Raw genomic sequence first — 132,533 nt, 5'->3', positions numbered from 1 at the left:
ACCAGCTGTGTAACGGGTCTAAAAAAAAAAAAAAAGATCAGCTGTATAGCGGGTCTTAAAAAAAATATTATTATCGTTATGGTTTTTAGGGTCATGACCAACTGTGTAGCGGGTCTTTTGTATGGTATTTTCTATGACCAGTTGTGTAGCGGGTCTCTCTCTGTTTATCTTATGATTTGACCAGCTGTGTAGCGGGTCTAAAAAAAACAAGAAAAAAAATGATATGACTAGCTGTGTAGCGGGTCTCTATATTCATATGACCAGCTGTGTAGCGGATCAATTTTTTGTTTTGCTCGAGGACTAACAAAATATAAGTGTGGGGTGTTGATAAGCACGAAAGGGCTACATTTTATACCCATATTTATATTAGCTAGGACTCAAGATTTTGATTAATGACACTATTTTAGTTCTTTTGCAGAAAGTACAAGTGAATTCGATCATCCAGCGAATAAACATCAAAATGTGAGACTTAATGGTGCAGCGAGTCGATGTCAGCATACTAATGCCACCTAAGATTGGTCAACAGTGACTTTATTATTGTTAGCATAAGAATGAAAGAATATCACCTCCATGACCACGTGCAAATGAAGAAAAAGTTAAGGTGGGACCCAACACATGCAAGAAAATATCATGCTTTCTAAATGAAATTCATATACTATGGAAAGTGGAGATTCGGTGATACTTTACAATGTCTCGTCATATTATGACACGCGGCACAACATCATTGGGTGAATTTATATTTTCATGACTTTTATTGTGTGTTTAACATACCACTAGCTACCAAATACTTGTATGCGGAAAAAAATGTCATGATAATTAAAAAAAAGACATATAATCTCATTTCTATTGCTTATATGTTGTTGGTGATACCATGACTTGGGTGGAACTCGTTGACATCATCGTTTGCTGATCCAAAAAAGAAAAGAAAAAAGTCTCAGAATGTCCAATGACCGGGTTATTGGGATATAAGTATAGGCTTGGATCACAGACGTCCGAATCGGGTAATAGTTTGATAGTCCTAACTCCTAACCACTGACAATTCCCTCACCTGTCCATATTAGTGTTCTATGCAAAATTTCTTACCTTTAGTGTTTTGTATATGATAGTATATTTTTCAATTTGTGAATAATTTTAGTAACAATGTTTAAAATATACCTACGAATAAGTATATACTTTATCTTCATCATTTAAGTTAAGGTTTGATTTTGGTTGACAAGGTTTTTATTATCACTCTTCTTTTTATTGTAACAATTTCTAGAAGTATATTCAACGTCTTTGAAGATTTCCATTCTTCAGGTATAACTTCTCCTTCACTTTTACTTGATCATTCAATGCGAGTTGGATATTGTTACACGTGGGACTCTTAGAACGTTTTTAATTTGTTGGGATTTCTTTTACAGTTGATTGTTCTAAATTCAGTTTTGCATTCTTTTTAGTGATTCTCATAACATTATAAACTTGAACAAAAGAAAATGGTAAGATTCATCAAAATTTTAGATTGGTTGGAATGTTCTGACGTGATATTTAATTACTTACATTTCACATTTAAGTTTACAGTAATAAACAGGCGAAAAAAATAATACATATATTAGATTTTATAAACAAGGAAAAAACAAAACTAGATATTCAAATCAAAATATCGATTTGACATTTTAAAAGAAGATGATCTGATTTTATTTTTCATCCATCTTTGTTGTTTTTGTAGGTTTGGATAATCAAGAATAAACTTGGAGAATAAATTGAAAAGGAAAAGAGATTTGAGAATCAAGAATAACACAATACTTAAAAGGGTGACTATTGAAACACACTGTTGATCTACTTGTATTTATAGATGCTGAATATATTATCTTATGAAATTACGAAAGTACCCAGTACATCAAAATCTTTTTGATGTCAACCTATAAGTCTGATAATTTGTGTGATCTAATATAGACAGAGACTGTCAAGTACATGGCGACAACAAGGTATACACTTGGTACATAATATAAGTCCAAAACCGAACCTTAAACAATATGGATTAACCCAATTATTTGGATTAACATACAATACTTACTTTTAAATATAACTAAAACGATAATTATAATTGCAGAAAGTAAAAGTAAAGACACTGATAGACACATTTTTGTGTCTAATTTGTCTTGATTCTATTATTGATAGTGCTCATTTTTGTATTTATTATGGTGTTTTATGTGTGTGTAGGTATTTTTGGCCAATAAACATTTTTGGAAAAATCGGCTCGAAAAGTTGCACTCGTGGCAACCCCGGAGATTAGTTGCTAAACGGACCCCAAAATTGGCTAAGGAGCACCCAGGATATTATAGCCCAGATTTATCCTCAGCACCCACATTTTTCTACATCACCCAAGTCACCTACTATCGGCACCCCCTACTCTGGATAGGTGGCAATAGCTTCTTCCCCAAAATTCAAATTCATTTTGGCGGGAATTTGGCAGAAGTGAACAAATTTAGGGTTTGAGATTCAACCGAGTTTTAGAGAGATTCAAGCGCTGATTTTCATGGGGCTAGACTTCCTAGAGCATAACAGGCTTGGAATGTTCGTTTTGATCGATCGAATTTGACTAGATAAGCCGGAAAAAGGAAACAGAGGTGTGGAGTTTCACAGGTATCCTGATTCGGTAGTTGGAAGAGATTTGGTCGGATTTTTCTCGCGTTATGGATTTGTATAACCCTATTTCGTCTAAACAAGGAATGTATGGCGGCCAGATTCGAGAAAGAAGGAGTTTCCATCGTGTTAGACCAAATCAGAGTCATGGAGAAATATTATCGGGATTTTAGAGTCCATGAAGATTTAGGAAAGAATTTAACGCCCAGGATTGAGTTAACAGGGTCCTGTTGGAATATTGTAGAGGTGGGATTGACCCAGTTGACGCGTACAGAAGAGAAGAAATAGAAAAATCCGTGACTTGCCGTGAAAGAAGAATGAAGATAAACTCGAGTTGTTTAGGGTTTACTTGGGGGCTGTTGGCTATATATAGGTTGGTTGCAACTCATAGAGGGGTACGTACACTTTGGGGAGAGTTTGGGGTGAAGGAAAAAGCCACAGAACCGGAGTCGAGAAGTGCAGGCGAGTTGCAGAAAGCACAGTCGAGGAAGAAGAAGACAGAACCGTCACCTTTTCTTTCAAAACTGTAACCATTTTCCAACAATTACTTCTATTACGCTTTTCTCTGTAACAGCGAGTTGTAACAATTATATCAGTGACAAACCCGCTGCTTTATTAGTTCTCTCTTGTTTTTCACCCTTTTGAGCTATGAACACCTATTTTGAGCACGTGAATAACATGAGGAGCTAAATCCCATTGCTGAGGCGATAGAGGAAGCTATTTTTCCAACAAGAAGTGGTATATTCTATTTCATCTATTTATTGCAATTATTATTATGATTATTTGCCTTGAGCTATAATTGAATATGATTTTTACTTGAGTGATTGTGATCTATTTTGATGAAGTATGCTTAGTTTATAGACTTTTGATGCTTCATACTTGATATTTACAATTATTTCTTTTGAAAATCTACTTGTTGCAATATTCTAGAATCAAATTGAACGAGAAAATTGCATAAATATAAAGATTGGATTAAATCACTTTGAACTTGGAAAATAGTGGAATCTTAGCCTCAGTTGTCTTTTAATATTGATATCAACTTTGTCCGTGTTTGCTATAATTATTAGTGAATTTTCTATTCTAGTTTTAGAATTTAAGTCTATATTTTATCCTTCGCAAGTCTGAGAATCGAACCACTTTTACCACTGTCTATAAAATACATCAATTTTTGGCGCCGCCGACACGGATTTGTGTTTAGGTTAGGGTTTTAGATTTATTCTAGGTTTTGTTTTTGTTTTTAGTTTTATTCTTCTTGTTCTATTTACGTTTTTGGGTATTTGTCTATTTATTACAGGTTTTGAATCAAAAATAAATTGGAGACGAAAGACCTTGGGGATTGAAACAAGAGACAACGCGAAAAGAACTGAAAAGAAGACAATTTGATTTTTTTTAATTTTTAAGATTTTGTTTATTTTTTCCTTTTTTTTAGAAAAAACTGTATTAGGGTTTATTTTTAATTTTTGTAATTTTTCTTTTCTTTTTAGACACTTTGGACTTTAAACTTTGGGACATTATTTTAAACCCTACGAAAGGGTAGTTTAAATATAAACTGTCTGCAGAGAAGGACGGCGATTACGATATCACCTCGGCCCCTCGGGTTCGTACATGACATAGGAGTCGTGGCCCGAGTCGACTTCAGCGGTTCTTCGCCCGTCTGGTTCGGGAGGTAAGTTTTTCGAAACACCCGCGTATCCCCTGTCAGCGGGTTTACTGTATTTCTTCGTTTGCATATATGCTGAGGACTTGAAAACGGATGCTTTAATTTCCTAGCAAAGGGCAAGGACTGGCCATACAAGATAAGGGTTCGGATTTCATCACCGTTCTCTTCTTGCCCGCCTTAGGAAAACTAAACCAAACGCGAACCTAAGCCTAAAATTCTGACTAGAACGAGACCTATAGGGTAACGAGCTTAATAGGAAAGTCGTTCGAAAAATATTGGTTACTCTTTTGAGCATACTTCGAAGTTCATGATGGTTTCTGTGAGTTGAATGCGTGATGTGCCGCCTTATAATACCGGTGAGGCCTTTGGATATCAAAGCTCCACCGAGCTTCCCTCGCCTCTATTCAACTTACTTTGACTCGGATTGATTCCAGAGGGGTTTACTCAGATTGTAACGAGTTCCTTTTCGAAAGAATAGAAGCTGGTCTAGAAACAATCTAATTGGAGCCATCATGCTTTTTGTTTGCTAGAAATCCATAGGTTTGATTTGGTTGAGTCAGCCTTGCTTTGTGATTGAATAGAATCCCCTTCCTTATTCTTTTGCATGCCTGAACATAAAAGAGACGCCCTAGGTATATTTGTTAAATAGAAACCTAGTAGTTCTAAGCGTCTCGATTACCTCAATTTCGAAATCCCGATTCTTGAAGATTCCGTTTTTCAACGTCCGTTTGAGGAGAAAATCCCTGATATTCCAATAGTGCCAGAAATGGCAACTTTGAAAGCTTTGTTAAACCCTACTAGGACTACTCGTCCCTCTTGTATCAGGTTAGCCGAAACTGAAGCAAATTATGAACTTAGGCCTGGGACCCTACAGATGCTCCCAATCTTTTTAGGGAAAGAAAATGAAAACCCATACTTCCATGTTAGGGACTTTGAGGAAATTTGTAGTACCCTAAAGATTAGAGACCTTGATGATGATGCTTTGAAACTTAGGTTATTCCCTTTTTCCCTAAAAGATAAAGCCAAATCGTGGATATATAGTTTGGCTTCCGGTTCAATCGAAACTTATGAACAACTTACATCTGCCTTTTTGAACAAGTTTTTCCCTAGGCACAAAACATCGTCTATTAGGACGCAAATCTGCACATTTTCTCAACAGGAGGGAGAACCTTTGTATATGTATTTGGAAAGGTTCAATGATCTATTAGCCCAATGTCCTCATCATGGTTTAGAAAAGGTTAGGCTAGTTCAGATCCTCTATGAGGGTTTAGATTATCCCACTACAACCACAGTAGAATCCATGTGTACAGGTGGGTTTGAAAACCAAACTGTTGATGCGGTGATGGATTATTTGCATGAAATCGCCGAAAAGACCCAACAATGGGAATATAATAGGGAACCCAAGAAAACAATTCTTCTAGGTAGAGGAAACGTTAATAGGGTAGAAGGAGGCTATGAATCAGATGCCAAAATTGCAGCAATAGCTAAAAGGTTAGAAGATTTAGAATTGGGTCACACTAGTAGTAGAGTAGAGCCTTTTTGGGAAGGCCAGACTATTGAAGATCAAGCCAATGCTCTTTATAATAATAACACTAGATTTGATAACCGTCAAAAGTTTGACCCATATTCAGAAACCTATAATCCTGGTTGGAGAAACCATCCGAACCTCTCATGGTCTAAGGACCAGAATCAAGGTCAGTTTAGTAATTCTAATGTTCCCCCAGGTTTTGGCTATACCAAGAATACTTCAGGATCAGCTCAGTTTCAGAATCAGTCTGATAAGAAAATTTTAAGTCTAGAGGAAACTCTCACCTCGTTTATTCAAAATACTGAAAATATGCGTCGATTGCTTTCACAAAGCACAGAAGCTAGTAACAGGATTGGGCAAGAAAACAGTCAAGCTACTGCTTAGTTAAAAACCCAGGTTAGTTTGATAAATGAGTCTTTGAGAGAAAAAGGTAAGTTTCCAAGTCAAACACAACCCAACCCTAGAGGAGTTCATGCAGTAGGTACAAAATCATCACATCAATTGAATGATGTTAGAACCATTAGGAGTGGTAGAGTAGTAGACAATCAGGTAACCATGCCCGATAGTGAGCATATTTTAGTTCACCCCTCAGGACCAACCATAGTTGAGGAGACTGATAAAGTTTCTGATGATGTCAATTCGGCTCCTGAGAGGCCCTATTTTATTCCTAGAGCTTCATTTCCACAGCTATTAGTACCAACAAAGAGTGAATCCAACTTTAATGATATAATGGAGGTTTTTAGGAAAGTTACCATAAACCTTCCGTTACTAGAAGAAATTAGGAAACTTCCAGCTTATGCCAAGTTTCTTAAGGATATGTGTACGCGAAAGCGAAAGCTTAGTGTCCCTAAAAAAGCCTTTTTATCTGGTCATGTAAGTTCGATCATTCAGAACCCCACAACTCCTAAATATAAAGACCCAGGTGCGCCGTACCATTGCTTGTACGATAGGAAAACACAGGGTACACAAAGCTTTACTTGACTTAGGAGCCAGTGTGAACTTACTCCCATACCATGTGTACTTAAAGCTAGGGCTCGGTGAATTGAAACCTACCAAGATAACATTGCAGTTAGCTGATAGGTCTGTCAAGATTCCTCGTGGTGTGATAGAAGATGTTCTTATTGAGGTCGAAAAGTTTATTTATCCTGTGGATTTTGTGGTCTTAGATACCCAACCTGTCCCTAACCAGGAGAACCAAATACCTGTGATTTTAGGTCTCTCATTTTTAGCTACGTCTAATGCGATCATAAATTGTCGAAATGGTATTATGAATCTATCTTTTGGTAATATGACTATTGAGTTGAATATTTTTAATGTCAATAAGATACATTCTGAGCTAGATGACACGTGCATTGAAGAGGTGAACATGATAGGAACCTTAATTCAGGAGTCATTACCAAACCTTATATTGGAAGATCCATTAGAAAGTTGTCTAGCCACTTTAACATGGATTTCGACGAAGATAGCAACATTGAACAAGTGAATGCTATGTTGGGTTCTATTCCTATGTTAGATACTGATAAATGGAAAGCTAGGTTTGAACCATTACTAGATTTTTAAGTCTACCTTAATCCCTTGTTTAGAAGAGCCTCCTAAGTTGGACCCTAAATCTGCATTCTTAGGGCCATCTAAGAATTTTCCTGTGATTATAGCATCCGATCAGGACAGCAGGCCAGAAATCGTGCTTCAAGACAATAAGGAAAATCTAGGGTTGACCATACAGGATATGAAACATATAAGTCCTACAGCTAGTATACCTCAAAAGAATTTAGAGGATGAACCACCCCATTATAATTCAGAGAAAGCAATTGACCTTTTTCAGGAACCTGATGGTCTAGAAATTAGGAATATTGTGACTAGTCTATTTAGAGACACCCAAAATTCTAAGTTTGGGGGTAGTGATCGGTAATTATCCCCAGTAGAAGTCCCTAACTTGGGACTCGATCCTACTGCATATGAGGTATCACTTGAGTCTATTCAGACTCCTCAACCCGATCCTCCTGATACTGTCCAGGAGGAAATCCAGCTATTAAAGTCCCGTTTTTCGGATGAATATGTTTTTCAAGACACTCATATGAAGCCAAAATGGGCGCCCCAAATAAATCCAGTTGTCCTGCAGGAAACTTTCAATGAGGTTGTGCTCCTTATGTTATTTTTTCTGATCCTGTGCAGTTGTTTCATATCAATGGCAGTTTTATTTGGTTTTGATGACCCACAGTTATTTCGACTACTGATATATGATTTGGAAGGTAACTAGCCATTTTATGATACTTGATGTCTGGCTGAAGACTTTAAACTTAGCACTTCTTGGGAGGTAACACAATATCATGCAACACGACAATATCTTTCTTTAACTCTTTTGCTTCAATGGTAACAGTTTCTCCTTGTTCATGCTTTTAATTTCATCTTTAGAACATTGAGGACAATGTTAGATTTAAGTTTGGGGGTATGAGATAAAAATTTTAGTTGCATTAATAAACTCCAGAGTCTAGAAATTATGCCTATTAAGGATGGCACTAACCAATCTAAGTGGATGGAACAATTTTGGTTGTAGGAGTTGAGGAACCAATCTGACTAGATGGAAACATCTAAAGAGTCTATACATAAAAGCACAGAGCTCAGGTGTTAGAAATAACATGATAGTTTCACCATATCTCGTTGAGTCCTTTTCACTTTTATCTTTATTTTATTTTGTTTTTAAACTATGTTTCTCTAAGTGATTAGGTGGGCTCACGATTCAAGTTGTTACCAATGCTAGGGTGAATTAGAGTGATTGAGATACCAAAAAAAAGAAAAGGGAAAGAAATTGAGACCAGACCATTTGACCAAAAGGAATAAATTCAATAAAGTCGACCACTGGTACCCTTGTATATGCAAGTTGTGTTGACCTAGAGTTAGGTTATCGACCACTGGTTCCCTTGTATATGCCAGCGTGTTGATATTAGTCAGACTAGTACCTCAATCCATTAGGATAGGTTCATTTTGGCGGAGGCCTTCAGACAGATATGGGAAACGCCGTTCACTTAGTAAACATCAAAACCATCTATGTTTTTCTCTATATCCATCTTCTTGATCTATCCATGTGATTAGTTTTGACTCCGGATATTGATGTCCATAGTGCGACTATCTGAGTAGAGCTCTGTCATTTATATATGAATTTTAGTATGCTTGAGTGCAAACTCGTGTACAACAATTGGAATTGCGCATCAGGGTACTTCCTCTTGTAGTCAATAAGTATGCTAACCAAGGAGATTCTTTAGTACTTTCCAAGGTTCTGCGTAGATAGCTAGGATCTGGAGTATAAAGGTTTTGTGGGTATACCTCTGGTAAGCCCTCCCGAGACTATAACTCAGCCACTAGGGCCACCTAGGGGTTTAAAGGCTTATTGCATACGCTAAATGCAATCGACGATGCCTGCGTCATTGAGTTAGGATTTTATTTTTCAATCTTATCTTTGCTCGAGGACTATCAAATAATAAGTTTGGGGGTATTTGATAGACACATTTTTGTGTCTAATTTGTCTCGATTCTGTAATTGATAGTGCTCATTTTTTGTACTTATTATGGTGTTTTATGTGTGTGTAGGTATTTTTGGCCAATAAACATTTTTGGAAAAATCGGCTCGAAAAGTTGCACTCGTGGCAACCCCGGAGATTAGTTGCTAAACGGACCCCAGAATTGGCTAAGGAGCACCCAGGATATTATAGCCCAGATTTATCCTCAGCACCCACATTTTTCTACATCACCCAAGTCACCTACTATCGGCACCCCCTACTCTGGATAGGGGGCAACCAGCTTCTTCCCCAAAATTCAAATTCATTTTGGCGAGAATATTTGGCAGAAGTGAACAGATTTAGGGTTTGAGATTCAAGCGAGTTTTAGAGAGATTCAAGCGTTGATTTTCATGGGGATGGACTTCCTAGAGCGTAACAGGCTTGGAATGTTCGTTTTGATCGATCAATTTGACTAGATAAGCCGGAAAAAGGAAACAGAGGTGTGGAATTTCACGGGTATCCTGATTCGGTAGTTGGAAGAGACTTGGTCGGATTTTTCTCGCGTTATGGATTAGTATAACCCTGTTTCGTCTAAACAAGGAATGTATGGCGGCCAGATTCGAGAAAGAAGGAGTTTCCATCGTGTTAGACCAAAACAGAGTCATGTAGAAATATTATCGGGATTTTAGAGTCCATGAAGATTTAGGAAAGAATTTAACGCCCAGGATTGAGTTGACAGGGTCCTGCTGGAATATTGTAGAGGTGGGATTGACCCAGTTGACGCGTACAGAATAGAAGAAATAGAAAAATATGTGACTTGTCGTGAAAGAAGAATGAAGATAAACTCGAGTTGTTTAGGGTTTACTTGGGGGGCTGTTGGCTATATATAGGTTGGTTGTAAGTCAGAGAGGGGTACGTACAGTTTGGGGAGAGTTTGGGGTGAAGGAAAAATCCACAGAACCGGAGTCGAGAAGTGCAGGCGAGTTGCAGAAAGCACAGTCGAGGAAGAAGAAGACAGAACCGTCACCTTTTCTTTCAAAACTGTCTATTTTCCAACAATTACTTCTATTACGCTTTTCTCTGTAACAGTGAGTTGTAACAATTATATCAGTGACAAACCCACTGCTTTATTAGTTCTCTCTTGTTTTTCACCCTTTTGAGCTATGAACACCTATTTTGAGCACGTGAATAACATGAGGAGCTAAACCCCATTGCTGAGGCGATAGAGGAAGATATTTTTCCAACAAGAAGTGGTATATCCTATTTCATCTATTTATTGCAATTATTATTATGATTATTTGCCTTGAACTACAATTGAATATGATTTTTACTTGAGTGATTGTGATCTATTTTGATGAAGTATGCTTAGTTTATAGACTTTTGATGCTTCATACTTGATATTTACAATTATTGCTTTTGAAAATCTACTTGTTGCAATATTCTAGAATCAAATTGAACGAGAAAATTTCATAAATATAAAGATTGGATTAAATCACTTTGAACTTGGAAAATAGTGGAATCTTAGCCTCAGTTGTCTTTTAATATTGATATCAAATTTGTCCGTGTTTGCTATAATTATTAGTGAATTTTCTATTTTAGTTTTAGAATTTAAGTCTATATTTTATCCTTTGCAAGTCTGAGAATCGAACCACTTTTACCACTGTCTATAAAATACATCAGACACAACAAGATTTTCTTAACGAGGAAACCGCAGATGCAAAAAAACCCTGAGACCTAGTCCAGTTTTGAATACTCTCAGAATTAAGGCGCTATACAAACACTAGTACCAACTTCGTATAGTTGAGACCAAGTAACCTACCCCTAGTTACCTAGTTTCTTAAGTATCCATACGCTTACAACCAATTTGGCCAACGCAAGTAAATCCTAAGATAAAGTCCATTATCTTAAGTTGCTTCAGCCGCTGTAAAGACTTCAAGCACTCAACTCCTTTTGATCGTCTTCCGAAATAGTAATGGACTAATACGTTCGATAAACACTCTTTCAATCTTAAGAAGTCAATCTTTGAAATAGTTGAGTTCAACAAAGGCTCCTCCATTTAATTTAATAAACTCCTTTCTTGGATAAGATCTAGATTATCAAGACAATGAGATCTAGGTACATAAACTATCATATTCGGATACTGAAGAATACCACCAAATGACAATCTGTCGATCTAATACGACTAGCAACTAAAATGTCTATCAAGGATAAACAAATTTACTCGGATCCCAGTCGATCAAGTGTGTGTACGAAGTTAAATAACATAGATACGAAACCAATCAGAAATTTTTGTCAATTATAAAATATAATAGGGATAAAAATGAAAATCAAACATTAAAATGATGGTGGGCTATAGATTTTGCTTTTCACGCTTTTAAAAGCTCTTTCCCCCTGACCTTCTAAAAGTTGAGAAACTTTGCAGATGCTTCGCATAAAAAACACAAACCCTTTCCTATTGAAATTCAAAACTTAGTGGTCACTTGCACCCTTTCCCTTCCCTTCTTTCCTGTTTATATATACTATAACATAAGTTTTGAAATTGTTCTTTGAAAAGAAAATAAAACATTACCAAAAGATAGATTCAGTAGCACTTAAGCTGATCTTGAGGTCACGATCTATCTTTATTTTAGACTTTGGAGAGGCCAAGAGAATAATGCTCGCTAATTCATCGGATGATCGGAGTCGAAACATAAATAGTGGACATCTAAATCTAATACTAACGGATCCGGAGAAAAAAAAATCAAAAAGATATAATATCCATTGTGGTCCATGTATGGGTCAATTAGAATAGCAAATAGAATCCTGGGTAGTAATTTCAAATTTGAGAATGAATTTTATATATAGGGAAACATCTATCCATTGGGGACCTTGTGGGCATAGTGTCTAGAAGGTATCCTCATATTTCTAGAAAGGAAAAGTGGTCAAATGTCTTATGTGATAAAAACAATGTAATTTCTTTCTGCTAGCTTTATGAAATTTCCTTTTATCAAAAAGAAAAAAATAAAAAATAAAAAATTAGTGGACCTTTACACGCATCCATGACATAAGAGTTGCCCTTATCATGTGGCGGTAGATGGTAAATAATGAACGAGAGTAAAAATTAGGGGCATAAAGTAACTTAAAACCCTACCCCTAACCCTAAACTTTCTCTTATATTTATTTATCAAATCGCAAACACACAACAATACCTTATGTGATGTCCGCCGTCACAGTGAAATGAAGAAGGCTTTCAGAGACGATTTGTAGATTCAAAGAAAGGAAGATCAAGAAGAAGAAGAAGGTGTTAAATCTAGGTTGTTTGAGTTATTTCCAAAGAAGACTTACAAATACAGAATCACAAGAGAAAGAAAAGAGAAAATAAAATGGTTCAATTTGGGTATGAGCGGAATCCGAAGTGGGGTTCTCATCTGCTCGGGTTGCTTATATTCCTCCAATTTTGAATCAGATTTCAAAATTGGAGTTAATACAAGCACAGAAGAGTCGCCAAGGGAAGTGAAAATCCACAAGAGTTTATGTCTATAGTGCTGTTGACATGTTTGTGCCCCCAGCAGCTGAATCAAATAGACAAAAATGGTGAAACCAGAGAGGAATTGGTAACCATCAATTTTCAATTTCACTACTAGGTGATTCTTCTTCCTCTTCGTAATTGAGGGCTTTAGTTATTTGATTTTCCATGGGACAATAAGTTCATTCTTATTTTAGTTCATTACCTGCTTAAACTTTATGTATCTGTTGTCTTGATCTTGCTACAACATGTGTGAATAGTTAGTTGCCCGCCTAATTTTAGTTGGTTCACTGTCAGTTATATCGGTTTGTAGAAGTTCTGAATTTGTGTAACATAATCATTGCGTGTAAGTCTTTATGAATCGATGGTACTACATTTTGTTGTCCGCTACGGCACTTGAGTATAGTTTTATGTGTAAATGGAATGATTGGATATTTAGTAATTGAATTGTTGTATAGACTTACAATTGCAATGAAGCCGGAAACAATACAGATGGATGTTGCTAGGGCAGTACTAGATAGAGACAATACATTGACATGACCATCCATCGTCATTCATATAATTGGCATGAGCTTTAGAGCTAAGACCACACCAGCCGTTGGGACAGCAATTTACCTGCACTTTCTTCCTCTCCTAGTATCTTTTCACATCATCTCCCTGCATGAGCTTTAAGTGTTTTTCTTTTTAAAGTGAATCTTATTTACTTTCTAGTCTTAAGACGAATCTTATATGCTGTGTTTTTTGTTTTTCCTGCTTTCTCTTGTTATAGCTTAGTTGGTCTTTGATCGGAAATATTGATTGGAGATTTTGTAGTTGTAAGGTTAGCCTTTGTACTCAGCACTGCTAATTAGAGATTTTAGTTTTGGTTTGAGTGTTATTCTGCAAATGAACTATGTTGTTTAAGGTATGGGGTAGTTGGTATGGTGTTGAAGTGTAATGTGTATGGCGTACTGGATAAGTGGAATTAGCAAACTGTAAAAAATAGGAATTCCATATATATACTTGTGTAAGGATATGCAAGTCTTTTGGATACCTGTTTTGTTGTTGATAGATTCTTCTCTATTAGATTTGTTGTCATTTAGATGAGTTTAAAATCCAAAAATTAGTTAGCACTGTCTAATATTTCGTTTGTTACATCCTTTAGCATAAGGTGATTACCCACCAGAAAGATCATAAGAAGGCGTGCTCGTTAGATTACCCACCAGAAAGACCATCTCCAATCAGTTTTTCGTAGTCTATTGTAATGCTTCCTGTTAGCATAAGGTGATTATTCTATGTAGTTCATTTTACATGTTTCGCTAAATTGCTTGTTTTAGCTTTTTATGTGTTGTGGTTGTCTTGATCTTGCTGGAATATGCTTGGATAGTTAGTTAATTGCTCAATTGATGTGGTTTCCTGCCAGTTATTTTCTCTATAGGATATGGTTCTTAGAGGTTTTGAATATGTGTAACATAATTACCGCTGCCTCTTATATCTTTGTCATGTGTATGTAGGTTTCTGGAGAAGCTAATTATACACCTGAAGAGCAAGCCAGTGAGTATTGATTCCAAAGCAGAAGCGGTGAAGAGATATAGGAGGTAGCACACTTGAAGCAAACATGTCCTGGTTTGATGAAGATGCTTCATGCTGCTTTGACAGGTGAAGATCTTATGCAAGTCAGTGAGTGCTAATTCTAAAGCAGAAGCGGTGAAGAGATATAGGAGGTAGCACAGTGGAAACAAACATGTCCTAATCTGACGAAGATGCTTGATGCTGCTTTGACAGGTGAAGATCTTATGTTGGTATTCCTTTGAATCTTTGATGTTAATATCTTATCCTTGAGAGCTTTCCATAAAAATTTTGGCTGAAAAAACAAAGTCATACCCGCACAGACTAAAAGGGAATTGCTGACTTCTCTTGGAAACCTAATACAAAAATCGTGTAGTGTTTTTCTAATTCGAACCATTTTTGTTCATGTTCTGCCAAAGTATCACTCACATTTTTTGTGTTCATTCTCAACAATCATATGGCTCAGATAAAATGTTGGATTGATTATGTGACTTTATTCATTAAGAGTAAGATTTTCTCTCAGGCTCTTAAGAGTTCTTTGTTCTTGTTACTGGTTAGTTACATGAGATCAGCATGAATTTGTCTGTTTTAGTTACGGTAGTAGTTAGAGACAATGCTCTTACACTATAAATACCTCTAATCTTAATTTTTTTAGGACATTCATAAAGCACCTTATATTGCCCCTCCTCAATTTAAACTCATTTGCATTTAGCTCAAGGTGGTGGAGTTTGCCTTTTTGCTTGTTCCTACTGATTTTGTCCCTCTTCTAATAAAATGCTTTTTTTTGTAATTTTTTTACCCAGGATAAGATCAACGAGCGTGCATAAGAGCATTGAAGAGGAAACCACTCGCGGAGGAAGAAGTATATGTCATGAAGCTTTGATGAAAAAGTGGACTAAATCCGAGCAAGAAGATGTTGGCTGATCTGAGACTTTTTGGGGTTGAAGATGGGGGAGAGAGAGAGGAGCAGAGAGGGGTGGGCAACTGAATCCGAGAGCACAAATTCACATTATCAAGAAATTGAAATAGGAGAACGAACGTTTCACATGTGGCAATGGTACATCAACAAGATATCATGTGTCAACTCGATATAGATTTATCTCGACTACCAACCAATGTCATTAATTTATGCCTGAGTTGACGCATAAGATTAGGTTGTGGATGTTTATGTTGCATGTGAAACGTTCGCCATCTTCTTTCAATTTCTTATTTGTGTCAATTTGTGAACTGGGCGAATTTCATCTTCTTGACTGCTATTTCTATTAGCTTTTGTTCTTACAGTGCCATTCCTTTGGTCTTCAAGAAAGGCGAGGAGCGTTCTTTAGATGCTATTGCAGGACCTCATTCACAGAAATTCTCTAAGTAACAGGCTTTGTTAGACATCCAAAACCAAGAGTCATCTGTTGTCCTGGTCCTGTCTAAGGTCCCATTTTATATCCCATTATGTCAGCTGTACATCAGAAATAACTTTGTTTTGTAAATTATCTGATCTGAGCAAGCTCAGTATCCTGCACAGGTGAATCCACTAATAGCTACCCAGATTGTGACAAAAATCCCATTAGGGGTATTTGGACTAGCAAGGGTATTTGGACTAGCAGGAGGATTTTATGTTCCTTTATAATTTTATGCTCTTTCTAATGTCGCTCTCTTCAAGATTGTTACGTATGATTCTTTCATAAATTTCGTCTTCCTTTTCATTTCTTATAAATACTTGTTTTCAAGACTTATCAGTGGTTGTTTCAAGCCAATAAATAGATCATCAATAATATGAATCATTGTGGGTCGCCATGGTTGTGTCTCCAGATTTTCCACTTTGATATCATTTCTCAGGTACCTGAACGACATGGTGGGCATGTTGCATCATCAATGGAAGCTGATGGTACTATACATGATCCGATCTCAAAACCCCACATTATGTTCTGTAATCTGTTCTCTACTGCCAACATTTTGAAAAATGTGTGTAAAATTCGTGAGGGTATGTTTATTGCTGGCGCGGACGAAGCAAAACCACCACCACCAGAAACAAATTTTTATCTACTAGTCCGAGACATATCGATCGGACGATCGTGGTCCATGTTGGAGGGTCAATCCCTTGGGAGTAGTGAGAACAAGGTGGTGCACAAGTGCATGCAGACTCACATGCTTTTTCAGATGGTGTGCAACTTCCTGGATTGTATCATCCAGCAGCCCAACCTGCCCCAATAGGATACCCCCATCACATAGTTTCTTTGAATGGGTGGGAATGTTGGTCTGCCTGGGGCGGCTCCTGGAGGTCAAGTCGGTCCATACCAACAATCTCATATGAGCCATCTGAATTGGGCACGTAACTGCTAAGGTGATTACTCATTTCTGTTCCAGTGTTAAAGAATTCCTTTTTTATTTTAGAATTTTCTTTACCAAGTGGTGGTACACTTTTGAATAATAGAGTAGTGTATGAATAATAGAGTAGTGTATGAATATGAGATACTTTTGAATAAAGTGGTGGTACACTTTTGAATAATAGGTGATTACTCACCATTTTGCTGCAACAATCAAAGACTAAGAAGTCAAACCCAATACTAATCAAAAATATAGATATCAAGACAATTCAACTAAGAAAAGCAATAATATTCATGCTCAATGGAAAGCAATTATCAAGCAAACAAGTTTATATTTTCGCCTCTAGAACATATATTAACATGGCTAAATTGGGGTCTATAAGACTTAATTGAGGCCTATCAAAATTTCATTCCCACACCACCAAATTACTCTGGGTATCCAAACTTGTAAAATATACTAATTTACCACCACATTAATTCCTAAAACAATTTCATATAAATAGTAATTTTTGCATTTTCAGTAAATCCAAAAACAGAAAAAAAAAAACTAAACCTAAAATCTTTCTATTTTCTTCCTAATCTTTCCAAATTCTCAAAACCCTAATCAAAAAAATCTTCATCCTCTTCTCCAAGATCTTCGATCCAACCAAGAAAAATATAAATCTCCATCAACCCATTCTATGATTTGCATTTCTTGATTGATTTACATGCTTAAATCTTCAAATTTCGAAAATCAAAATCTTTGATTACATCCAGAATCGGTTTATGTTAACATATCGAATAACCCGATTCTGGGTTTTGGTTTCCGCCATGAAGAGCATCCACAGTAATCGGTTTATATGATGATTAACATCAACCGATTTTAGGGTGAGAAACGAAATATGAAAATACATCACCGGAATCGGTTTATAAGTGCTTTAGATTAATCCGATTCTGGAAACATTTTTTTCTTTTAATTATGCGATCCCATAATCGGTTTTTATGTGCCTGATAATTTACCGATTATGTTTGACTCTTCATATTCCTTTTAATAATTGGATTTTATATATGTACCACATAAACCGATTATGGATGTTTCACAGGCATGTATGTTTTTGTAGTGAGAATCAGATTACATTTGTATGATTACGTACCGATTGTTGATTGTTGACTAAGTTTTTTTTTTGGTTTTATGTAGATATGGACTTCTCACACCTAGCGTTTTACTCTCGAGAGCTCACATTGGAGGACATCCTTAGGAAACCACAACGAGTGCCAGAAAGAAGCCTCTATAAGTTTTCCTATGGGCGTGAGACCCATCTTGAATAAGCCCTCGCATTGATTGGCAAGCTTGCACTGGAGGAGCTTTATGAAGTCATGAGGTTCGCGAGGATGAGGAGAAACATCATTTCAGCTGAGAGGGAGGTCCATGCAGAAATGGAAGGTATATGGGAACAAATGGCTCAAGCACAAGATGCTGCTCCTGATGGTGCTGATGCTGGTGGTGCTGCAAATGCTCCCGGTGGTGCTGCTGTTGATGATGTTGATGCTCCTGCTCTTTAAGTTTTTAAGTTTTAGATTATCAGACTTGTGGTTGCTTTAAGTTCTTAACACTATTTTAAGGTTTGTATTTTGGATGATATCTGTTCAACTCTTTAAGTTCCTAACACTCTTTTAAGGTTTGTTGAACTTAATGCACTTGAAATTTTAATTATAATTATGTGTTGCATTAATCAGTATACTCGATATGTCAACATACACCGATTGTGCAAGCTATTTTTCCTGTATGTTTTTCAAGCTAGAATTGGGTCACATATGCATATATATAAACCGACTGTGCAAGCAATTTTTCCTGTATGTTTTTCAACCTAGAATCGGGTCATATATGAATATATATAAACCGATTAGTTTCGATGAAAATTCAAATTTTTTACATGTCTTTAATCGGTTTACGTTGGTCACAAGAACAACCGATTCCTGGTGGCATATCAACACAATCAGGTTATATATACCTTCTAGACGACCGATAATGCCAAATTATTTCACGTTTTCAAAAAAAAATAGCCATTAAGAACTTTCTCTATAAATAAAGACCTCACCCTTGGACCCCATTTGCCCCAAAATTGGTCATTTTATTCCCCTCACTCCATATACTCCACAACTACTCATTTCATACATATACATACAAGAAACGACATCGTTTGACTCCGCGGAAGATTTGGCAATCACCAAAGCATGGTATGCGCAAAATTGACCTAGACGTCAATCCTCCGAGAGGGAGGATTCCACCACCTTTTGGGCTAGGGTACACAACATATTTAGCCAAGAGTTTGGGAATCCTAATGCAAGAAGTGTTCAACAAGTCCATGATAGGCACATAGTCATCGAAAATGTGATACTTTCTTTTTTAGCTCTCCAACCTCAGATTTTTAATACTCTTCCCTTCACCTTTTCCATTGCACAATTTGTAAGTAACTTTGTGGTTTTCTTTACGTAACCCATGTTGTTTTATCTTCCAATAAAGCACCACCAACAAATGTAAGTTTGTTTTTGTGTTTTTGTAGCACGAAGTCGTGAAAAAGCGCTACTTGGAGGAAAAGGGGGAAGCATTCACTTCTTGGCAGATAGAATCCCAGAGGATAACCGGACTACTTGGATGTTGTATCGTCTTCGGAGGAGGAAAATTGATGGCTTTAGAAGTTTTTGTATAGGTTTTGTGGGTAGACCTCTATGTAAACCCTCACGAGACTATAACTCGTCCACTCGGGTCGCCTAGGGGTTTAAAAGCTTGATGCATGTGCTAAATGCATCCTACAATAATAATGCAATGAATGAAAATTGATATGAAAGGAAACAATCGGTTTATATATGTCATAAGTAAAATCCGATTACCGAAATCGGATTATAAACATGTCAACGTTAACCAATTATAGATGTCCTATGTTAATTCGTAAACACCAATCCAGAATTGGTTTACAAGTGAATGAACGTAAACCGATTCCGGGTACTGTTTACGAAAAAAAATCAAAATGTTTGATGTTTTGATGAACTCTCTGACATTAGTTAATCTTACATCCAAAACAAAATTAACCCCTAATACGATTAATCAGTGCTAATTATTCAGGGATAAAATAGGTAGTTAGGTAATTATTTTGATAAGGAGTGGTGTGTAGGTGATTTCTAATGACCTTTTTTGTCATCTAGCTATAGGCCCCAATTAAGTCCTATACGCCCCAATTTAGCGAGGTATATTAACTCACATATCTTTCTCAATTATTTCAATTGTAATCACGATTTATTTGATGACCATATTAGTCAAACAAGAGTAAAAATGTAGAATAGTAAAAATTGGGGCCAATAACTTAAAACCCTGGCCCTAAACTTTTTTTTTCCTTCATATTTATTCACAATTCCAAAACGCGAACAATACCTCCTGAGATCTCCGCCGCCACAGACGATTTGTAGATCGAAGGAAAGAAAGATGAAGAAACAAGAAGATACTGAAGAAGAAGCTGCTTATTATAAGTTGTTTGAGTTGTTAGTAAAGAAGATTCGGGGGATTATACAAATACAGAATCATAAGAAGAAGAACAAGAAAAGAAAAAAGAAAATGGTTGGATTTGGATGATAGATGGGTTTGAGCGGATTCGGAAATGGGGTTTTCAATGTCTTAGTCGTGTTGAGGGAAACTCAACAATCTGAGTCCATGGCATGAACAACCAAGTGCAGAAGGGTAAGTCCTTTACTTCATTCTTGTGAAGTCAGATGCAGATTGATTCTATTTCCTTTTATGTGAGTTATTCTTGTTTCTAAGCTGATAATTCTACTTTGAAGAGCATGATGTTCCAGATTACTGTCATGGAAGACCAAGGGGACAGCAGTGCCTGATGGTATGTTTCTTATTTTTATTTATACACATTTTCTTGTCTGATTGAAATTGTCCGAAAATCTCTTATCAGACACTAACAATAACAATAAAATAACCCTCAGACTATCACGCAACGTTGGGAACTAGGATATATGTCCGTGCTACAGCTTGAGGAGGCAGCTAATTAACAATCAACACAGGAGGAGCATCCCAACAATGAGAGGTGACAATCTGACCAAGATGCTAGATGCCTAATGCTGATTTAGCAGGTGAAGATCTTATGCTAATGTTACTTTTTTGTTAGTATCTTATCTGCTAGATGTTCATGTTTCTTTTGTGATAATCAATTAGATGTTCTGAAATCTCTATGTAGAGATAGATTCATATATGTTTGAAAGGCTATTGAATAAGTGGACACACAAATAGGTCCTTACAGTAGTCAGCAGTCACTAGTTACTGAAAACTAATTCAGAAGTTTGTTGATAGTACTTGAGTATGGGTATCTGAATAATGGTTCTCAATATAAAAAGATGCATTTACCATGTCATTTTCAATTTATGAAGAATATCGCCACAAGTTATGTTCAATTCAGTGGAGTTTTCAATCGAGTCGCACAATCATTCTAAACAATCAGGTCCGTAATCGTATCCACTGAAATTGTTTGGAATTGTGAATAAATCGAGTCGCCACAAGACTTCTGAAATTTGGATTCAGACCCAAAGGAGATTCTAGGAATGCAGTCCAATCCCTACTTCAACATGCAAAGGCAAGCATGAAATAGGGCATACATGCAGTCACACACCCGACATGCTTCTTACAATGGCGCTACACCACAACATGCACATGTGCACTTTCCTGGTTTGTACCATCCGGGAGCACAACCTGCCCCGATAGGAAATCCCTATCACATGGTTTCTGGAATGGAAGGAATGTTGGTGTGCCTGAATTGGGCAGGTAACTTCTTAAGAATTCTTTTGGAAAAAAAAAGTTAACATATAAAAAAGATGTAGCTACGGGTTTTTATTGATTCTTTGTGAAATGAAAAACAACCCGGTAATGTTTTTTCTTTTTAATCAAAGCAGCAATGAAAAATCTGTTACTAACCCATTTTCAGTTTGCATTATTCTAACATATCAAACCATTTCACAAAAGCCAATGTGAATTGAAGATTCATGTTATTGCTAATTATGGTGTCCTGTTTCAATCTTTAGTCATGTACATCCCGGCAAGCATAAATATCCTCGAGCTGTTTTCTAAGAGTCTCAATCTCCCTGCTTGCATTTTGGCTACCATTTCCCTCTCTCAGACTTGTTTCCAAGATTGATAATTTTTTAGTTTTGCTAATTACCTGTTCACACTGAAAAACATAGGTTAAGACAATGAAGAATGACAACATGTTATGAAACTGAAAAGTCTGTAATTTCATTCTGACCGCTCGACTTGGCCATCGTTTCACCCCAAATTGCCGGCATTTTTTCTTGAGCACCGTAGTACAAATTTCTAGTTCTTTAGCTGCGGTATTTATCGGAACGTGGAACCGTCTGGTCAGGTCGGTTAATGTTAATGCCCTTGTCCTTTGCCTCTGTACCATAAAAATTAAATTTAATTAGAACCCCCAAAGCAGTTCACAATCTTACGTACTATGTGAGTTTAATGTTACAACGAAAACTGTTACCTGCGATGCGAGGCCAGGCCTAGGAGTTCTAGTGTCATTCGTATTTGCTGGAGTTCGGTTTTCCTCCTCTGCTCCAATATGACGTGCCTCTGTATTATCTATTTATCAACAAAAGAATATTAATTACACATCCTATAAAATTCAAATATTCATGGTTGGCAGTTTTATTTCAGCAGGAAAAATAAAACCACGCATTATAATGCATGGGTGAAAATCATGCTGATTAAGAGACTTAACATGGCATGTGCCTACCTGATGGAGGGTTGAGCTCATCTGGATCGACGTTATTGAAGCAGTTAAGTCCATAGCATAATGCATCATAGTAAACTGATAATGGATCTGGCAATAAAACATATCCTTCTTGAGTGCGGCTTTGACAATACTGAACTATGAACTGCTTTACACTCTCCATGCTTTGCATTGTGAAACTGCGTAACCAAATGAAAGGTGAACATCAGGTGGTGGGAGATTTACTCGACCATTTCATACAAATGCCTACTCTTATAAACGTCAAAACTTACTCGAACATTTCATAGTTTACTATAGGAGGTCCATCGATAACGTTAGTCCGCATCTCATGAATAGCATGGCTAATAAAACCAATTCTTCCATGAATCTCAAGCCTCATACTGTTTTCGCCTAGACACAATAAGTTAGTCAAACAACCAAATCAGAAACGTTCTGCACTTGTAAGTAAAAAAAATAAAAAATCCATGCACGGAATCACACAACATTCGAAGATATTTACTGAGCATACCATTTTCGTGGATGATTTCTCGAAGGAGATGACAGTAACTACAATTAAACGGAGCCCGAACAGGAGGCCAAACCGAAAAGGGAACAACGAAATTCGTCCCAACTTCATTACCTATATCACCAACATACTCAGGAATTTCACCCTCAACACCGTCGGTAAAATCCACATTAGGAGAATTGTTAAAATTATAATCATCATCGTTCATAACAGGGTTTTCAGTATCCCAATCGAACAGGTCCTCATCATCATGTTGCGAGTTGCCATTAAGCAATTCATCAAAATTCAAAGTTGGGCTACTTTCTGGAAAGTACCGCGCAACGTCGTCCATAGCAAGTAGATCTTCTTCAACATTCGAACAACTCGGCATATTCACATCCCCTCTCCCTCTCTCTTTCTATGCGCTGCGGATTTTCCGAGACGATTGGTGGTGAAATTACACACCAATGGCCTCTGGATGCTGTAGAGAGAGAGAAAGAAACCACAAAAACCCTGTAATCCCCAAGCACCAAAATTTGGTGCTTGAGACGGGCATTCAACAATCGACGAAGAAACTCAAATGCAAGAAAAAGTATGTAGAGCGAGAAATTGAGTGTTAGGAACGGATAACAAAGACGAATGTGCGGGAATTGGCGGTTAATTACCGTTGGGACCAGTTGCGGTTATCTTTCAAATTTGTTCAAACGTTGGGAATCAAACTTTTTGGTAACAACTCGGTTCGGATCGGTCAGGATTGGCCGGTTATCAACAGAATAAAACCCATTTTTAAAACTCGACACATTAAGGGAAAATTAGGCTAAGGCCCAACTAGAGCTGGCAAACGGGCGGGTCGGGGCTGGCTTGTTACGGGTTATACGGGTTCGGGTTAATACGAGCCAAAACCTGCGGGTTGATATTCTTCACGGGTGGTAATTTCTTCAACCCGCGCCCGTAACGGGTAAAGCTTGCGGGTTCACGGGTTAGCTGGTTTATGTTTAGTCAACGAACGAATTGACAGAGTTTCCTCTGTTTCTGGATTATTTCCGACCACATTCAGGCCATCAAAAACTCCTTCTCTGCAACCTAACATTCATCTAATTCTTTTGACATTTCCATTCAATTCAATCAACAGATTACAGATTCAACAGTCAGTGACTCGGTGTCGCACCGAAATTTAAAAACTTAATGAAAGGATCAAGAAAATTGCAAAACTTAACAATAATTTGACACTAGTTTTGCATCATGAGAGGAACACAGACTCACAGAGTCACAGATACACAATATACTAATCATTGTAGTTTAGTACTCATCAGTTCATGATATCTTCAAAAAAGAAAAAAAACCTTCGAAACCGTAGTAATACCATTGTTTGTACTTTGAATCACCAAGTGCAACAATAAAGATATTAATAACCACTTCCTGCACAAAATGTATATTGTGGTTAATCAAAAAAAAGTGATAACTGTCCAAAAAAACATCTCCAATCTCTTTTTTATACAAAATTTGGAGACACTGCGATAACTGTCTGTCCAAAAAAAATTCTCATTTTCCATGTCTATCTTTGAGTAGCTCCAACTATTCAATATGAATCTGTAATTTCAAGCAAAAATAAATCAAACAAAAGAAAATATTCAAGTAAAAAACATAGAATTTGCATAATTACCCCGCTTTATATTGAAGAAGTACGCATACTAATTAGACGCATAAGAACTTACTTCCCCATCCTCCTCTGCACCAAGTTCAAATCCTAATACATCTTCTCCAATAATCCCATTGTCTTCATCCATATCTTCTTTTCCTACATGGATAAAAACAATCAAAGTTATATATGAAATTTACACATTCAACTAAATGAATTATTACTGAATTACGCGGCGCCACTTAGGCACACTTACCAACTCAATGTTTCCAATCACGAGTTGTTATCAACGCCTCAACATTTTCAGGTAATAAAGAACTGCGAAACCGATCAATTACCCTTCCACCAATGCTGAATGCAGATTCCGAAGCGACGGTTGAAATAGGAATTGACAAAATATCCCCTGCCATTCTTGAAAGTACTGGAAATCGTTGTTCCTGGGATTTCCAATACATTAGGATATCGAGAGGTTGATTAACAAATCCATATTTCTCGCTAAGATATTGATCCAACTCTGACAATCAGATTGCAGATCACCACCACTTTCCTGTGCTGCAGCATATTCCTGCATGAAACAAGTAATAAGTGAGTGCAAGGACCAGTTATCTTCTATGAGGACATATAATATAACTTCATAAACGTGCTTTGTTTGGTTAAAACACAAAATAATACAAGACCACATGTACTGACATAAGTAAGCTTTAAAATTACCTGGATCCACTCACTTCCTTGATGGGCAGAATTCGCACCAGTTTGAATACCAAAATTCTGAGTTCCACTACCAGAAGCTCTTGACAAGGTGTAATACTCATTATAAAGTTTTTTCATATCTTCACGCACATCAACAACTTTACTTTCTAATTGTCTTACATCAGGATACAACTTGGTATAAGCAAAGTTTAGATACTTCAGTTTCAATCTAGGATCTAACACAAGTGCTATAGCCAATATAGGACTTAAGTTCTCCCAATAATTGTTAAACTTTTGTTGCATCTCTTTCACCATGTCCCTAATGAATTCAATTTCATTTGTGCTTTCTTTTTTTAATAACACCTGAACTTGACAAACTCCTTCAAAATATAGATTGGAGGTAGGATACTTACTACCAGAAAACAAAGTTGTGAGATCATAAAATGTCTTGAGAAACTTTGTGAACATTTCAATTTGATCCCATTCTTCGTCAGTTGGGAAGTCTTTATAGTCTGAATCCACCTCCTTCAAGTGAGCGAAAACACTTCTATACACAAGACAACTGTCTAACATAATATAAGTTGAATTCCATCTGTATAAAAAAAAAGTAACAAACATTCAATGAGTATATTATAAACAATAATACCATTATTTAACTGTATAACAAAATAAAAGTGGAAACACACCTTGTCTTAACATCTTGACGAATACCCCTTCTTATTGCAGACATTCCTAAAGTATCAACAATGTCCAAGAATTTTTGTTTTCTTACTTGGGACTTTTTAAGCGACTTCACTGACTTTCTTAACTTAAGCACAACTGGATCAATCTTCACAAGTCCATCTTTTACAATAATAGCTAAGATGTGAGCACAACAACGCACATGAAAGTATTTTCCCTTGTTAAACAGGATCTTCTTTGCAACAAGTCTACTCTGCATAATTCTAGCACAAGCTCCGTTATTTGCAGCATTATCCAAGGTGATGTTGGATATTTTTTCTTCAATTCCCCAATCTTCTATCATTGAAAATAGCTTGGCAGAAAGGTTTTCACCTGTATGAGGTAGTGGAACGCAAAAGTTAAACTCCCAATTAAGTACTTCAGTTCACATGTATGAGGTGGTGGAAGATCTCAAGACTCAAGTAAAATATCACATGCACATAAAATAAAAGATCTGAACACTCAAGTAAGTGCTTCACCTGTATGAGGTGGTGGAAGTTCACAAAACCTCAGTAGATACTTCTTTAATTCCCAATTTTGATCAAGAAAGTGGACATTTAAGCTTATATACCTTATAGTCGTAACAGAGGTCCACATGTATGATGTTAGACACATCCTACCTGTAAGGATTACACATACATATCAGCACATCTTATCATAATCAATTACACATACATAAAAGTATAAAACAAAACATATGGTGTGGGTCAGCAGGATTTGAAATTTTGAATCGTACCTGGAGCAAGTTTCAATATGTTTCGAATAACTTCTTTTCGTGCATTATGTTTTTTGACAATATCGGCTTTCCCAGTATTCCTTGATATTGGTTTAGCATCCTCATTTAGATAAGCACATATGTCCCTAAATTCTTTCCACTCCACTAAAGCCAATGGGACATTTCTTGCAATGAGTAATTCTGAAATAAGATCCCGAAACTTCATCTGATCAATTTTGCGTACGCGGGAAGACAACTGGCCATTCTTTGCAGATAAAATCATTTGCCCTATGTCCTGAGAATGACGCTCACGGCACTTATGCCTTTTCATAGATGAGGTTCCACCTTTCTGGCTATCTTATTTATATCCCACTTTACAAGCCTTGCACACCCCCTTCTTTGATCCATCTTTATATTTAATGAGATCAAAATATTCCCAAACATCAGATCTAAGTTTATGTTCCTTTTCACCTGAAACTGGTGCAGGTGCACAATCAACAGTTGTATAGCCATCCAAAGGATCTACCATCTCAACATCATCACCGTCACTACTCATAACATCGTTATAATGAGTTTTTTCGTGTACACTTGACATCCGGAATCTGGATGGAGCCACAAAGAATAGGTCAAAGACACAAAAATCAGTACATTACTTACTAGTTACTAGCAATTGACTTGCAAAATGACTCAATCATCAACTTTGGTCATTGAGCAGTGAAAGTTTGAAACATAACCAATCTAGAGAAATTATCAGACATGACATGAATTACATAAACACAATACACAGAAGAACTAAAGAAGATAGGATTAGAAGATTACCTGTCCTCAACTCTGAATCTTCCACAACAAGATGAAGAATTAGCAGAGATTATTAACAAAACCCCAATTCCAGAATCTGAAAAAACTCAAACTAATCGAATCACTATCTACAGAAGTTAAGATGGAGAAGAAGACTCGTTTTTTTGAAGATTAAAATCAATTAGAAATCACACTTACCCAGGAGTTCGGTGATTGTGAAGATTCAAGTCAAGTATTTCAAGATCGATTTCAACATTCAACTAATCAGTGAACTGCGGATCTGCAGCTGCCGCTGCGGACGGAGAAGAAGAAAGAAGTAGAGACCAGAGAAGATAACTAAGCTAGCCGCTAGGGTTTTTTATGTTTTATTTATACCTAGACACGTATACAAATTGATAGGGACACGCGGCATAAATGCAACTGCGGGTATACGGGTTTATCCGCGGATTTACGGGACGGGCCGGGTTTATCCGTTCTCACACAAGCCGACATTTCTCCAACCCTAACCCGGCTTGTTAAGACAACCAGCCAAGCCGGGTACGTGTTTTCACGGGCCGGGTCGGATTTATCCGCAGGTTTTGGCTGGTTTGGCAGCTCTAGTACCAATCCCTTACCAAAAAATGTTTTGTCTTATGTACAATTTGGTTCACCCCCTAGCAAAATGATACCCCATTAGCCGCATTGGAAAACTTCAAGACAGTTGCAATTGTAATGAATCTCCACTAGTGATTTTGGCCTGGAATCTGTATCAATATGTGTTAACCAAAAAGACATCCATTGTGGTCCATGTGGTCAATCAGAATAGCAAATTGATTGCATGCGTGTTTCATTCAATGAGACAAGATTCTTGGGATTGAACAGCAGAGTCCAATTTGGAATGACCACCGGGAGCTGTGAGAACAAGGTGAATTATTGTGACATTGTTCTTGGTTTAAGATATTTTTTTGGCAATCTATTTTAACTTGTGGCATCTAAATGTACAATGGGCAAAAAGATATTAATATAATATCCATTCTCTTTCTTTCTTTTATCTCTGTGTTGACTTGACTTGACTTGTCACTTGCCTCACTGTTTTTCCTGAGTCCTGTCTTATCTTGCTTGCTTTTTCCATTACTATATTCTTAATCTTAACTTCTACCTTTTAAGTCTTTCTTTGTTTCTTCAAACAAACTTGTTTCATTTTCACAAAATTCCCCACCTCTTTCTTCATTTCTTCAAATTCTGGTTTCAGTCTAATCCAAGAGAGAGTGAGAAATAATGGGAAATGCTATTAGGAGTCTGTATGGGAGTTGTTGCAAGCCATCAACACAAGAAGATTCAGCAGACTCATATGGTGTCTCCACAACTACTGGTGTTGTTGTTGGTGTTTCAGCTCTAGCTCATGATCTTTTGAACTATGAGCAGACTTCTCAGGTAAAATTTAAATGATCTTAAGGTTTATTACTTGTTAATTTTCTTCATTAACTGATATCAAATTTCTTGATTTGAAGGTTCCTGAAGGGCTTAGTCAGCATGTTGCATCATCAAAGAAAACTCAAGCTAAATGGTAATTAGTACTATTAGTAATTTGATTCCACTTAACAATTTGATCTTGAATATGTTTAATCTTAGTTTAAATGTATTATTCTATCATTACATTTCTTGAATATCTTTAATTTTTGTATTCAACTCTTCAACTGTTCCTCAATCTATGATTGAGAATCTGTTCTTATTAATTCACTAGAAAAGGGGTTCAGTTGATTGGTACATGGATAAATTGGTGTACTAATTGTCCATTTTCGACATGTTGAAGGTACAACAAACTACTGCAGGCATGGAAAGAAGCCCAATTACCACCAAGAACGCGTAAACAAGCTTCGAGGCTGATCATTCAGACCTTAAAGGAATACCAAAGGACTGATGTAGAGGTATATGGAGATACAGAACATGACTTCTTTTTGTTATAGCATTAGATGTTGAGTTCTGTGAAACAATACTGAGGGTTTTGTGTTTTTAAATAGGGTCTATTGAGATTTTATGGTCTTCCAATTCCACGAAAACGGGTTGAAATTCCTGATGAAGAAGTCTTTCCTCCTACTCAGCCTGAAGGGGTGCAATTCGAATTACAAACGTTTCCGGTGAGATTGTACTTTAATCTGATGAGAAAACTAGCTCATTTTTTGTTTTGTTAAGAAGATTTTATTTTTGGCTTCACAACTGGAAATTACACTATTTAGGTGGACGCAAGAGCTGTTGGCGATGGGGATGGCTTAACTGTTTATGTTGACGCTACAGACCCCAGGGAAGCACCTAATGTGCCCAGGGCTGTGCAACTGGCCGTATCAAGACGAGCAAAAGCACGTGCATCCAGGGATTTTAAGACGGCAGACGCACATCAGCAGGACATTGTTGATGCTGGTTACAGGTTCTTGCTAATCCCAAATGGTGTTTTTTTTTCAGCACTATCATATCACCAATCAGTGAAATACATTTTGTTCGTATTACATATCCAGAGTCTTCAGTGGTTCAAACAACGAGGACATTCTTGCCAAAAAGTATCGTATTCGATTGAGGTAATAGAATGTTTTTCTCGATTAGACTACATGGGATTGAATCTGTTTGTAATTTCTTTGGATACAATTGATTGCACAGGGGTATTGATGCACCAGAGATGGAAATGCCGTACGGAGAAGAGGCAAAGGTAGAACTCACGAAGCTACTCCAAGGAAAGTGTTTGACTATTGGTGTTTACGGTGAGGATCAGTTTGGTCGACTCGTTGGAGATGTCCATTGCGATGGAAAATTTGCACAGGTAAAATACACCCGCCTTATTGCTCGCGTTGCAGCTCCCTTGAACTAGATTAATTTGACGAATCCCTTTGAAATCTCATCCTTTTCTTCTCTTGACATCTTTCTTTTCCTCCGTGCAGAAAATAATGCTCAGGAAAGGGCTTGCATGGCATTTTGAGAAGTATGACAAACGCCCTGAACTCAAGAAGGTGACAAGTCCTCCTTGATACTTACTGTTCTGTTTCGCCAAATCTATTCTTAATTGTACTTTGGTTGACACACATCTATGCTCTGAATTAGTGGGAGAAGCAGGCTAGGGATGCTCACCGTGGATTGTGGGCATCTCCAAATCCTCAAAAGCCATGGGAATGGAGAAAAAACAATCGGAGGGACTGAATCGTATGAGAGTTCCGAACTGAAACTATAGACTTCCTGGGTTCAATTATGCAATGAAGGAGAAAGAAATCATGAGGACTGTGTCGTAGGCTCGTAGCAGAAATGCATGTGGCGAAGCCAACGCAGTAAATCACTAAGACGGTAAATACCAACATTAGCTATCCAAATCTCTGACTAAACAAAGGAGACACTGTGTACATATGTTTTCTTTTCTTTCCTTTTCACTATTGCAGAGAACTACTGAGAGAATTTTAATATCTAGAGTTGTATAATTGAAATGAACCAGTTTGTGATTTTCTGATTAAAAAATCGCAAACTTTAGAATATGCTATCTATTTTACTGCAAGGATGACGTCGATGAAAATATATCTATCAAAAAGACAACTCTGTTGTGGTCCATGTAGGGTTCAACCAGCTAGACTTGCAAAGGGATTCCTGGGAAGTAGTTTAAGGGTCGATTTCTATACCTACCAAAAACAATTATCCATTGTGGTCCATGGTAGTTTTATTTCTTGAAAAGTAGCATAAATGAGGATTCAGCTGAACAGTTTGCACCCTTCCTTTCGTCTTCAAGACTTGTTGTGCCTATATGTTCATTGGGCAAGAGTCACCTTTTAGAAAGAAAATGCTAAAGAATTTACTCCCTTTCTCACTTCTTCCACTGTTTCTCCAGTCTTATCTTGCTTTCCATTACTATATATTATAGTTTTCCTTTCCATTTTAACTTTTTCATTATAAGTCTAGTCTTGGTCCCTTGATTTCTTTCATCTTACTTCGTTTCTGCATAATCTTGTTTCAGTGTAATCAAGAGAGAGGGAGAGGATGGGAAATGCTCTTAGGCTTCTTTGTGGGAACTGTTGCAAGCCAAAAACTCAAGAGTCAGACCATGGTGTTTCGGCTCTGGTTCACGATCTTGCTAACTATGAGAACAATTGTCAGGTAATATTCAAAAGCTTATAGTTTTCTTCTTCTATTTTCTTAATTTGTTAACTGACTTCAAAATTCTTGATTGAAGGTTCCTGCAAGACTTAGTCAGCATGTTGCGCAATCAAAGAAAGCTCAAGCTAAATTGTATTACTTTGATCCCATTTTTGTATCTTGAAATCTGGAATTTACAAAAATCTGTTGCTGATGACGAAGTAGATGCATATATGGTGCACTATTTAGAAACTGTCTTCATATTCCACTGTGATCAAATTGATACTATTTCTGTTGTTAAAATGTTGAAGGTACAACAAACTATTGCAGGCATGGAAAGAAGCAAAACCACAACCGAAAACAGCTGAACAAGCATCCAGGCTTGTCTATCAGACCCTAAAGGGACACCCAAAGGCCGACATAGAGGTATATTAATGGCGATATACAACCCAACTTCTTTATTGTTGTAGCTTTAAGAGACAACACTTATGTTTTTGTTGTACAGGGTCTACTGAGATTTTATAGTTTTCCTCTTCCGAGTAATTGGATTGGAATTCCTGTGGTAGAAGTTTTTCCTCCCCGACCAGAATATGAGTTACAGACATTTCCAGTAAGATGATATTCCCCACTCTAATCTGCTAATTTGTTCATTTTGTTTTCCTTTAAGAACATTTATGTGTTGGTTTCACAACTAGAAATTACTGCATAGGTGGATGCAAAAGCTGTTGGTGATGGAGATGGCTTGACTGTTTATGTTGATGCTGCGGACCCCAGCGAAGCACCTAAAGTTCCACAGGCTGTAAGATCGGCAGCCTTGCGACGATCAAAAGCACGTGCATCCAGGGATTATCGGATTGCAGATGCACTGCAGCAGAACATTATTGATGCTGGTTACAGGTTTTTATTCACACCAAATTGTGTTTCTTCAGCGGTATTAATCACTAAAACTCTTTTTGTTCTTATACAGAGTCGACAACGAGAATAATCTTGCAAAAACGTATAAGATACGTATGAGGTAAATGAATGTCTTATTTGATTTTGGTAACGTCAACTGAATTTGCTTGGATCAACTCTGAAAATTGTTGAATGTATAGGGGCATTGATGCACCAGAGATGCAAATGCCCTACGGGAAAGAGGCGAAGGCAGAACTCACGAAGCTACTCCAAGGCAAGTGTCTGACTATTGGTGTTTACTGTACGGATCAGTATGACCGACTCGTAGGAGACATCCATTGCAATGGAAAATTTGCACAGGTACCATACAGCTTTCTTAGTGCGAGCAGTCCCTTCAATTGAATAACTTCCACTTTAAATCTCATCTCTTTCTTTGCATCTTCCTTCTTCTTCCTGCAGAAAGCAATGCTCACAGGAGGGCACGCGTGGCATTATGAAAAGTATGACAAGCGCCCTGAATTCAAAAAGGTGAATTACAAGTCCTCTTGTTTTTCTTTCTCTTAAACATATGCCTAGATGTACTCTATATGACACCCATGTATGTCTAAAATTAGTGGGAGAAGCAGGCTAGAGCTGCTCGGGTTGGATTGTGGGCATCTCCAAATCCTCAAAAGCCATGGGAATGGAGGAAAAACAATCCAAACCACAGAAACACTTGAAGCAGTAGACTCCCTGGGTTCGACTAAACACTTGGGTGTGAAGACAACACAATAAAGCACAAAGACAGTGCACACCAATATAAACAAGCAGAATTGAGGATTTCATTGTATCAATATTTTTCTTTTCGGGTTTCCCTTTGTTGTAATAAGCTCACAAAACCTTATTATCACATTGTATTATATATATCTTTTTCGTTCAATTCATAAGCAAAAACATTTGAAAATTCTGAACATTCACATTTGAGTATCAAAAATTGCCCTTTATTCGCAGGAAATAGACATGCACCGACTGAATTTTACAATGCAGCTAACCGTGGTGTTACGGTGTAATTAGCGTTTACAGATGCAGTAGATTGTAACTACACTTCCAAGTTGTCAGTGCAATAAGCTATTTCGCACCATTGCCATCCAACTTATCTGAATCCGAATCACTGCATTGTAACCTGAAAAGATCGATACATACAAGATAAAAATAATGAGACCGCTCCATACAAGATAAGTAACCAAGGAAAAAAAATCCAATTTTAGGTGGACATTTCAATTGCCAGATCAAAGAGAAAATCGTACCAGTAGGAAGAAATACATTGAAGAAGCTTACAAAGAGTAAGAATGAAACAGAGAAGGGAAACAGCCCAAAGGGAGAGGAAGCCTCTCCACACCCGAGAGAGCTTAATACATCAAAGACAGAACCAAACAGAAAAACTTAAATTACAGAAAGAAAAAGATCCTAGTTATGGATGATTTGATCAATAGAGTCCCAAGTTTTTACACTAGAAAATTTTTGTGAGTTTTTGTCTTCTGTGATAGTCGTGAAGCTCGCCGTCCTGTTGTTAAAAATGATTTCATTCCGGCTTTTCCAAATACACCAACCAGTAGCTGCCGACTCCTATTAATTTGACACCTGTAGTTAATCTGCCGTTAACTTTGAACTTATTAATTAATGTTATTGCGCAGTCATACGTTTGTATTGCAGGTACTCCATAAAGCCGTAATTCCATCATGGCACTAACAATAGTAGTTAGGGCCAACCAGCAGAGGATCAGTATCTGTTGCAGGTATTCCGCCAATGGGATGTTAGACATTTTTGTCATAGGAGAATGACAATGTTTCAAAATTCTACGCCAATCTGGGTTTTGTAAACACACCTTTGACGAACCATTTCTTGTCTGTCTTACTTAGTAGGTCTACGGGGCATTGTATATGACGACATAGAAGAGGTTATGGCCAAATATGTTCGATATCAGGAAAGAGCTATCTTTGTGTTTTGAGCTCGAAATAATGCTACACATGGGGAGGTTTTTCGAAAATACTCCCACTCCCACCTATATCACCTGCATAATTTGAACTTATCGGTGGTTTCGAACTACAATATATATACTAATCAAATTCTAATGAGGAAACTTGTAAAATCGTGTAATACTATCTCATCTCATTGATATAATTTAGAGAGGGGGATCATCCGATTATTCGAAGGTTTTGTCTAATCTAAAAGCATGGTTTATCATAATGTTTACTTTTCTGAAACAGCAACCTTGTTTGCGAGCTACAAGGAGAAGCACCTTTACCACAAAAAAGAGTCAAGGAAATACCTTGATCTTTTTACATAAAGCAGTTGATGATACTCATGATCGATCAATAGAATTTTATTTTGTTTTCGACGCATGCCCTTTACAAACCGTAGTTTTTCTTCAATTGAGATTTGTATTTTGTGTTGTAGCGAGAGAGAAAATGACTCCAAAGATAAGATTAAATACATATAAATAACTAAATAAAAGATGGGATTTTTTGTACTTTGAGTAATAAATGGCTCAAAGTTAGTTTAGTTGAAATGAAGTAAAGATTATTGAGACGAAAGAAGAAGGGTAAGTCTATAATTAGCTAAACTGCATTAGCAGGTACATTATGTATCAGGTAACTTTTTGTATCAATTTCGTATGATTCTGTATCGGACTCATACGACTGATGTTAGACCTGACTTCGAAAAAAAAAAGAAGAGAAAGTGCAACGAATAGAAACTAGCTAAGCAAAGGTAGAACTCACGAAGCTACTCCAAGGAAAGTGTTTGACTATTGGTGTTTACGGTGAGGATCAGTTTGGTCGACTCGTTGGAGATGTCCATTGCGATGGAAAATTTGCACAGGTAAAATACACCCGCCTTATTGCTCGCGTTGCAGCTCCCTTGAACTAGATTAATTTGACGAATCCCTTTGAAATCTCATCCTTTTCTTCTCTTGACATCTTTCTTTTCCTCCGTGCAGAAAATAATGCTCAGGAAAGGGCTTGCATGGCATTTTGAGAAGTATGACAAACGCCCTGAACTCAAGAAGGTGACAAGTCCTCCTTGATACTTACTGTTCTGTTTCGCCAAATCTATTCTTAATTGTACTTTGGTTGACACACATCTATGCTCTGAATTAGTGGGAGAAGCAGGCTAGGGATGCTCACCGTGGATTGTGGGCATCTCCAAATCCTCAAAAGCCATGGGAATGGAGAAAAAACAATCGGAGGGACTGAATCGTATGAGAGTTCCGAACTGAAACTATAGACTTCCTGGGTTCAATTATGCAATGAAGGAGAAAGAAATCATGAGGACTGTGTCGTAGGCTCGTAGCAGAAATGCATGTGGCGAAGCCAACGCAGTAAATCACTAAGACGGTAAATACCAACATTAGCTATCCAAATCTCTGACTAAACAAAGGAGACACTGTGTACATATGTTTTCTTTTCTTTCCTTTTCACTATTGCAGAGAACTACTGAGAGAATTTTAATATCTAGAGTTGTATAATTGAAATGAACCAGTTTGTGATTTTCTGATTAAAAAATCGCAAACTTTAGAATATGCTATCTATTTTACTGCAAGGATGACGTCGATGAAAATATATCTATCAAAAAGACAACTCTGTTGTGGTCCATGTAGGGTTCAACCAGCTAGACTTGCAAAGGGATTCCTGGGAAGTAGTTTAAGGGTCGATTTCTATACCTACCAAAAACAATTATCCATTGTGGTCCATGGTAGTTTTATTTCTTGAAAAGTAGCATAAATGAGGATTCAGCTGAACAGTTTGCACCCTTCCTTTCGTCTTCAAGACTTGTTGTGCCTATATGTTCATTGGGCAAGAGTCACCTTTTAGAAAGAAAATGCTAAAGAATTTACTCCCTTTCTCACTTCTTCCACTGTTTCTCCAGTCTTATCTTGCTTTCCATTACTATATATTATAGTTTTCCTTTCCATTTTAACTTTTTCATTATAAGTCTAGTCTTGGTCCCTTGATTTCTTTCATCTTACTTCGTTTCTGCATAATCTTGTTTCAGTGTAATCAAGAGAGAGGGAGAGGATGGGAAATGCTCTTAGGCTTCTTTGTGGGAACTGTTGCAAGCCAAAAACTCAAGAGTCAGACCATGGTGTTTCGGCTCTGGTTCACGATCTTGCTAACTATGAGAACAATTGTCAGGTAATATTCAAAAGCTTATAGTTTTCTTCTTCTATTTTCTTAATTTGTTAACTGACTTCAAAATTCTTGATTGAAGGTTCCTGCAAGACTTAGTCAGCATGTTGCGCAATCAAAGAAAGCTCAAGCTAAATTGTATTACTTTGATCCCATTTTTGTATCTTGAAATCTGGAATTTACAAAAATCTGTTGCTGATGACGAAGTAGATGCATATATGGTGCACTATTTAGAAACTGTCTTCATATTCCACTGTGATCAAATTGATACTATTTCTGTTGTTAAAATGTTGAAGGTACAACAAACTATTGCAGGCATGGAAAGAAGCAAAACCACAACCGAAAACAGCTGAACAAGCATCCAGGCTTGTCTATCAGACCCTAAAGGGACACCCAAAGGCCGACATAGAGGTATATTAATGGCGATATACAACCCAACTTCTTTATTGTTGTAGCTTTAAGAGACAACACTTATGTTTTTGTTGTACAGGGTCTACTGAGATTTTATAGTTTTCCTCTTCCGAGTAATTGGATTGGAATTCCTGTGGTAGAAGTTTTTCCTCCCCGACCAGAATATGAGTTACAGACATTTCCAGTAAGATGATATTCCCCACTCTAATCTGCTAATTTGTTCATTTTGTTTTCCTTTAAGAACATTTATGTGTTGGTTTCACAACTAGAAATTACTGCATAGGTGGATGCAAAAGCTGTTGGTGATGGAGATGGCTTGACTGTTTATGTTGATGCTGCGGACCCCAGCGAAGCACCTAAAGTTCCACAGGCTGTAAGATCGGCAGCCTTGCGACGATCAAAAGCACGTGCATCCAGGGATTATCGGATTGCAGATGCACTGCAGCAGAACATTATTGATGCTGGTTACAGGTTTTTATTCACACCAAATTGTGTTTCTTCAGCGGTATTAATCACTAAAACTCTTTTTGTTCTTATACAGAGTCGACAACGAGAATAATCTTGCAAAAACGTATAAGATACGTATGAGGTAAATGAATGTCTTATTTGATTTTGGTAACGTCAACTGAATTTGCTTGGATCAACTCTGAAAATTGTTGAATGTATAGGGGCATTGATGCACCAGAGATGCAAATGCCCTACGGGAAAGAGGCGAAGGCAGAACTCACGAAGCTACTCCAAGGCAAGTGTCTGACTATTGGTGTTTACTGTACGGATCAGTATGACCGACTCGTAGGAGACATCCATTGCAATGGAAAATTTGCACAGGTACCATACAGCTTTCTTAGTGCGAGCAGTCCCTTCAATTGAATAACTTCCACTTTAAATCTCATCTCTTTCTTTGCATCTTCCTTCTTCTTCCTGCAGAAAGCAATGCTCACAGGAGGGCACGCGTGGCATTATGAAAAGTATGACAAGCGCCCTGAATTCAAAAAGGTGAATTACAAGTCCTCTTGTTTTTCTTTCTCTTAAACATATGCCTAGATGTACTCTATATGACACCCATGTATGTCTAAAATTAGTGGGAGAAGCAGGCTAGAGCTGCTCGAGTTGGATTGTGGGCATCTCCAAATCCTCAAAAGCCATGGGAATGGAGGAAAAACAATCCAAACCACAGAAACACTTGAAGCAGTAGACTCCCTGGGTTCGACTAAACACTTGGGTGTGAAGACAACACAATAAAGCACAAAGACAGTGCACACCAATATAAACAAGCAGAATTGAGGATTTCATTGTATCAATATTTTTCTTTTCGGGTTTCCCTTTGTTGTAATAAGCTCACAAAACCTTATTATCACATTGTATTATATATATCTTTTTCGTTCAATTCATAAGCAAAAACATTTGAAAATTCTGAACATTCACATTTGAGTATCAAAAATTGCCCTTTATTCGCAGGAAATAGACATGCACCGACTGAATTTTACAATGCAGCTAACCGTGGTGTTACGGTGTAATTAGCGTTTACAGATGCAGTAGATTGTAACTACACTTCCAAGTTGTCAGTGCAATAAGCTATTTCGCACCATTGCCATCCAACTTATCTGAATCCGAATCACTGCATTGTAACCTGAAAAGATCGATACATACAAGATAAAAATAATGAGACCGCTCCATACAAGATAAGTAACCAAGGAAAAAAAATCCAATTTTAGGTGGACATTTCAATTGCCAGATCAAAGAGAAAATCGTACCAGTAGGAAGAAATACATTGAAGAAGCTTACAAAGAGTAAGAATGAAACAGAGAAGGGAAACAGCCCAAAGGGAGAGGAAGCCTCTCCACACCCGAGAGAGCTTAATACATCAAAGACAGAACCAAACAGAAAAACTTAAATTACAGAAAGAAAAAGATCCTAGTTATGGATGATTTGATCAATAGAGTCCCAAGTTTTTACACTAGAAAATTTTTGTGAGTTTTTGTCTTCTGTGATAGTCGTGAAGCTCGCCGTCCTGTTGTTAAAAATGATTTCATTCCGGCTTTTCCAAATACACCAACCAGTAGCTGCCGACTCCTATTAATTTGACACCTGTAGTTAATCTGCCGTTAACTTTGAACTTATTAATTAATGTTATTGCGCAGTCATACGTTTGTATTGCAGGTACTCCATAAAGACGTAATTCCATCATGGCACTAACAATAGTAGTTAGGGCCAACCAGCAGAGGATCAGTATCTGTTGCAGGTATTCCGCCAATGGGATGTTAGACATTTTTGTCATAGGAGAATGACAATGTTTCAAAATTCTACGCCAATCTGGGTTTTGTAAACACACCTTTGACGAACCATTTCTTGTCTGTCTTACTTAGTAGGTCTACGGGGCATTGTATATGACGACATAGAAGAGGTTATGGCCAAATATGTTCGATATCAGGAAAGAGCTATCTTTGTGTTTTGAGCTCGAAATAATGCTACACATGGGGAGGTTTTTCGAAAATACTCCCACTCCCACCTATATCACCTGCATAATTTGAACTTATCGGTGGTTTCGAACTACAATATATATACTAATCAAATTCTAATGAGGAAACTTGTAAAATCGTGTAATACTATCTCATCTCATTGATATAATTTAGAGAGGGGGATCATCCGATTATTCGAAGGTTTTGTCTAATCTAAAAGCATGGTTTATCATAATGTTTACTTTTCTGAAACAGCAACCTTGTTTGCGAGCTACAAGGAGAAGCACCTTTACCACAAAAAAGAGTCAAGGAAATACCTTGATCTTTTTACATAAAGCAGTTGATGATACTCATGATCGATCAATAGAATTTTATTTTGTTTTCGACGCATGCCCTTTACAAACCGTAGTTTTTCTTCAATTGAGATTTGTATTTTGTGTTGTAGCGAGAGAGAAAATGAATCCAAAGATAAGATTAAATACATATAAATAACTAAATAAAAGATGGGATTTTTTGTACTTTGAGTAATAAATGGCTCAAAGTTAGTTTAGTTGAAATGAAGTAAAGATTATTGAGACGAAAGAAGAAGGGTAAGTCTATAATTAGCTAAACTGCATTAGCAGGTACATTATGTATCAGGTAACTTTTTGTATCAATTTCGTATGATTCTGTATCGGACTCATACGACTGATGTTAGACCTGACTTCGAAAAAAAAAAGAAGAGAAAGTGCAACGAATAGAAACTAGCTAAGCAAATCTATACATGAGGAAGAAGACATATTTTCTGTCAACCCTCATGACATCATAAATCATACATGGCTCAAACCACCACTGTTCTTTTGTAGCTGTGGCACCCAATTTTCCCTCCGTATAGATGTGGGAAAAGACGAATTGAATAGCTTTCATAAATTCTATACAATTTTCTCCCATAATACTTTGAACCGCCATATGGGATCAAAGATTTATTTTTCAAAGCTAATATGATATTCATAGAATCACATTCAAACTAAATCCTCCTCTCTTTTTCATCCTTAGCAATTCTGAACGCATGATTTAAATCTCTTTTAATACTAAATTAAAAACAATAGTTTTCATGCTTATTAGTTGTTAATGTGTTTGAAGATTTTCATTTCAGTATTTAGTCAAAGAAGACATATTTGCAAACAGTCACGTTTAATTTGTGTAGTTGAGGAAATCCTACAACCACATCCTCTTGAATTTAGACAAGATTCTAAGTAATTATAATGAAAATTTTATTATTATTTATTAAATTCTATAATTGGTTACAAGATAATACAATGATTTTTCTTGCTCTCCAAATAAACTTTCTCTCTCTTAATTTCTTGTCTAATACTCACCTTCGATCCCCCCTCAATACACAGATTCCTTCCCCTTATATAAGGTACTACATAGTGGATGACAGCTAATAGATCCCCTATTTTCGGAATCACTGTGCGTTACAATCGCTCATGTACATTCACTCAATCTCGCACACTTTACACCTCGCACAGATCATCACACTTTACTCGTGACTATGCTGACATCATTAAATACGTCATCCTTATTTTAGTATATGCAATGATCTTCGCTTAAGGTAAATGACCTTTACTTCGCATACATAATCAATGTGCAATACTTCACTCCTACATTTTGCCTCTTCTCATTTCGTTCCCTTTATAAAGTGAGCGATATGAAGAATCTCCATTTAATAATATCGCACATGCTCAACCTTTCATATTCTGATCTGCCGACACATTTCCAGAATTTGAGCTTTCCTTACTTACGCGTGTCTTTTTATCCACTCGTTATCTGACACGTCCTTATAACCATCTATTCATTCTTCGCATTAATGAGATAAAATCTCGAAAAACGAGAGTAAATTTTTCTTATATAAATTCTTTCATCTTCTTCTTTCTTCTTTTTACCTTCCTCTTTCTTTCCCCTGCTTCTATATTTTAGCTGTAATTTCCATCCGTGATTTGATTAAGATAAATATATATATATATATTTTTTTTACTGTGATTTCATTCACCTATATATCCCTCGTTCCCATTCTGATAATGGCTCCAACTGGTAAAAAGATGGAAACTGAATTCACCAGGTTGAAAAGAGAATTTGCCACAAGAGGCTTTTCACTTTCTCTTCCTTCCCATTCTGATTATGCATCCATACTGAATCTTGAATTAATAAATTTTGAACAGTGGTCTAATCAAAAGATCATTATTTCATTAGGACAACTTCTGAATAATCTTCCCATCCAATTGTATAATCCGGAAATTCCTTTATTCTATGAAATTCTATCTGATGAACGATTCGCAAGAGGCATATTTCAATTGAGTGGTGATGCTATTAGAATAGCTTTAGAATATTCTCGCCGCGAAGCTGGATTAAGAACCTCTTATTCTTATGAAGTACGAAATGTATCGTACCGTGATAAAGCCATCAACCCTTCAGAGTATACTGTTGATAATTTTTTCAAATATTACTATGTTGCGATAATGAAAAATGAATCAACAAAATGGGCCATTCGCTTAAGAAGGAAAGATGGTATCACTGAAGATCAGAAAATTATGCGAGATGTTGATTAGAATGATAAGTCTAATAGTACTGCTCGCAGATCTAACGATTCATGCTGGCTTAATTGCCCTGTCATTTTAGTTTGTCCTTATGTATCTTGAAGAGATGCTGATGGTTCTGATCTTCCCCTTCCTGCGAATCTTTCAACTTATCAACCTTGGAAATTTGTCTTATCTGACAATGAGAATAAGAAGATGGTATGAAATCTTCGCATATCCTTCCCAAGTTCGCATAACTTAGTTTTTTCTATTTCTTACTTTCCTACTCTTCTGATTTCAGGCTGCTAAGAAGGAAAAAACGTCGCACAATACATCATCTTCGCAGAATAATGAAGTAAGAAACATTCCCTTTCTTAATTTAAACAATATTGTTGCCTCTGTTTCTTATCTTTATTATTCGCGTAGGTTGAAGCTTCGGGTTCTAAGGATGCTGGGAAAACCAAGAAACGAACCAAGAAACTTGCATCCAAATCTGGGTCCAAAACTTCTTCTTCTGATCTTTCCAAGAAGCGTAAAGAATTCTACCCTTTACGCTTCTTGGAAACAACCAGTTGATTTCGCAGTCTCTTATCCCTCTACAGATAAGGTTTATGGTTACGAGACCGCACCCTAAGTGGGGTTTCTTTGGACCGAGTGCATCATAGTCCGGACTTGTCAAGAGTGGCAAGGTACGCTCCAGACGCCCTGGGAACTCTTGACTCAACCGTGTACCTCGGCGCCCTGATCGAGTTTCTGCACTCCTTAGGAGAGAGTTTCTTACCTTAGTATCTCAATCTAAGGCAATGCGCTTAGATTGAAAATTTAAGGCACCTCTCCTGGATGTGCTTTTTCGTTTTTTCTCACCCCAAATCTCCATGACTCAAGTTCCAGGGTCGATGTAGCTTTCCCTTGAATCATGCTTATCAGGTTTTCCCCAAATGTAACATGCGATAGGTCTTACTTGTTGCCTCTTGCATTTATGCGAACTAGGGTGCACGCCACATTTGAATACCTATCTTCTGTGGTTATATACTCTGTTGCCTTATACTAAGGTCTTACTTTAAGGTCTTACATTTGCCTTATGAAAATAAATTTTTTTCATTCCATTCTTATGTATGAGTTATATAACTCTAGTACATAGAATTATTACTGAGTTCTCATACATGAGGAAAGATATTCATATTACTCTTCTGCTCCTGTCAGCTTTTGTATTTCTTTAAGTTCATTGACATTTTTCAGAACATTATTTCGCATGATATCTTCAATTTCCCATGTGCGAGTATCATCTCACATGGTACTTTTATTATGAAAACACAACTTCTGCCTCTGCACTCGTTATCCTTCTTTAGAAGTAATCTCTCTGACTCGCTTGGTGTGATTATTCGCAGAAGATTTTACTTCAATATCCTTCTTGTCTATTTTTCCAGATTTTGACACTACATCCACCATTAACCTTTCACCCCTTTGGCTATCTTTAGCATGCTGTTTCCAATTTCTTCGTTTGTATTCTCGCTCTTCGCACTTATCAATATCAATTTCTTGACAATTTCTACGTCCATTTGTATCTCCTCTTATTATGCCTAGGCCTTGAGGTAAAGGAAATTTTATGTATTGGTGAAATGTCGAAGCCACACCCAAGATATACTATGCAACCATGGTCTTCTAATCAGAGAACTATATGGTGATTCAACATCAACAACACAAAATACGATTTCTGTTGGCAAACTTCGCAGTGGAATTCTCATTTTGACTTCTCCTTTTGGCTTGTTCGCAGCGCCATTGAATCCATAAATTTTATAAGTTGAAGGGATTAACTCGTCGTCCCTTCCTCCCATAGTCTTGTATGTATGATAAAAGATTATATCAACAGAACTCCCAGGATCTATGAGTATTCTATTTATAGCCCAAGTATTCGCTTCATCGTCTTCTTCATCGTCATCATCTATTTTTGCTTTTGCATTAATTCCCAATTTCACCACTAATGGACACTCATGTAATTCTCCTCCTCCTTGTGTTTCTTCCGCACTGAACGAAATGGACTGTTTTTTCCAATCCTTTAATGGTGATATCTTAGCAAGGTTGAGGATTTCTCTTCCATCATTATCTCTCGCATACACACGACTTAAGATGTTGTCATGAAAATCTTCTATATTTTTGAAATAGTGTATAATCGAATTGCAATATAGGTTCTTTTCCTTTTCACCTACTTCAATTACAAATGTATTCTTTCTCTTTCCTCACCATATGCATTTCGTCCTGGTGGTGGTGGTGGTAGATTCTGCGGCTGCTGTATTAAGAAGTGGTTCAGTTTTCCTTGATCAATTATTGATTTTCCTCACGTTTCTGCAATTACTTGTTGTGTGACCATGAAAGCGATGATATACACAGAATTCTTTGCTCCTTCTGCCCGGTTGTGGTTCATCTCCTACGTTGTGTGGTTCAGGAATTTCTTCCATTAGTATAACAGCTTCCCAGACTTTGTCTACTGTAGTATTCAACTTTGGCAAACTTATTTGTTCCCAGACCACGTTTCCAATTCCTTGTCTTTTATTATGATATGGCTGTTGACTTCCATAACCTTCCATGGGATTATCCATTCTTTGAATCTTGTTATTTCTTCCTCTAGCTTGGGATTGTGCTTCTTTATATTCTGTTTCGAGTTCCTCCTGATCTGCACTACCCATTGCTACCATTTTTTGTTCCATTTTTGTACTTTTCTTTCCTTGGTTTCCCTGCGATGTACTCGCAACAGCATTTGTCATCCTTGGGAGTAAACTTGCATTCCTAGTGTTCACATTAGGCATTGCAACTGGATAAGATTCCATTTCTCTCTGCTTCTCCTCAAGTGCAATATACTCTTCTTGAAATTCACGCAACTCCGACATTGTGATGGTGTCTTTTATCCTGAAAATCTGTGTATATAATAAATCTGTAGGAAAAAGAGCATTGACAAAGGCTAGTATAAGAAATCGTTCATCTACTCGTCTTTCCATTTCACTACACATGGTTCTCCATCGTGTTGTTAGATGACGCAAACTTTCATTGACCCTTCTGCGAAGTCCAAAGGCCGTCTCAATTCCTAGTCTTGACATATTATTGCTGATATATTGTCCTAAGAAGACGTTCTGTAGATGACGAAATGATCTAATAGTTCCTACAGTTAATCCATCAAATCACTGCAAGGATTCTCCTGTCAAGCTCGCAGGAAAATATTTACACAACACCTCATCATTTTCTTCCCACTGCAATAAAGATCGGCTATAGGCTTTTATGTGTTGTACTGCACATGTACTACCATCAAATATACTAGTGAATACAAGTAAGTTGCATTTTGGTGGTATTATTGCAATTTGAATTTGCCTTGCAAAAGGTGTCTTCCCAGCTTCCTCTACTGCTTCCTCTAACTGCCTTCTTCCACCATTTTTTCGCATAGTCATCATTTCTCTCAATTCAGCCATTTCTCTGAGAATTTCTTCGCTCATAGTTTGGTCTAAATCTTGTTGCATAGGTCTTTTTAATATGGCTTGTCTTAATCTATTCTCATGATTATTCTGACGTATAGCCTCCTCAATCTCTCTTTCTTCAGTTTCTTCTCTTCTTCTTCTTCTACGTCTTTCTCGTTTAAATCTCGCACGTTCGCGCACAATGTTTTTTCTCTCTTCCTCTTGTTCACGTGCATATTGATCCCTCAATATTTTTCTACCATGTAATAGAATTCTCCCTTGTTCCGGATCATGTTCTCCATCATTATCTGATGCGTAACGAGTACGATGACGTGCGGTTGCATCTTGAAGTCTATTGTTCCTTTGATCTTCTTGTCTGCGACGACGCTCATGTTGCTGTTCATATCGGTCATTGACTGTGCGTCTCTCGTCGCGTTAATATTGTAGATTATCATCTTCTTGCAAATTCTCATCGATATTATCCAATGTTTGTTCTCGCCTGACATTTCTTCGATTTGATCGACTTTGTCTTGATTAACTTCTGCTGGTTCTTGATCTTGATCGCGTAACGCTTCTTGATCTTTGTTCGTGTAATCTGAGATTCTCTTCTCTTAAATCATCATTCTGTCGTATCAAATTCGCACGCTCTTCATCTTCTCCTTGCCACTCAGCAATCAATCTTTGTATAAGTTCTTCAAGTGTCATATTTTCTTCATTTCCTTAAATCCTTCCTTCATATCCAGTTCTCTGTGTTTCATCTTCGATTGAGTTCGTATGTGCAATATGAATACTCACTCTATCATAATCAATATCATTATTCTGTTCTTGTGTACGCTGTAGTCCATTCGGAACATCATTTGTTTGATTTGTTCTTTCTCCTTCCTCTAATTGCTCATGAATTTCTCCCCTTCTTCGTTCGAAAATTCTTTTACTTCTTCTGGCTGCTGCCGCTTGCTTAACAGTAGATCTAATTCTTACCATTTTCTTGTATTATCGAATGAAAATCTCAAATGTTGAAGGAAAATTTCTAGGTTTTTTAATTCTGGAAACTTGATTTTTAAACAGATTCACCAACAAGATATACCACTCCAAGCTGTTTCTAGCGCCAAAATGTAGTTGCAGGAAATCCTACAACCACATCCCTTATGAATTTGGACAAGATTCTAAGTAATCATAATGGAAATCTTATTATTATTTATTAAATTCTATAATTGTTTACAAGATGATACAATGACTTTTCTTGCTCTCCAAATAAACTTTCTCTCTCTTAATTTCTTGTCTAATACTCACCTTCGATCCCCCCTCAATACCCAGATTCCTTCCCCTTATATAGGATACTACATAGTGGATGATAGCTAATAGATCCCCTATTTTCGGAATCACCGTGCGTTACAATCGCTCATGTACATTCACTCAATCTCGCACACTTTACACCTCGCACAGATCATCACACTTTACTCGTGACTATGCTGACATCATTAAATACGTCATCCTTATTTTAATATATGCGATGATCTTCACTTAAGATAAATGACCTTTACTTCGCATACATAATGAATGTGCGATATTTCACTCCTACAATTTGTAAGTACTCCACCAAGAAGACATATTAGTCAACAGTCGCCCGTAAGTTAATATAGTGAGAAGAGTGTTTATTAAGGAGGGCAGTTGGACCAACCAGCAGAAAGCGACTCCTTCAGCGTCTTTTGGTACTACACTAAAATCCCAAGGAAGCAGTAGTTCTATTCCATTGGTATGGCAGTTTTTGTGAACACACTTTTGAGAATCCTTTCTTGTTTAAGTTACTTGCATGCTACACGACGAGGTTATGACCAAATTAAATATGCGTTCAGTATCAGGAATGAGCTCGGAATACTGCCGGTACACATGAGGAGAGGCTTTTCGAAAATACAAAGATTAATTTGAATTTAGGTGGGTCCGGATAAATACAAAGATTATTATGATCAACTTTTGATGGGATAATTATACTCCAGCTCGTTGATTTGTAGAGAAGAATTGTTACAAAGTTTTATCTAGTACTCAAAGCAAGATTATGAAAGAGTAAGATTTAATTAGTTAGAGTTTATTACCAAAGGCAGGCAAAAGACATTACAGACCAGAATAACCCTGGCCAGTTTTAACCGACTGATTCACTTTAATCAGGTCATTCTAAGATAGTCAACACAATGAGATAATTACTGATGTGTTCACTTTTCTGAAACAGCAACCTTGTCACCACACGCACGGCATAACCCATGCTGGCTTTTTTACCCCCACCTTGATTGAAGTACCTTACCATTTTTAGTCTGCTTTATCATCTTTCTTATCTGCTCGTTGAATAAATTTTCGTAAGTTTTCAAGTCAGAAATTGGTGGAAGACCAATAACCCAAAGTTCAAACTTTCTTGAGCAATGGTAAAATGGAAGGGCATTTATGGTGGTGGGGTGATTTGAGTTATTATCAGATGATAACCATTAGAGAATGCAGTTTTTCTTGGATCTAGACTTGAGAAAATAATTCCAAACATAAGATTACAAGACTTAAAATATGATTTAGTAAATTTTGTTTGTCAAGAGGAAAACTAAAGTTTAAAACGGTACGGATAAATGTTTGTCTGTTCGATGGTAGTGATAAAGATAATGAACACATAAAAAACGTATATATTTGAATGACAAACCTTTTCTTTTGCTTTTTTTAATGTAGAAAACTCAGAGAAGGGCCTATATTAAGGAGAATAAAAGAAATTACAAGTGAGTGAGTCACTATTACAAAATATATATATATATATACTTTGAAGCATACTATTACAATATGATCACGAACTTAAAGATAGGCAAGGTAAAACCTAAGCTATAAATTATATGTAATGAAAGAGTATCCCATGGGCATGGCCCTGAGGGCCGTGCGCCTTAATAAACTTCCATAGAATTTTGATTCCAAACAAATTTGCGTGGGATGTGCATGCGGATCCCGTAAGAGCAAGACTCGTGGGATAGACTCTAACATAATCTAGTATACACGAAAAGTTCAAATAATCTTTGGAATTCTTTGCATTTCATACTTACACGGCAGATTTTTGGACATATAAAGTTCATATATATTTACTGTTGAAAAGCCGTTTGGAAACAAAACTAATTTAAACGGCAAACAGTTTTCCTTTTGTTTTCATTTTACTTATATACAACAAACTGTTTGCCGTATTTTCAATGATTATTTCAAACGGAAAATCATTAGCCGTGTAGGGAAGATTTTCATACACTCTTTCGTTTGAAAGAGAAGGTGATTGAGTTTGGGGTGAAAGGGGTTTCCCTTTACCCATAATAAGACCTAATTTGATCAAATTTGATCAAGTCTTCCATTTTGAAAGAGATTCTCAACCCCATAACCCATAGTATGAAATTTGATCAACTCAACATTAAGTCTTCCGTTTTTTACAACTAATGTTGAGTTGTTCACCTTCTAAATCCAAAACAATGTTCAGTGCGCACACGCCCCCGCAGATCCTTGGTGTCTTTTGCATCTTAGCTTCGCCAGATGAGAATGTCCCAATATAATTTAAAGCCGTCAAGGAGTTAATGTGATTGAATGTCTCTCAAGCATTTCTGATTCTTCCATTGATTGGTCTTTCCTGAGAAAAAACGTCGTTTCTTCATCTATAATGCTGAAATTTAAGTTCACATAGTCTCTCCAATGACCAAGGTTTCTCTTGAAATTAACTTTTAAATGGGGTCGCGCATGCCGACTCTTCTCAATTTGATATCTGTAGTGAACCTGCCGATTCTTATTGTTGTTAATTTGACACCTGGAGTGAATCTTATTAATTAATGTTGTCAATTTTTTTTTTTTTTTTTGAAGCAATGTTGTTAAAGTTATTGGGCACTCATACGTTTGTTTTGCAGGTACTCCATAAAGTCGTAATTCCATCATCATAGCTGCATAGCAGTTGCAGTAGCGCTAAGGAAACACATGTACTCTATGTGCAATCTATGTGGACATCAGAAGATCCATTATGAAGACAGCGTATGCATATGGGTTTCTAAATGCATTTCATTACAAACTTTCAAACATTTTGGAATGGTCAAGAAGAGTAGTTTGATTTCTAAAGAATATATAAAAGAATCAGGGCTGGGCCCGGTAGATAGGAAATGAAACACCAAGATAAGATTATGTTGATATTCATCTCTAGAGAAGTTTTTACAAGAAACGTAGCTAGCTGGAGGGAATAAAATAAGTTTTGCTGACAAACACAGTAGAAACCGCCTAAGAATATATAGTTGTAAAACAAGTCCTGTCATTTGTTTATCAACGACGTTTTTCAGAAACGGCATGGTTTTCATTTTTTTCATAGTTTTATTTATATATATATAAAAAGATCCCGTCAGGAAATATAGTATGTTTAATTCTTAATCAGAATCTATTTAAATTTGGCTACTCTTTGGTTTTTTTTTCATTGGTTCTGTTTTTCACAACCAATTAACACTTGATGAAGATGATATACTCGCAGACAACTTATATTTGGAAAATTGTATGCTTCAAAAAACAAAAAAAAACTTATATTTGGATGCTTCAAAAGAAAAAGAAAAAAATTACATTTGGATGACTAATTTTATTTTAAATGGAGGGGAAAAAAAAAAACTTAGCTACATCATTTAATGAAAAGATCACTCTATTGCATGAGGGAGGGCCGTTTTAACTTGTACCTGAATTTTTATTCACTTGTAATAATCCTCAGAAGTCTATGTTGGTGCAACTGAGAACACTTTTGCTGGCCAGCTTTAAACCCTTGCTTTTGAACTTGGAATGAGACAGAATTTGTGTAGCTATACGATGTCTGTGCATTCGAAGAATTTGATTCTCTATGGAACTTTTGGGTTCCAAAATTGTGTGAGAGGGTTGTGAGTGGTTCTCTGGAAAGGTGATTGCATTATATGCAGATTACCTAGTAAAAGAGTTGGATGCATGAGGTACATCTCGATAGAAAACAACGTCGGCGATGATGCACTGCTTTTAGTTGTCTCATTTAGTGTCATGCATAATCTCATAAGTTATGCATGACACTAAATTGTGGTTATGCATAATCTCATAAGTTAGTGTCATGCATAATCTCGGCGATGGTATAAAAAAATATATATTTATATATATATGTTTGATTTCATGGAGATGCATGGGCAGAACGCGGGAGTCGATCTCTTTGTGCGAGTAAAGATAGTCTGTAGTCTGTATCAGATGTACTACAAATTCTTCCTGGTGTGCTTAGCAATAGCATGCACTAATTTGTATCGAACTATTTCCAATGTAATTGAAAAGTCAATTATAGATTTATATCACATATTCCATCACTCTCCTTTTCACATATTGCAATAAACAAATTGCCATTATTATATTATTTTGATGTAATTGGACTATACGTATATATATTTATTATTATGTTTTCTTATTTTGTTGTTGTAAGATTTAGCTATTGTAGACTGTAGTTATCACCACCAACCACAATTTCGTTTCTGGTTGTAGAATGGAGTAGTTACCACCACCAACCACAATCCCTAATTTGTTTATATTTTATTGAAAGTGTCTTAATGCAGTCACTCTTAGTTATATATAAATAACCCATTTAAGCTAGTGTGAAAATTTCCCACTTCATCTTCGTGATCATCAAGTTCTTAAGTAGCAATGTTATTACCATCCAGATATGTCCAGTGATAATACCGATAGCTTCCGTTGATCCTCCGATTTTCACATGGCTGCTCAAGAGCTCCTTATCACTGGAACCCTGCCGGCTTTTCAAGTTTCCAGTAACGTCTTCATCCCATTTCCACCGCCTCCTCTAAGAGATGGCTCTCTTTGGTGTACTCAAGAAGAGTCGTCAGATAGGTTGATGAATTCTTTGGGTATGCCAAAGTATTCAGATGGATCTGAGCTTCAAATGGATTCACAATGGGCCGACGTAGAGGTATATCATTCAGTATATATACAGCCTAACTTCTGATATATATATTTTGTTATTCATTAGAAAAATGGATTTTATTTTTATTTTTCTTTAGCTCCATTAAAAAATTGTTTCTGACACTACTTATTTTGTTTTCTAGGAAATTTATGGATATTGGATTGTAATTCCGGTGGCAAGACTTTTACCTCCTCGACTAGAAGGGGTGCAATTCGAACTACAGACATTTCCAGTGAGAAAAATCTAGCTCGTACTTTTATTCTTTTAAGAAGATTTTACGTTCGACTTGACAATTGAAATATTACTACTTATCTAGGTGGATGCAAAAGCTGTTGCTGATGCGGATGGTTTGACTGTTTATGTTGATGCTGCTGACCCCAGAGAAGCACCTTACGTTCCCTTGGATGTACGAGCAGCATTCTTACGCCGATCAGAAGCACGTCTGTCCAGGGATTATGCGACAGCAGATGCACTTCAGCAGTTGATCGCTGATGCTGGTTATAGGTTCTTGCGCATACCAAATTGGCAAATTGCTTCTCTTGCGCAATATTAATCACTAAACTCATTTTGTTTTTATACAGAGTCTTAAAGGGTTCATACGGTGAGGATATTCTTGTCAAGAAGTATCGGATACGGTTGAGGTGAAACATAGATCAAAATGGTTCTAACATAGATCTCATTTGAAACATAGTGATAAAATCTTAGATAATTTTGGTTACATCAAATTGAATTTGTTTGGATCAACGCTAAATATATTACTGAAAAACAGGGGTATTGATGCACCAGAGATCCAAATGCCTTATGGAAAAGAGGCAAAGGTAGAACTCACCGAGCTCCTCCAAGGGAAGTGTTTGACTATTGGTGTTTACTGCGTGGATCACTATGGTCGATTCGTAGGAGATATCCACTGCAATGGAAATTTTGCACATGTACATACAAACGATAAAATTTTTGATGGGGACGTTTTTTGAAGGGGGCATGGGGGACAAATGATATGTTGACACATGTCTTTGATTTCATGAATTTTATTTTTAAAAATGCCAACACCAATTAAGAAAACAAAATTTCTCTCCGAAAATACATTTTTTTTATATTTTTGGAAACAAAATTCATAAGAATCAAAGACACGTGTCAACGTATCATTTGTGCCCATGACCCCTTTAAAAAAAGCCCCATCAAAAAATTTCTCCATACAATACGCCATTTTGCTGAGAGCAGTTCCTCCACTTAAATCTTTTTATTTGCATCTTCCCTTTCGAACCTGCAGAAAATAATGCTCCAGAGAGGGTTCGCGTGGCATTTTGAAAAGTATGACAAACGCCCTGAACTCAAAAAGGTGAATTGCAAGTACTTTTTTATGCTAGTTGTTATTTTCCCTCAAAGATATCCCTAACTGTACTTTATATATATATATATATATATATATATATATGACACACATGTGTGACTCAAATTAGTGGGAGGAGGAGGCTAGAGCTGCTGGCGTTGGATTATGGGCTTCTTTGAATCCTCAAAAGCCATGGGAATGGAGAAAAAACAATCCGAGGGACTACCGAACTGAAGCGGTAAACTTCCAAGATTTAACTACTCAAATTGAAGGTGAAAGAAATCGCGAGGGCCCTATGTACTAGGGTGAAGCCAGCACAATAAAGCATAATGTGTCACTCTTGAACGAGTTTTGATACAGTTGTATGACTTGATAAAATGAACTTTGATTGAGCCTTTGAGGTGTGATGTTCAAATAAAGTCAAGCTTTTGAATTTTACTAATTTTTTTTTTTTTTGCAAGACAATTTCATTAGCAAATTGATTAGAAGCCATGGACTGGACTCTTCCTTTTGGTCATCGAGACTTGTAGTTGTTGTGCCTAAACGTACAATGGGCAAGACTCGGCCATTTGGGAAAGATAATGATAAAGAAATTTAAATCCATTCTCAGTCTCAATTCTGCTGACTTCTCCCAGCCTTATTTTGTCCCATCGGTTTGTTTCTTCAAATATTTTATTTTATTCCGTACAAATCATGTAAATTAGCAGCAGTTAGATCTTACTCTTTCTTCTAGTTTCAAAAAACCCATCTTGAGATTTGGATTTTGGTTGTTTAGAATGATTGATTAGTTATTATGATGCAATTCTAGCTAGCTATTTGTTGCAACTTTGCAGATGATGGAATTGATTGTGCCATTATTTTTGTCCGGTGAATTTTGGGGGAAATTTGATTGTACGTAGTGGGTACGGATAGTTTCAGAATCCAAATGGGATCTGCTTAATTAGAAAGCTATTTACTGATCAGAAAGTGGGATGATCATTTAAGACCGAATATGTGGATCCTAGTTAGTAAGTTCGCCAATGATTCGCGAATCATTCGCGAATCATTCCCGAATTTTTTCCGTATCACGAATTTTACCGTCTTATTCACGTACGTTTGCAACTCCGAACCCAAGTCGCGTATTATGTGGCATTCCCGGATTATTCGCGAATCGTTCACGAATTTTACGTATCCCGAATGATACGTCCGCTTAATTCGCCATAAATTCTTTAGCTTTTACTTTTCAAAGACTCCACTTTTTGGGCTTTACTGCCTCCCGAACATACACGACCGAATATTAGACGTGTTGTAATTTTTATGAAACAAAAACGACCGAAGAGATTTGAAGGTGAAGGTGAGAGAGATCTCAAACTCACTAACCAAGCATCTAGACCACTATACGACGTCCTTTTGGATAACTAATGTTGTATATATTATGAATATCATCATATTGAGTTTATTTTTTCCTTAAATAACTCACACATATGCATAAAAATTGGTCTATGACCTTATAAATACAAATTATTTATTATATATAGATACCGAATTTTCAGAGCCGAACTCACATTTATAAATCGAATTATACACGTACGTATGCCGTTCCGAATTAATGACGAATCACGTCCCGTTGACCGAATTTTGGACCGAATCTGGATTTTACAAAACCGTATAATACTCGTACGTTTGCCGTTCCGTACGTTTTCCGAATCCCGAATTGCTAACTAGGATGTGGATTCGACTCCCTAAATTTCTTTAGAGTACTCTCTCTCTTCTGTACGACTCTCTCTCTTCACCCCGGAATTTCTTTCTCACCTCTACTGATTTTGCCGTTATGCTTGTTCTTACCTGAGCTAACGACTATTTTCTACCGGAATTCTTCGCCGGACTTCTTTTAGTTCCTACATTTCTGTATCGCTATCACCCCAGTTATAGGGTTGTCAATGGATAACCGAATATCCGATATCCGTTGGAGTCCGTCCGAATCGTTAGGATATTATCCGAAATTTCGGATAACGAATATCGGATACGGATATCTTATCGGATATTCTTACTTTGATAAAACGGATACGGAAAAGACATTATCCTATAGGATAATATCCGATATCCGTTAAAGAATGCATATGCAAAAAATTCATATATTTTTGAGTAATATATTTAGTTGTTAGCTTGGTAGTATGTGAAGAGTGGTAGAAATAAAAATATTATGGAAGAACAAAAACACAACTAGTTTTATTGGCGGAGAAAAGCGGAGAATTTTTCGATATTGATGGGGAAGATTTGAGTTTTGTTTAAATCTAATTTATTATAATAATTTTAAAGTCAAATTTGTGCATTTGATCAAGGTATTTGGTTTTATTTAGCCGAATTTCCTTATGGCTCCTTTGATTTTTTTTGTAATTTATAAAATTAGAAAGACTAAAAAAGAACTTAAATTATTTTTATGGTAATGAGGATATTAACGGATATTATCGGATAACCAATATTATTGTCGGAACGGATAACAGAAATATTTTTAAATATCCGTCGGATATTATCGGATATCCGATAATCTTATCGGTAATGGATATTGTAGAGGCCATATCCGTTTCGATAGCTACCGTTGACAGCCCTACCCAGTTAGAGGTGTAAATTGGGCTCGGCTGGGCTCGAACGCTAAAATCTGAGCCCAGCCCAGCCCAGCACGGTCCAGCACGTTAGTTTCGTGGGCTGTGTTGGATTAGCCTAATCGACACAGTAGCACAACACAACACGGATAAGCACGTGGCACAGCACAACACAAAACGTTAAGAAAGCACGTCATAACATGCACAAATACACCATATAACAAGGCATAATACATCACATTTGTTGTATATTTCCTAAAAGATTCACTATTCTAGCTAGTTTTTGACATTTTATGCTGGCTTATTTATAACCACACATATAATACATTAATATTTGGAAAATACATTTCAATATCGTTGTTATAATGTCGTCACCTATATTTGAATAGAACATTAGTTTACATAACAATAAACTTGTTAATTTTACTTCAAATAATTTCAAATGATATGTTCCCTATTTAAATTCTCGTGATAATGTCCGATTTAATGTATACATTAAGTGATTTCAAATTGTTTATAGCACGTGTGCCAGCACGGCACGACACAACATGTTTATTCGTGTGTTGTGCATGTGAGTTGTGTTGTGCCTAGCTTTTGACTAGTAAAGCACAACACGACACAACACGTTTGAATCGTTGGCACTGCACGGCACATGGTACGTGAAGCACGCGACTTCGTGTGCCGGATTGTGCCGGGCCGACACGTTTTAGACCTCTAACCCCAGTTACCTAATTAGTGGTTCTAACTCTGATTTTTTCATCTCAATTCTTTGATTCTATGGAGAATTCTAAACAAAATCACCACTATCTTTGCAATTGTCTCAATCACAATACTTCACAGGCCACTGGAAGCAGGAATACCACAAAATAGTAGGAATCTCACAACAATCACAAATCTCACAGGTCCAATAGAAATCACTGGAATTACTAGAAATCAAAGGAATCACAAGTATTGCAGGAAGCTCTGAAAACACAGGCTTAATTACTGTCCTTGATAGTATCTCTAATACCATTAACAACCTCAATCCCCCTTTGGAAGAAAGCTATAAACCTAAAATTAGATTCTCCTTTATCAAGATTAACTTCTCTCATAACCCCCACCCTTTGTCTATGCTTCATCATGGTTTCCTATTCTCGCTGCTAAATCATGCTCAACCTAGTCTAAACTATACCTATATAATCACCCACATTACCAATACATTCAAAACCAATTTAAACCAACAACTATCATCAAATCACCAAAAAACAAGCATGATTGTTCTTACAAATTCAATAGACATAGTACCAACCAAACGAGCTTAAACATAAATGTAGTTGCAGGAAATCCTACAATACACCCCTCTTATGATTTTATCATTGATCAGCCTATTTTTAGGTTTACTCTCTTAATTTTATTGATTAATTTCTGAATATTCTTACAAGGAAAATAAAGAAATCAAGAATGATCTCTGCTCTCAACTTTCTCTCTCCTATTTACTTATCTCTTATAAAAAAGATCTCCCCCTCCTTTACAACTAGAATGACTATTTATAAGGAAATACATAGTGGATGACAATTAATCTGTCCTTTATTTTCGGATATGGTTCGCGATGTTCTCGCAACCTTATAAATGTTAACTTCGCAAGCTCTCTAATTTTCGCAAGACTATCACATATTTCCCATGATATTTGTTGACGTTGTTTTCTGAAACTATTCTGCGACGCTATTGTGCAATTCCATTGATAATTTCGCTGAGACACAATTTTTGCGAGAATCTGATCCTACAATAAACCAATTGTTCAAGTAAACCTTAAACCAAATGCTAAATTCTTCCCCACTCAATTCAAGCAAACTTACATAATCCAAAAAAAAAGATAGTTTTAATCTGCATGTGCTAGATTTGGAATACCTCAAATGGTACTTACTACTGCTTCTGTCCAACCTTGCTCCGAGTCCCTTGAATGACGCTCCGAGTCCGGCTCCGAGTCATGCGAACAGAAAACTGGGAAACTCGCTATTTCGGTGGCGGGTTGCACACCACCAGTAAAGATGGCTCGGCCAATCAATCCAGTTGTAGGAAAAAGAGAATCCATTACTGGTAAATGCATGGGTCCATCATGACGCCACGGTCTAGCATCCAATTGACAAACCATATACCTCTCGTCAGCAGCAAGAATAATGGATTCAAATACAACCCTACTCAAACCAGACACAAGAAATCGATCAGCAACAACTGCCACACACTCATGCACTTGGAAAGGACCATATTTGGGATAATACGCATAAAAAACCCAACTATCAGCATCATAGCCAGGCCTTCGAGGTTTAGCAGTGGAAGACTGAGCCTCAATCCCACCAATGTCAGACACTTCTACATGATTAGGGTCGCTCTCAACATTCTTGTCTCGACTGCTGCTCTTGTTTGGAAAAGTACCATCACCATGATCCTCAAATGAATTGCTGGTATCTTGATTAATTGGTGCAGGATTTGGTTGTTTGAAAAACTGTTTTAACCTCTCGACAGGATAGTCGATCAACAATTCATAAACCACAGCAGGAGGCCCATCTTGATCCAAACATTCCTCCACCTTCACATTAACATTGTACTGCAAATCATCCAAGTTCCATGCAAATATCTCGTGAAAGTCAGGAGACTCACAACCTTGAGGGAATGCAATTCCATACGGAAAAAAAATCAACGCAGTACTCGTGGGGATACTAGTGAATGCGAGGCTCAATATCCACCTCCTGCATCTTGTGCTTACCCTTTCGATCCACTGCATTAGTATTACTTCCGTCATCCATGATGAAGAAGAATCATATTTGTTTTTCCTTTTAAAGGATTTTTTATATTTGTTGCGGGACGATTTACATTTAATGGGAAGCGGTTCCCGAAGAAAAATCTCTTCCATCACTCAACCTTTCTCAACTTGCACTGTCGTTTCAATTACCTCCCTATTTGTTGTTAATTGCCTAGCCAGGCTAGTTAGCCTTTTTCCTAACCCTTTCTTTAACGCTATCATCTTATATCTTCCTTGACATATGGCAATTGGATTTTCAGTTTTATCACATCTGGCGAAAGAAAAAGTTCGGTGCTCAGCACGCGTGCCCCTAACATGCTTGTGTACCATAATTCAGGCAAGCTGAATGAAAGACTAAAGAATTCTGATTGGAAATCTGACTAGAAAAAGGACCACTACAACTTCTTAGCTGGATATTGGCTAATGGATCATCAGCTCAACCCGATACCCGGACCCGGTCAACATTATGCTTCTCAGTATTATCCTTCAAATCCTGACAAGGACAAAACAAACTACAAATCGGTAACATCGACTTCACTTATGTCTAACTGCAATGTTACTGAAAATACAGTTTATAGTTTGGTCTTGCATGATAGGTCTTTATCCAAGGTGTCATTAGCCAACAAAGTTCATGATCTCGTCAACAAAGCAAATCCCAGTGGTAAATGGTTACACCATCAGATCTCGCGTCAAAGTACCTACTGTTGTTTGACCATAAAATACAAACAAATAGTGACCCGTCCTAAGTACAACGAGCATTAAAATCCACTCGTGACCTTTTTTCAAATTAAAGCCTGCTCTAGCTCCCTCTCTCTTAAGAAAATTACAATTACCTATTTGCTTCACAATGAACAACACTCACATCCCTTATACTTCATTTTTATTATTGCCTTCATTATAATAGCTTTTAGTTCAAACTCCAATCCTGATAATATTGATAATCTAGTTCACAAAATGAACTCAACCCTCAATACTCCTGAGGATTTGTTCCGAAAAGTCTTCATTAATGCTGAGAGTGTCAAAACAAAACAACATCAAGAGTGGAAAGGTTGTTTTATTGGAAATCTTTGCAGCAACATGTTTTTCCAAACCTCTAGAGTGAGTAGCTTCATTAATGCTAACTGGGAAATGCAAAGCAGAATTGAAGTTGATGTATGGAACATAAGGAGGAATTTCTACATAATCATAGCTACATATGAAGAAGATTATTACACTTTGAGGAAAGGAGGCACTAGAGCGGTTTTTGGAAAGCTTATGGTGTTAGTTGGTGTTCCTGCTGGTGGACCTGAATTGATTGATGAAGAACTCTTCTCAAAGGTCATGATATGGTTACTCATCAAGAGAATCCCAGCACATATCATTCCTGATATCAGAAACATTGTTAGGCCAATTGGAGTCTATCAAGATGCAAAGAAGCCTTATGGAAGAGATAGATTTGAGAAAAATATGGAAGTGAAGCTTACCATAAATGTTACCATATCTCTCAAGTTTGTAATTGAAGCTTTTGAAACACATACTCTCTCCCACTGGATAGAATGTGCTTATGCTCTAAATGGCATAAAATTCTGTAAGGTGTACGCAGAATCGTTGATCACCCTGGTCTCCTTTGTACCGCTCCATAAAACCAAAATCACCCCCTACATCAAACTCTCCCAACCCATCAACCAGCTCCCCAACCAAGAACACAACAACAAAAAATTGTCCAAGATGTAAAAGATGTCATTTACAGACCTTATATTGATGTTGATGGTGCAGCTGAATTTGAAGCAAAAATGAAGAAGGCTAAACAATTAGAACTTGAAAAAGCAATAGCAAACATTGCCTCATCTTCTAGCAGTCCTCTCACTTTTGGAGCCCAACACATATCTGTTGATTATCATGCCTTTCCACGTCCAGATGTTATTGCTTGTCAAACCAGAAACAAAAGATTAGATTTGACTAAGAAGATCCTAGGAGCTTACACCAAAAATGAAAGATGCTGCAAGAGTTAACAATACCAAAAATATTGATAATCTTCAACACCAAGTTGCTGCCAATACTTACTTTCCAGCCTCTCCACCAATAAAATCTTTTCCTTTCAACACCCTCCCCACTCTGGCCCAAATCAAAGCTAGAATGGAAGCTGAAATACCTTTGAAAAAGAAGAAGGCATGGAAAGCTAAGAAAAGGGCTCATAATTTTGAGGATCCCAGTCCAAACACTTTAATGCTCACTCTCCCATAAAGCAAGAGAAAGAATCCCTCCTACAATGTTGATAACAAGAACCCCAACTGCAGTGACGCTGAAAAGCTCAAGAGATTCAAGGACTTGGATGAGGATTTCAACAAGAACAATGGGAATATCTCTCTAGCTAATGGTACCTTGGACACTTCCACATCTGCTAGCATGGTACACTCCTTTCTTCTCCTCCTTATTTTTTTTATCTTGCTCAATTATATGCTTTATTTTCCCCCATTCACATACATATTTACTATGATAGAATCACTAGAAGACTAACATCCAATTATCCAAATGTGTCATATTTTTGGCAATTCTTTACTGCTTTGGCTTGGAATTTCCAAGGGTTAGGCACAAGGGATGCCAAAAAGTACCTAAATGACATGCTTAATAAATTAAACCCTGATATCATATTTATTTCTGAAACTAAGCAAAAGCAGGAAAACTTAAAGAAAATTATGCATGAGATTAATGTAAACAACTACTGGTATGTTAACTCAGGAGGGGTAAGTGACAATGTTGGTGGATTAGCATTGATATGGAAAAGTAATATCGCTATTGATATCATTAACTTGTCCCTGAACCATATCAATGCTATAGTCAGCCCTGTCAATATCCACCCTTGGATTTTCACTGGATATTACGGTAGCCCTTATGATATTGTCAGTAAATCAGTTTCTTGGAAAGTGTTGGATAAAACAACAACAACCAACCATCTACCTTGGTTGATTATTTGTGATTTTAAATTTATCCTTCATGACACTGAAAAATTCAGTTCTCATCCCATTGACTCTTCTGAAGCTGCTTTGTTCAATAATAAAATTCTTGATCTTGATTTGGTGGATCTTGGATTTACTGGCTTCCCTCTTACTTGGTCAAACAAGAGAAAAGGTTTTTCTCTCACTGAACAAGGAATTGATAGAGGCTTAGCAACTGAAAGTTGGCTACTCCTCTACCCAAATACTACCATCTCTAATATGCTGGCCATTGGGTCAAATCATCATCCTATCATGCTCAATTCTAATCCCAACTGGAAAAATGGAAGCATTCCCTTAAAGTTATTTGGTCCTTGGTTGGACCAGGAGGACTGCAGGAAAATAATAGCTGATTGTTAGAGAAAATCTCTCTCTGGGTCAAGTGCTTATATCATTGCTAGAATATTAAAAGATATCAAACTTCAAAGAAGGGCGTGGAACAAGGAGGTCTATGGAAAAATCAAAACGAACATAAAAGAATACAAACAACACCTTGGCTGCATAACAATTAATTCAGGATGGACAGAGGTCAAGCTCTAGCTGATACAAGACAAATTCTTAAGAATTGGCAGGACATTGATTTTTTTTTTTGGAAGACTAAGAGCGGAGATCAAATCCTCAAATTGATAGATCAAAACACCAGTTATTTTCACATGGCCACAAAAAGTAGAATCAGGATAAACAAGATTGATACAATTCAAGATGAGAAAGGGGAATGGATAACATATTATCAAAAAGAAAGAAAATGTTTCACCTATCATTTCTCAAAAATGGCCACTGCTGAAACCACAAACATGAACCCATAAATCATCAACCTTATACCCACAACCATCACCACAACTGACAATAACATAATAAATAGGACTCCTGACCATGATGAGGTTAAATCAATTCTATTTAGCATGGCAGTTGACAAAGCCCCAGGACCTGATGGCTTCCCTCCAAACTTCTTTCAAGAAAATTTGGAGATTCTGGGAAATGACATTGTACCAACCGGTGCAGAACTTCTTCATCTCTTGTCATATTCTCAAAGAGATGAACTCTACCTTCATCTTCCTCATTCCTAAAACTGAAAACCCCTCTTCACCAAGTCATTTCAGACCTATAAGTCTCTGTAACACAACCTACAAAATTATCTCCAAGCTTTTAGCTCAAAAAATGAAACCATACCTCAACAAAATTATATCCCCATACCAATCTGCTTTTATACATGGAAGACAAATCTCTGACAACATAGTTATTTCCCATGAAATAATTCACACCATGATATCCAAGAGAGGTAAAGAAAGTGAAAAGGGAAGTACGGGAATCAAAATTGATATGGAAAAAACTTTTGACAAAGTGGACTGGAAATTTCTCATCACCATAATGAAGAAGATGAGTTTCAATGAACAATGGTGTAATGAAATTCATCAATGCATTTCCACCACCTCATCTATAGTCTTGATAAATGACTCTCCAGATGACTTTTTCAAACCTTCTAGAGGGCTCAGACAAGGTGATCCCTTATCTCCTTACCTATTTATTTTCTGCATGGAGTCACTTTCTAAAATTCTCATTCATGCTGAAGAATTGGGGCTCATCACTGGAATCAAGATATGCAAAAATGCTCCCTCCATCAACCATCTTCTCTTTGCTGATGATTGCATGGTCTTCTGCAAATACAACAAGATTGAAACTCAGAATATCATGGATATTCTAAAACTATTTGGGAAAAACTCTGAACATCTGATCAACTTCAATAAATCTGTAGTCTTATTTAGTAAAAACACAAAACCAGAACTCGTACCTACAATAAGTAACATTACGGGTGTTCAAGTTCTTCATTTGGATGACAAGTACCTAGGACCTCCTCTCTTCACTCATAGAAGCAAGGTTAACTGACTCAAGCCTGGAGTTGACAAGTTAAAAATAAGGCTCGCAATCTGGAAAAATCTCCCCCTAAACCCTGTTGGAATAGAAGTACTTATCAAGTCAGTTACATCAACAACTAGTATATACCAAATGAACTGCTTCAGAATTCCAAAGCAGACCTTCCAAGATCTCAACAAACTTCAAAGAGATTTCTTTTGGGGGAAAAGTTTAGAGAATCCAAAAGGTTACTATCCAAAAGCTTGGCAAGCCTAAAGAACTAGGAGGTTTAGGCTTCATGAATATGGAACTTTTCAGCAGTTCAATGATCATCAAAATTGGCTGGAGGCTAGAGCAAGTCAAAGATTCTCTTCGGTTTCATCTAATGGACGCTAAGTATCTAATTGGCAGAAATGTGCTCAATATGGACCTTAAACCAAAAGATGGTGACTCCTGGATATGGAAAGGGATTTTAGAAGGTATTTGAAATATTCAGCAACATTGTACCTGGAGAATTGGCAACGGGAGAAAGATCAAAACTTGGGATGATATCTGGATCCCATGTATCTCAACTAGACTTACAAAACCTTTAAACTGCCCATACTTCATTGAAACTGTTGCTGATATTCTCCTTCCAAGTGGTCACTGGGATGACACCCTGATTCAAAATGTTTTCGTTCCTAACATTGAACAATACATTCTAGCTCTTTCCACTCACCCTGGGAAAGAAAAAAAGATTCAGTGGAATCTAAATGACACAGGAAAGTTCCTTGTCAAAGGCCTTTATAAGGCCAAGATAGATAACCTTTACAGAAATGATACTACAACTAGAAATTGGGGGGAAATATGGAATATGGATATTGCTCCAGTTATCAAAATATTTATTTGGAAGTGTGCTTATGAAATTCTCCCCACTAATTCTAAAACTGCTAGAATTCTGCACTATATTGATCACATCTGCCAAATCTGCAACAGTGGGGAGGAAAAAATGCCACATATGTTTCTCAATTGTCCTGCAACCACTTATGTTTGGCAGGAAATCCTTGGTCACTCTCACACTATTTTTGATAATGCAACAAATTTAATTGATTGGATGAATTCTTGGTTTCTACCAGGTGATGCAAACAAGCATTGCAGCCTATATGCTACTACTTGCTGGTTTATCTGGAAGGCCAGATGTTTTCTGATTTTCAGACATATCCAGCCGAATGCCAGTCAAACCTCAAGCTGCATTAGGCAATATCTATGCAATTATCACAGAAAACACAAGCTCCCGAATCATATCATAAATACCTGCTCTATAATTTCTGAGGAGAATGTTTCTTCTGGGGATCATAACATTATCCATATGACACAAACTATTACACTAGAGGGGATTTTTGCATAATCATCAAGATATGTACGTTACAAGACCCTGATAGTCGAACTTATTTCACTGTGCTAACTATGACAGATCTTGCAGGTAACTCCATTGGAACGAGAGGACATCCAGGACACTCAGGTGTTGGAGGGGCAACAGAAGTACAAACCTAGCTTTCAGATGGGCCAAATAAATGCAGCACACCAATGTAGAAATACAAGCTAAATCTATGGATATCCTGGGCCGCTTCAAATTGCTATACCACAATGATGTTAAAGGAAGATTTAGTCTCGACTTTCATGAAGCTCTGCACTATGGAGAGGGAGATAACATTACCAGAATTATGCGTGTTAATTTCATTTTGATTAGTATGAAAATTATTCACAGAAACCAGAATTTGGAAACTTTTGATATGGCTATCACCTTTAAGAACAATGTTGGCAGGACTCCTTACAACATCTATACTTGTCTTAGGCCTTTTTGGACTAAGTTTTTCTATAAAAAGAAAAAAAAAATCTAGCCCATCCGTTTTTGCGGGTGAGTGGCTCGTACATTGATGGATCCCATGCGGTCATGCGGATGTAGTTTCTAGAATGAGGGATTTATTGTTTAGTCTAGAAAACCCGACCCGGGTTACTGGCTAGTCCAGCGCCAAAACATATTTACTCCCTAGTCCAAAAAAGTTTTGAAAAGAGTAAATTTACTCTACTAACCCTAGTATATAACATTACGTATAATAATACATATGTTACTACATATTACATATGTAGTATACTTGTATACTAGTAGTAACTAGTATGTAGTATGTAGTAATAACATATGTAGTATGTAATATACTAGTAGTAACTAGTATGTAGTATGTAGTAATAACATATGTAGTATGTAGTATACTAGTAGTAACTAGTATACTAGTATACTAGTAGTAATATGTTATGTATTGATACTACATATTGATATATAGTATGTTATGTATTGATACTACATATTGACATGTAGTATGTTATATATTGATATGTAGCATGTTTGATATGTAGTATGTTATATATTGATACTACATATTGATATGTAGTATGTTATATATTGATATGTAGTATAGTATACTAGTAGTAACTAGTATACTAGTAGTAATTAGTAGTAACTAGTATGTAGTAATAACATATGTAGTATGTAATATACTAGTAGTAACTAGTATGTAATATGTAGTAATAACATATGTAGTATGTAATATACTAGTAGTAATATGTTATATATTGATACTACATATTGATATGTAATATGTTATGTAGTGATACTACATATTGACATGTAGTATGTTATATATTGATATGTAGTATGTTTGATATGTAGTATGTTATATATTGATAATGCATATTGATATGTAGTATGTTATGTATTGATACTACATATCAAAAAAAAATTGTTATGTATTGATACTACATATTTTACTACTAGTACTAGTTACTACTAGTTTACTAGTATACTATACTATAGTAGTGTACTAGTATACTAGTTTAGTATAGTTAAGTAGTTACATAATTTACTAGTAACAATAAGATATTTTTGTTACTACTAGTACAATACATATTAATATGTAGTATCACCGTATTGATACTACTAGTATGTAGTAACATACTACTAGTAACATTTACATGTGTTGATACTAATTAGACCTGAAAGGGTGTTTTAGGAATTTATAAAATACACTTTATAGTCTCTACGAAATTTTTGGACTAGAGAGTAAATAATCTAGTCCAAAAGCATGTTTTTGGACTAGAGAGTAAATCTTTTCCACGGGTGGACTAGCCATTAACTGGGTCTGCTAGAACTGGACTAGCCAGTAATTCTTATTTCTAGAATACAACGGAATATGGATTTGTGTAGATGCTCCTTAAAAAACCATTGGACTCCCAGACCCTTATGCTAAACATATATGGAACCTTTACGAATTCGAGTGAAAATTACCGTTAAGTTACAAAACTGAAGATTTAAATGATTTAGGTTTTTAAAAATATTAGTCAATGCTAACTGAAGAGAAAAAGTTTCGAAAAGTTAATTGAAAAAATTTAAATGTGTAAATATAATAGTAAACTGAATCCTTAATATGGATAAACGTGTATATAATTATCCCGACCATCACCAAAGCAAGAAAACAAATAATTGAAGTTTTCTATCATTTACGATTGGTAGAAACTCTGTATATTCTTCAATACTCAATTTATATTTTCTTTTGATCAAAAAAAAAAAAGATAGAAAAGCGGTGGTAACTGTATGTAGTTTGTACAATCAGCAGTCAGAATCTACATTGATAGACGAAGGACGTAAACACATCCATCCATATTCCCGATAATCGATTGATCGCCACTGAGATAATGCTAAGATTTTTTATGGTGGGTCCAATTCATGCATTTTTTTGAAGAATTAATTCATGCATCTACTAATACCTGATTATGCTTCAAAGAAAAAGAAATAAAATACCTGACTACCAATAAGAAAATCAAAAATTACTTATTGAAAGCGTTTTCTTTTGTTTCCTCATCAAATTTGAATAAAAGCTCTCGGTAAAAAATAAAATAAAAATAGAAACCCTAAACCTCTCGCTATCCATCCAACCCCAAAAACGGGCCCCCTATTTTCTCTATACATTTTTGACCTAATTTATCCTTCTATAATCGTGAAAAATTTAACTATGGACATGAGAAAGTACTAATACGAACATTTTTATTTCTTAGGTTTTTCGTAATATATTACGACTATTGGTCTTAGTTTTTTTGTATCATCAAAAATAAACATCTTGTATAAGTAACATAACAAACATATTACACAATATGAATTTCTTAGAACTTATTATCTCTCATATGTGATTTGTATGATATTTTATATTTATAAAATATAAATAGATGTAATTCATGCATGCGATTCGTTTTGCATTTGGAGAGACTGATTGGAGAGAGAAGAGAATTTCTGTTTTCTAGGTCTGCATTATGTTTAATTTATGATTTACAATTTTTATATTATCCAGCGGTGCGGCTACGATATGGTCAGGCTACATACTTGACCCATCTTTTTATGCTGACACGTCTTATAAAGTAGAAAAAAGAAATTTCAAAACAGTTTTATTTTCTGACTGCTTTATCTTTATTTTTTTCAACTTCCTATTTTTTCTCAAAAAATATAGCATTAAGGACATGTTTTTAAATTAAATACGTGTCATCATAAAATAAAGATACGCCACATATAAAATTTATCTGGACGGACTACATCTTAGACAAAAGGACAAATAATTGCATAAACTATCAAATTTATCTGGACGGACTACTAATATAAGTCCACCCCAGTTGACCCTTCACTTTTTTTTAAATTACAGTTAACCGTTAAGGACATAGGAAAGAGAACAGTAAATAAAACCTATGTGGGTAGCTCAAAATAGTTGTTTTTTTTATACAGGACGGTGGTGATGTTGGAGGAAGTTATTTGGTGGTTGTGGGTGATGGTTTGGTGGCCACGATTTCCGTTATTATCCATATAGTTATCAAGATTCTTTTGTTCAGCATGTTAGCTAATAAATCAAAGAGCAAATGTTTTGTATATGAAGTTACAAATACTAGAAGAAGATATATCACAACATATCTCCAAATGGATTTGGCTAGTTTTCCTGAAAAATATTTTGGGATGATGCTGAAACGAATAAGACTTTCTCATAACAATACGAGTTCTTTTGTCTCATGAAAATAATATTCGATTCACAAGGAATATAGGGAATTATTCTTTGGAAAGTTCTATCTTAAATTTCTTTTGTATCCATACAAAAAGACTGAAGCTACCAAGAAGTATAGAATGTTTTTTTAGCTCTGTCCTCCTTCCATATTCTTACTTTGCAGTGACGGGGTTTCTGATAGACGCATTTATGTGTCTATTTTGTTCTCAATATTCTGTATTGTTAGACTCGATTAAGTACTTATTGTGTTATTTTGTGTTTTTGTAGATGTTTTTAGAGAAATAAGCCTTTGCGGCGAAATGAGCTCAAAAAAGTGATGATTTACACCCCGGAGAAAAGTACTAAAGGCACCCCAGAAATGCACCGGAAGCGTCCCAGAAATGTACCGGAGGAACCCAGAAAATTACTATTTCCACCCCAAAATTACTATTTCCACCCCAATTGCTAAAGGGACACCCGTACAGGATTAGGGGGAGGACACTTTTCTTCTCATAATTCAAATTTCATTTTTGGCGGGAAAATATATTCTCTCTCTGGCAGATTTTCAATCAACAAAATGAAGGTGTTGTGGTGCGATTCAATGGCTAAAAATTGGTAGGAAGATGTGATATAGCTTAAGGAATACAGTATGTGTGTCAGAATCGATCGAATTTGGCTAGAATCGGCTAAACAAGTCATCATCAGAGAACATGGCAGTCACGGGTTTGAGAGGATTTTTTGAGGGATTCGGACGTGTTATGATGATGCATGGAGGACTCTAGCACACTTTTGGACCGTGTAGAAGCTAAATAAGGGAGTATCAGAGGCTGTTTACGCGTGGAGAATCATTTCAGGGAAGAAAATATTCGGAAAATATTTTCTTTAAACACCGAGTAATGAAGATTATATGGAGTAATTGAGGGAGATTCAGCGAGCTGTAGGTGTATAAATATGTTCCCTGGGAGTACTAGAGAGGCGGTCGAGAGTTGGGAGTCGAAAGGAGGGCCAGAGGAGCAGAAATCAGAGTTTTCAGAACTCTGTTGCTGCTGCTGCTGCCCGTGAAGAACAAGGAATCGGCCACGGTTCCTTCATCCATTTGCAACTGTTTCTTCAACTGCTCTGCAACGTTTATCTTCATCGCAACAGTTTCTTCATCATATTTTGCAACAGAGAAGTAAACCACAGCATTTAATTTTCCGTCACCTTTTGTTTCTCTGTAACAGTCCAACATCGTCTTCGCAACAGGAACTGCTGTTGCGATTTCTCTGTTGCATTGTTTACTCAATTGTAATCAACTTTGGAGCAATAATAAAACATTTTGAGATTATGATTAATATGAGGAGCTAAACCCAACATTGGGACGACGGAGGGAGTCTATTTTCGTCATTGTGGTAAATTTAATTTATTCTTTTTATGACTTTTGCACTGATTAAAAATTGAAAAATGATTTTAATTAATTAGTTATCATTTTATTTGATGCGGCATGCTTGCTTAAATGTTTGATGTCCCATGCTTACGATTTATAACTAATATTCTGAGAATCTATTTTGGCAAAATAAGAGTCCATATATTTATGTTTTGAGAAGTAATTGTTAAGAATAAATAAAATATACCACATGCATGAAGAATTGGCCAAGTCCTTAGTCCCAATACCTCTCGAACATCTTGTGACAAATTTGTACATATATTTTCATTTTAAAATCTATTCAAGTCCGAGCAACGAACTTTTACTTACCTCTTGAAAAATACTACAACAAAATGGCGCCGCCGACGCGGACTTGTATATAGATTGATTTATTTTTTTTAGGTTTATTATTATTATTTTTTAGAATTGTTTGTTCCTTTTTACGTTTCTTTTTGTCTTTATTTTGCAGGTTCAAAGTGAAAACTAAGGACTTGGAGAGGAAAAATCTTAAAGCGAAAAGCGAAAAGAGAAGAAAAAAAGGACAATTTTAGGATTTAATTTTTAATTTTTTTTTTAGAGTGTGTGAGGAAAACTGTAATTTTTTTTTATTTATTTATTTTGGACTTTGGACTTTATTTTTTTTTTAACCCTACGGAAGGGTATTATTATTAAAAAAAAAAATTATTATATAAACTGTGTGCAGGGAAGGACGACGATTACTATATCGTCTCGGCCCCTCGGGTTCGCACACGGCATAGGAGTCGTGGCCCGAGTCGACGACAACGGTTCATCGCCCGTCTGGTACGGGAGGTAAGTCCAATCGAAACACCCGCGAATCTCCTGCAAGCGGGTTACTGTCTGCCTTAAGGTGATAATTGTTTGAGGACGAACCGGACTGTCTTTAAATTCCTAGTAAAGGGCAAGGCCTGGCCAAATCAAGATAAGGACTCGGATTTCATCACCGTTTCCTTCTTGCCCGCCTTAGGAAAACAAAACCGAACGCGAACCTAAGCTTTAAAATTTGGAATAGAACGAGACCGATAGGGTAACGAGCTTAATAGGAAACTCGTTCGAAAAATATTGGTTGCTCTTTAAGCACACTCCAAAGTTCATGATGGTTTCTGTGGGTTGAATGCGTGACTGCGCCGCCTTGTGATAGCGGTGAGGCCTTGGGTATCAAAGCTCCCCTGAGCTTCCCTCGCCTCAATTCAACTTACTTTGACTCGGATTGATTCCAGAGGGGTTTGCTCAAATTGCAACGAATTCCCTTTCGAAAGATAGAAGCTGGTCTAGAAACAATCTAAGTGGAGCCATCATGCTTTTTGTTTGCTAGAAATCTTTAGGTTTGTTTTGGTGGAGTCGAGTCGGCTTTGTTTGTGGTTGTGTATAATTCCCTTGCAATTAAGAATGTCGAACTGGTATGATAGAAGCCAATACAATGAGTATCGACCTGAATTTGAATATGGACATCATCAGTTTTATGACCATGGTGGGAATAGTAGTTGGGAACTCCAACCTTTTCAAGGTTATGGTTCATACCATAGTGAGCCCAATTACTATCCACACAAGAATTGGTCTTACGAGCAAGAAAATCAGGAATATTATAGTACTAGTCATGCGTTTTTGGAAAATTACTTAAAAACTAGTCCTGATTATGACATTTCTAAACCTGTTCAATCTCTAGAAGAAACCTACCAACAAATTCGAAGGGAGTATGAACGTGCAGTTAGTTCAAGAGAAGAGAGTACACAACAGTCTAAGATATTCAATGAGACTTGTGAACGTATAAGTGTTACGCTCAGTGAAATTCAAGCACGTTTAGAGGCAGAAAATGAACAGTTAGCTAATGCTGCTCGAAATAATCTAAATTTCCAAAATAGTGTTTCCAATTCTACCCTTGATATCAATAGTGAATATTTGCCCAATCTAGAGGACGAGGTTAGAATAAAAGACACTACTTATTTAGATAAGGTTCAATCATCTTTGTACTATTATGATGATGAGGATAGTAGTAATGAAGAATCTGAAATATGTAGGTATAGTGATCAGGAATCTATTAATCCAATTGAGCTTTATAATGATTATATTATTTCTAGTTCAAATCCAAATAATTTTTATGATTATTCACCTATTCAAAAGGACGAGGATTTGATTAGGGATACCACCGTTTTAGACGATGTAGTTTTTCCTTTTGATTACGAAGCCGATAGTGGTTTAGAGGAACGGGTTCATTTCGAAAATACTGTTTTAGAGTCTAGCGACTTAGAAACAATGGTCTTGGAAGAAGAAGATAGACCCGTAGAGATGAGTAAAGATGCACTACCTGATAATAACTTAGAAGAATCTCTTGAATATTTTAAGGACTCTGAAGATACGGAAATTCAAGAAATAATTAGAGGTCTATCTAGAGACACTGAAAACTCTAAGTTTGGGGGTGATTATCACTTCCCTAGTGCCTTACCTTTAACTCTCAAAAAGTCCCCACACTTAGGACTTGATATCTGTGCCTCAACCATTTTACAAGATTACCTTCATACTCATTTTCCCGAGCCTAGTGATGTCCATGAAGGAGTTCAGTCGTTAGAAACCCATCCTCTGGTTGATGTGGTTTGCCCAGGCTATGATCCCCAGATTGAATTTGTTTTCCCACCAAATAGTTTTCTTCCAACTGTGGGAACGTTCATATTCCAAATGTGTCGAATATTAAGTTGTGAGACTTAACCTAAATGCTTTAGGAAATTAGAATCGACACATTTGCTTAAGAATGGCCACTACTCTCATTTTGGTCAATTATGTAAGTCAAATCTTATTGACTTAGAGGATCCTCAGTTATTTAGGTTATTATTGTGCGCTTCTAAGATCATATTTGAGTTTTTACAGACTCTAGGACCTAATGATTCGGATCCCACCTATGAAGAAACGCAGCCAATGAAAATTTTCTATTTAGACCCTTTCATAGAACCTGAACCTTAACCACAATTAGATATAAATTTCTTAATCAGGAAACTAAGTAAGGGCATGCTAGTCTTGTTCACTTTCTTGGTTCATTGCAGTTTCCTTTGGTCAGCTCTATTTAGTTTTGAAGACCCACAGTTATTTCGACTGTTATTTTATGGTTCGAGTTGACTAATCCTTTCCTAAGTCTGGTTGAAGACTTTAAACTTAGCACTTCTTGGGTGGTATCCCATGCTCATGCAACACGGTAATATCTTTCCTTAACTCTTCCGCTTCAAATGGTAACAGTTTCTCCTTGTTTAGGCCTGTCAATGGAAGAATATCCGTCGGATATTTAGAAATCCGATATCCGACATGTTAAGCACTACCGGATATTCGATATCCGATAATATCTTATAGGATATCAAAATCAGATATCGATTCCGATAGGCTAAGCTGTCGAATATCCGATAAATATCCGATAGTATCCGGTTATAACAAAAAAGCTTAAAAACCCTTGTAAAACATTTTCATAATTGACACTTATGGGATATTTATCCGACAATATCCGATAATATCCGATACTAGACTCGAAATTAGGATAAATTATAAATAAGTTCCTATACTATCGGATATTAACATTTCGGATGGGGTCTAATCCGTTTCCGATATGTTAAGGAAGAAATATCCGATCCGATATCCGATAAAACGGATAAAATCCTATAGGATATCGAATACTCGGAAACGGATACCGGATATCGGACAAATATTGACAGGCTTATCCTTGTTCATGCTTTTAGTTTCATCTTTAGAACATTGAGGACAATGTTAGATTTAAGTTTGGGGGTATGGGAGAAACTTTTTAGTTGCAATAAATAAACTCCAGAGCCTAGAAATTTATGTGTATTTAGGATGGCACTAACCAATCTAAGTGGATGGAAGCATTTTGGTTGTAGGAGTTGAGGAACCAATCTGAATAGATGGAAACATCTAAAGAGCTTATTCATAAAAGCACAGAGCTCAGGTGTCACCATATTTCGTTGAGTCCTTTTCACTTCTATTTTTATTTTTTTCATTTTAAATTATGTTTCTCTAAGTGATTAGGTGGGGCACACGATTCAAGTTGTTACCACTGCTAGGGTGAGTTAGAGTGACTGAGTTAGTAAAAAAAAAAGAAAGAGACCGGACCAGTTAGACCAATCGGAATAAGTATTAACACTTGGATAGCAATATGCGTGTGTTCTCCCTGTTTCCGTCGCCTAAGCAAGCGTGGAATGCAGGACCCGTGGGAACTATCGTGTAATCTGCTGACAAGAAGCATGCGCTTGGATCAAAAATATTTATTCATGCCGTTAAGTTAAAAAATAAAAATAAAAATGGTTATTGTTATGTGTAGTCCACTGCTGGTTCCCTTGTATTTGCCAGTTTGTTGATCTAGATTTAAGTTATTGACCGCTGGTTCCCTTGTATATGCCAGCAGTGTTGATATTAGTCAGACCGGTATCTCAGTCCATTAGGATAGGTTCATTTTAGCAGTGGCCTTCAGACAGATATGTGAAACATTGATCATTTGGTCAACATCAACACCATCTATGTTTTTCTATATCCATCTCTTCATGTGATTAGTTTGACTCCAAATATGATGTCCATAGTGCAACTATCTGAGTAGAGCTCTGTCACTTATATATGAATTTTAGTATGCTTGAGTGCAAACTCGTGTACATCAATTGGAATTTCGCATCAGGGTACTTCCTCTTGTAGTCAATAAGTATGCCAACCAAGGAGATTCTTTAGTGCCTTCCAAGGTTCGTTGTAGATAGCTAGGGTCTGGAGTATTAAGGTTTTGTGGGTATATCTCTTGTAAGCCCTCCCGAGATTAACTCGGTTTTATTTTTTTATTTTTGCTCGAGGACTAGCAAATAATAAGTTTGGGGGTATTTGATAGACGCATTTATGTGTCTATTTTGTTCTCAATATTCTGTATTGTTAGACTCGATTAAGTACTTATTGTGTTATTTTGTGTTTTTGTAGATGTTTTTAGAGAAATAAGCCTTTGCGGCGAAATGAGCTCAAAAAAGTGATGATTTACACCCCGGAGAAAAGTACTAAAGGCACTCCAGAAATGCACCGGAAGCGTCCCAAAAATGTACCGGAGGAACCCAGAAAAATTACTATTTCCACCCCAAAATTACTATTTCCACCCCAATTGCTAAAGGGACACCCGTACAGGATTAGGGGGAGGACACTTTTCTTCTCATAATTCAAATTTCATTTTTGGCGGGAAAATATATTCTCTCTCTGGCAGATTTTCAATCAACAAAATGAAGGTGTTGTGGTGCGATTCAATGGCTAAAAATTGGTAGGAAGATGTGATATAGCTTAAGGAATACAGTATGTGTGTCAGAATCGATCTAATTTGGCTAGAATCGGCTAAACAAGTCATCATCAGAGAACATGGCAGTCACGGGTTTGAGAGGATTTTTTGAGGGATTCGGACGTGTTATGATGATGCATGGAGGACTCTAGCACACTTTTGGACCGTGTAGAAGCTAAATAAGGGAGTATCAGAGGCTGTTTACGCGTGGAGAATCATTTCAGGGAAGAAAATATTCGGAAAATATTTTCTTTAAACACCGAGTAATGAAGATTATATGGAGTAATTGAGGGAGATTCAACGAGATGTAGGTGTATAAATATGTTCCCTGGGAGTACTAGAGAGGCTGTCGAGAGTTGGGAGAAGAGAGGAGAGCCACAGACGCAGAAATCAAGAGTTGATCAAACTCTGCTGCTGCTGCTGCTGCTGATGAAGAACACCAAGAACACGAAGAACGGACTCGCAGCAGCAGTCGTTTATCAACAGTGAAAATGACTCACTTCCGTGGGTCGTAGCATTTCAGCGACAACAGCACCTCAGCTTTGTCGTTCATTTTGGACGCCTTCTGTGGGTCGCATAATCCTGTTTTAGAACATTTACTTATCTTTCTCTTTATTGTAAACATCAGTTGAGCTTAATAAAATATTTTGAGAGGTTTTCCAACATGATGAGTTAATTCCCTCGTAACCAAGGCAATGGAGGAAGCTATTCACGCAACATAAATGGGTAACTATTTCATTTAATTATATAATTCACCTAATCGCTGTTTTTGCAGAGTTTTAAATTGTTTGAATGATTGTCTTAATTATTTGTTATTCAGTTTGATAGGTTATGCTTGGTTTAATCTCTTGATAATCTATGCTTAAGGTTTACAAATAATGTTTGAGAATTTGTATGATTGATAGTGAATTAAAGATAAAAGAGGACTTAAGAATTGAATAGAGTTTTGAAATATTTATCATTCAATCTTGCGTAGTAGTGGAATCTAGTGTCTTGGTTACCTCTCGCCCAAAATTGTTAATATTTTGTATATATATTTTTATAAGTCTAAAAAAATCCTTTACCTTCACAAGTCTTAGAGTTCGAACCTTTATTACTACAACCCACGAAAAAATCTATAATCATTTTGGCGCCGCCGACGCGGATTTGTGCTTAGGTAGAATTTTTTTTTTAGGTTTACTATTTTTTTTTAGAATTATTTGTTCCTTTTTACTTTGTCTTTTTGTCTTTGATTTACAGGTTCGAAGTGGAGCACTAAGGACTTGGAGAGGAAAAAGCTTAAAGCGAAAAGCGAAAAGAGAAGAAAAAAGGACAATTTTAGGATTTAATTTTTAATTTTTAATTTTTTTAGAGTGTGTGAGGAAAACTGTAATTTTTTATTTTTTTTTAATTTGGATTTTTTTGGACTTTATTCTGGACTTTGGACATTATTTTTTAAAACCCTACGGAAGGGTTATATAATTAAAAAAAAAAATTAAATACAAACTGTTTGCAGAGAAGGACGACGATTACTATATCGTCTCGGCCCCTCGGGTTCGCACACGGCATAGGAGTCGTGGCCCGAGTCGACGACAACGGTTCATCGCCCGTCTGGTACGGGAGGTAAGTCCAATCGAAACACCCGCGAATCTCCTGCAAGCGGGTTACTGTCTGCCTTAAGGTGATAATTGTTTGAGGACGAACCGGACTGTCTTTATTTTCCTAGTAAAGGGCAAGGCCTGGCCTAAACAAGATAAGGGTTCGGATTTCATCACCGTTCTCTTCTTGCCCGCCTTAGGAAAACGAAACCGAACGCGAACCTAAGCTTTAAAATTTGGAATAGAACGAGACCGATAGGGTAACGAGCTTAATAGGAAACTCGTTCGAAAAATATTGGTTGCTCTTTAAGCACACTCCAAAGTTCATGACGGTTTCTGTGAGTTGAATGCGTGACTGCGCCGCCTTGTGATAGCGGTGAGGCCTTGGGTATCAAAGCTCCACTGAGCTTCCCTCGCCTCAATTCAACTTACTTTGACTCGGATTGATTCCAGAGGGGTTTGCTCAAATTGCAACGAATTCCCTTTCGAAAGATAGAAGATGGTCTAGAAACAATCTAAGTGGAGCCATCATGCTTTTTGTTTGCTAGAAATCTTTAGGTTTGTTTTGGTGGAGTCGAGTCGGCCTTGTTTGTGATTGTGTAGAATTCCCCTGCAATTAAGAATGTCGAGCTGGTATGATAGAAGCCAATACAATGAATATCGACCCGAATTTGAATATGGACATCATCAGTTTTATTACCATGGTGGGAATAGTGGTTGGGAACGCCAAACTCTTCAAGGTTATGGTTCATACCATGGTGAGCCCAATCACTATCCTCACAACCATCAGTCATACGAGAAAAATTCTGATAATTCCTCTTTACTTGAGTCGACACGTAAGTTAGCTGAGACAACACGTAAGTTCGCTGAAATGAATAACTTAGTTATGGACGAAAATAATGCAATGAGTGAACTTTCTTTACCTGGTTTCCTAGATTACGTCAGGAATTCATGTGAGTCGGCCCAAAAGCTTTTGTTAGAGACCCAGAATAGAACTTCTCTAAAAGATCTAAATTTCCAAAATAGTGCTTCCAATTTTACCCTTGATGTCAATAGTGAATATCTGCCTAATTTAGAGGACGAGGTTAGAATAAAAGACACTACTTATTTAGATAAGGTTCAATCATTTTTGTACTATGATGATGAGGATAGCAGTGATGAAGAATCTGAAATTTGTAGGCATAGTGATCAGGAGTCTAGTAATCCAATTGAGTTGTATAGTGATTATATTATTTCTAGTTCAAATCCAAATAATTTTTATGATTATTCACCTATTCAAAAGGACGAGGATTTGATTAGGGATACCACCGTTTTAGATGACGTAGTATTTCCTGTTTACGAAGCCGATAGTGGTTTAGAGGAACGGGTTCATTTCGAAAATACTGTTTTAGGGTCTAGCGACTTAGAAACAATAATCTTAGAAGAAAAAGATAGACCCGTAGAGATGAGTAAAGATGCACTACCTGATAATAACTTAGAAGAATCTCTTGAATATTTTAAGGACTCTGAAGATACGGAAATTCAAGAAATAATTAGAGGTCTATCTAGAGACACTGAAAACTCTAAGTTTGGGGGTGATTATCACTTCCCTAGTGCCTTACCTTTAACTCTCAGAAAGTTCCTACACTTAGGACTTGATATCTGTGCCTCGACCATTTTACAAGATTACCTTCATACTCGTTTTCCCGAGCCTAATGATGTCCATGAAGGAGTTCAGTCGTTAGAAACCCATCCTCTGGTTGATGTGGTTTGCCCAGGCTATGATCCCCAGATTGACTTTGTTTTCCCACCAAATAGTTTTCTTCCAACTGTGGGAACGTTTATATTCCAAATGTGTCGAATATTAAGTTGTGAGACTAGACCTAAATGCTTTAGGAAATTAGAATCGACACATTTGCTTAAGAATGACCACTACTCTCATTGTGGTCAAATTTGTAAGTCAAATCTTATTGGCTTAGAGGATCCTCAGTTATTTAGGTTGTTATCGTGCGCTTCTAAGATCATATTTGAGTTTTTCCAGACTCTAGGACCTAATAATTTGGATCCAACCTATGAGGAAATGCATCCGAGGAAAATATTTTATTTAGACCCTTTCATAGAACCTGAACCTGAACCACAATTAGATATAAATATCTTAATCAGGAAACTAGATAAGGGCATGTTATTCTTGTTCACTTTCTTGGGTTATTGTAGTTTCCTTTGGTCAGCTCTTTTTCGTTTTAAAGACCCACAGTTATTTCGACTGTTACTTTATGGTTCGAGTTGACTAATCCTTTCCTAAGTCTGGCTGAAGACTTTAAACTTAGCACTTCTTGGGAGGTAACCCAATATTCTTGCGACACGGTAATATCCTTCCTTATCTCTTTTGCTTCAAGTGGTAACAGTTTCTCCTTGTTCATGCTTTTAGTTTCATCTTTAGAACATTGAGGACAATGTTAGATTTAAGTTTGGGGGTATGGGAGAAACTTTTTAGTTGCATAATAAATAAACTCCAGAGCCTAGAAATTTACGCCTATTAAGGATAGCACTAACCAATCTAAGTGGATGGAAACATTTTTGTTTTAGGAGTTGAGGAACTAATCTGACTAGATGGAAACATCTATAGAGTCTATTCATAAAAGCACAGAGCTCAGGTGTTAGAAATAACATGATAGTTTCGCCATATCTTGTCGAGTCCTTTTCACTTTCTATTTTTAGTTTTCTTTTGTTTCAAGTGATTTGGTGGGGCACACGATTCAAGTTGTTACCTTTGCTAGGGTGAAATAGAGTGACTGAGTTACCTTTTCCAAAAAAAAAAAAGAAAAAAGACCGGACCAGTTAGACCAATCGGAATAAGTATTAACACTTGGATAGCAATATGCGTGTGTTCTCCCTGTTTCCGTCGCCTAAGCAAGCGTGGAATGCAGGACCCGTGGGAACTATCGTGTAATCTGCTGACAAGAAGCATGCGCTTGGATCAAAAAGATCTATTCATGCCGTTAAGTAAAAAAAAAAAAAATGGTTATTGTTATGTGTAGTCAACTGCTGGTTCCCTTGTATTTGCCAGTTTGTTGATCTAGATTTAAGTTATTGACCACTGGTTCCCTTGTATATGCCAGTGTGTTAATATTAGTCAGACCGGTATCTCAGTCATTTAGGTTAGGTTCATCTTGGCAGAGGCCTTCAGACAGATATGGGAAACACCGTTCACTTTTCAACCATCTACATTTTTCTTTTTCCATCTTCTTAATCTTTTCATGTGATTAGTCTGACTCCGAGTATGATGTCCATCGTGAAACTATCTTAGTAGAGCTCTGTCACTTATATGAATTTTAGTATGCTTGAGTGCAAACTCGTGTACACCAATTGGAATTTCGCATCAGGGTTCTTCCTCTTAGAGTCAATAATTGTATGCCAACCAAGGAGGTCCTTTAGTGCTTTCCAAGGTTCTGCGTAGATAGCTAGGGTCTGGAGTATTGGTTTTTGTGGGTACACCTCTGATAAACCCACCCGAGATTAACTCGGTCACTTTTCAAGAATAAATTTTGCTCGAGGACTAGCAAATAATAAGTTTGGGGGTATTTGATAGACGCATTTATGTGTCTATTTTGTTCTCAATATTCTGTATTGTTAGACTCGATTAAGTACTTATTGTGTTATTTTGTGTTTTTGTAGATGTTTTTAGAGAAATAAGCCTTTGCGGCGAAATGAGCTCAAAAAAGTGATGATTTACACCCCGGAGAAAAGTACTAAAGGCACCCCAGAAATGCACCGGAAGCGTCCCAGAAATGTACCGGAGGAACCCAGAAAAATTACTATTTCCACCCCAATTGCTAAAGGGACACCCGTACAGGATTAGGGGGAGGACACTTTTCTTCTCATAATTCAAATTTCATTTTTGGCGGGAAAATATATTCTCTCTCTGGCAGATTTTCAATCAACAAAATGAAGGTGTTGTGGTGCGATTCAATGGCTAAAAATTGGTAGGAAGATGTGATATAGCTTAAGGAATACAGTATGTGTGTCAGAATCGATCGAATTTGGATAGAATCGGATAAACAAGTCATCATCAGAGAACATGGCAGTCACGGGTTTGAGAGGATTTTTTGAGGGATTCGGACGTGTTATGATGATGCATGGAGGACTCTAGCACACTTTTGGACCGTGTAGAAGCTAAATAAGGGAGTATCAGAGGCTGTTTACGCGTGGAGAATCATTTCAGGGAAGAAAATATTCGGAAAATATTTTCTTTAAACACCGAGTAATGAAGATTATATGGAGTAATTGAGGGAGATTCAACGAGCTGTAGGTGTATAAATATGTTCCCTGGGAGTACTAGAGAGGCTGTCGAGAGTTGGGAGAAGAGAGGAGAGCCACAGACGCAGAAATCAAGAGTTGATCAAACTCTGCTGCTGCTGATGAAGAACACCAAGAACACGAAGAACGGACTCGCAGAAGCAGTCGTTTATCAACAGTGAAAATGACTCACATCCGTGGGTCGTAGGTGTGGGTCTTAGCATTTCAGCGACAACAGCACCTCAGCTTTGTCGTTAAATTTGGACGCCTTCTGTGGGTCGCAGAATCCTTATTTAGAACATTTACTTATCTTTCTCTTTATTGTAAACATCAATTGAGCTTAATAAAATATTTTGAGAGCATTTTTACTATGATGAGATAAACCCCAACACTGGGACGACGGAGGAGGCCAAACTTCATACTTGGGGTAATTTTATTTAATTCTATATTTACTTTTTGCACCAATTTTAATTGAATTAAGATTTTAATTAATTATTTGTGATTTCATTTGATGGTTTATGCTTAGTCCTAGGGATTTTTGATATGCCATGCTTAAGAAATACAAGTAATATTTTATAAATCTATCTTGGCAATAAACTAGAGTTAATATTTGTTTTGTTTTGAACTATAATCGCCTAGAATTAAATTCTGAACCACTTGAAAATGAAAAATGGCCGAATCTTTAGTCCCAGTATCTCTCGCCCATTGTGACAATTATTGTGTATATATTTATTATTTTAGAAAACTTTAATCTTTACAAGTCCGAGCAACGAACTTTTACTACCACTTTCAAAACAACAACAAAATGGCGCCGCTGCCGGAGAATAGAACGAGACTGATAGGGTAACGAGCTTAATAGGAAACTCGTTCGAAAAATATTGGTTGCTCTTTAAGCACACTCCAAAGTTCATGATGGTTTCTGTGAGTTGAATGCGTGACTGCGCCGCCTTGTGATAGCGGTGAGGCCTTGGGTATCAAAGCTCCATTGAGCTTCCCTCGCCTCAATTCAACTTACTTTGACTCGGATTGATTCCAGAGGGGTTTGCTCAAATTGCAACGAATTCCCTTTCGAAAGATAGAAGCTGGTCTAGAAACAATCTAAGTGGAGCCATCATGCTTTTTGTTTGCTAGAGATCTTTAGGTTTGCTTTGGTGGAGTCGAGTCGGCCTTGTTTGTGATTGTATAGAATCCCTCTGTAGTTTATATTTCTTCGGTGATGAATCCTTTTGAGGAGACGCCACCTGCGATGACGTTGCGAGAATATATGTCTAGAAATTCTCGTTATCAAGAGACGTCTTCGGAAATGACTCTTGGTGAATATATGTGTGGGTAGCGATATATGGATACTCCAACTTTTATTGAGGAATCACCTCTAACGATCTATGAGAAATATTATAAACATAGACCATGTAGTTGGGAACAAAGCTTGAGAATTCGTGAATATCAAAAATTATATTGTGATGATGATGAGGAGGAGGATGGTAATGATGATTATAATGACATTTCTAGTTCAAATCCAAATAATTTTAATAATTATTTACCTATTCAAAAGGACGAGGATTTGACTAGAAATACCCCCGTTTTAGACGATGATTACGAAACCGATGATGGTTTAGAGGAACCAGTTTATCTTGAGAGTACTGTTTTCGAGTCAAACGATTTAGAAACAATAGTCTTAGATGAACTCGTGGAGATTAGCGGGGATGAACCTGACTTAGAAGAATCAATTGACCATTTCCAGGAATTTGATGACCTAGAAATTAAGGAAATTGTAGCTAGTCTATCTAGAGATACCCAAAACTCTAAGTTTGGGGGTGATTATCACCTTCCTAGTGCCTTACCTTTAACTCTCATAAAGTCCCTTCACTTAGGACTTGATATCTCTGCCTCGACAATTTTACAAAATTACCTTCATACTCGTTTTCCCGAACCTAATGATGTCCAGGAAGAAGTTCAGTCGTTAGAAACCCATCCTCTGGTTGATGTGGTTTGCCCAGGCTATGATCCCCAGATTGACTTTGTTTTCCCACCAAATAGTTTTCTTCCAACTGTGGGAACGTTTATATTCCAAATGTGTCGAATATTAAGTTGTGAGACTAGACCTAAATGCTTTAGGAAATTAGAATCGACACATTTGCTTAAGAATGACCACTACTCTCATTGTGGTCAAATTTGTAAGTCAAATCTTATTGGCTTAGAGGATCCTCAGTTATTTAGGTTATTATCGTGCGCTTCTAAGATCATATTTGAGTTTTTCCAGACTCTAGGACCTAATAATTTGGATCCAACCTATGAGGAAATGCATCCGAGGAAAATATTTTATTTAGACCCTTTCATAGAACCTGAACCTGAACCACAATTAGATATAAATATCTTAATCAGGAAACTAGATAAGGGCATGTTATTCTTGTTCACTTTCTTGGGTTATTGTAGTTTCCTTTGGTCAGATCTTTTTCGTTTTAAAGACCCACAGTTATTTCGACTGTTACTTTATGGTTCGAGTTGACTAATCCTTTCCTAAGTCTGGCTGAAGACTTTAAACTTAGCACTTCTTGGGAGGTAACCCAATATTCTTGCGACACGGTAATATCCTTCCTTATCTCTTTTGCTTCAAGTGGTAACAGTTTCTCCTTGTTCATGCTTTTAGTTTCATCTTTAGAACATTGAGGACAATGTTAGATTTAAGTTTGGGGGTATGGGAGAAACTTTTTAGTTGCATAATAAATAAACTCCAGAGCCTAGAAATTTACGCCTATTAAGGATAGCACTAACCAATCTAAGTGGATGGAAACATTTTTGTTTTAGGAGTTGAGGAACCAATCTGACTAGATGGAAACATCTATAGAGTCTATTCATAAAAGCACAGAGCTCAGGTGTTAGAAATAACATGATAGTTTCGCCATATCTTGTCGAGTCCTTTTCACTTTCTATTTTTAGTTTTCTTTTGTTTCAAGTGATTTGGTGGGGCACACGATTCAAGTTGTTACCTTTGCTAGGGTGAAATAGAGTGACTGAGTTACCTTTTAAAAAAAAAAAAAAAAAAAAAATTATTAGACCGGACCAGTTAGACCAATCGGAATAAGTATTAACACTTGGATAGCAATATGCGTGTGTTCTCCCTGTTTCCGTCGCCTAAGCAAGCGTGGAATGCAGGACCCGTGGGAACTATCGTGTAATCTGCTGACAAGAAGCATGCGCTTGGATCCAAAAGATCTATTCATGCCGTTAAGTTAAAAAAAAAAAAAAATGGTTATTGTTATGTGTAGTCAACTGCTGGTTCCCTTGTATTTGCCAGTTTGTTGATCTAAATTTAAGTTATTGACCACTGGTTCCCTTGTATATGCCAGTGTGTTAATATTAGTCAGACCGGTATCTCAGTCATTTAGGTTAGGTTCATCTTGGCAGAGGCCTTCAGACAGATATGGGAAACACCGTTCACTTTTCAACCATCTACATTTTTCTTTTTCCATCTTCTTAATCTTTTCATGTGATTAGTCTGACTCCGAGTATGATGTCCATCGTGAAACTATCTTAGTAGAGCTCTGTCACTTATATGAATTTTAGTATGCTTGAGTGCAAACTCGTGTACACCAATTGGAATTTCGCATCAGGGTTCTTCCTCTTAGAGTCAATAATTGTATGCCAACCAAGGAGGTTCTTTAGTGCTTTCCAAGGTTCTGCGTACATAGCTAGGGTCTGGAGTATTGGTTTTTGTGGGTACACCTCTGATAAACCCACCCGAGATTAACTCGGTCACTTTTCAAGAATAAATTTTGCTCGAGGACTAGCAAATAATAAGTTTGGGGGTATTTGATAGACGCATTTATGTGTCTATTTTGTTCTCAATATTCTGTATTGTTAGACTCGATTAAGTACTTATTGTGTTATTTTGTGTTTTTGTAGATGTTTTTAGAGAAATAAGCCTTTGCGGCGAAATGAGCTCAAAAAAGTGATGATTTACACCCCGGAGAAAAATACTAAAGGCACCCCAGAAATGCACCGGAAGCGTCCCAGAAATGTACCGGAGGAACCCAGAAAAATTACTATTTCCACCCCAAAATTACTATTTCCACCCCAATTGCTAAAGGGACACCCGTACAGGATTAGGGGGAGGACACTTTTCTTCTCATAATTCAAATTTCATTTTTGGCGGGAAAATATATTCTCTCTCTGGCAGATTTTCAATCAACAAAATGAAGGTGTTGTGGTGCGATTCAATGGCTAAAAATTGGTAGGAAGATGTGATATAGCTTAAGGAATACAGTATGTGTGTCAGAATCGATCGAATTTGGCTAGAATCGGCTAAACAAGTCATCATCAGAGAACATGGCAGTCACGGGTTTGAGAGGATTTTTTGAGGGATTCGGACGTGTTATGATGATGCATGGAGGACTCTAGCACACTTTTGGACCGTGTAGAAGCTAAATAAGGGTGTATCAGAGGCTGTTTACGCGTGGAGAATCATTTCAGGGAAGAAAATATTCGGAAAATATTTTCTTTAAACACCGAGTAATGAAGATTATATGGAGTAATTGAGGGAGATTCAACGAGCTGTAGGTGTATAAATATGTTCCCTGGGAGTACTAGAGAGGCTGTCGAGAGTTGGGAGAATAGAGGAGAGCCACAGACGCAGAAATCAAGAGTTGATCAAACTCTGCTGCTGCTGCTGCTGCTGCTGATGAAGAACACCAAGAACACGAAGAACGGACTCGCAGTAGCAGTCGTTTATCAACAGTGGAAATGACTCACGTCCGTGGGTCGTAGGTGTGGGTCGTAGCATTTCAGCGACAACAGCACCTCAGCTTTGTCGTTCATTTTGGACGCCTTCTGTGGGTCGCAGAATTCTGTTTTAGAACATTTACTTATCTTTCTCTTTATTGTAAACATCAATTGAGCTTAATAAAATATTTTGAGAGGTTTTCCAACATGATGAGTTAATTCCCTCGTAACCAAGGCAATGGAGGAAGCTATTCACGCAACATAAATGGGTAACTATTTCATTTAATTATATAATTCACCTAATCGCTGTTTTTGCAGAGTTTTAAATTGTTTGAATGATTGTCTTAATTATTTGTTATTCAGTTTGATAGGTTATGCTTGGTTTAATCTCTTGATAATCTATGCTTAAGGTTTACAAATAATGTTTGAGAATTTGTATGATTGATAGTGAATTAAAGATAAAAGAGGACTTAAGAATTGAATAGAGTTTTGAAATATTTATCATTCAATCTTGCGTAGTAGTGGAATCTAGTGTCTTGGTTACCTCTCGCCCAAAATTGTTAATATTTTGTATATATATTTTTATAAGTCTAAAAAAATCCTTTACCTTCACAAGTCTTAGAGTTCGAACCTTTATTACTACAACCCACGAAAAAATCTATAATCATTTTGGCGCCGCCGACGCGGATTTGTGCTTAGGTAGAATTTTTTTTTTAGGTTTACTATTTTTTTTTAGAATTATTTGTTCCTTTTTACTTTGTCTTTTTGTCTTTGATTTACAGGTTCGAAGTGGAGCACTAAGGACTTGGAGAGGAAAAAGCTTAAAGCGAAAAGCGAAAAGAGAAGAAAAAAGGACAATTTTAGGATTTAATTTTTAATTTTTAATTTTTTTAGAGTGTGTGAGGAAAACTGTAATTTTTTATTTTTTTTTAATTTGGATTTTTTTGGACTTTATTCTGGACTTTGGACATTATTTTTTAAAACCCTACGGAAGGGTTATATAATTAAAAAAAAAAAATTAAATACAAACTGTTTGCAGAGAAGGACGACGATTACTATATCGTCTCGGCCCCTCGGGTTCGCACACGACATAGGAGTCGTGGCCCGAGTCGACGACAACGGTTCATCGCCCGTCTGGTACGGGAGGTAAGTCCAATCGAAACACCCGCGAATCTCCTGCAAGCGGGTTACTGTCTGCCTTAAGGTGATAATTGTTTGAGGACGAACCGGACTGTCTTTATTTTCCTAGTAAAGGGCAAGGCCTGGCCTAAACAAGATAAGGGTTCGGATTTCATCACCGTTCTCTTCTTGCCCGCCTTAGGAAAACGAAACCGAACGCGAACCTAAGCTTTAAAATTTGGAATAGAACGAGACCGATAGGGTAACGAGCTTAATAGGAAACTCGTTCGAAAAATATTGGTTGCTCTTTAAGCACACTCCAAAGTTCATGACGGTTTCTGTGAGTTGAATGCGTGACTGCGCCGCCTTGTGATAGCGGTGAGGCCTTGGGTATCAAAGCTCCACTGAGCTTCCCTCGCCTCAATTCAACTTACTTTGACTCGGATTGATTCCAGAGGGGTTTGCTCAAATTGCAACGAATTCCCTTTCGAAAGATAGAAGCTGGTCTAGAAACAATCTAAGTGGAGCCATCATGCTTTTTGTTTGCTAGAAATCTTTAGGTTTGTTTTGGTGGAGTCGAGTCGTCCTTGTTTGTGATTGTGTAGAATTCCCCTGCAATTAAGAATGTCGAGCTGGTATGATAGAAGCCAATACAATGAATATCGACCCGAATTTGAATATGGACATCATCAGTTTTATTACCATGGTGGGAATAGTGGTTGGGAACGCCAAACTCTTCAAGGTTATGGTTCATACCATGGTGAGCCCAATCACTATCCTCACAACCATCAGTCATACGAGAAAAATTCTGATAATTCCTCTTTACTTGAGTCGACACGTAAGTTAGCTGAGACAACACGTAAGTTCGCTGAAATGAATAACTTAGTTATGGACGAAAATAATGCAATGAGTGAACTTTCTTTACCTGGTTTCCTAGATTACGTCAGGAATTCATGTGAGTCGGCCCAAAAGCTTTTGTTAGAGACCCAGAATAGAACTTCTCTAAAAGATCTAAATTTCCAAAATAGTGCTTCCAATTTTACCCTTGATGTCAATAGTGAATATCTGCCTAATTTAGAGGACGAGGTTAGAATAAAAGACACTACTTATTTAGATAAGGTTCAATCATTTTTGTACTATGATGATGAGGATAGCAGTGATGAAGAATCTGAAATTTGTAGGCATAGTGATCAGGAGTCTAGTAATCCAATTGAGTTGTATAGTGATTATATTATTTCTAGTTCAAATCCAAATAATTTTTATGATTATTCACCTATTCAAAAGGACGAGGATTTGATTAGGGATACCACCGTTTTAGACGACGTAGTATTTCCTGTTTACGAAGCCGATAGTGGTTTAGAGGAACGGGTTCATTTCGAAAATACTGTTTTAGGGTCTAGCGACTTAGAAACAATAATCTTAGAAGAAAAAGATAGACCCGTAGAGATGAGTAAAGATGCACTACCTGATAATAACTTAGAAGAATCTCTTGAATATTTTAAGGACTCTGAAGATACGGAAATTCAAGAAATAATTAGAGGTCTATCTAGAGACACTGAAAACTCTAAGTTTGGGGGTGATTATCACTTCCCTAGTGCCTTACCTTTAACTCTCAGAAAGTTCCTACACTTAGGACTTGATATTTGTGCCTCGACCATTTTACAAGATTACCTTCATACTCGTTTTCCCGAGCCTAATGATGTCCATGAAGGAGTTCAGTCATTAGAAACCCATCCTCTGGTTGATGTGGTTTGCCCAGGCTATGATCCCCAGATTGACTTTGTTTTCCCACCAAATAGTTTTCTTCCAACTGTGGGAACGTTTATATTCCAAATGTGTCGAATATTAAGTTGTGAGACTAGACCTAAATGCTTTAGGAAATTAGAATCGACACATTTGATTAAGAATGACCACTACTCTCATTGTGGTCAAATTTGTAAGTCAAATCTTATTGTCTTAGAGGATCCTCAGTTATTTAGGTTATTATCGTGCACTTCTAAGATCATATTTGAGTTTTTCCAGACTCTAGGACCTAATAATTTGGATCCAACCTATGAGGAAATGCATCCGAGGAAAATATTTTATTTTGACCCTTTCATAGAACCTGAACCTGAACCACAATTAGATATAAATATCTTAATCAGGAAACTAGATAAGGGCATGTTATTCTTGTTCACTTTCTTGGGTTATTGTAGTTTCCTTTGGTCAGCTCTTTTTCGTTTTAAAGACCCACAGTTATTTCGACTGTTACTTTATGGTTCAAGTTGACTAATCCTTTCCTAAGTCTGGCTGAAGACTTTAAACTTAGCACTTCTTGGGAGGTAACCCAATATTCTTGCGACACGGTAATATCCTTCCTTATCTCTTTTGCTTCAAGTGGTAACAGTTTCTCCTTGTTCATGCTTTTAGTTTCATCTTTAGAACATTGAGGACAATGTTAGATTTAAGTTTGGGGGTATGGGAGAAACTTTTTAGTTGCATAATAAATAAACTCCAGAGCCTAGAAATTTACGCCTATTAAGGATAGCACTAACCAATCTAAGTGGATGGAAACATTTTTGTTTTAGGAGTTGAGGAACCAATCTGACTAGATGGAAACATCTATAGAGTCTATTCATAAAAGCACAGAGCTCAGGTGTTAGAAATAACATGATAGTTTCGCCATATCTTGTCGAGTCCTTTTCACTTTCTATTTTTAGTTTTCTTTTGTTTCAAGTGATTTGGTGGGGCACACGATTCAAGTTGTTACCTTTGCTAGGGTGAAATAGAGTGACTGAGTTACCTTTTAAAAAAAAAAAAAAAAAAAAAATTATTAGACCGGACCAGTTAGACCAATCGGAATAAGTATTAACACTTGGATAGCAATATGCGTGTGTTCTCCCTGTTTCCGTCGCCTAAGCAAGCGTGGAATGCAGGACCCGTGGGAACTATCGTGTAATCTGCTGACAAGAAGCATGCGCTTGGATCCAAAAGATCTATTCATGCCGTTAAGTTAAAAAAAAAAAAAATGGTTATTGTTATGTGTAGTCAACTGCTGGTTCCCTTGTATTTGCCAGTTTGTTGATATAAATTTAAGTTATTGACCACTGGTTCCCTTGTATATGCCAGTGTGTTAATATTAGTCAGACCGGTATCTCAGTCATTTAGGTTAGGTTCATCTTGGCAGAGGCCTTCAGACAGATATGGGAAACACCGTTCACTTTTCAACCATCTACATTTTTCTTTTTCCATCTTCTTAATCTTTTCATGTGATTAGTCTGACTCCGAGTATGATGTCCATCGTGAAACTATCTTAGTAGAGCTCTGTCACTTATATGAATTTTAGTATGCTTGAGTGCAAACTCGTGTACACCAATTGGAATTTCGCATCAGGGTTCTTCCTCTTAGAGTCAATAATTGTATGCCAACCAAGGAGGTTCTTTAGTGCTTTCCAAGGTTCTGCGTAGATAGCTAGGGTCTGGAGTATTGGTTTTTGTGGGTACACCTCTGATAAACCCACCCGAGATTAACTCGGTCACTTTTCAAGAATAAATTTTGCTCGAGGACTAGCAAATAATAAGTTTGGGGATATTTGATAGACGCATTTATGTGTCTATTTTGTTCTCAATATTCTGTATTGTTAGACTCGATTAAGTACTTATTGTGTTATTTTGTGTTTTTGTAGATGTTTTTAGAGAAATAAGCCTTTGCGGCGAAATGAGCTCAAAAAAGTGATGATTTACACCCCGGAGAAAAGTACTAAAGGCACCCCAGAAATGCACCGGAAGCGTCCCAGAAATGTACCGGAGGAACCCAGAAAAATTACTATTTTCACCCCAATTGCTAAAGGGACACCCGTACAGGATTAGGGGGAGGACACTTTTCTTCTCATAATTCAAATTTCATTTTTGGCGGGAAAATATATTCTCTCTCTGGCAGATTTTCAATCAACAAAATGAAGGTGTTGTGGTGCGATTCAATGGCTAAAAATTGGTAGGAAGATGTGATATAGCTTAAGGAATACATTATGTGTGTCAGAATTGATCGAATTTGGCTAGAATCGGCTAAACAAGTCATCATCAGAGAACATGGCAGTCACGGGTTTGAGAGGATTTTTTGAGGGATTCGGACGTGTTATGATGATGCATGGAGGACTCTAGCACACTTTTGGACCGTGTAGAAGCTAAATAAGGGAGTATCAGAGGCTGTTTACGCGTGGAGAATCATTTCAGGGAAGAAAATATTCGGAAAATATTTTCTTTAAACACCGAGTAATGAAGATTATATGGAGTAATTGAGGGAGATTCAACGAGCTGTAGGTGTATAAATATGTTCCCTGGGAGTACTAGAGAGGCTGTCGAGAGTTGGGAGAATAGAGGAGAGCCACAGACGCAGAAATCAAGAGTTGATCAAACTCTGCTGCTGCTGCTGCTGCTGCTGATGAAGAACACCAAGAACACGAAGAACGGACTCGCAGTAGCAGTCGTTTATCAACAGTGGAAATGACTCACGTCCGTGGGTCGTAGGTGTGGGTCGTAGAATTTCAGCGACAACAGCACCTCAGCTTTGTCGTTCATTTTGGACGCCTTCTGTGGGTCGCAGAATCCTGTTTTAGAACATTTACTTATCTTTCTCTTTATTGTAAACATCAATTGAGCTTAATAAAATATTTTGAGAGGTTTTCCAACATGATGAGTTAATTCCCTCGTAACCAAGACAATGGAGGAAGCTATTCACGCAACATAAATGGGTAACTATTTCATTTAATTATATAATTCACCTAATCGCTGCTTTTGCAGAGTTTTAAATTGTTTGAATGATTGTCTTAATTATTTGTTATTCAGTTTGATAGGTTATGCTTGGTTTAATCTCTTGATAATCTATGCTTAAGGTTTACAAATAATGTTTGAGAATTTGTATGATTGATAGTGAATTAAAGATAAAAGAGGACTTAAGAATTGAATAGAGTTTTGAAATATTTATCATTCAATCTTGCGTAGTAGTGGAATCTAGTGTCTTGGTTACCTCTCGCCCAAAATTGTTAATATTTTGTATATATATTTTTATAAGTCTAAAAAAATCCTTTACCTTCACAAGTCTTAGAGTTCGAACCTTTATTACTACAACCCACGAAAAATCTTTAATCAGTTTCTCAGGGCAATCCAGGTGTAACAGGTTATGGTTTTATTTGCAAAGATAGTTATGGGAAGTTAATATGAATCAATTGATATTAGCACTATTACCAACTGTATTGCTGAAATGATATAGATTTTTTCAAAGATATTGAACGGGCAGTAAGTTTTGGGTTTTTAAATATTCTACTTCAATTTGATTCATTGTCAGTGGTTGCAATGCTTACAAATTTCCTTGGTTTATTCAAACTAGGTGGAAGTATATTCAGAAACAATTAGACTAATTCATATGGGCTAGATTGAGATGCTACATTAGCAGTTAAGTGTTGCAATTCAAAAAAAAGTGTGACCTAAAAGTTAATGGTTTTCTTTCCTAGCATGTGCTCGCAGGTGAAGTAGCAGCGAGATTGAAGCGCTGAATAGTTCAGCGCCACAAAAATCACCTTTACGCTGAATGGTTCAACGCACACAAAAATCACACGAATCACAAAAATCACAAAATTTGATCTGACGGATGAAATTGGTTGCGCTGAACCAAACAGCGCTGGGTGGCGGTTCCAGTTGACGTCGGATGCTAATCTAGCTGCTAGATTATCACTCCCATAGGACTTAGGAAGTAGTCCTGGCTGATGTGGACTGCTAATCTAGCTGCTAGATTAGCACCCATATGACTAAGCCTTGTAAAGAAATTGATTTCTCTGCAGACCAATTTGCTAAGAATGGTTCACACCTTTCAAGATAACAATATTTTTGATTTCAGTCTCATCCTCCTTCAGTCCTTCCCCGATCATTAGGATGGAATTGTTGTATGTCAGTTTTTTTAGATTCAGATATATTAGGTTGTTATGCTTTGTGGGCGCAGTATGTTGGGCTTACTTTTAGTGTTTTTGATTGGGTAGTTGTCTGAATGGCTTTTTCTTTTTCATTGTATTCATTTTATTCTTTTAATGGAATGGTTTTTTCTTGAAAAGGAAAAAATAAAGGTCATGGTGGTGGATCCTTTGGTTCTTGTACTGGACGACGGCAGAAGATCAATTACGTCAGCGATTCAATGCGGCCAAGATCAAGTGCTTCATCAGAAATATATATGTAGGGTTTCCAGGTTACTGTAGACTCGAAGAAGTTTTAGGAAAATTACTCCTCTTTCAAATAGTAGAACATAAATCAAAATGGTCTACTTATAATTTTGAGTACCATTCGTTTTCCAATTTCTACGTATAAGAATTGGGAGTTTTCGTTGTAGATCATTCTTTCCCTTTGCTATTCATGTGCGTATCGCAACTTACTTGTATTTGTTTCATGTATTTGATGTACTTGTTTTTCTTGAAAACAATCATGTAAACTTTTCTTATAATAAATATAAATATGGTTATAATATTATACATAATTCTTATACTAACAATAATCAATTAAAAGGGTATATTTGAAATATTTCCTTGTTTAGTTATATAGGTCATCTATTAGTAGAACAAAAGTTAAAAATCAATTGGTCATCCATTTAGGGACGGAGGGAGTATGTATCATGTTTTTTCTTTTTTCTTTTACGTGGTCTCTCTTGACCTTTCTTGTTTTAGATTTTTTGACATAATCCCTCGTTCTTTTCCTTGTTTTTTTTAATAAATCTCCCCGTGAGCTTGCTAAAAAGAAAAAGAAAACAGTCAGGATTATTTTTGAACGCGCGATTGGGGATACTAAAACTAATTGGGAGATAGAGGAAAAGGACAAAAACTGAATATCAAATCAGGGTCACCCCTTATGTAAGTATTTTATGTAATTCCTAATCTACCCCTCACTAATCAGGTTTAGTGTTTAATTATAATTAGGATAAATCTTAAGTATTTGTTAAATGAATATTGTGTAATTTTGTTTGTATTTGGGTGACCGAGGTGAGAGTAAAAGGAGAGAAAAAATATTTGAGAGGGAAATTTTTTTGGTGAAAATGGAGGATGATTGTGAAGAGACAATTGCTGCTTCTGAATCTTTAGCCCAACTACAACAAAGAGCATATCTTGAATCTTCAGCTAACGATAACAACTCACAATTGCAGCTCTTTGTTTATCCAACACCCTTGAATGATGATTTTTACGAGCATGGAGAGTTTTTTGAAGAACCTACATAAGAAAGTAAAGTTGCACAACATACAAGCATCCCCAATACACAGGTAAAGCGACTAAGAGGTTGAAAATATGATGTTATTTTTGAATCCACCATTTTTGCAGATGAAAAAACTTGCTGCCGGCATGGACATGGTATGAATACAATGCTGGAAGCACCATTACCGGCATAGTATTCATACTAAGGCCATGCCGGCATCCCGACATCCCCCATTTTGAAATACAATCCGGCATAATATTCAACCAAAAAACTATGCCGGTACAAAAGTTACTTTTTACCTACCAAAGAATATTCTACGGAATATGCTACCGGCATAGTTCAATTGTAAAGTTACCATGCCGATACTGCATGAAAAATATACAGGAAGTAGTGTCTTCCAAAGCTAAATACCGGCATGATAAATTAATTAACTACCACGCCGGAACCGTGTACCGGCGTAGAACCATAGATAACAAACATGCCGACACACCCACCGGCATTGTTCATCTAACATTACCATGTCGGTATCTACAAAAAAACATACAGGAAGGAGTGTTTTCCAAAGCTAAATATCGGCATAATATATGAATTATCGGTTACGCCGGAAATAGGTATCGGCGTGGAACCATAGATAACAATAGTGCCGGCAGCTATGCTTCCAGCGTTGATTTCAGATGAAATTTGTATGCCGAAAAAATTTTAAAATTTGGTTTTCAGTTTCGGTTCAGTTCGACCATGCTGGAACATTGTTCGAGCATGCCGGATCTGTGGTCCTACATAGTGTTTTAATATTTTTTTGGAACTAATTTTTTTTTCATTCGATCCTTAGGTTGTGACATATATTGATCCACCAAATGCAAGACCGCTTGGTCGGGATACGTCGGAATACTATACAATTCCTCGGATATGTTACCAAAGAATACTTTTCACCTAGTATCTTGAACTTTACTAATGGATTGCTTGTAATGAACCTTATAATGTTGTCCTTATGTAGGGAATAAAATTTATAGAGGAAGCAATTGCTTGGGCTAAAGAGACGGCTCTTAAGAACATGTGTGTGTTGGTGAGGAATACCCAAGGTTCAAAGTTCCGATTTGAGATGGTTTGCGAGAGAAGTAGGGTATACAAGGAGAAGAATACCATAAAATAAAGGGTTATGTATATCCAAAGAAGACGAATAGGGTATACAAGACTCGTACGAGGAAGGTTAATTTCCCCTTTAAGCTTGTATTCAATTTAAGAGACAAAGGAAATGAATGAGATTGTAAGGTGTGGTTCGGCTTTCATAACCACCCGGATCCGGATTTTGTTGGTCACTCCCTAGTTGCGAAGCTAAAACCTCATGAATTGGAGGATGTAAAGAGATTGACCAAAGCATATATCTCCTTCCGCAACTGATTTTCCGGTAACACTCAAGCCTAGAATGTTCTGAGCATCATCAGGGATCAAAGGTCATATCCCCAAACGGGAAGTGCATGGTATCAGTTTCACCATGATACCTTTCGAAGAAGCAATTGACTGTCACAGAATCACACTTCACATAATTTTAAACCAAACAATATAGACCAGACTCCCTTACTAATGTTTAGACCTCTTCACATTCCGTAGAAAAATCCCAATGAGACGCGGCTTGGTTCGGCAAACACGCACAACCTTCTTATGATCCTACAATTAGGAGACAAAATGATTAAGAGATTTTACATAAATAAAAAACAATACATATGCACATGATAAAAAATTCTTACATAGGTTTGATGGATAGTACGAGCCCACATGTCCTGGAAGCCAAATAAATTTCTCGGATCGTGTGCTTAACCCCAAATTCTACCACGATCAAGGTCAGGTATCAAGTCATCAGTATGAGGAAGGTGCGAACCTTTAACTCTAACTTTTCCTTTGCCTTGTGTCGGTTTTTGACTTGGCACACCATCTTATTTTAAATATTGGCATTAGGTTGCTAATTCACTTGCATCAACCTCATTATCTTCCTCCTCACTTTCCTCTTCATCTTGCTCATCGTGATCTACTGTTCCAGTTGGTTCAAGGATTACGAGTTTTCTACGGTCACGACCACTATCCCAAATTTAACCTCTTGTATTCGCACCCAAACGCTTGTTGCGACCTTGTTATTTCCCTTGAGGAGGCAGAGACTGAGGAGTACCAAGACCGTCCTTCTTTATTTTATTAATGCCAACATCTTTAGTTTTTCCTTTGTTATCTTCCTTGGCTCTAGCCCTATATCAAAAGAAACACGAAATGAGTATAAGACAACTCAGTTTCATTTTTAATATCGGCATATATATACTAAATAGCGGCATGGAATCATCAGTACCGGCATTAATTCACGAAATATCAACCATGCCGAGACCATAAACGACATAGTAATTTAGCAAATACGTTGTACCGGTACACAATTCCGGAAATGAAAAATAACTATCGACAATGCCGGTAGTCTTAGGTAATTCCTAGGCAGTTCCTGGATACCAAAAGAGCACTGCCGGCACAAACGTAAGAATTCAAAACCATGCCGTGACCAAGTACCGACATGGAATTAACTTAAAATCAATGCCGGTACTGATAACAATTTCTAGGGTTCTCCTGGATACCAAAAGAGCACTACCGGCATACACGAAAAAATGTAAACCAATGCCGTAACACACTAACGGCATAGTATTCAACCTAATTTCAATGCCGGTACTGAACATTCAGTTTCAAGTGATTTTAGCTTTCTTGACGGCATTGTATTCATACCAAAATCAATGTCGTAATAATATACCGGCATTGCCTTCATACTAAATTAAACGCCGTAACTAAGAACCGACATTGTATTCATACAAATTTCAATGCAGGTACTCACTGAAACTCAACTATTTGAGTTAGGTTTTCGCGATTCTAACCTAAACCCACTGCTATGGATCGATTCAAACACTTATAAACTAGGTCAAAATCACTTACTTTCTCACAGAAGCCATTTTTACGAGAGGTTGATTGTCCGAGTTCTCTTGTTATTCTTCTTATTTCTCTTGAGCAATCAAACCAAGCCTTTGGTTTAATTTTTGTTGAGAAATCGATTTTGACTTCGATTGAGCCTCTGATTTCTTTCGTGGAGGCATGGTTATGGATTCGGGTAGGTTAATCGACGAAGAAATTTTTGAATCGACGATTATTCTTCGATGAAGAACGATGAAGAAGATAAAGAAAAAAATCGAAACCCTAAACTTAGATGAGTGCCGGAACTGTTTGTGAGGAATGGGGGATAAATGATTTGGTTTATTATTTTAATTTTTAGTAGAAAGAGTATTATAGACTTTTCATAATGTTTTTTAGTTAACCAAAGGGTATTTTAGTATTTTCATACCCAAAAATCACCCCTTAGCAGACATTATTGGAAGTAATTTAATCCCCTAATTAGTTTTAGTATCCCCAGTCGCGCGTTCTTTTTTTTTTGGGAATTAGTCATTTCTATCCCAAAGATATGGGCCGATACACATTCTTGCCCCGTTTTTTTTGGAGACTATTAAATCTACCCTGCCGTTTAAAGTAAACAGTCAAAACTGTTAGATAAGTGTGAGCTAGTTGTGTTGTCAATTGAAAGTCCAGGTGTTAAATCTTGTAATGGGAAAAGACGCATATAGCCTTTCTTTTTCGTTTCAACTCCATCGAATAGGTTAGTATCAGATGTAAGATCTCGTTGTTAGAGAAGATGGAGGGAGAGTGGTGAGAAAGATATGGTTTGGGAAGATTACGTGCATGAATTTAGGATATATCCCAAACAACTGCATCTGATGTATCCTTATCAAGATATTTCCCGCCAGAAATTAGTTAGGGTTTTTCTCATAATTCTGTTACTCTATCAGTATATAAAGAATCAAGGTCTACGTTTGTTTCTATCCATAAACCAGTTGATAAGAGTGCAGTTTATTGAGAAAACCTAAGTAATTTTAAGCGAGTGATTTCTGTATTTTGAAGAAATGGGGAAGAAGATAATGGTTAATGAAGAGTTACTGAACAAGAACTCTGCTGCATATACTAAAAGGTATATTTTCATTATCTAACTATTCTTTTCATCTTTGTTATTATGAATTTTTGGTTTTCGATTTAGGGCTTTCTTACTGGTTCAAATTAGGGTTTTCAATTTTTTCAATTTAGCTTTTCAAATCTACTTCAAAATTAGGTTTTTCGACTTAGGGACAATCACGATTAGATCTTTATAGTAGTTTATGAAATGATAAGTGTCCTGTTGTTGAACGTTACATGAGTTTTGTTACTGAACTGGTCTATTAATGGTACTTTGGTGGTTTTGTATGGATAATATGCCTCTGTGGCTCAGTTTGCGATTTTCAATTAAAACTAAAATTCAGAGGATGCAGAAATGTGATCATGTCTAGAAGTTATGCTTGATAACTTATTTTTTATCTACTTCTTTTGTAAATGGTGCGATAACCTTCATTTGTCCATTCTCCAAAAAAACATGTACACAGATAAGATGATCCTCTTGCAAGGGCTGTCGTTTAATGAATTGGTTTTTCATAGAAAAAAAAAATTCAATTTCATACAGTCAATTATGTTTGTATATAAGGCTCATAAGAGTTGAAATCTTACATTGATATAAGAGAATTCTGGTTACACTTAATCTTTGTTTGGGGATGTCTATGAGTGCCATGTCCATAGCCTGTTTGTTGTATGTGTACTGTGGTCTTAGTAGTTTGGTCCAAAATACTCTTTAAAAAATCGTCTTATTTTCGGAAAGGTTCAAAGAAATGATTTTGATTGAGAAGTTATATTATGAGATTCCTATGCTTATAGCGGAAGGGATATCTGTCACTTGATTAATGAGTTCCTGAATCGAATATATTTTTTTTTGTTGCGTGGCTTGAAATATTTGACTGAGTATCTGTTTAGCAGAGTTCTTTGGCATTTTGTGTGTGAATTTTCTAGTGCAAATCTGTTGTAACTTATTTTGAATGCTAGTGACTTATTATTTTTGTTCTCTTGCAGTTACATGGGACCTAATCCTGGACATACGGTTGCAAATACCTGGAAACAGGACAAAGAAAATGACAGGTGATTTATCTTACTTTTCATAGTATGCTAGTGAAAGATGATGTTTTCTCTATTAGCTGATAGTTAGCCCCTATTGTGTAAGGGATCATATTTTGTTGTGCTTAACCATGCCACAAACTAGGTTTTTTATTTAGCATATGATGAATATATGTTACTGATAATACCCGTTTTATTACGTAACAGGGGTTCTACACCTCAGAAAGGGCCAAGGCCAACTTTATCTCCCAGGAAAAGCCCAAGGTTAATTGAAAAATCTAAGAAGACGGTTGGCATTAGTTTAGCTAAGATGTTTCTGTATTTTGAGAAACATGTCGAGGAGTCGACACAGGCTACTCAACCAAATGTTGCTGACAACATCAACCCTGGTGGCAGTCAGGTCATTGTGAATTTAGATGATGATTCATTTGGTACTGAATTCTGGAAGTCAGCCTCGGATAAAGTAGATATTGTTGAAGAAGCAATCAATGCTACCAAGGAGCCAGTGTTGCACCTTGAAAATCTTAATGGAGATGACTGCCATCCTGAAGACCAACCATGGAGCCAACCACTCATATACAGTGAGGGTGAAGATGATGCAGACTGGAAGGAATTTTTACAAAATTTTAGTATGAAAAGCAACAGTGGTGAGGGTAGCGAGGAAGCAGATGAAGGTAATATTTATATTTTGTAATTTCAGATTTCATTAAAAATGTTATGTTTGCGGTTTGATGTTAATGTGGACTTTTGTGTGTGTCTGAACATGTAGATGATCATTATGACCAATTTTTGGAGACAGATGATGAAGTTGAAGGTAGTCTCAGTTTTTCGTTGAAACTTTAACTTGTTCATAACGATACTCGACGTGTTGTTTAATTTTTTCTTGTTGTTTGTCATGTGATGCAGCTATCAAGGAAGTTAACGAACCACTGATTGATTTTGAGATTGAAGAGGGTAAAATAAAGGAAATTGGTAACAAACCAGAAGATGATTATGGTCCTGAAATGGTTGATAGGCCATTACCTAATCATGAAGTTAGAGTGGTTGATAATGGGCCTTACAGAAATGTTAATAATGTGCCTGTAAGGAATGTTGATAATGGGAAACAGTGGTTTGATGACAGTAATTTTGAAGATTTCCTTGCTGCTGCTGATTTAGTGGATCCTGAGTTATTCACTGAAACAACACATGAGATACAAGTTGTAGCTGATGACAGAATTGAGGAGGGGATGGAATTTCCTGACAAGACCGCTTTTAAGAAACGTATCAGAAAATATTGTGTATCTACTAGGACAGTATACAGGTTTACGAAGAGTGATAATATTAGAGTCAAGGATGTGTGCAAAGGCTTTGGAGATCCCATTCTATGTCCGTGGTATATATCTACAAGGAGGATCCCTAGTGAGGCGACTTAGAGCATAAGAGATTTCCACTTGCACCATACTTGTATTGGGGATCCTTATGACAGGAATTCATGTGCAAATCCTGAATTTGTAGCTCAACATGTGATCAACAAGCTAAGGGAGTCACATGGCAAGACTTCACCCAAACCTTCTAAGATTGCTGCCGAATTTTGGACAATCCACAACACCTTGATCCCGTATCACGTTGCATGGAAGGCTAGAAACAATGTGTTGGAGAGGATAAACGGAATCTTTGATGAGAGTTTTAAAATCCTACCAAGTCTGTGTGAAATGATCAAAAGGAATAATCCCGGATCAATTGATACTTTCACTTACGGAAGGTAATATTATTTCTTTAATTGTTCGTAAAATTGATTAGTTTGAGTTCTAATTTTTAAACTTTCCTTGTTTCTTCGTGCAGAGACAATCGCTTTGAATCTGTGACCATATCTTTTGATGCCCTTATGAGGGGTTTTATAAATGGTTGTAGAAATATAGTTGGGTTGGATGGATGTCACCTGAAGGGAAAGTATGGTGGTTGCCTACTATCTGCCACTGCTCTTGATGGGCAGAATGGATTGGTTCCTTTGGGTATCATGGTCTGTAGAAACGAGTGTGCGGAGAACTTGTTCTTGTTCTTGAATAATCTCAAGCCTAGATTGGCTGATCATCCCGTTGAGTCAATCAACTTCATATCTGATAGACAGAAAGGTCTGAGAGACGCTGTCCAAAAGTTGTTCCCTACTTCACCACATAGGTTCTGCTTCAGGTTACAAACTAACCTCCAACTTGATCATTTTATTGTTACAAAATACATAAAGTATGTCTATATTAACCCTCTAATTCATGGAAGGCACATGTATGCAAACTTCAAAACGCACTACAAGGGATCTAAACTGCACACACTTTTCTGGAATGCTTCTAGAGCTTATAAGCCTAAAAAGTTTCAGGTTTGTGTTAGTACGTAAATGAAATGAGTGGTATTTTTTATTCTTAGAAAGTAAAATTCTTGTAACACTTAATATGTTTCAACTGTAGGCACACATGGATAGTATGATGTCAGATAATGTTAGTGCTTGTGAGTATTTGATGGGAGAGGATCCTAAAAGGTGGTGCAGGGCATTTTTTGACCACAAGAGCGCTTGTGAACCCTTGAGTAACAACTTTTCTGAAAGTTTCAATAATATGATAACCAACATTAGGGAGAAACCCGTCTGCAAGCTAGTTTTGATGTATGGACAGCTGGTAATGGGGCTGTTTTACAAGAGAAGAAATGCTTGTGTTGGATGGGATTCTGGGGATTTGGTTCCTACTGCCAAAAAATTACTGAAGAAGGTGTTTAAGAAAACATGGGAATATAAGGTAGAAGGAGCAGTTGCTGGCAAGCTTTATGAAGTCACAAGCATACATAATACAGTATTGTTGACCTTGAGAAACATACTTGCAGATGCATGCAATGGTAGCTAAGGGGTTTCCCATGTCAACACGCTGTCTGTGCTTTGCAGCAAATCAGACCCAATTTGGTTGAGTAAGTGTGCAGAACACTTGTAGTTTTAACCATGATTCTTTCTTTGTTACCAATATGTGAAATGTTAAACTTGTTTGTTTTTCCTGTGTGCATTTTTATAGGTATTGTGCCAGATACTACTTAGTGGATAACTACAGGACCACTTATGCCCCTGATATGATACCACTGGAAGGTCTTGAGGACTGGGATGAGGTTTTTTCCTAACTCTCAACTATTCATTTTTACTTGTCTTTAATTGGATCTGATTTATGTGTGCACTATGAACTTAGATAACCTTCTGCATTACATTATTAGGTTTTACCTTAAATATTTGTGTGTATCTACTTAAAGTACAATTTTGATACATAAATTCAAAGTACCCTGTGAAATATCTAAACTCAATTCTTGTAAGAATCCTGTACCTAGCTACTTAATGGATGTTAGTGCTTGGAAGTCAGATTCCAGACCCTGCAGTAACATATATAGTGTAGATATTTAAGATGTTTAATCTTTGCGGCGGCTAAGTAATCATTTTTAGTGTTTTCATTCATTCTTTGTTTTTTTGCTATGTCTATTACTTGGGAAGATTATTGTACACCTATTACTTACTAGTTTGTTGATCTCTTTATGCAATATTAACTTCCTTTGTTCTTCTCTTATACAGCCAAGAACAACTATTGTTCCTCCATTGCTCATTAGGAAACCAGGAAGGCCTAGGAAGAACAGAAGGAAGGCATATAATGAGACCCTATCCGAGAAGAAAGTCAGGTGCTGCAGCAAATGCAAGCTTCATGGTCACAACAAGACAACTTGTCCTGGATGTGCAATTGGCTCTAATCCAAAGAGAAAGAGGTCTACATCTGAAGAAGGCGGAATGGCGTTTCAATCCCAATCATCATCACAAGCTGGAAGTGCTGGTGGTTCTATGCCAGCAACGAAGAAGCCAAGAAAAGCTACGACTCAACAGTAGTGTCTCTGAAGATTTACTTGAAACTAGTTTTGGTTAGGATGTCTTTTGTTTGCTTTCAAGTGAGACCTATAAAACTTCCTGCATTTCCTCTGTTTCTTTGGTATGTTTTAGTTTAGCTTTTACTTTGTTTGGATATTAGCTATCTCCCAGAGATATTGTTTTTGGATGTTTTGATTATTGGATCTTTGATTCAATGTTATCAATAAATAGTAGTGTTAATGTCGTTATCTTCCCTTGCTCTGTTTTTACGATTTTATGGTTTTCCGTCTGGCTTCTAACAGGTGAAGAAGACAAAGTTTGTCGATGAGATCCTCCTGAAGAAACGAGGAAACAAGTTTAACTGAAGGGTATATTGGGCATCCCAGGTCACCCTAAATCTGCCACATGTCAGTTAACACCAGTTAACTTGTAACTGGATGGAAATCTTTATAACGGGACTACTTTGTAAGTTTTTTAAAAAACGGGATTATTTTGTAAACAACTTAAGAAAATGGGACATATCTGTAAATGACCCTTTTTTTTTTCTTTTTTTTTTTGGTAAGACTAGAAAATTTAGCTTAATCTTCTTTTTATATATAGCTGTTAAGGCATAGAGTATTTTGTTGTTCTACAAAATGAAATCATCAGAGATGTGTTCGGTTTTCTGAAACAACGTCCTTGTATGTGATACCGTGGGCTAGAAAGAAAACACCTTCACCATAAAAAGGAAATACCTTGACATTTCATTACTTTCTTTGTTTACATTTTTTTAATGAACTTAGATAGTAGACCACGTAAGATCCACCTCATTTACACATAATGGAGTTTTTCTTACCTCATTTACCTCATGTAAATGGAGTTTTTTTAATCCCCTTTTCATATTTTTTATTTTATTTAATCAATAAATACATTTGTCGATTTGTAGAGATTTAAAAAGAGTCATGAAAATTAATAACTTTGCGAGAATTATATAGAATTGAGCAAATTTTTGTGAAGTTATGCAGAGTTGTCTAATGTCTTGCAGACATTTGTAGAGTCCTGAATAGTTGTAAAAACAAATTTTATATGGAAATATGCATGATAGACATAAATACAAAATTTATTATAACTTATTTATTATAGTAACTTAAACTAAATTAAAATAAATTATTATTATTTTATATATATAAATTATTTTTTTTGTTCAATAAAATACAATAAAGTGTAACAATAAAATTAAAATAATTATTAATGTGCATAATAATTAAAATTAAAAAAGTGTTTTATACAATATAACATAATTTATACTCATCCATAACAGGAGGCTTATAAATTGTGCATTCACGAAATAAAATAAAAGAAAGTAAAAAACATCTTTATAAAATTGTAAGTCTTTCAAAATCTTATATGTTTTGGAAGACTTTTATCAAGACAAATATAGTGAGATATAAAAAATTGTAACAACACGTTTGTTTTTTTCTTTATATAGGTAGAGTGTTCTATATAGAGGTTTACCTCTATATCTATATAAATATCACTATATAATCTCTCTTAAAATCATGTTTGTTTGACCACTATCTAACAACTCTATATTGTGTACCCAATTTTATATATTTCTCATTTTATCCTTATAATATTCAAAAAATCCATGAATATCCATTACAACCAAAGATGTTCAAAAATTCCAAAAGGAAAAAAATGTATTAGAAAATACAACCAAAGATGTTCACTTTTTCCGAAACGGAGCGAAAATATAACTTTTTACTGAAACGGGGTAAAAATATCACTTTTTCTGAAACGGATCAAAAATATCACTTTATCTGAAACGGGCGAAAGTATCACTTTATCTGAAACGGGCGAAAGTATCACTTTTTCTGAAACGGAAAAAAAATCACCTTTTCTGAAACAGGGCAAAAATCACTTTTTCTGAAAAGGGGCAAAAACATAACTTTTTCTAAAACAGAACGAAAATATCACTTTTTCTGAAACGGGGCAAAAATTTTCACTTTTTCTGAAACAGGGCAAAAATATCACTTTTTCTGAAACATGGAAAAAATCACTTTTTCTGAAACGGAGCAAAAATATCACTTTTTCTGAAACGGCGCGAAATTATCACTTTTTCTGAAGCATGCGAAAGTATCACTTTTTCTGAAGCGGGGCGAAAATATCACTTTTTCTGAAACGGCGTGAAAGTATCACTTTTTCTGGAACGGGGGAAGTATCACTTTTTCTGAAACGGGGCTAAAGTGTCACTTTTTCTGCAACGGAGCAAAATATCACTTTTTTCTGAAACAGCGCGAAAATATCCCTTTTTCTGAAACGAGGGAAACCGCGAAAGTATCACTTTTCTTGAAACATGTAAAATTTTAGATTTTAAATTAAGGAATTATTTTTGGACATTATAAGTTTGTTCGAGGATATATTAGTCATTTGAAGGTTTAATAGACGTAGAGGCTCAAAGATAGCACCTCATTGGTGCTATTTGATTTCCTCTATATAGATAGAGATTTGCCTCTATCTTTGTAGAAGTAGTGGAAAAAACAAACACCAAATAAATGGGACCCACCACTATATAGAGGCTAATAGAGGTTAGCCTCTACATTGAGGAAAAAACAAACATGATGTAAGTCTTTCAAAATCTTATATGTTTTGGAAGACTTTTATCAAGACAAATATAGTGAGATAGTACTCTATACTAACGAAGAAATTAGCTCAATTTTTATTCTTCTGAGAAGATTTTGTGCATGACTTCACAATTGGAATATCACTTAGGTGGGTGCAAAAGATGTTCCAGATGGGGACGGCTTGACTGTTTATGTTGATGCTGCTGACCTAAGGGAAGCACCTTATGTTCCCTGGGCTGTAAGATTGGCAGTCTTACACCGATCAGAAGCACGTGCGTCCAAGGATTATCTGATAGCAGATGCACTTCAGCAGTTGATTGCTGATGCCGGTTACAGGTTCTTATTCATCCCAAATTGTGTTTTCTTAGCAATATTAATCACTAAATCCATTTCTGTTCTTATACAGTCATAAATGGTTCAAACTGCGCGGATACGGTTGAGGTGAAACATAGATCTTACTTGAAAAGTTGATCTCATTTAAAACATAGATTAAAATGGTAGATCTTATTTGATTTTGGTAACATGAATTTTAACTTGTTTGGATCAACTGTGAAAACAGGGGTGCTGATTCACCAGAGATCCGAATGCCTTATGGAAAAGAGGCGAAGGTAGAACTCACTGAGCTACTCCAAGGCAAGTGGTTGACTGTTGGTGTTTACTGCCAGGATCAGTATGGTCGACTCGTAGGAGATGTCCATTGCAATGGAAATTTTGCACAGGTATTCCTATAGTTGTAGGTATCTGGAATCTTACAACCCCCACTTTAGATCTCATCCTAAACCTTCGGATTTGAATCTTCCCTTTCTTTCCTGCAGAAAATAATGCTCCAGAAAGGGTTCGCATGGCATTTTGAAAAGTATGACAAGCGCCCTGAACTCAAACAGGTCAATTACAAGTCCTTTTTTATGCTAGTTGTTCTTTTCTCTCCCACCTATGCCCTGATGTACTCTATATGAATCATTGACAAACATGTGTCTCAAATCAGTGGGAGAAAGAGGCTAGAGCTGCTCGCGTCGGACTGTGGGCATCTCCGAATCCTCAAAAGCCATGGGAATGGAGAAAAAACAATCCGAGGGAGCACCGAACTGAAATGAGAGACTTCCTGGGCGCAATGAAGGTGAAAGAAATCCCGAGGGCCCTGTTTAGCAGCAGAAATGTTCAGGTGAAACTGGCAGAATATTAAAAATGCAGAATTTATCTTTTAAACTGAATTTTGATAGAGTTGTGTAACTAAAATAGTGTTGTGATTTTCCAATAAAGTTATGCAAACTCTAAAATTATTCAAACATTTTCTTTATGCAAGACAAGATGATCTTGTTGAAAATATACCTATGGAAAAGACAAATGAAAGGGTACTTGGCAAGCATTTAGCATGAATCCAGAATAGCCAAAGGCATACCCATTGCATTGGGGTCCATGGGGGGTTTTAATCCTTGGAAAGTAGCTTAAACGATCCTTGAGCTGAAAAGTTTGCACCCTTCCTTTAGTCTTCAAGAATGGTATGCTAAATTCAAACAGGTGAATTATAACTTTTACTAAATCAATCTTACTTGTTTTTTTTCTCTTAAACCTATGCCTAGGTTTACCTTAAATGACACAAATGTACGTCTCAAATTAATTGGAGGCTAGAGCTACTCAGGTTGGATTGTGGGCATCTCTTAATCCTGAAAAGGCAACAATCCAATGGACTGTAATGAACTATTTATAAGGGACTGGGAGCACTAAATTGAATCGGCAGGCTTCCTGGGTTCAACTATGCACCTGAATGAGAAGGAAATTCTAAGGGATTTCTGGAGTAGCCGAAACTCTTGGGGTGAAGGTAACACAATTGAACACAAAAATGGTAAACACCAATAAATATGCTTACTTATCTTCTGACAAAACAAGCAGAATTGTGTAATGATCTCATAGAGCTTCGTAAGTGTGAATTTGTAATATGCAACTTTTCCATTCAATTCATAAGCTAAAAGATTTGGAAATAAGAACATTCATTTTGAGAATCAAAATTTGCCATTTATTCACAAGAAGTAGACATTCACTAGATATGCAATTAGAGGTTATAAGTCTTACGGATTCACTAGATTGTAATCACAGCTCCTACAACAACCTATTTCACATCATTGTCATCCTTCAGCTTGTCAGAATCTGAATCACTTGCATTGTAACCTGACAGGCAGCACAGTTACATACAAGATATAACCAATTAGACTAATCACAAAATTACACCGGAAACGGAAATGGAGAACGTTCAATACCCTCACCTGGTTGTTTATTCCTAACCTCCCAAACCATCGATGACCTGCTCCTTGATGCTTTTGTTATCCAAGCTCTCCCCTGTAATCTCAAATTTAAGGAAAAAAAATCATGACATATAAGGCGAGCAAGGCGCTCTTAGACGCCTAATTCACATGGGGAAATTAAAAAAACTCAGACCTTTCTTGCATCCTTGGGGATTCCATAGCCATTGTAATACATCTGACTGACTAAAACCTGCTTACCGCTATCACCATCTCTAGCTTCTTTGAGTGTATCTCGAAACCATCTTTTCACACAAGAAGAAACTACTCTTGATAATGGTGTTGTTGCTCTGTTCAGATTACTACTCTGTTTCGATTTCTCAAAATCAAGAATAGATTTTGATGTCTCTGGGTTTAAAACCTCATTTATAGATTTGGGTTTTGGTTGTTTTGAATGATTGATTAGTTTTTCTGATGTGATTTTAGCTATTTGGTGTAACTTTGTAGAGGATGGAATCGATTTTGCCATCAATTTCTTCCAGCGAATCTTGGGGGAAATTCGGTTTTCTCGGAGTGGGGTTTTGAGAATCAAAATGGGTTTTGCTTAAATTACAAAGCTCTTAATTGATTTGGAAAATTCCTTTAAAATTCAGAAATTAGGTTTTGTAGGAAGAAGAGTCAAAGGTACTGCTAATTTTATACAAGGGGCTGTTTCTAGATTCCTTGAAGATAAAACAACTAATGGCACTCGAGGCGGTGTGTCACGGTCTCCGTTAGCTAATACACATCGGCCGATGCCCGTGTATAGTTTTTAGGTACTCCCACGAGATCTTTAATGTCTTGGCATTTTATTTACGAGGGATGATTCGTGTTAACACTATGGGCTAGATTGAGCCGTTAGATTGGCCAAAAGGTGTTGTAAATCAAGAAAAAAGTGTTGGAAAAAAGTTAATACTATTTCTGTCTACTTCTTTTTCTTACCAAGTGATCGCAGTTCAATTAGCAGCGAGATTGAAACGCTGAATGATTCAGCGCTCTATACTTTTTACTAAATGTTTAGAGCGCTCTATACTTTTTATTAAATGTTTAGAGAGAACGTGATGGAGAGAGGAAAAAGATGGAGAGAGAAATGGTGATGATTAGTTGTTTGGAAAATAAAATCAGGTGACGTTGTTTGATTCAGCGTTCAGCGCTGTTCTATTCAGCATTTCGCTGCTAGATTAGAAATACTATAATACTTAGGAGGTTGCCCTAGCTGACGTCGATGGCCAATCTAGCTGCTAGATTAGAAGACCATAGGGTTAGCCTTAGATGGATGTTAAAATTAGGGCCGTCAATGGGTACCCATTACCCGAAACCGGAACCGGATCCGATAGACTTGGGTCCGGTTCCAGGTCCTAAAGTTGGACCCATTAGCAACTTAGGACCCGACGGGTAATTACCCGATTGGACCCGAATCTAAACAGGTAATACCCGTTGGGTACCCGCGGGTATCGGGTACCCGTTTATTCATACTTTTATTCATGTTTTTGCTAATTTTAGCTTTGATATTTTACTCGTTTTAAATTTTTCTCTTACATTTAAACTTTATTTAGTACATTAATAAGAAATAATAATAAATTTTATAAAAGTTATTTAAATCCAAGCCAAAAAGAGACAAATATTAAGTTTTTGAGGTTTTTTAATAGTTTTCTTAAGATCCAATGGGTACCCGGGACCGGCGGGTACCCGGGTATTTAAACGGGTCCGGTTCTGGGTCCACAAGTGTAGGAACCGGACCCGGAACCGTTAGGACCCGGATCCGACCTTTATAAGTAGGGTCCGGGTCCGGATCTAGTGATACCCGGGAGGACCCGGACCCATTCACACCCCTAGTTATAATACATGATTTGTATCATTTTTTCACAAAATCCAAATGGTAATGAATTTAATTTTAATATTTTAGTGATTTTTTCCTCTTATAAAATGCTACATTCCTATCAAAAATGAATAAAATCTGAAATACCAAATTTCAGGAAATCTTTTAATGGGAGCGATTTTGGATAAGGGTGTTGGGGACTAATAGAAAACTGTCATTTATCTTTAATTTTTCTAACTTATTAGTATTTTATTTTTTACAACAAGAGTGTTCAGGGAAATATAGTCGGTCTTAGATTCCTTATTTTTATACATACCAAAGAAATCAGAAGAACGAAAAACTCTTATCATCTTGGAGTTCTAACATACAACAGGCGAAGAAGTTCAAACTTCAAAGAGGTCAATTTTTTTGTTGGACATAAATGAATTTTGAGACAAAATTTTTGGGTCTCTTTGGATTTTGTTTATTAATCTTTCTTCACTGATTTTGATTTTTTTTCTTTTGGTAAAAATTCTGGATCTTGTTTGATTTAGGGAAAAATGCAACATAAATCAAAAAATTAGTTTCATGGTTTGATCGCAACAAATCTTTTAATACCAGCAAAATCCTAACAATCATTTATTTTGATCGTCTTTATTATCTTCTAAAGAAACTAATATATTTGTTCAATCACTACACCAATAAAAGACTTTTGCAACTGCCTCCCACGTTGCAAATCGGGGGGCAACACGAATTTTCGCAACCGAAATGCTAATGTTGCGAATTTCGAGACGCCAATATTTTCAGCTGTTGCGACTTAAAAATTTTGCAACTGCTAATTAGCAGTTGCGAAATGTTTACTATTAGTTGCGAAATGTTTACTATTAGTTGCGAATTATTAACTAAGTCAATGGCTGACTCAAAAAAGTTGCAGTAAAAATTTAGCAACAGAGATAATCTGTTGCGAATTTTTTGCGACAGGAAAAAAAAGGTCAGTCCTTATAGACCTAATAAAAAATCCCCCATTTCTATTGTATCCAGAAACTGCCCATAAACCCTGCAATTATATCAATCAACCAAACAAATTCTGCACCACTTATATTGATATTCATATGTTCAATGATATATGTATAAACATTCAAGACATTTTACAAAAGAAAGGGAAGGAAACAACAATATTTTTATCGCTTGTGCTACATTTACTCCAGATTTAAATCAAGACTAGCTCTTAACGTAGTTTAGTTTCAGAAGAGAAAACCCAATGTAAGAAACTCCTACTTGTAAGTTAATATCTGATCTCAATGCATGGAGAGTTCAACTCCACTTCTTACGCGACAATCCTGCAACTCAAATACAATGCATAAGTATTAGATATGGCAAATGCAGAAATAGAGAAACGAAGTAAATAGTGCATCTGGATTGAACATGTACATAGAGTGAAGAGCTGAAAGGCAGTTACTGGCAGTACATGTACATACAAAGACATCAATCTAGAAACTTGAGTAGAAATCTATTTTGTGCAGTGTGCTCAATATCTGTACAAAACAGCTAACAATATCAGTACGCTGCATTAACTGAACTTAGCAGTGGAGTTTCCTTGGACAAATGATGACATTCAAAAAAGAGATAAGGCGTTTATCATATTTGAGGTTTGGGAATTCTGGTGTCAAAGTTTCTGTTGTGTTCATAAAACTGATGACATGAGATGAAACCTTGATACTCAGTTAGTAACATTTGACTTGAATAATAGGGAAGAACACATAAAAGTTAATACCAAACTATATAGACGGGCAACAAAGGCTACAAAAGGGGAAGTGCTAGTTAAGTGGCAGTATTCATACACAGAATGCTCCTTGCAAAATGAGACGAAATTAATAATAAAATTTAAGCCTACCTATAACTTCATTTCGATTTCCTCTGGAGATCATCGGGTAGTATTACACTCTTGATTCAATTCAATCTCCCCAAGCAGCAGCCTACAAGTAGATTAACCACAACAGTGAGCAGAAAATATGCGTAAATCCAGAAAAGTAATCCTGGTTGTACAATAATAAATTCAGTTAAATTGAATTAGGACGAGTCAGTTTTTCTCTCCGCGGGTTACCTTTTCCTTTGTTTCTTCTAAAATAAGACATAGAGGTATTAGAATAAATAAAATTTGTAAAATAAAGCATAATAATTTCATACTTTAATTACTTGAAGAACTCAAATATGCACGAGTAAATCTCTTGCACTCCTCCAAATCTGTCCTCCCGACAGTCAGCTAAATACCAACAGATATAAAAATTACAAACAAATTTAGTATCTTTTTCAGTTTGTAGTATTTGATGGTAAGAAAAGGAACTATTATGAACCGAAAGACGATATCAGTGAGGATTATGCATCAGTAAGCATTACCAGAAAAATAATTCGAAGCAGGTTTTTGATCAAAATGGTGCTCGGGGAGAACGGATTTCATTGCATTGCTTCCACTTACGTTTTCTCTGGGTCTGGGAGCAAGACAGTTGCCTCGCTTCGCATCTAACAAAACATGATCACCACCAACTCTGTTATTACTCGTACCATCCATTTACAGAGAGAACATATGCAAGCTACGTAAGTTACAATCCACCAGAGAAAAGGTTAAGCCCAAAGAGTATTGGGTATATTCTTGTATATTTGCATATATTCACTTACTTGTCTTAATAAGATATTCACCTCTTTTAGAATATATTCAGAATATTGGTTGTAACCCTAACTCCTATAGATAGGAGTCTTTGTTATCAATGAAAACACAATTGAATCATCTCTCGTTTTGTTCTTCAAGTTATCTCGTCTTGTCTTAGGTTATAGAAACCTTCATGGTATCGTGAGTCCGGTAACAATGTCTAGTATTTTAACTTCAACTTCCTCTTCACCAAACAAACAGTCTTCTATATATACTCTAGCTTCTAATGATGGACCAGGAACTATCATCACACATGTAGTTCTCAAAGGATCAAACTATGAAGAATGGGCTAAAGGGTTTCGTATTTCTTTGGGTGCGAAACGCAAGCTGGGTTTCATTAACGGTAACCTCTCGAAACCTTCTGATGATTCTTCTGACCTGGATGACTGGTGGACTATAAACTACATGATCGTTGCCTGGATTTTTAACACCATTGATCCAGTTCTTCGATCCTCAATTTCTTATCGTGACACCGCCTTTGATTTATGGGAAGATATCAGGCTTCGTTTTTCTCTTGGGAATGGAATAAAAAATTTTCAACTTAAATCTGATGTCGCCGGTTGCAAACAAAAAGATGGAGAGTCTATCCAAGACTATTATGGGAGGTTGAAGAAACTCTGGGATGACATCAATGACTTTGATGCCTTACCTTCGTGTAAATGCTCCGGTTGTACCTGTGATCTTAATCTCACTCTACGTACTCGACGTAACAATGATCAGGTACGCGAATTTTTAATGGGTCTTATACCCTATTATGCTAATGTTCGTTCTAGTATTTTGGGCACCGAACCACTTCCGTCTCTGCACACTGTGTATTCTCGTCTCATTCAAGAGGAAGAGGTTCGATCTTATACTCAGCCGAAGGAGGATATCGTTTCTCCAATGGCTTTTCTTGCTCATGGCAATAAGCCACAAGGATCGAAATCAGGAGCTGTCAAAACTCCGTTGAAGTGCACCTATTGTGGTCATAATGGACATCTTGAGGATCGATGTTGGGAGAAGCATGGGTATCCAGATGGTCGCCAGCCCAGACGTCCACCTGCTGCTTATCTCAAAACCGAGTCACCAGTTCAACGTACTCAACCAGCATCTAAGGCAAACGCTGTCGTCGGTGAGCTGCCAACTCCAAATCATGTTCGTCTCTCTGGTAAGCGTGGTCAAATCTGGATTGTTGACACAGGAGCCTCCAATCATGTTTGTTGTGATGACACTGTGTTTGCATCCTGTGATAATATTAGTCCTCTTCAGGTTGGCCTGCCTAATGGTGTCAGCATACAAGCAACCAAAATTGGCATTATGCAGATAAATGATTTTCTCATATTGCACAATGTGCTGTTTGTTCCTCAATTCACATGCAATCTTCTTTCAGTTTCTCAACTTTTATCTTCATCCCATGCTACTCATGCACAGAAGAATAATATAAGTGTTCAATTCACTAACTCTGAATGTGTTATACAGGACCATACTTTGAGGACGAGGATTGGTATGGGTAAGCTCATGGATGGGATGTATTGCTTGATGGGGAAACCAGCTCGTGTCAACGTTGTGTTAGAGAAGACTGCAACAGAATTATGGCACAAACGGCTTGGTCATCCGTCTATCCAAGCCTTGAAGTTTCTACCTCAGATTGGTTGTGTTGATAATCAGTTAGATTTTCATGCTTGCGATATCTGTCATATAGCCAAGCAAACTCGTACTTCGTTTCCATTGAGTAATAGTAGAGCAGTTGATTTATTTGAGTTAATTCATTGCGACGTTTGGGGGCCTTATCATCCAAATCGTGCCTGTAACTCAAGATATTTTTTAACCATTGTTGATGATTTTTCTAGATGTGTTTGGGTGTATTTGATGAAAACCAAAGATGAGGTACCTACCTTGTTAACAAACTTCTTCGCACTAGTTGAAACACAATTTACTATAAAGGTTAAGACTTTACGTAGTGATAATGGAACTGAGTTCAAAGGTCTTGTTCCTTATTTTCGAAACAATGGCATTATTCATCAAACCTCTGTCGTTAAGACACCACAGCAAAATGCTAGGGTGGAAAGAAAGCATCGTCACATTCTCAATGTTGCTCGTGCACTACGTTTTCAAGCATCCTTACCAATCGACTTTTGGGGAGAATGTGTTCTTACTGCTGCCTACTTAATTAATCGAACCCCTTCTCGTGTTCTTCACTTCAAGACGCCTTATGATCTTCTTTATGGTTCGGCTCCATCTATTCACTCTCTCAGGGTTTTTGGATGTCTCTGTTACGCAAAAAACCTCACTCCTGGTGATAAATTTGACAGTCGCAGTCGTCGTTGCATATTTCTCAGTTATCCATTTGGAAAGAAGGCCTGGCATCTATTTGATCTTGACACAGGTCATTACTTTCAGTCTCGAGACGTACATTTTATTGAAGATACTTTCCCGTTGGCAGACAATGATGAGCTTCTGAAACTGCACTCACTGTATTCTGATGCAGTCAGTGATTCAGTTACTAGAACTTTGTCTGACGATCATTTTACAGCTGACTTCAATAATGCACATGTATCTGGTGGTTCTTATTCCGCTGATACTCTCTCGCCTGTTGACTCTCCACCTCCACAGACTAGTTCTCATAGTCCGTCAGTCTTCTTGGATGATGTACAACACACAACACATACTGCTGAGAATGATGCACATATTGATTCAGCACCTGCTTCTTCTTCAGCAATGCCTGCGTCTGGTACAGAGTTGTTACTTCTTCTATCACGGAAAATACGGATAGTCGAGATCTTCATGATATAGTTGCAGACGAGGAACTTGGCCGGGGTAAACGTACAAAATTTGAGAACGTTAGGCACAAGGATTTTGTCCAATGGCAGGATGTTTCAAAACAATCTAACACGACCTTGGTTTCCCCTGCAGCTTCACCTATACCAGTCAAGTCCTCAGGTACTCCCTATCCTATAACTCATTTTGTGAATTGTGATGCATTTTCTACTGCACATCGTTTTTTTGTTGCAGCCATTTCAAATGATGTTGAACCAAAGTCATTTAAAGAGGCAATGGCTGATCCACGATGGCGTCAGGCAATGCAGGATGAAATTGCTGCACTTATTTCCAATGGTACATGGACAATTGAAGATTTGCCTGCCAACAAGTCTGCAATTGGTTGCATGTGGGTTTTTCGCATTAAGCGAAAATCTGATGGCTCTGTTGAGCGTTACAAAGCCAGATTAGTTGTTCTTGGAAATCATCAACAGGAAGGAATTAATTTCACTGAAACTTTTGCTCCAACAGTAAAGATGGTCACTGTGCGAACTCTTCTTGCGGTTGCTGCAATAAACAACTGGGAGTTAGTTCAGATGGATGTGCACAATGCTTTTCTTCATGGGGATTTAAATGAAGAAGTCTATATGCGACTTCCTCCTGGTTTTAGTAAGGGTTTATCTGGCAAGGTTTGTAGACTTCGTAAGTCGTTGTATGGTCTACGTCAGGCTCCACGGTGTTGGTGTGCTAAGCTGGCAGCTGCTTTGCGTACATATGGGTTTTCTACCAGTGCTTCTGATCACTCGTTATTTCTTTATCGTCATGGGAATATTATCATGTATATTCTTGTATATGTGGACGATCTTGTTATTGCTGGTAACAACACAGCTGCTATTCGAAAATTTCAGGAATATCTAGGCAGATGTTTTCACATGAAGAATTTGGGAAAATTAAAATACTTTCTAGGCATTGAAGTAGCTAGAAGTTCCAAAGGAATTTTCCTTTGTCAGCGTTGCATATTGCTCTAGATAATCCTGTCTTTCATGACCGAACAAAGCATATCGAGATTGACTGTCACTTTGTGCGTGACGAAATACTTCGAGGTACTATTCGTCCATCCTATATTCATACTACCTCTCAACTAGCTGATATTCTGACAAAAGCCTTGGGACGTCAGCAGTTTCAAACTCTTCTTCTCAAGATGGGCATTTCGACTCTTCATGCTCCAACTTGAGGGGGGGTATTGGGTATATTCTTGTATATTTGCATATATTCACTTACTTGTCTTAATAAGATATTCACCTCTTTTAGAATATATTCAGAATATTGGTTGTAACCCTAACTCCTATAGATAGGAGTCTTTGTTATCAATGAAAACACAATTAAATCATCTCTCGTTTTGTTCTTCAAGTTATCTCGTCTTGTCTTAGGTTATAGAAACCTTCAAAGAGAGAGAGAGGTACACATAGCAATTCCGTCATCTAAATCAAAATGTACATAATTTTCCTTTCAAAAAGAATCGAATTTTTTAACACTGAACTTAACAGATGGATAATTGAGATCACCATGTTTACCTCGATAACTAGATTGGATCGCAATCAACCTCCTTATCCTTTACAAAAACTGAAATCTCTATTGCATCGTACCCCATCCAGCATAGCAAAGCTTCGTCATCACAAGGTACAAATGTCATATATTAAACCAGAGTGAATGCAAGTAGCATAAACATGTTGAGATGATAATATTTCCCAGGTACAAATGTAAAAATACGATACACAAGTATAAGCAAAACCAGATAAGTAAATCAAATGTCAGAAATAAAAACAGGAAGAGTAGAGGAAAGAATGACACAGTAATAGTTACCTACCACAATAAAGCTTCTAACTTTTCATTAACCTTAATATGTGTTTGTTTACATGGTAACTTTTCACTTAGTACTGCTCCATAGCCTGACACAGTAAAGCTTAACAGCTCAATACAGTCAATTTCTGTCCTAACGGTAGATTCAACAGCAACAACAGAAATATGAGAGAAGGTGGTGGTAGTAGTGGTGATGGTGTTGTTGTTAAGGTGACGTTGGTTTGACTGGTGGTTGGAGTTAACTTGTACAACCCAACTAGACACCAAAAAAATAAATAATTGACACCAAAACTAAATGAGAAATTAAGAAAAGATGCTCAGAGATCTAGCATCTAGAAGGACCTGTAGTTTAGTTTCCTAGATTGTCTGCTGCTGAGATTGATTTTGACCTGACTGCTGCATCATATACAACTTTTGTTGTAGCTGAGAGAATGCTTGTTTTGATGACTGAAAGACAGCTTGTAAAGCTTATGTTTGCCGAGACAAGACCTGAGCTAGCTGAGAAGAGGATTGGCGTGGAGGCTGACGCAATTTCTGCATCTGGTGAATACCAGCAGGCCCAGAGACACCTTGTTGCAAGTTCGGAGGCATCAACTGTTGAGCAACTGAGGCAGTCTGCTGGACCTGAGACTGGGAAACTGGCACTTGACCTACTGCCGGGTGAAAGATGTGATGGAAATACCTGATTAAGGCGAAGGATCGAATGGAAGAATTGGAAGTCTCTAACTGGCCTTATTGTGTTGATGTCTGTGAGTAAGACGAACCTAGCGTGTTCTGGGATTGTAATATACAAATTTTCAATAAACGGGCATCTTTGTGTATTCCAGCACGACATTTGCTTTCGACCATGGACATACACTATACAGAGAAAAGTAAACTCCTCAAAACCTTCCAGATATATAAATCTTTTTGGGGAAGTGAGATTCATGCATGTAGGAATTATCATTTTCTCAAACATAACTTCACCGTTTTTTGTTTCGTTTTGTAGGAGTTTTTTTTTCCTCCACAGGTTTAGCTATACCTAAACTTTTATATCTAACTATATCTTATGACCTTTTAGATCATGTCAATTTAGAATCCCATTTTCCTTGAAACCCATCTTAAGTTGAACAACTACAAATATTCAAATTATAAGACAGATTAGTTTTTGCTTGAATTATAAGAGAATTTAGTAAAAAACCTAAGTTAAGAGAGAAGTGGTAAATATACATCATATATGGGCAGGGACAAAGCCAAGTATTTTTGTTGGGGCGTACAAACGATAGTTGTTGGTTGCACAATCCTTTAAACATTATTTCCAATTCCTTTGATTTCAAAATATGCCAACAAATCATAAAATTTTTAATAAAAGATTAAATTTTGTAATCAACTACATTTCTCATTTTATCTTCGTAAGGTGTTGTTTTCACCTTACAAAATTTAGTTACCAAACTGACTTTTAGTTCATATAAAAAAATACATTGCATCTTACTATGTGATACATCTAAATATCATTTGGCATTTCATAAGTTTTTAAATTCCTTGTTCTTGTTCAACATTATGTTTCTGAAGAGATCACCTTTTCGATAGGTATATAATATTTTGTCATCTGGATAGTGGAGTTGGGAATTGTAAGTTTAACTACAACGTGCTAAAAATGGGAGCGGAACGTATCTGTAGCCTGTTGCAAATATACTTTGTCCCTTGACAAAAGAAAAACAAAGAAATGCTTCAAAAGGACAACAACCACACATTTAGATTATGTTAACGTGTATGCACCAGATGATTTTGGTAGCCTATGTATAAACAAAACGACCAAGAGAGGAAGAAAGAAACAGGAAGAATTTTAGGGTATCTGGAAAGGAATTTAGAATATAAAGAGCGTAGTTCAATACATGACATATGTGGTAACCAAGAATGGGTCCTCCTTCATATTCTGGTATGATAGATGGAACAACAAATTGAAATTGAAGCTAAAAAGTTTGTCAGTTTTTAAAATGTCTACTCAAAAAAAGGAAACTGTCCAAAAAATGGTAATGGGTCGTGGAAACTAAAGTTGAAGAAAAATATAGTACAACTGTTAGAGCATTCCTCGGTCGACCTCGCATGCGTTGCTATCTCAAGCATGTTTGACAATGTTAGTGATCAAAACTATGAGTCTTGATTTCTAGCCTACGTAGCTAAGTCTCGGACTAGGATAGAAAAGTGTAGTTGAACTCAAGGACTTTATGGAGATTCATCATACAACGACGAAGATCTATACAAGGAACCGTGGAACTTCATCAACGAAAAGGTATGTGGAGACTTGAACTTATCTATCACTCAAAAGTCTATCTATTTTATCTCCTACTTCTTATGAGACAAAATTCATATGCTATATAGACTAGATCATACATATTTGACATTTCGAGCTGAGCATTCATTGCTTATCTTTTTCTCTAAATCATGTGTTGGTAAAGCGTTTCGCTTTGATCAAGTTTATCTTCACCTAGTGATGAAACTGATGAAAAGTTTCAATCACTTTGAGAATTGCTCTGACGTGAATCGATCTGTGAATAACAGCTACATAGCGTCCTCTGAGAATGTCTCAATGATTGAAATGAGAGTTTAGGTTACATAACCATGTATTCCTCGAACCGAAGTTTTCGAACTTTGTTGATCAAGAGAAATCGGAAGGATTGTGGAATTGGCTTGCCAAGTCCGCGAACCCAGTCTGCGAACTGTCGGAAGTTCTCGACCGAGAATTTCTGCTGGATTTTCCAAAACTCGTCCGCGAACCCAGTCCGCGAACTGGCAGAAGTTCACTTTCCGATAATTTCTGCTGAGTTTGGAAAATTCAACCGATTAACTTAAGTCCGCGAACTTGTTTGTGAACTTAAGAGGTTATGATCTAAAGATGTGCTTTGAAAATGAAATTACTAATGAATGCTTTATACAAACCGTGGCTATAATGTTCATGGGTCGATTAAATCGAATCGAATCATCTTTGTTTCAATTGTGTCTTGTGTAGTTACATAAGATCTCATAGCAATTGAACAACTCTTTAACTAGTTCATTTGAGTCAATTGAACTAGTTATGGTGAAGAAGAACAAGGTTAATATGAAATGCTCATATGGTTAAACTTTTTGGTTACTATGTTGAACCAACATACACGTACACATTTGGGCATGGTTTTCGCAAACCCAGTAAACGTTTACCCAAGTGTGTGTGACAAGCTAAGTTTTCGATCTAACGGTTGAGAAATATTAGCTTGAATCTGAAATAGGTTTTCATCTAACGGTGAATAAGGATTGCTTTGTAACTAAGGAAAAACCCTGATTTGAAGACTATATAAATGAGACATCTAGCTTTGAGCAAATCTAATCCCCACACATCTTTGTGATACTAGTGCCCTCGATAGAGTTGATTCTCCTTTAACCTTTGATTTTCTTCTCTAAAACCAGGTTAACGAATTAAAGACTTCATTGGGATTGTGAAGCCAGACCGATACTACTTTTATTGTAGTTGTGTGATCTGATCTTGCATCTTCTATCGTACGAGTACAATCGATTGATTGTCTTGAGATCGTGAGAGTTCTCCGATAGGCAAGAAAAAGAAGTCTCAAAAATCTTCGTCTCACTGTTTGTGATTCCTCGACAAACCTACTTTGTAGTCAGGAAGGATTGTTGAGAGGTGATTGATTAATCTAGGTTGTTCTTCGGGAGTATAAGACTGGATTATCAATTGGTTCCTGTTTACCTTGATTTGATATCTTAAAACGGAACAAAACCTAGGGTTTATCTACGGGAGACAGATTTATCCTTTGATAGACTTTTCTATGTGAGACAGATTTGTTTATTATCAAGTCTGTGATTTTGGGTTGCACCAACTCTTGGTTGTGGGTGAGATCATCTTAGGGAATCAAGTGCGCAGTATCCTCTTGGGATCAGAGGAGTAGGAGTACAACTGTACCTTGGATCGATGGGAGACTGATTGGGGTTCAACTATAGTCCAGCCAAAGTTAGCTTGGAGTAGGCTAGTGTCTGTAGGGGCTTAATACAGTGTGTATTCAATCTGGACTCGGTCCCGGGGTTCTTCTGCATTTGCGGTTTCCTCGTTAACAAAATTTCTGGTGTTTGTGTTATTTCTTTCCGCATTATATTTTATATAATTGAAATAATACAGGTTGTGCGTTCGTGATCATCAATTGTAAATCCAACCTTTGGTTGTTGATTGATATTGATTGATCCTTGGACATTGGTCTTTGGTACCTTCCAAGTATTCCTTGTGTTTGATTAGGAATCGCTGATTTCTATAAGCTTGAGTAATATCAAAAAACAAGAGAGATATTAACTCCTTGAGATACTTTTATCTAGATTGAGTCTGAATGTCTAGTTGATTCTCTAGCAAAGTATTTCGGAGTTAGTCCATACAGATTTCTAAGCGAAATATTGGGTGGTGTTGTTAGACCCCCGCTTTTTCAATTGGTATCAGAGCAGGCAAACACGTTAAAGACCTGACAAGTCTGTGTTTGTAGCGATCTGACTCTATGGACAAGAGTACTATCTCTGATAAACGCGTCACCAGTAATAAAGATTCTATCTCGTCTAAATCTATTAAAGAGAATAGTTCAATCTCGAAAATAGAGAAACCTTGTGGTTCGACGAGACATACAAACAATGCCATGAGTGTTAATGATTACTCTTCGAAAGAGACCTTCTCCTCTAATGAATGAGATACAGCTGAAGAGAGTAAATTGATTCTAAACCTTGTTAGAATTCAAGCTGTTAGAATGAAACACCATGTCAATGTTCTTCTTGGTATTGTTAAAGATTGCAAAGTCCATGGAAACACTGAAGATCAGTCTTCATGCTTGACTCTTGAGGCCAGCCTCGAAAAGGATGCATTGGATATTGAACGCCGCTTGAATAAAATATCCATTCAAGGATATTCAAAGCAGTCTAATGTACCAAGAAATTATGATGCTTTATACTCAGAAGTCAATACAGATGTTCCTAATGTTTCCTCCAATCATGAATTTGGGACATTCTGTAAAAGAGACAACTCCTATGACGATGACATTAAGACTACATCCTCCAATCATTCTTATGATTAAAAGGTATGTCTTGTTTGTGCGACCAAGTGTTCAGTTAGACAAAAGAGAAACTCCAAGTTGAATAAAGACTCCTTAGTTCAACTTCAACACACCCTAGATTTGATTCTCAAAGGTGTGACTTACATTCGTATGATTGAACCAATTGGTTTTCGTACCTATCATGTGTATGCAACCAGGAAAGTCAGTACAGTGAGTTCCTCCAATGTTCAAGGGAAAAATAGACGTCTTAATAAATATCGTCCAAAGGAAGTTCAATGCCTTATCTCTAAAAGAAATATTGTTCATGTTGAGAAATCCATTCCAGAAGATAGGAAGATTGATAAGATAAGAAAAGATATTAAAGAGATAATTGTAAGGTACAAAGAGCTTGTCAACAGATTATCTTCTTCCTCATGTCAAGATACTTCTGGTAAGAACTCTAACTATGTCTCTTATTTTTATGACAGTAAATTTTAGGATAATTTCTCATGTCAAACCAGACCACTCTCTAAGACTAAGAGGAAAGACAAACTTAACCAAAGACATAAACCTCGTAATGAGCCTGTGGCTCGTACTTGTGCTAATTAATCACAAGGTTCGAGAACTTACTCATATAAAATCATGTTGAGTAAGTTGTGTTAAAAACAAGTATACTTGTTGCTTGCATCTGTTAAGTTAAGATATTTTCTTATCGTCCATAGCTAAACTTGTGTTGACAGATCCGCTAAGATCAAGTATTGGTTAAGTCAAAAGAAGATGTTGCATATTGTCTTAAAACTTGTTTTTAAGTCTTTTTTTTCAAATCGTTTGAAGGACTTTTTTTTCTTGGGTATTCGTTGTACTCGAACGAATTTCGTTCTGGCCTGAGTCAACAGTTTATTTGAAACCCTAAATTGTTGTCCCCAAGGATAAAATATCCAACCTCTTAGGGTTACGAGTGTCTTCCTCCTCTTCTTACTATGGTGGTTTTGGAAAAGGATTCCTTGACAAAGGTGTTGAGGTTGATTCCAAGAAGAAGAGAACTCTTGTAGATGAAGATCATCCCAATGCCTCATGCTTCTTTGCATATACTCATGCAAATGCTGAAAAGGATGATATGATCTCTGCTGAAGTTGTTCATGACTTTCTTAAGTACTTTGGGGAAGAAAAACTACAGCTTTTTGATACTCTTAAAGGTCTTGATAAGGTGAAAACTGAGTTGGAAAAGGTTGTGTCTGACCTTGGTCTCATAAAATCTCAAATCAAGGATCTTCGAAAAGAGAATCATCTCTCTGTTGATGCTGAGAAGGCTGTAGATCACAAGCTCATTGATTTCATGTCTCGTGAGGATCTTGAACCTCCCATGTTCATGTCGCTATTCAGGATACACCGAAATCCGTTTAACCTTGTCATCTATCTTATATGCCTAGTATGTATTCTTTTTCGATTAGTTGGAAGAATAACTAGTGCTTTGAATAGCTATGATTGTGACTACACATAGTTATTTTTGTTTTCATCTTCTTATGTTTATTTTTTAGGTTTATTGGTTATTAAATTCTAAAAATATTTGGAGGATGAGGTTATTTTAGTATTGATCTTTATGATTTTGTGATATTGCAGTATTTTTTATGGGATATGTATTGTTTGCGTCCGTGAACTTGAAGGTCCCATATGCCGTCAAAAGTAAAATCGTTCATGAATCGGTTTTCGTATTGATGAAAGGACGAATGGACTTTTTACAATTACAAAAGTTATGCCTATGCAGTCATGTACTTGATGGAAAATAGGATAAAATATTTTGTTTGACAAGGATAAAGTCTATTATATCGTTACTATGGAAAATAGAATAGATCCTTATATGTTATCCACGATATTGATCTTCATTGATCCATCTTGCTATGTTTTACCGTGAAGGCTCCATTGTGTGTCTTATGTTGAGCACCTTACAACTAAGTCGATTTACCTTGGCTTGGTTGGTTGTTCCGTAAGATACTATCTGTTGAGCATTAGGAACTAAATTAATCAATCAGTTTGGTTATTTAGTTTGTACTCATAAGTTTTCTTTCTTATGTCGAGTGCATGTATGGTTAAGGTTGTCATATTCTATGATGAACTTAGTCGGGGTTCCATAAGTTCTCTTATGTTGAGCCTAAAATAATTAAATTGATTACTTCGATGATTAGTTTGGTTGGTTGTATTCCAATTAGATTAATTATAAGTTTTCTTGTAATTAGTCTAGTTGAGTTTTCATATATTCCACAAATTATTTTCTTTTAGTCTATGAAATGTCTCTTGTGGAAATTTCATTATAATCCCGTTCTTGTACCTTTGCCAATTTTATTGACAAAAAGGGGGAGAAATAAAGTAGTTCACACTACAAATACATATGGTTTTCGGATCATTGTGTAAGGGGGAGTGGTTTCCATGATCGATATGGAGTATTGACTAAGGAGGAGTGATACATATCACCGTAGTATTATTGTTAAAGTCATGATACAATTAGAATTTGATGTTACATAATAATACTATGACACTGTATAATAATGATCGAGAATCTCGATTTCTCTCATTATTATAGCTACGGATCTTCAACAACGGTGATGTTAAACTTACAACCTTTGGGATCATTGGAGTACTTGAAAGGACGAAGATTTCAGGGAACGTTGAAGATTAGACTATGGAATAGGAGCCACTAAAGTTTATTTTTTTTTGTATTCCATATGTATTAATAGTTTTGTCACTAAAATTGACAAAGGGGGAGATTGTTAAAGCATTGCTCGGTCGACCTCGCATGCGTTTCTATCTCAATCATGTTTGTCAATGTTAGTGATCAAAACTATGAGTCTTGATTTTTATCCTACATAGCTAAGTCTCGGACTAGGATAGAAAAGTGTAGTTGATCTCAAGGACTTTATGGAGATTCATCATACAATGACGAACATCTATACAAGGAACCGTGGAACTTCATCAACAAAAAGGTATGTGGAGACTTGAACTTATCTATCACTCAAAAGTCTATCTTTCTATATCCTACTTCTTATGAGACAAAGGTCGTATGCTATATAGACTAGATCATACACATTTGACATTTCGAGATGAGCATTCATTGCTTATCTTTTTCTCTAAATCATGTGTTGGTAAAGCGTTTCGCTTTGATCAAGTTTATCTTCACCTAGTGACGAAAGTCATGGAAAGTTCCAATCACTTTGAGAATTGCTCTGACGTGAATCGGTCTGTGAATAACGGCTACATAGCGTCCTCTGAGAATGTCTCAATGATTAAAATGAGACTTTAGATTACATAACCATGTATTCCTTGAACCGAAGTTTTCGAACTTTGTTGATCAAGAAAAATCGGAATGATTGTGGAATTGGATTGCCAAGTCCGTGAACTGTCGGAAGTTCTCGACCGAGAATTTTTGTTGGATTTTCCAAAACTCGTTTGTGTGCTAAGTACGCGAACTCAGTCCGCGAACTGGCGGAAGTTCTCTTTCCGAGAATTTCTGCTGAGTTTGGAAAACTCAACCGATTAACTTAAGTCCGCGAACTTGTTTGTGAACTTAAGAGGTTATGAACTAAAGATGTGCTCTGAACATGAAATATTAAATTAGTAAGGAATGCTTTATGAAAACCGTGGCTATAATGTTCATGAGTCGATTCAATCGAATCGAATCATCTTTGTTTCAATTGTGTCTTGTGTAGTTACATAAGATCTCATAGCAATTGAACAACTCTTTAACTAGTTCATTTGAGTCAATTGAACTAGTTATGGTGAAGAAGAACAAGGTTAATATGAAATGCTCATATGGTTAACCTTTTTGGTTACTATGTTAACCAACATACACGTACACGTTTGGGCATGGTTTCCGCAAACCCAGTAAACGTTTACCCAAGTGTGTGTGACAAGCTAAGTTTTCAATCTAACGGTTGAGAAATATTAGCTTGAATCTAAATCAGGTTTTCATCTAACGATCAATAAGGATTGCTTTGTAACTAAGGAAAAACCCTGATTTGAAGACAATATAAAGGAGACATCTAGCTTAGAGAAAAACTAATCCCCACACGTCTGTATGATACTAGTGCGCTCGCTAGAGTCGATTCTCCTTTAACCTTTGGTTTTATTCTCCAAAACCAGGTTAACGACTTAAAGACTTCATTGGGATTGTGAAGCCAGACCGATACTACTTTTATCGTAGTTGTGTGATCTGATCTTGCATCTTCTATCGTACAAGTACAATCGATTGATTGTCTTGAGATCGTGAGAGTTCTCCGATATGCAAGATAAACAAGTCACAAACATCTTCCTCTCACTGTTTGTGATTCCTCGACAAACCGCCTGTATAGTCAGGAAGGATTGTAGAGAGGTGATTGATTAATCTAGGTTGTTATTCGGGAATATAAGACCGGATTATCAATTGGTTCCTGTTCACCTTTATTTTATATCTTATGACGGAACAAAACCTAGGGTTTATCTGTGGAAGACAGATTTATCCTGTGATAGACATTTCTGTGTGAGACATGTCTGTTTATTATCAAGTCTGTGATTTTGGGTTGCAGCAACTCTTGGTTGTGGGTGAGATCAGCTAAGGGAATCAAAGGTTGTGCCAATGGCTGGCATGCCATTGGCACATGTGGCGTGTCCAGCATGTCTTGGCGCGGTTTAGGCGTGGACAAAATTAGGGTTTTGGCGTTTGGACAAAGGTTACCATGTGTTGGTAGGTGACCTTGGACGGATAAGATTTTCATCTAAGATGGAAGGGTGACCGTTAATTGTCTCACGCCTTCTTTTTCGCAGCCGTAAAGGGAAGGCCGGCATGGCATGGCACATTGTTGAGGCTGGCATGTTTGTCATGCCTTGGCGCGGAGACGTGGCTGGCATGGCATGCCATTGGCACAGTGATGCGGCTGGCATGGTTGGCATGCCTTGGCGCGGAGACGTGCCTGGCATGGCATGCCATTGGCAAAGTGGTGCGGCTGGCATGGTTGGGATGTCTTGGCGCGGAGACGTGGCTGGCACGGCACGCCATTGGCACAATGGTGCGGCTGGAATGGTTGGCATGCCTTGGCGCGGAGACATGGCTGGAATGGCATGCCATTGGCACAGTGGTGCGGCTGTCATGGTTGGCATGCCTTGGCGCGGAGACGTGGCTGACATGGCATGTCATTGGAACAGTGGTGCGGCTGGCATGGTTGGCATGCCTTGGCGCGATAGCATGAGAATTAGGGTTTGGCATGATGATGTCAATCAATGTTAAAGGTTCTGCCGCGGAACATGGCCCATAAAAAAAGGTACCTCGGTAATTATTACGTGGGCGTGCAGATTGATTCAATAAATGTGTTAATGGTCATACTGACGTCATGTCAGATGTACATTTTTACAATTTTAACCCTAAGCTAAAACCACCATCAACATTAAGTCCCCTGCTTAGCTCGGAACGGGAGCTTTGTTGCGAGGTAAGCATAAGATGGTGACGGGAAGGGACAAAATCGAAATGATAAGTCGTGGAAAGATGGTTAAGAAAGTCCGACTAACCTTTTTCGAGAGGTAGGGAGATTTCATGATCCTGGTGTTTGGCGGCCTTGCATAGATTCTATTTGCGGTGTATACCATTGAGTGGTGAGATGAAAATCGTCGGCTTAGTCTGTCCATGCCTCATCTTGGATGAGTTAGGGAATACTGAGACGCTGGTATGACGAGTTCTTGGTGTTGGTGCAGCTTGGAAGGGGAGCCGCAGGCATTGCGTTGGCTTGGACTTGGTACGACGCGAGTGTGGGAATGGTCTTGGTTGATGGCTTGGCGTGGCAAGAATGGCGTGGACGGTGAGGCAAGCATGGCGCGGACGACTTGGCATGGTGAGGCCAAGTCATGGTGCGGTTCTGGCGAGGCAAGCATGGCGCGGACGGCTTGGCATGGTGGTGATTTGTCTTTGTGGCCCCAATCGCCTCTTTTCCTTACTTGAATCAAATATGAAGTCCTTTCCTTATTCAAACTCCCAAGCATTACGCCTATAAAAGGGGACGACCTCTCCTTTTATTTCACACCTTTGTTTTTTTTGTTTTTTTTTTTTTGTATTCAGGCCGTGTGGTAGTAGTAAAGCGGACGAGTGAATCCTAGGTACGTCTTCCAGTACTTCCTATTTAACTTGTTTTTCTTGTTTTCTTGTGTTAGTGCAAACCCTAAACGTAGGCGTACCTTTTCATGAACTTGTAGAAATATTGTTCTTCTGTGTTGGTATGAATCCTAGTCGTAGATATACTTTGCATGAACTTGTAGTAACATTTAGGCATGAATACCGTAGTAATGTTGGCCGCCTCAATTACTGTGCAAAGTAGGAATGCATGAGCTAGTAATTTTCATTCCCTTCCCGTGAAAACCTAGCTTCTAGGGTTTCCTCCCTTTTCCTGGTGGGTCCGTGTGTATGTTCCCATGGTGGGGCACGCCTCTTCGGCCGGGCGCAAACTTCCTGCTGCAGGGTACGACCTTGGCATGAGGTGGTGATATAGGGTCTGTCAGTCCCCATTTCTTTGACTATGCGCATTATGACTTTGCAACAAATTGGATTGCGTACATGATGGATCTCCTGTGTATGACAAAATGATTTCCATGCACTTTCCGTAATAATTTCTCTTACGTATTGTTCTATTATAGTTATTTCAAAGGTGAAAGTAGCGTGAGATAATTTTCATTAGGATGTCACTTGAGAAAAGTTCTGCCGTACCGAAAGATGTTGGCAATTCCAAGCCAAACACAGACAATGAGTTCTTTACAACATCCGCCACAATTAGGAAAAATTATCCAAAGTATGTGTCGATTCTTCTGATTGGTCCGGAAAGTGAAGGAGAGTCCCGGTCGGTTCGGGCAGAAGGCGTAATAAGGTTTTCTCTTCAGAGGAAAGAGTATTCTTCTTCTCCTATTGACTTTAAAATATGTGTGAGTCCGTTGCGTCCCTTTGAGAAATGGATGCGATTCATGATGAGCCAGGACTGTGTAAAAGCCAGTTTGACCAAGGCGTGGATTATTGATGTTGTCGCGGCTTCAGCAGTGCTTCAAATCAAGAAAGATATTCCAGGACTGGTTGCTTTTATTTCCATATGGTGTCCGGACACTCACACGACCATATGCAGGTGGGGTGAAATGACTATCTCCTTACAGAGCGTGGCCGTCTTGCTGAAACATCCCGTAATAGGAATCCTTGATGTCAAGCTATCTGCAGATGAAGAAGCAATGCGCACCGCCCTCGTTGTGAAATCAAAAGGATTCGTTCGGAAAGAAAACGAGACGAGGTGCTTCTATGGATGAAGGGTGTCTCAATGGTTTCCTGATGAGTTGGAGCCAAATCAGAAGAATAGTATGCTTCATCTCGCGGCGTTCTTGGCTCTTTGGTTATCCAGAGATATTTTCGATGATGGCTCTGGTAAGAAGGAGATAAGACAGGAACTTATGAAGTTTTCCATAAAATTGGCAAAAGGTGTCGTTCTCCCTATTGGCGGCTTGTTTCTTGGTTCTCTGTACACACACTTGGATCATCTGGCCGCGAACATGTGCGCTTCAAATGGCTACATGAAAGTGGATTCGTATATTCATGCCGCCTTTCTCCAAGCGTGGCTGTGGGAGCACTTCGAAAGGAATGTTCCAAAACCGTTGGACTTACTTCCCGAGTCTTGGGGTGGCTCTAGGATACTCCGCTGGTCAAATAGGCGCCCAAAGATTGGTTCGAACCTGGTTGGATTCCTTGACAACTCGCACACGATCAATTTCCGTCCATGGGCTCCGGTGCATGCGTCCATAACTCAAATCAATACCTTTGCTCCTGCTTCGAGCATGTCTTTGTCTTCCGATAAAGAGGATATCAGTGTTGGAGAGATGGTGTTCATGCGAAGCTGCACGCCCGGTCATGTGCCGTATTTCTTTCGAGGATCCTGCAAAGAAGTCTCTTACAATATCATAGGGCGTCTCGACATATGGGTTTTGACCAAGGGGTCCCACTCGTTCGTCAGCCGGTTGTTCCAGAAGACTCGTTGCCAACTGTTCTCGATGCTAATGTTCTTGTGCCGGGTAAAAGTCTTCTTTTTCTGCTCGCGGAACGAAATCCATCAACAACCTCCAAATATAACTTATTTTGGCAGGATGAGTTTATCGCTATCCATGGATTTGTGAATGATGTGGTAGAAAATCGTCGCGGTAAGCCTTCTCCTGCGGTTTTAGCGGAGCACCGGCCGCTGAAGGATCCTTCTTCGACCAAGCGAAAATATATTATCCCGGATGTAGATAGTCCCCAAGTGAAGTAGAGAAGGTCTAGAAGCCGTGCATATGGTTCCCAATTAGATTCGACAGCCCTACCGACTTTCGGTTCGTCTAATATGCTGGTACGTATGATTTTTCTCTTGATTTTAGTTGGATCGCGTATATCCTTGTTTCTTTTCTGAGTATCCATCTTTGTATCTTGCCTAGGGTCTCAGCAGCGTAAACTCCTTTATCAAACTTGCAAGTAGTCAGAAAACATCGTTTCTCGAGACAGAGGGTGGAGGTCCTGAGCCTATCCATGGTGATGGGAACCCGAGAAGGATGAAAGTTCAGAGTCCAGTGATGGCGAGAGTAGTTCTTCCGACAGCAGTGCTGAATCTTCCTCTAGTCAGTCTGAAAGCGAATCAGTGAGTCTCCCGCATGTTTTTTATTCTTTCCTCTCTCCCTTTCTCTTTGGAAAATATCTAATCCGTGATATCATAGGGGGAAGCCGTTTCTGAAGATGGCCCTGAGATGGAGACTGGCGGAGATACAGCTTTGTCTCCAACTGTGGCAGCTGCACTGGGTGACCTTGAAATGGATGTTGATCGAGATGAAAACGTCGTTGTGATTCAGACAATAGAGAGTACTCCAGTGGACGCAGGTGTAATCGTCATTAGGAATCCCTTGCCGGTCGCTGATGCAGTCGCGGGTGCCACTTTCAATCCTCCATACCTGGTTCCTCATCCGGATCATGTGTTGATCGGGGGATTTAGCGTGCCATCCAAACATGCGGCGCTATAACTAAAATATGGGAAAGCTATGGACATATCGCCACGACCAAGAAAATTACTAGTCGATTTGTGTTGGTTAAGCGTGTGGAGGAAGCTTTGTCTTCCATTGACGACATGTGCAACGTGAATGGTCATACTGTTTCTGAGGATGTAGTCTCAAGCTGGAGGTTCCATCGTGATGTGTGTGTAAACTTCGAGTTCAATGTTCATTGGTTCGTTAAAGGTCTCTTTGAGGTTGAAAATTTGCTGGTCGGAACAGTCGAAAGTCCTTCTGCGGATGTGGTGAAGAAGCAGGAAGCGGAAGTCGAAAAGTTGTCCAGGAAGCTGAAGTTGAAGAGGGAGTCTCTCCAAAGCACGAAGGAGGCTTTCGCCAAGAAGATCAAGCCATTGTTGAAAAACTTTCCTTGAACGTATTTCTTTCTTCTGAACTTCTTATTTTAGGTTTTTTTTTTAAAAGAAAATGAAACGCCTAGTTTATGGTTTTGATTTCCAGGATTTTTGGGTTGGTAGAAAAATGTTACTCTGAGGGTTCTGAATTATTATTTAGAATAAATCGTTTTAGAATAATGATGTTTTGGTTATGAACATAAGTGTCATGAGTACCCCAGGAGAGTCATAGAATTGTGAATGTTGTGCGATAGTAAAAAGCATGAAGAACGGGAAAATATGGCTATTGGTTTTTATTTCCCATGTGAAGACTTGAGGTAGTAGACCATTTATTTTGTCTAGCAAGACTTACTCGGTTTTTTGTATCTTCTGGTGAAAAAAGGAATCTCCCGGATGTAAGACCGAGTTTTGTGGGAAACATCACCGTGACTGTGGAAAGAACCCAGTCATTCCTTGTCGTGCCGTCGATCCTTGGTCGGATCGTTTGCTTCTAACCCCTCGGAAGTCCCCAGTCATCCTTTGTCGTGTTACGACTGGTAATCGAGCCGCCTGGTAGCTGAGTCGTCGATTCCTGAGCAGATCGTTTGATTCTACTATCCCGACCTCTAGGTCGAGATATGAGATCGAGGATTGAAAACTGACGTCGTGACCGAAAGATCAATCTCCCACTGTGGTCGCCAATTGTTTGAGGGTGAAAACGGTTTCTGTTGATTTTGGTAATTTCGGGTGTGTGGGTGAGAAAGGAGTTTTAACCCTAAACAATGTATTGCAAGGGAGTACTTTAGATTCGAGAGATCAATCTGTACAAATCCGGCCTAAACCAAGAAATGGCAGTTCCAGACTTCCTTCAGTCACAAAGTGAAGGAGAAGGGTTGATTTTGGGGAGGGAAGCAAAGAGAGTGTTGAGACCAGAATAGTTGATTCTGGAAGAGTAGTTGTTGCACGACTTGTATCAGAAAGTGGGAAGCTAACAGATGGAAAGCTAGCCAATATTTTCCGAGTGTTGTATTCTCTTGAGCTGAACTTGTTCTTCGGTGGAAATAGGTAAGACCTATTTATACAAGTCGAAGTGAAACGTACTATGGCCTCGTAAGGAATGAAAACGGATGAGTAAATAGGAGGAGGTAGTAACTGGTAACTCCTGGAATTGAGGTTCCATAATGAAGGAAAGCGTTTCACCATTACTCCCTGTATTTACTAACCACCTCATCCTTATGACACTGTCCTTTAACGGGCGTAGTGTACGCCGCACGCTGTAAACCTCCAAACCAATACCCAATGAGCATCCCCCAGTTTGTGACATGTGTTGATGTCTCGAGTGTTTTCGTGGAAAACATATATCATGTTGTTGTTGTTGGGCAAGTTGAGCTTGGGAGACTTGTCGGCTCGGTGGTGACCTTCGACGGTCGAGATTTTGCATCTTGAGAGGAAAGGTAGCCGTCGATTATTGCAACCCTACGTTTGGTAGCCAGTGGCATGAAAGCATGACCAACATGGCTTTAATATGGCATAGTTTAGGCGCGGCCAAAAGTTAGGATTTTGGCATTGTTTGGGCGCGACCAAAACTATAGCTTGGTGTCGGGACAAAAGTTTCCATA

The 132,533-nt window shown here is 37.2% G+C and overlaps 7 protein-coding genes and 2 long non-coding RNA genes across 16 annotated transcripts; 6 read left to right on the top strand and 3 right to left on the bottom strand.

Annotated features, from left to right (window-relative positions):
* The first annotated feature begins 12,486 nt into the window (after positions 1-12,486).
* LOC113283819 lies at positions 12,487-15,994 on the top strand. The gene is made up of 3 exons (XR_003327643.1): positions 12,487-12,926; positions 14,302-14,572; positions 15,160-15,994. It is a non-coding gene; the product is annotated as an uncharacterized LOC113283819 (long non-coding RNA).
* A 4,122-nt stretch (positions 15,995-20,116) lies between these two features.
* On the top strand, positions 20,117-21,628 carry LOC113283820. The gene is made up of 3 exons (XR_003327644.1): positions 20,117-20,386; positions 20,488-20,543; positions 20,644-21,628. It is a non-coding gene; the product is annotated as an uncharacterized LOC113283820 (long non-coding RNA).
* Positions 21,387-23,537, bottom strand: LOC113283818. 3 transcript variants are annotated; one of them, XR_003327642.1, is made up of 7 exons: positions 22,954-23,537; positions 22,718-22,835; positions 22,449-22,624; positions 22,197-22,294; positions 21,954-22,103; positions 21,626-21,878; positions 21,387-21,462 (listed from the first exon to the last, which is right to left on the bottom strand). XR_003327642.1 is itself a non-coding variant. In XM_026533204.1 (6 exons), the coding sequence occupies exons 1-6, from the start codon at positions 23,318-23,320 to the stop codon at positions 21,729-21,731; spliced, it is 1,059 nt and encodes a 352-aa protein (XP_026388989.1). In that variant the 5' UTR covers positions 23,321-23,537; the 3' UTR covers positions 21,561-21,728. The 3 variants fall into 3 exon arrangements, 2 of the variants coding, with proteins under 2 accessions (XP_026388989.1, XP_026388991.1); XM_026533204.1 differs by lacking the exon at positions 21,387-21,462 and having other exon boundaries at positions 21,561-21,878; XM_026533206.1 differs by lacking the exon at positions 21,387-21,462 and having other exon boundaries at positions 21,561-21,869.
* Positions 23,538-25,022: 1,485 nt separating this feature from the next.
* LOC113280211 (zinc finger BED domain-containing protein RICESLEEPER 3-like) lies at positions 25,023-27,249 on the bottom strand. Its single transcript, XM_026528866.1, has 6 exons — positions 27,085-27,249; positions 26,715-26,988; positions 26,458-26,598; positions 25,945-26,116; positions 25,280-25,850; positions 25,023-25,133 (listed from the first exon to the last, which is right to left on the bottom strand). The coding sequence occupies exons 1-6, from the start codon at positions 27,247-27,249 to the stop codon at positions 25,023-25,025; spliced, it is 1,434 nt and encodes a 477-aa protein (XP_026384651.1).
* A 1,394-nt stretch (positions 27,250-28,643) lies between these two features.
* On the top strand, positions 28,644-36,059 carry LOC113283814 (uncharacterized 38.1 kDa protein-like). 2 transcript variants are annotated; one of them, XM_026533198.1, is made up of 10 exons: positions 28,644-28,904; positions 28,982-29,037; positions 29,284-29,398; positions 29,492-29,608; positions 29,708-29,895; positions 29,984-30,043; positions 30,123-30,171; positions 35,217-35,327; positions 35,446-35,514; positions 35,606-36,059. In XM_026533198.1, exons 1-10 carry the CDS (start codon positions 28,749-28,751, stop codon positions 35,699-35,701), a joined length of 1,017 nt encoding a protein of 338 aa, XP_026388983.1. In that variant the 5' UTR covers positions 28,644-28,748; the 3' UTR covers positions 35,702-36,059. The 2 variants fall into 2 exon arrangements, with proteins under 2 accessions (XP_026388983.1, XP_026388982.1); XM_026533197.1 differs by lacking the exons at positions 35,217-35,327; positions 35,446-35,514; positions 35,606-36,059 and adding exons at positions 30,401-30,469; positions 30,561-31,014 and having other exon boundaries at positions 28,645-28,904; positions 30,123-30,282.
* On the top strand, positions 30,663-33,387 carry LOC113283815 (uncharacterized 38.1 kDa protein-like). 3 transcript variants are annotated; one of them, XM_026533199.1, is made up of 10 exons: positions 30,663-30,797; positions 31,456-31,595; positions 31,672-31,727; positions 31,886-32,000; positions 32,080-32,184; positions 32,284-32,471; positions 32,542-32,589; positions 32,669-32,828; positions 32,928-32,996; positions 33,083-33,387. In XM_026533199.1, the coding sequence occupies exons 2-10, from the start codon at positions 31,479-31,481 to the stop codon at positions 33,185-33,187; spliced, it is 963 nt and encodes a 320-aa protein (XP_026388984.1). In that variant the 5' UTR covers positions 30,663-30,797; positions 31,456-31,478; the 3' UTR covers positions 33,188-33,387. The 3 variants fall into 3 exon arrangements, with proteins under 3 accessions (XP_026388984.1, XP_026388985.1, XP_026388986.1); XM_026533200.1 differs by lacking the exon at positions 30,663-30,797 and having other exon boundaries at positions 31,222-31,595; positions 33,095-33,387; XM_026533201.1 differs by lacking the exons at positions 30,663-30,797; positions 31,456-31,595 and having other exon boundaries at positions 31,688-31,810; positions 31,905-32,000.
* On the top strand, positions 35,708-38,432 carry LOC113283817 (uncharacterized 38.1 kDa protein-like). 2 transcript variants are annotated; one of them, XM_026533202.1, is made up of 10 exons: positions 35,708-35,842; positions 36,501-36,640; positions 36,717-36,772; positions 36,931-37,045; positions 37,125-37,229; positions 37,329-37,516; positions 37,587-37,634; positions 37,714-37,873; positions 37,973-38,041; positions 38,128-38,432. In XM_026533202.1, exons 2-10 carry the CDS (start codon positions 36,524-36,526, stop codon positions 38,230-38,232), a joined length of 963 nt encoding a protein of 320 aa, XP_026388987.1. In that variant the 5' UTR covers positions 35,708-35,842; positions 36,501-36,523; the 3' UTR covers positions 38,233-38,432. The 2 variants fall into 2 exon arrangements, with proteins under 2 accessions (XP_026388987.1, XP_026388988.1); XM_026533203.1 differs by lacking the exons at positions 35,708-35,842; positions 36,501-36,640 and having other exon boundaries at positions 36,733-36,855; positions 36,950-37,045.
* A 12,807-nt stretch (positions 38,433-51,239) lies between these two features.
* Positions 51,240-106,304, top strand: LOC113280210 (uncharacterized 38.1 kDa protein-like). The gene is made up of 7 exons (XM_026528865.1): positions 51,240-51,452; positions 51,589-51,678; positions 51,763-51,950; positions 52,028-52,087; positions 52,216-52,375; positions 105,937-106,005; positions 106,107-106,304. Exons 1-7 carry the CDS (start codon positions 51,240-51,242, stop codon positions 106,302-106,304), a joined length of 978 nt encoding a protein of 325 aa, XP_026384650.1.
* LOC113278246 lies at positions 105,944-108,058 on the bottom strand. 2 transcript variants are annotated; one of them, XM_026527142.1, is made up of 4 exons: positions 107,555-108,058; positions 107,383-107,455; positions 107,192-107,287; positions 105,944-106,259 (listed from the first exon to the last, which is right to left on the bottom strand). In XM_026527142.1, the coding sequence occupies exons 1-3, from the start codon at positions 107,885-107,887 to the stop codon at positions 107,229-107,231; spliced, it is 465 nt and encodes a 154-aa protein (XP_026382927.1). In that variant the 5' UTR covers positions 107,888-108,058; the 3' UTR covers positions 105,944-106,259; positions 107,192-107,228. The 2 variants fall into 2 exon arrangements, with proteins under 2 accessions (XP_026382927.1, XP_026382928.1); XM_026527143.1 differs by lacking the exon at positions 105,944-106,259 and adding an exon at positions 106,515-106,582.
* Positions 108,059-132,533: the final 24,475 nt, after the last annotated feature.

This window comes from Papaver somniferum, chromosome 5 (genome assembly GCF_003573695.1).
Source record: "Papaver somniferum cultivar HN1 chromosome 5, ASM357369v1, whole genome shotgun sequence".
Lineage (NCBI taxonomy): Eukaryota > Viridiplantae > Streptophyta > Magnoliopsida > Ranunculales > Papaveraceae > Papaver > Papaver somniferum.
The sequence above is the reverse complement of the archived record's forward strand: the minus strand, read 5'-3'. Positions and strand labels throughout refer to the sequence as shown.

What these genes read in the sequence shown, in the direction of transcription:
- LOC113283818 (XM_026533204.1), bottom strand. Translation starts at nt 23,320, where the DNA reads ATGCCGAGTTGTTCGAATGTTGAAGAAGATCTACTTGCTATGGACGAC. An exon ending in TGAGCTCAACCCTCCATCAG is followed by an intron (nt 22,295 to 22,448) that starts GTAGGCACATGC and finishes GTTGATAAATAG; the next exon opens with ATAATACAGAGGCACGTCAT. An exon ending in GGCCTGGCCTCGCATCGCAG is followed by an intron (nt 22,104 to 22,196) that starts GTAACAGTTTTC and finishes TTTATGGTACAG; the next exon opens with AGGCAAAGGACAAGGGCATT.
- LOC113280211 (XM_026528866.1), bottom strand. Translation starts at nt 27,249, where the DNA reads ATGAGTAGTGACGGTGATGATGTTGAGATGGTAGATCCTTTGGATGGC. An exon ending in CGTCAAGATGTTAAGACAAG is followed by an intron (nt 25,851 to 25,944) that starts GTGTGTTTCCAC and finishes TTTTTTATACAG; the next exon opens with ATGGAATTCAACTTATATTA. An exon ending in AAGGAAGTGAGTGGATCCAG is followed by an intron (nt 25,134 to 25,279) that starts GTAATTTTAAAG and finishes TGTTTCATGCAG; the next exon opens with GAATATGCTGCAGCACAGGA.
- LOC113283814 (XM_026533198.1), top strand. Translation starts at nt 28,749, where the DNA reads ATGGGAAATGCTATTAGGAGTCTGTATGGGAGTTGTTGCAAGCCATCA. An exon ending in ACTATGAGCAGACTTCTCAG is followed by an intron (nt 28,905 to 28,981) that starts GTAAAATTTAAA and finishes CTTGATTTGAAG; the next exon opens with GTTCCTGAAGGGCTTAGTCA. An exon ending in GCGATGGAAAATTTGCACAG is followed by an intron (nt 35,328 to 35,445) that starts GTAAAATACACC and finishes TCCTCCGTGCAG; the next exon opens with AAAATAATGCTCAGGAAAGG.
- LOC113283815 (XM_026533199.1), top strand. Translation starts at nt 31,479, where the DNA reads ATGGGAAATGCTCTTAGGCTTCTTTGTGGGAACTGTTGCAAGCCAAAA. An exon ending in ACCCAAAGGCCGACATAGAG is followed by an intron (nt 32,001 to 32,079) that starts GTATATTAATGG and finishes TTTGTTGTACAG; the next exon opens with GGTCTACTGAGATTTTATAG. An exon ending in ATTATTGATGCTGGTTACAG is followed by an intron (nt 32,472 to 32,541) that starts GTTTTTATTCAC and finishes GTTCTTATACAG; the next exon opens with AGTCGACAACGAGAATAATC.
- LOC113283817 (XM_026533202.1), top strand. Translation starts at nt 36,524, where the DNA reads ATGGGAAATGCTCTTAGGCTTCTTTGTGGGAACTGTTGCAAGCCAAAA. An exon ending in ATTATTGATGCTGGTTACAG is followed by an intron (nt 37,517 to 37,586) that starts GTTTTTATTCAC and finishes GTTCTTATACAG; the next exon opens with AGTCGACAACGAGAATAATC. An exon ending in ACGTATAAGATACGTATGAG is followed by an intron (nt 37,635 to 37,713) that starts GTAAATGAATGT and finishes TTGAATGTATAG; the next exon opens with GGGCATTGATGCACCAGAGA.
- LOC113280210 (XM_026528865.1), top strand. Translation starts at nt 51,240, where the DNA reads ATGGCTGCTCAAGAGCTCCTTATCACTGGAACCCTGCCGGCTTTTCAA. An exon ending in CACAATGGGCCGACGTAGAG is followed by an intron (nt 51,453 to 51,588) that starts GTATATCATTCA and finishes TTTGTTTTCTAG; the next exon opens with GAAATTTATGGATATTGGAT. An exon ending in GCAATGGAAATTTTGCACAT is followed by an intron (nt 52,376 to 105,936) that starts GTACATACAAAC and finishes TCTTTCCTGCAG; the next exon opens with AAAATAATGCTCCAGAAAGG.
- LOC113278246 (XM_026527142.1), bottom strand. Translation starts at nt 107,887, where the DNA reads ATGGCAAAATCGATTCCATCCTCTACAAAGTTACACCAAATAGCTAAA. An exon ending in TCCCCAAGGATGCAAGAAAG is followed by an intron (nt 107,456 to 107,554) that starts GTCTGAGTTTTT and finishes TTGAGATTACAG; the next exon opens with GGGAGAGCTTGGATAACAAA. An exon ending in GGTTAGGAATAAACAACCAG is followed by an intron (nt 107,288 to 107,382) that starts GTGAGGGTATTG and finishes GCTGCCTGTCAG; the next exon opens with GTTACAATGCAAGTGATTCA.